The sequence below is a fragment of the Delphinapterus leucas genome, chromosome X (assembly GCF_059928025.1).
Source record: "Delphinapterus leucas isolate spDelLeu-1000000601 "Yukka" chromosome X, BTC_Dleu_Yukka2, whole genome shotgun sequence".
Classification (NCBI taxonomy): domain Eukaryota; kingdom Metazoa; phylum Chordata; class Mammalia; order Artiodactyla; family Monodontidae; genus Delphinapterus; species Delphinapterus leucas.
The window spans coordinates 97954713-98098891 of record NC_143150.1 but is presented as its reverse complement, the minus strand read 5'-3'; the positions used below and the strand labels follow the sequence as shown (position 1 = coordinate 98098891).

The following is a 144179-nucleotide window of genomic DNA, read 5'->3' as shown; positions in this document are numbered from 1 at the left end:
ATGAATTTGGTAAAGTAGCAGGATACAAAATTAATGCACAGAAATCTCTTGCATTCCTATACACTAACAATGACAAAAGTGAAAGGGAAATTAAGGAAACACCCCCATTTACCATTGCAACAAAAAGAATAAAATACCTAGGAACAAAGCTACTTAAGGAGACGAAAGACCTGTATGCAGAAAACTATAAGACACTGATGAAAGAAATTAAAGGTGATTCAAACAGGTGGAGAGATATACCATGTTCTTGGATTGGAAGAGTCAGCATTGTGAAAATGAATCTACTACCCGAAACAGTCTACACATTCAATGCAATCCATATCAAACTACCAACGGCATTTTTCACAAAACTAGAACAAAAATTTTCACAATTTGTATGGAAACACAAAAGACCCCAAATAGCCAAAGCAATCTTGAGAAGGAAAAACGGAGCTGGAGGAATCAGGCTCCCTGACTTCAGACTATACTACAAAGCTACAGTAATCAAGACAGTATGGTACTGGCACAACAACAGAAATATAGATCAATGAAACAGGATAGAAAGCCCAGAGATAAACCCATGCACATATGGTCACCTTATCTTTGATAAAGGAGGCAAGAATATACAGTGGAGAAAAGACAGCCTTTTCAATAAGTGTTGCTGGGAAAACTGGACAGCTACATGTAAAAGAATGAAATTAGAACACTCCCTAACACCATACACAAAAGTAAACTCAAAATGGATTAAAGACCTAAATGTAAGGCCAGACACTATGAAGCTCTTAGAAGAAAACATAGGCAGAACACTCTATGACATAAACACAACAAGATCCTTTTTGACCCACCTCCTAGAGAAATGGAAATAAAAACAGAAATAAACAAATGGGACCTAATGAAACTTCAAAGGTTTTGCACAGCAAAGGAAACCATAAACAAGACAAAAAGGCAACCCTCAGAATGGGAGAAAATATTTGCAAGTGAAGCAACTGACAAAGGATTCATCTCCAAAATATACAAGCAGCTCATGCAGCTCAATATCAAAAAAACAAACAACCCAATCCAAAAATGGGCAGAAGACCTAAATAGACATTTCTCCAAAGAAGATATCCAGATTGCCAACAAACACATGAAAGGATGCTCAATGTCACTAATGATTAGAGAAATGTAAAACAAAACCACAATGAGGTATCACCTCACACCAGTCAGAATGGCCATCATCAAAAAATCTACAAAGAATACACGCTGGAGAGGGTGTGGAGAAAACGGAACCCTCATACACTGTTGGTGGGAATGTAAATTGATACAGCCACTATGGAGAACAGTATGGAGGTTCCTTAAAAAACTAAAAATAGAACTACCATACAACCTAGCAATCCCACTCCTGGGCATATACTCTAAGAAAACCATAATTCAAAAAGAGTCATGTATCACAATGTTCATTGCAGCTCTATTTACAATAGCCAGGACATGGAATCAACCTATGTGTCCGTCAACAGATGAATGGGTAAAGAAGATGTGGCACATATATACATACAATGGAGTATTACTCAGCCATAAAAAGAAATGATATTGAGTTATTTGTAGTGAGGTGGATGGACCTAGAGTCTGTCATACAGAGTGAAGTAAGTCAGAAAGAGAAAAACAAATACTGTATACTAACACATATATATGGAATCTAAAAAAAAAAAATTCTGAAAACCTAGGGGCAGGACAGGAATAAAGACGCAGACGTAGAGAATGGACTTGAGGACACGGGGAGGGGGAAGGGTAAGCTGGGACGAAGTGAGAGAGTGACATGGACATATATACACTGCCAAATGTAAAATAGATAGGTAGTGGGAAGCAGCCGCATGGCACAGGTAGAGCAGCTCAGTGCTTTGTGACCACCTAGAGGGGTGCGATAGGGAGGGTGGGAGGGAGACGCAAGAGGGAGGAGATGTGGGGATATATGTATATGTATAGCTGATTCACTTTTTATAAAGCAGAAACTAACACACCATTGTAAAGCAATTATACTCCAGTAAAGATGTTAAAAAAAAAGAAAAGAAAGGAAACCTCCCCCTTGCATCTATATTCTAAATACTTAACTTATAGAGAGAGTCTGAAGATGACAAGCCTCAGAGATGAGTAGGATAAAGTCTGTTGGATTGAGCTAATTAAGCATATGAAAGGATCTTAAAAGATACACATAGGAGAGACCTATTAAGTCAGTCATCAGCAGTGCACGTGTGCCTCCAAATACCATAGTCTCGGAAGTTATAGCGGCCATATGTTATTGGCCTTCTCAATGTCTTCTCCTCTGGAGAACTGACTCGTCTCCATTCTATATGGTTCTGATAGGATATTAATCACAATGTCTTGTTCCTCGCCCACCTCCACCACCACATACCCCCGCTACAGAAGGGTCATGCAAGGATTGGCCAATCAAATACCTCCATTCCTCTGGTTACAGTGATTCATTCAAGGATGGGGTGTGAATTAAACAGGAATAATCGAAGTCTTCACTGAGATTTGATAAATGGATGCTGGCAGAATGAAGGTCTCTCATCTTTTTGATGGTGGATCTTCTTGAAAATAAAGTGGTACCCAGAAAGTAGATAAGTTGAAAGATGGAGAGACTGAAAGATACTGTTGAGTCCTTGGATGCAAGCATGTCTGATGCCAGAAGTACCCTCCAACTTGTCAGTTATGTGAACAAGTAAATTCCCTTTTTGCTTAAGCTAGTCTGATTTGAATTTATGTCATTTGCAATGGAGAAATGTCTGACTAATACAGTATTTACAGAGCATATAATATGGCCTATGCTAGGTATAGTGGGTTAAAGATATGTCCATGTCCCAGAAGCTGTGAATGTGACTTATTTGGATCAAGGGTTTTTGCAGACATTATTATATTAAGAACCTCAAGATGAGATCTCCTGGATTATTGAGACAGACCCTAAATCTAATGATGAGTGTCCTTATTAGAAACACACAGATCAGAGACACACAGACACAAGGGGAGAAGATATGGACACATAGAGGAGAAAACCATATGAAGACGGAGGCAGAGACAGGAGTGATATATCCACAAAGAATGCTGACAGCCACCACACACTAGAAGAGGCAAGGAAAGATTGTCCCCTAGAGCCTCCAGAGCGAGTACAGACCTGCTGACACCTTGATTTCAGACTTCTGAGCTCGAGAACTGTAAGAGAATAAATTTCTTTTATTTTAAGCCACCTAGTTTGTGGTAATTTGTTATGGAAGCCCTAGGGAGCTAATACACTTGGTGCTTGACAGTAATTCAGATTTGAAAAGAGAGACTCATTGCTTTGGAGATAGTGGATTTAAATGATTATTTATTATTTATTTTAAATAATCATACATAATTGATTTAATGGAAGTGTGTGCAAAGTAGGGTGGGAGCAAAGAAGAATGGCTCATACAGTGGGGTCACATTATAGTTACAGAACTGTATAATGGTTAAGAGAACTTCTTGTGTTCAAATGCTGGCCCACTACTTACTCCGCCATATATACCTGTGCATCCTTAAGTAAGTTGCCTCACCTTTCTGGGCCTCAGTTTCCCAATCATCTGTAAAACGGGAATGGCAATAATGATACCTTCTTCATAGGGTTTTGTGAGAGTTAAATGAGATAATACATGTACAGTGCTTAGACTAGAACCTAGCACATGGTAGGTACTTGGTAAATGTTATTCTGGAAGAACTGCCCTGTAATGAGGTATTCTATGTTAGAGCGTACCCATTAGTGTGCTCTAGATGCATTATGGTTATGTCTGGCTAGAGGACTGAAAAGGGGAACCCTAGGGAAGTGGGAAAAAACTGGGGAGCTCACAGAGAAGAAGCTTGTGCAAATGACCCCATAAAGTTGTTTATGAATTCCTGGAATCATTCCAAACCTGTGCATTCATGGATGTGATCCTAAACATCATACCAAGATTTTGAAAACTGAACAATGTAAAGGTCAAAGACTGGCCCCTGAGTTGTGCACACATGAGACAGATCCAAACTGTACTGAAAAGGCTTTGAAAACAGAACTGACGTTGAAAGCACAACTCACAGAAGGCTGGTCAGAATTTGCAGCCTGAATGCAACCAGGTTGATTGCCTGCTAAAACAAAAAATGGCAACACTCTCCATAAGATTTAAAGACCCAGAATATAATAACATAATATTCAAAACATCTAGGATACAATGCAAAATTACTCAGTATACACAAAACCAGGATTTAATGGTAAGATGACACAGATGCTGGAATTGTCAAGCTAAGATTTTAAGATGGCTATTATAGAAATACTCTAAGAAATAACGATGAACACTCTTGGAATGAATGAAAGGATGAAAGGATAGAAAGTCTAAACAACAACAACAAATAGAAAGTATATAGAAAACTAGTAGAAATTATAGAACAGAAAACATAATAACTCATATTTTTTTTTAAAAAAACCCTCACTTGATAGGCTCAATAGTAGAATGTAGTTGATGGAGGAAATGATCAACAGAAATTAACCAACTTGAATATTGAAAAAAATAAACAGCTGCAGGAACCTCTGGGACAATACTAAGAGGCCTAATAATTGTGTCACCAGAGTCTCAGAGGAGGAGGAGAAAGAACTCTATGTTGAAAAAATATTTGAAGAAATAATGGTTGGAAATTTCCCCAGTTTGGTAAAATAGATAAATCTTTAGATTCAAGAAGATAAGTAAACTCCAAATAAGATAAACTCAAAAAAAAAAAAATCCATAACCAGACACAACATCATCAAACTACTAAAAACTAAAAACAAAGAAAAAGAATCTCAAGATCAGAGAAAATCTATGCTTCATTTATAAGAGAACAATTGTTTCAATGACTGTGAATTTCTCCTCAGAAACCATGGAGGCCAGCAGAAAGTGGCACAATATTTTTGAAGTGCTGGAAGAAAGATCAGTTAACCTCGAATTCCATATCCAGTGAAAGTGCTCTTCAGGAGTGAAGGTGAACTAAAGATATTCTCAGATGAAGAAAGAGTAAGAGAATTCATTGCCAGAAAAACTGTTCTAAAATAATTGCAATTTGGACAGAAGAAAATAATAAGGATAAGACAAAATAATGAAATTGAGAACAGAAAAATAGAGAAAATCAATGAAACCAAAAGCTGTTCTTTGAAAAGATTTATAAAATTGCCAAATGTCTACCCATATTGACAAAGAAGGTAAAAAGAATCCAAATCACCAACGTCAGGAGTGAACAAAAGTATATTACAACAAACAAGTCATTAAACAGATAATAAGGAGATATTATGAACAACTCTACCCACATGGATTTGACAGCTTAGATGAAATGGCTCAATTTCTTGCAAACTACAAATGACCAAATTCACCTAAGATGAAATAAGTAACTTGTGTAGTCCTTTAACAATTAAATAAATTATAAATTTAGTTGAAAGCTTGTCAAAAAAGAAATCTCCAGGCCTAGATGGTTTCACTGGAGATACCAAACAGTAAATAAGAAATAATACCAATTCTATGCAATCTCTTCTAGAATCCAGAAGAGTATGGAACACTTCCATATTCATATTGTAAGGCCAGAATTACCTGATACCAAAATCAGACAAAGCCAGTATAAGAATAGAAAATTACAGACAAATATCTTTCATAAGCAAAGGCCCAAGCATCCTCAACAAAATACTAGAAAATTGAATCCAGTAATGTTAATTGCAGTCCTCCCCAGAGTCCTATAGAACCAGTGGGCACATTCCCCACATTACCCCTCTGGCTCTCTCCAACAATAAAACCAAGTCGTTTCCCTGGAAGGAGCTTGTCCACACATCTAGTGCCCCCAGTTTTATGGCTGTCACCCAAGCGATGGGCCCCCAAATCATCTAGCTCTGATAGCCAATGGGGCTTGCATTCATGAGCCCCACAGGACTATAACAAACAGAAAAGTAGTTTTCAAATGGGCACAGGAACACCCTCTGTGGCTATATACCTGGACTCAGCACAGAGGGAGCAAGCAAATATGCCCATCTCCAGCTGCTGCCTGAGGGTCCAGCTTCTAACTGCCACACATCTAGGTGCCGATTGTGACCCTCTCCTTTGGGACACTGATGGGTCTTGGCACACCCTCAACTACTGGAAGCCACTAAGAACAAAGATAGCAGCTTGGACAATCACAAAGGTTTGATAGGCAGCCTGGAGCTTGGGCCAGGAAGGTTGATGAGGTTCATCTCCTACATGAGACCAGTCTGTGTCAAGACTGGGAGAGAGGTGGCTGTTTTAGCTAATGTGCAGAAACCAACATAGAGAATCAAGAAAAATGAAGAAACAAGGGAATATGTTCCAAGCAAAAGAATAAGATAAATCTCCAGAAACTGATCTTAATGAAATGGAGATGAGTGATTTACCCAACAGAGAGTTCAAAACAGCAGTCATTAAGATGCTTCCTGAGGTCAGGAGAGAAATGCATGAACAAAGTGAGGATTTCAACAAAGATACAAAGAAAGTACTTTAAAAGTTCCAAACAGAAGTTACAGAGCTGAAGAGTACAATAACTGAGACGAAAAATTCAATAGAGAGGTTCAACAAAAGACGGGATCCAACAAAAGAAAGGATCAGCAAACTCAAAAATAGGGCAGTGGAATTCATCCAAACAGAGGAGAGAAAAGAATGAAAGTGTGAAGATAACCTAATGCACTTATGGGACACCATCAAGTGGACCAATATACGCATTACAGCACAATAGCAATAGTTAAGGTATGGAAACAACCTCAGTAATCCATGGACAGATGAACTGATAAAGAAAATGTTGTATATATATTCAGTGGAATACTATTCAGCCTTAAAAAAGAAGGAAATCCTGCCATTTGTGACAACATGGATGAACCTGGAGGGCACTGTGCTGCGTGAAATAAGCCAGACACAGAAAGACAAATATTGCATAATATCACTTATATGTGGAATCTAAAAAAAAATGTCAAACTCATAGAAACAGAGAGTAGAAAAGTGGATGCCAGGGGCTGGGGGGTGGGGGAAATAGAGAGAGGTTGGTAAAAGGGTACAAACTTTCAGTTATAAGATGAATAAGGTCTGAGGATCTGATGTATCACATGGTGATTACAGTTGATAACACTGTATTGAAATTTGCTAAAGGGACTGTCACCAACGGAAAAAAAAGAAAAATAAATATGTGAGGTGATGAATGTGTTAATTATCTCGATGGCAGGAATCTTTTCATAATGTGCACGTATATCAAATCATCACATTGTACGCTTTAAATACACTACAATTTTATTTGTCAATTATACCTCAAGAAAGCTGAAAAAAGGCAGGTGAAGAGATAAATTCTGCTACATTCATACAATGGAATATTATTCAGCAATAAAAAGAAGTGAACTGTTGATAAGCGCAACTTGTATAACTCTCAGAGGGTGAGTGAAAGAAGCCAGTCTCAAAAGACAACCTACTGCACGATCTCATTTATATGACATCCTCTAAAATACGAAACTATAGTGGCAGAGAACAGATCAGTGACTGCCGGGGGTTAGAGGTCGGGGCAGGAGCAGCTACAAAGGGATTTTGTGAGAGAGTTTCTTGGAGTAATGGAGATGTTCTGTATCCTGATATTGCTGGTGGTTACGTGAATCAATGTATGAGTTAAAATTCATAGAAATGTATGTCCTCCCCCCAAATCAATTTCCCTTTATGTTAATCTAAGACATAAAATTAAAAAAGAACAATATACTAATTATTAATGTGGTATCAGCACCACTTACACAGCACTTGCTCTGTCCTAGACAGTGTTCTAAGTTCTCTCCATGTATTAACTCACATGTGGAAAATAAGACCCAATGATTTGCCTAAGTCAGTGTTTCTCAGCTTCACCTGGGGATCTCGTTAAAATGCAGATTCAAATACAGTAGTGTCAGATGAGTCCTGAGCTTCTCCATGGAATGCCCATGCCGCTGGTCCATGGACTACATTTTAAGTAGCCCGAGCCTAATGTTCCACACCTAGTAAGTCAAGACCAAGAGCCACATTCTGATCATCAGAGACAGAGCCCAGTGTTCTTTCTATTCCACCATTTCTATCTCCAGAGATTTTTTCCTCCTACTTCAGTTTGATAGAAGGCAACAGGTCAGTTAATTACAGGCTGCCAGTTCCAGAGTGCAGTGCTGTGCTGCAGAAAACAGAAAGCACCCTTTCTCACAGTCAGCGCCCTGCGCCACTAGTTGCCCTGGCGATGAGTAGCAGTCTAACCCCCAGTCGATTTAGCCACAGGCACATCGTGCTTCAAGATTGAACTTTTAAAAATGTGTTGATACTGATAAGCCAGCTGTAGACATTGGTGCGGGCCTTTGGAGGAGAAAGGAGAGGAGGAAGAAATGAACAGGCTTAGGAAAGGGAATTCATGGACAATAGAAGAGAATGTAGGTTGGAGGAGGGGAATTTCTAAATGCCTTCGGTGGTCTGCTAGGGAATGCTTACTGTAATAAGGGAATCACAAGGATGCTGCTAATGCTTCCTGTCAGGAGCAAGTCACAGCTGTTCAGGTGGACTGCTGAGCAGTGCCTCTGTCGAAGGAGCCTGGCGATTATTTATTTGCATCACGGAGTCCTCGTGTTGCAGGCCCGGCTCTCGCAGCCTGCATGCTGACTAGTTGTCCAGACATGGTTCCATCTCTGATGTTGGTGGATTTCTGAGTTAGCCCCATTCTCTTCCTTTGTGGCATGCCACACACTCAGAAATGAGCATGCTGTAGAACTGGGCATGACCCTCCTGGAATACAGTGCCAAGGACCGGTGAGAGGCTCATCTCAGTAGGGCCTGGCACATTTGAGATGTACACAGGGCCCCTTTATTTCTTCTTGCTGGATTTTGGTTTAAAAGAAGATCCTGGGTTGTGCTGGCATAGGCTTCTTTCTTTTCCTGTTTTATTTACTTTTTAAAATGAGATACAACTTACATACAATAAAATAAATGAATTTCAAGTTTGATGGATTTTTACATGTGTATAACCCGCCATAGGCTTTTGAATCTATCAACCCCTATAGACAGAATATCTTCAATACTCATAGCACAGTGGATATACTAATGGAAGTCACGTTCATGGTAATGAATCAAATTCCACTAGCTCTTACCCCATCACTGATAGAGGGCTCCTCTACAAGTGGTCCTTCAGGAGATGTTCTTTATGTGCTCATAAGCTGAATCAGCTACCTGTTTCCATAATATTTCTTCATAACATATTAAACACCTCCATGGCATTCAACTATAATATTTATTGCTTATGCAGCTTGGGGTATGATGAGTATTGGCTGATCTAGGCTGGGATTCTCACACTTCTTGGCTAGAGATTGGCTAATCTAAGCTGGGTCCAGTGGGGGTGACTCAACTACACTCCATGTGAGGCCAATGGCTATCTTGGGCATGTTTTGTCTCATGGCAATGGCAAAAGGATGAGAAAGGAGACTTGAAGCTGGCACATCATCACTTCTGCCTCACTCTATTGGACAAAGCAATAACATGGCTGAACCCAGAATCAAGAAGTACGCTCTGCCTCTTGATGGCAAAAGGTACAGATACAAGGAATGATGAAGTGTTGTGTTCATTACCGCCATGCACCACAGTTGCCAAGAGATACTGCTTTCCCTCTTTTACCAGAATCTCCTACCACTGCTCTACACCATGGTCAGGCCCAGGCCCAATGTGGTGGCACCAGACTCATGGCAGGGCCCAAGGTGTGGGGAAGGAAAGAGAAATGGAGTGCTTCCTCCTCTCTGTTACAGTTTGAGAGATGGATGTTTGTAACCCTGAGTCTTTCAGAAAACTTAATGAAATGGTCTTTACTTCTCTCTAGGAACAGTATCAGCATTAGAGTTGGGATAGGGATGAATTTAAGTGAGAGCCATTAAGTATACTCAGAATCACTAATTTCCTCCAAAAATGTCATCAAACTGGAGCCTATCTTCTTTCCTTCCCTAGATGATCTCAGAGAATACCAGTGAGGTTGTACCTAATATCCCTGCTTCATTAAAAGAACTTCAGCTATTTCAGCGTGACTCGGGCTTAAAATATATAAATTGACTTATCATAATGACTGTTCGATTAATGACCTTTTGTCATAACAGCAGTTAGACACCTAATATCACTTTTAGAGCAATGGTTTCTTTTTTTTATTATTCCTCTATTTAACTTATTTTATTTTGGTATAATTATTTTCTCGCCCCAAACACACTAAATAAATATACTCTGAGAAGTTATATTTTGACATTGAAATTCCAGGAAAAGACACATTCACCAAACTAACTGACACATCAGCTTTTAGTCTGAGTATATCATTTGGAACAAATTTGTATTGCACACCATGTTCAGATGAACCCAAAATGTTTTGCCTCGCATATGCAGACCTAGCAGGAAGTATGAAGACGTAGCGTCTTCTGCAACTGTTCTCTGTGGTTCATGTGAGCTACTTCCATGCTTCCAAAGCACTCTTTTGCTCAGTCTTTACTTTGTCCTAGGTGTTTTTCTACGCTATAACATTACTTTTAAGGCACTTTGAATGTAAGATAACCATGTGCCCAAATAAGTTGAAAAGTTGATGAAGAAAATGGTAGATAAAAAAGGAAACAGCTTACAAAGAATGACTCTCTTATACCCTTCCTCCATCACCCACCACTACTATTAAATCTTCTCTTCTTCCTTTGACAAGAACACTAAACCTTCATGACATGATATTTTATGTACCAACTGGATTTATTTACTTTCAAGTTGTTATTTACAGAAACTTGTTTTATCATTTAATTGATATATATTGTCTCTCTATGGATATTTCTTCTGTATCTTAGGTTGAGATGGAACACATCATAATTTTCCTCATTAAAATAAATGGAACTTATGGCATGGAACTCCAGACAGAATAAACACAATTCACCTTTTTTCCCCTAAAGACCCTGGAAAAACTATATAAAGCAAATGTCAGAAGCCACTGAAAATTAGAGAAAAAAATGTGGTCTGTCTAAGAACCTTGGAATTTGAAGAGCAACCATTTTGCCTCCTCTATCCTGGCCTGGATGCCATAGAAACTCATAAGCCAGAAACACCAAGCACAGAAAAATCAAATCAAGACAAAACCATAAAACAAGATAAGCCTTCTTTCTCTACACAAAGGACTGGGAGAGTGGAAACCCTTGCAGAACAAAACCCTTTTGACACATGAGCCCTACACCATCTGAACACCACAAAAAAGCATGTGTCCTATCCAACCCAACTATGCGTGACAGCCAACACCAGGACTGTGTGAGCACCATTTTAAAATTCCCACCAACAGTGCACAAAGATTCTCGACATCCTCACCAACACTTGCTATTTTCTGTTTTTTCGCTAGTTGTCATCCTAATGCATGTGAGGAGATATCTCATTGTGGTTTTGATTTATATTTCCCTGACGAATAGTGATATTGAACATCTTTTCATATGCCTGTTGGCCATTTGTATATCTTCTTTGGAGAAATGTGAAATACAAGGTTCCCATGTCCATTCTCCAGGCTGATGGGTGTTGAGAGGCACTGGTGGCAGTGGGTTCAGGGGCAATGGTTCCTTCTTGATTCTGGTTTTCCAATCCCTGGATCACAGCTATAATGCTCTGTTCTTGAACTCAGTATTCCAGTGGCGAACTCAGAGGCACTTCTACTCTGGTGCGTCAGTACTGTATTATTCCACAAAACATTCATGGGGGTGCAGCTTAGAAATTACTCCTGCAGGCCTTGCATAACACAAATAGGGGGTTCTGTTTCCTGCAATGAACTGGACTGTTTCTTCTTCTAAAACACCTAGCAATTAAACATACATGCTTATGCCCAAGTAAACAAGGGTCTCTTTGGATGTCAGCACTACCCAGGCATTTCCCTACTCTGCTTTCTGATATCGTAGCTATATTCTTATCCATCTTTACCGTGCAATCCTTGTGGCATCTTTACTCAAGCGGACCTGGAGGTATAATGGGAGGACTACATAGAGAGGCAAACAGGAATCTCCCATGTAGCTAGTTCCTCCTGAGTCTCCAGAAAGGAGGGCTCTAAAACAAAGATCTTGACCGTGAAAGGTTTTAGAATTTGTTGCCACATTAGGAAATAAGCACCCTCACCTTCTTACATTATTTTCTTTTCCAAAGTTTTTCTGACTGCTGGTTAAGCAAAGTCTCCCTAGAACTTAACTCAAGAGGTCAGGTGGATATGGGCCAATGCTTTGGTTTGGAGATGCTAAGTGACTCCTGAATTGTGGTGTGAAAAGCCAAAGGTTCACTTTCTACTGCCACCTGTGAGGGCTTTTTTTTTTCCCTCTCTAGCTCCAGATTTCAGTAAATAAGTGAAACTCAGAATATACATTTAAGAAGCAGATTCCATCAAGGCGAGTGTTGTATTTCTACATGACACAGAAATGGATGTAGCTAAAAGAACAACAGGAGAGGTAGGTGGGCCAAGAAGCCTTGTTATGAGTGAAAGGGGTCTTCATGGTGGGAATACACCAGTGGTGAGATACTTTAGGAAGAAGTCATTTGGATATTTGAAACCTAAATGCCTTGGGTTGGGTTTTTTATCAGACCTCTTCCTTCAAACATATTTCACTTTGTAATAAATAGCTCCATAGAGATGACTCAGTGAATTAATAAAAGGACTAAAATATCTTGCTAAGCTAGAATTGTTAAAACTCATCAATTTACTCTTGTCTATATTTTTTCAATCTGTAGAGAAGGGAAAATTATATGGACTATAGTTGGATTCTGGAAATAGTTATCAAGGGTTTTATTTTAAAGAATACCCTGATAATGTGAGGAAATGGACATACTTATACACTGTTGGTGAGTGTAAATTGGCACAAGATTTATGGAGGGTAACCTGGCAATGCGTATTAAAATTTTAAATGGGCACTTCTTGATCCAGAAATTCAACTTGTAGAAGTTTATCCTAAGGAAAGAACCAGGCAACTGCAAAAGAGACGTCCAAGGATGTTCACTGAAGGAGTCTTTATAAAATATAAAAAGTGGAAATAGCCAAAAGGTCTGTTGGTAGAAGATTGGTTTAATAAAATATGATGGAGCTTTCCAGTGGAATATTACACTGGGTCAGGGGGATTTATATGTTTTAACAAAAAGATATCTACAATAAACTGGGTATTGATAAAAGCTAGTTAGGGAGAGTTTTTTTGTATATCCTATATGTTTTGCTATCACTTATACAGATGCTTAATAATATTTAGTGAATTAATTCATGTAAATCTCTTTTTATATATTTACATATGCATTATACATTCTGGAAGGATATACGCCTGTTAACCATGGTTATTTTTATCATCATTGGGTGGAGCTTGAGGCCATAGTGGAGATTATTAGAAACAACTTTTACTTTCTATTGTTTTTCTTTTGCATTATTTAAAATTTAGATAAACGTGTGTTATTTTTAAATGGTATTTCTATTTTGAAACAATGTGTGGTTTTCAATTTTTATAACAGACCAAGCCACGTAGAATATACTAGAATTCCTGCAAATCAAATAGAAAAAGGAAAACAGCCCAACAGAAGAAAGGGCAAACAGGTTATTCACAGAATAGGAAAACTGAAAGGACCACAAACGTATGTCAAGGTGTCAAAGTCACATAATGGGTTACCACTTCTCAGCCACTAGATTGGCAAAACTTTAAGTCTGACAATGTCACAGATTTTCAAGAACGTAGGGAACCAGGGACTGTCAGTCACTGCTGGTGGAACTGTGAATGAGTGCAAGTACTTTGGAGAGCACCTGGTAAGATGGAAACTGTCTGTCCATGTTCCAGGAGCCCCAAATTGCCCTAAGTATATACCTTCGAAAGAATGCCTCTTCCCTGCAGGAAGGGAGGCCCACACATGTGATCTGGGGTTAAGTCGCTGTGCTCTCAGAGTGTGTGTGGTAGTGATTTGCGGAAGAAGTACCTCCCCCCACCAGAAGCCAGTGAGGGAAGAGGGGAACAACGTAAAGGAGAGACTGAAGCCAAGCAAGGGTGTTTTCAGGTCAGGTCCCTGCAGCCTCAGCTGGCCCAAGAAGGGGAACTCTGGGCTTTCATTTCCTCACACCAGTCATTGGCTAAGGGCCCCCTTGGAGGATATAAGTGCCCAGACACTTGTGACTTTCCGTGACTTCAGGCAAAGTGGCTCCAGAAACTCATGGCGAATCTCCAAAGAGTCTTCATTGTGGGCTGTTAGAAGCAAAAGCCCACAGAAGCTGGGAAGGGGCAATAGAACTGGTGAAAAAAGGCCCTGGAAGATCTGGATGGAGGACTGAGGGCATAGATTATAGGTGCAAAAATATGCTGGAACCATATGTGATAAATTCATGACTTTCATTGAGAGGTAGGAAAGATAATGGGACCTTATCTATCTGTAATGTTTTATTTAATTAATTTTTTTTAAAGGTGAAGACAACAAATATGAATAATAGCGAATTCCAGGTGGTAGAAAGATTGGTGAAACCAGTGTCCTTATGTGTGCTTACACTGGGCATCAAACACACCCAGGCGTGGTTGGTGAAGAGGTGAGGGGGAATCCCCAAACTGGATTTGCAGTAGGAACCGGGGAGCTTTCTGGGTGTAAAATCCACCTGGGCCTCAAGCCTTAGTGCTGGCACAGAACCTGGCACATAGCAGGTGCTAAATAAATAGCTAATGAGCAATGCAGCCTGGGAACCCCTTAAAATGATAAAGAGCCCCCCTCCAGCTTTGCTACAGACCACAGCCTAACTTTGGCGCTTCAAGGACCTTACGTATTGGTGACAACACCCGGCAAAGATTTCAGACTTTGAGAGGAGCAGACATGTTCACATACACCTGGGAGACACCCCCTGTGCACTTCTAGAAAGCCCCGGGACGGGGAGGCATAAGGATGGTAATTTGTTAGCAGCTGAGGTACCACAGGAGCAGGAGTGGGTTAAAATGGAGTTTTGCGGGGGGTGGGGGGGAAGGGGTGATAGAAATATTCTATAATTAGATTGTGGTGTTGGTTGCACAACTCTGTAAATATACTAAATTTGGTTGAATTGCTTACATAAAACGAGTGAATTTATGCTATGTAAATTATCCCTCAATCAAGCTATTTTTTAAAAATGGAGTTATTCTTAAAGAGACCTTAGTAGCAGAACTGAGATCTACAGGGAACCTGAGGCTTCTGAGAAGAGCCACCTGTGCTTTGGCCTCACACTGTGACTTTCTATGGTATAAACTCAAAAGAGTTGTTAATACCCTGTTAATACAATTGACACGTGACAAATGGGTTACAGATATGCTGGGACATTACTGATCCTCACAGCCCTTGGGAAGGCTGCCTGGGGCTTGGGGCACAGAAAGTCCTCTGTCAGTTGCCTCTGGCCAAGAGCATCCTCGTCCATTTGCCCCAGTGTGTCAAACAAATAGTATAAATCTTCTTTGAGTGCCATGATGTGAAAGAGGCTAGCGAGCATTGCCCTAAAGAAATGCTCTATTTTTTGACCTTTTCTGTATTTCTTCATGAGGACCTGGGCCTCACAGAGGTGAGAATGGTGGGGGAACTCCTGCTGTTGACAGATTTGGGGCTTTATGAAACCAAAGGGCATGGGGCTGGCCAGCTAGGAGAGGGTGGCCTGAGTAGACGCGAGGGCTGCCAGCACAACTGTGGGAATTGACTTGGATGCTTCCCTTACCCCTGCAGAGAATTACGTTTATTCACCTGCAAAGCAGAAACTGTTGCTAACTGGAGCAGAAAAGTAATTTCCATTCGGATGTGGCAAAAGAAAGACCAGAGCATCAAGAAAAGGAACCCTCATACAAAAGAGACAGGTTCACCTGCGCCTCCATTTTCAAAGGCAAAAACCTAGTCCAGGAGTGACTCCAGGGCTGAGGGAGCCACCTGGGAGGTATTGGAGGAGTGTGGAAATTCAGAGTCTCTTAGGCCTGCCTTCAGTCAGATTGCAAAAGCCCCTTACTAGGCTTTTCTAAGCTTGGCTTCCTTCTATGACCTACCTATCTTTGGAGAACGTTAGAACAGTCTTCCTTCCCAGAATCTAGAGATTGCACAGGTGAAGAATGTTTCTCAGGATATAATTTGCCACCAAGAGTCCTTTCCGGTGTCTTAGTTTGAGTTCCCCAGAAGCAGGCTGTGAGACAATGAATTGACTGCAAGTTGTTTATTTGCAGAGCCCAGGAAGGGGTATAAGGAAGTGAGGCAGGGAAGAGAAGGAAGGAAGTGAAGAAAGGGTGTGTTATCAAGCAAGTTACTACTTGGGGCAACAGGAGCTGTTGCTGGTGATGTCCGGGACACAGTGCAGGGTACACATCTCAGAACCGTCCCCACTGAGGGGCGAGGAAGTTCTCCACTAGCTCCCCATTGGTTGAGCACTACTCTCAGGGGCAATTCATTCGCCAGCCTTCTGGGCCTATTATCCAGGTGGGCGAAGTAGGGCCTGAGGATAGAGAAAGCGCTGGGGAAAGGGGTGCAGGTGCTGGCGATTGCGAGTTGGGCCTGTGAGCCCTGATGCAGTAATAGAGGAGGATATGGGTGGGCGCCAGGGGCCTCTGGTACACCCGGCTCGGGCCTTGCTGTGTTCTGGACACCCTCTGCCCCCTCTCGGAAAAATCACAGAACTAAATCTCTACCAACCACTGGTTCTCAGAGCATGGGCCCGGGAACCACTGACTTCTGGCTCAGAGCAATGTGGAACTTGTAGCCACCACAGGTGCCGCCTGTGCTGTTGGCCGTTCTGATAGCATCATTGGTGATCCACCCAGAGAAAGGCTCAGGTGGGAGGAGCCTGCATTGCCCTGTTGAGGACTTGGTTGTCTGCATCCATACGCCCGGCGGAGATCATCGACAAATCAGAGCCTCCGACCACAGTGGTCAGATCAGTCTCTAATCTGGAGGAAACTCAGTGGCCAAAGAAAGTGGGTCAGTGGGCTCTCGGCAGATGTTTCTCAACTGTCATGACATCCTTGTGAAATGACAGTGGGGATCTGGGTCCTTCTTGTCCTCTCTTGCCCTGCTCCCACACACACACTTTAGTAAAGCAGTGAAGCGCAGTGATTAAGAGTGTGTGTGTGTGTGTGTGTGTGTGTGTGTGTGTACACACTCTGGGGTTAAACTATCTGGCTTCAAATGCCAGGTTTGCTACCCATGCAAGTCACTAAAATCTCTCTGTGCCCCAGTTTCACTCTCCTAATAGCACCTCAGAGGACTGGCATGAGGATAAAGTTATAGAGAACATCTAGAACATTCTAAGAGCACCTAGCCAATGCTTGGCAAATGTTGACTTTTTTTTTTTTATTCTGCCTATGAGAAAATGAAAACCCTGGAAGTGGGGAGATGCACCCAAGGTCAAAAGGCAAGCTGGATTTACAGCAGAAAAGAAATGTGCTTGGCAGTCCCTGCCCAACCTCTAGCCCTCCTTCCACACACATTTGGAGTCACCTGTCATCCCGATTCTCGTGGCTCACCCCAATCCTTATAACAGCTCCAGACATAGAGCCGGATTTCAGCATTGACTTCCCTACAGCTGAAATTCTGATCAGATGTCCCAAACCCGACTCTCCCCTTGCTCCCCAGTCCCAGCTTCACAGCCCTGTGCCCCAATTCCCATGCCTCAGCTTGTCCCATGGGCCCTGTTCCCTTTCCTTTGTGCATTGAGCACCATGCCTGGCACCAGGTAGGTGGTCGGGCAGGGGGCGTTGGTTGCACTAGTCTTTGCCTAAGGTCTAAGTACAAGGAGCAATACCATGATGCCTACCTGGAACTAAAGTCCTGCCAGTCACAGGAGACTGCTCTCCATTTCTGGGCCCTTGGTGTCATACCCTGTTTTCTTGAACTTCTATGCCCAACCCGCCATGGGTTCCTGGGCCCCATGCTCTTAGTTCCCTTGTCCTGATTATTGGATGTTTGCCTGGATAGAGGCCAGAAGTGGCTGTGACTTCTGATGCCAGACTCAGCTTCCAGGATAAACCTCTTCCAGCAGCACCTGCAGCTGGGGCAGCACCCCCAGAAGTGCCCCAGTCCAGTGGCTGGGTCTGCAGCCCATCCCCGATTCCTCCTCACCTCTCCATTCTATTTGGTGATAGAGCTTCTGGTCTAGCAGGCACATCAGGCCACACTGGCTGCATCCTACTCATTTCTTGTCCCCAAATAAGAAACGAAATGCCTCAGAGTTCCAGAGTCAGAACCTCTATTCCACCCAATCAGACACTGGCTAAAACCACTGTATTTATAAATTAAATTCAAACTAGAGTAATTCTTTTTTTAAAAAAACTTTTTCTTTTTTTAAAAAAATAAATTTATTTATTTATTTGTTTGTTTGTTTTTATTTTTGGCTGTGTTGGGTTGTCATTGCTGTGCGCCAGCTTTCTCTAGTTGCTGTGAGCAGGGGCTACTCTTCGTTGCAGTGCGTGGGCTTCTCACGGCGGTGGCTTTGCTTGTTGTGGAGCACAGGCTCTAGGCACACAGGCTTCAGTAGTTGTGGCACGCAGGCTCAGTAGTTGTGGCTTGTGGGCTCTAGCGTGCAGGCTCAGTAGTCGTGGCGCACGGGCTTAGTTGCTCCGCGGCATGTGGGATCTTCCCAGACCAGGGCTCGAACCCGTGTCCCTTGCATTGGCAGGCAGATTCTTAACCACTGCACCACCAGGGAAGCCCCAAACTAGAGTAATTCTTGAGGCCCTACAACATATGTCTGTTTAAACTCACCATTAATTTTTTTCATCACCAATTCTAGGTGCCAGAGGTACAAAAATTAATAAGTCACATCCGTTATCTCCTGATGGAGAAGGCAGATGTGTAAGCAAATAGCTATTATACGAGGTTATAAACGCTAAAATAAAACTATCATTAAAATGCTATGGGAATGTCAATAAAGGAAGAATTAATCCTATGGGAGAAAGTCAAAGAAAGCTTCAAAATGGAGATTATGTCTGAGCTAAGCTGGAAGGATGAGTGGGAACATGGCAGATGGAGAAAGGGGAAAGGGCATTTTATCTCTTTTTCTCCTTTTAAACCCGAGATCTGTTTGCCAACCCTATCTTCGTTGGCCCATTGAACTTCTCCCTTTTTCTTTCCCTCTCTTTTCCTTTAAATCTTCAGTCCTCCGCTTCCATTCCCTTCCTCAGAGGCACCCTCTTGAAGGTGTATAATAGTACCCTTGAATATTCTTTTGTGTTTGCATAATGCATAGTGTTGTTTTGTGCATATGTTTTTAAGCTCCATAAAAGGTGTTGTGCTGTGTCATTCTCTTTCCTACACCGTTCACTCAGCACTCCTTTTAAAGACCTATGCATGTTGCTGTATGAGCACTTTGTGTTTTCTTCCAGTTGCAGCATCGTGTTGTGTGGTATGCACACACCTCATTTTTCTCTCATCATCTCCTTCAATAATGGACACCTAGGTTGCTTATAACTCTCTCCTCCCATAGAGAACCTCCTCATATATGTCCTCTTACAGATAGACCTGTGCATGACTTTTTCTTGGCAACATTGCTCGGTCATGGGCCATCTACATACTTAATTTTACAAGGTATTGCCAGATTGCTTTCGGAATGTACACCCTCTGCAAAGATTCACTGAGCGCCAATCACATGCCAGGCACTGTTCTTGCCACATGGGATTGAGCCGTGAACAAAAAGTCCCTGCTCTCGATGAGCTTAGGGTCGAACGCGGGAGATGGCAATGAACTAAGAAGTAGCACGTAATGAATAGAGCCATGAAGAAAATGAGGCAGGGCAGGGGACAGAGAGTGACAGGGAGTCACCTCTCTGAGGGATGGTATTTGATGGGAGGCCTGAATGAAGTGAGGGGGTGAGCCAGGTACTGGGCCTGGGTAAGAACATGCCAGGCACGGGGAACGGCAAGGCTCCGGGGTGGGAGCACGTTGGGTGTGTGTGAGCAGGAGGGCAGTGTTTGGAGCTTTAAGCAATGGATTTAAATTCGACTATAATGCTAGTAAAATGCTTCACACTGTGCCAGGTGCAGTGTAAGTGCTCAATTTCGACAAAAGATTACTGGTATTGGAGTACTGTGATTAGATTGGAGGTTTGCAGAGTTCCCGTTCATTGCAGAAGAAAGATGGGGGGATTAGAGACCAGTGAGAGGGGTGGCTGCCTGGCTTGGGGTAGTGTCAGTGGAGTTTCAGTTTCGAGTTATTTAGACAGTCTAGTTAACTTTGTAATTTTTCCTTTTCACAAGTGTTTCCTGAACAACCCTTGGGGTCCGGTTTTGGAGCCAGCAGTTGAGTTGATGGTCATCACCCATCTTCATGACCATTAGGGAAGAACACTCAGAGTATGGCCCCTACAGAATAGGAAGCTCCTTCAAGGACCAAGAGGTACTCAGAAAATAAGCTGGACCAAAGTACAGCCTTTGCTTGTTGGGAGCTTAGAGAGAACAGCATCTTGGCAGGATGTTCTAGCTAAATGCCCAGACAATCAACTAATTACTTGGGTCTGAACACAGCTGAACAAATCCACCTTCCCAAGTCACTGCCAGAGGTTTTAGCAACTTCATTCTGGCTGGATCTCAGTACCACACACCAAGAACCAGATGACTGGGCCAGGAGGGGCATTTCTTACTTACCTGCTTCCTTCTGTTAAAAAAAGAATACGACAGTACAATCAGTTTTCCTACCTATAGATTTGATGAGGGATAGAAAAAATATGAAGAGATATTCAGCCTCACTAGAAAGCAGACCTATGCAATTATAAACAGGAATGAGGGGCCATTTTTCATCCACCGGGTTGGCAAACATTAAAAGGATGGATAATACCTAGTCCCGGGGACATTGTGGGGGGGGGGGAAATGGGCACTGTGTTATGTGCTTGGTGGGAGTTTTAATTGGCAAAGACATTTTGGAGGGCAATGTGGCAGCTTCTAGCAACATTTAAAATGGTCATAGTCTTTGGCCCAGCAAGCCCTCTTCCAAGCCAGCCACTGGGAACTCTCTCCCATAGATATAATTGCATGTGTACCCAGATATCCACACACACACACACACACACACATAGTGAAAAATACGATTTGTAAATTCCCATCCATAGGGGAGAGATTAAATAAAGCATGGCATGCCTGTACTGTGAAGTCCTTGGTATGTACTGACAGGGAAAGATGTTCAAGATATGCTATCATGAAACAAAGGCAAACTCTGGATAATACGTAGGATAAAATCACATTAATATAAAAAATTTATATATGTTCATTTATGTGTGTAAATTCTTTTCTAGAAGGCCTGAGAGGACACACTTCAACTGCTAACTCCAGCTACTCCCTGGAGAGGGGACTAGGAAGAGGGAAGGGTGGTTTGCAAGGTTTTTCTCTATATACTTCTAATATATATAATATATATTTAGCATATAGATATGCCATATTATATAATATATATATTTAGCATTCATGTATTATATGTGCATTTAAAGGTAATTTTATAAGAAAAACAGAAAATAAGGGACTACGTGGCATTTGAATTTAATAGCCTTCATCTTCTTCCTCTTCACTACCCGTCATCACCCTGATCATCACTTTCAAACCCCTGAGCCTTTTCTCTTCCTTGGCACATGACAAACCCTGAATCCTAAGCATACTCTTATTGTGGCTGATAGCTCTGTCAGCTGTTAATTATTCATGCTAATGGAAGGGGCTGGAGGCACAGATAATGCCAAATCAAGAAGAGTAAATCTTTCAGTCTTGGTCTACTCCCCTCCTGGACCCCCTGGGAACACCTTGCATACTGTAGGTATTTACTCAGCAATAAATATTGATTGATATGGATTGATATTTGTCTCTGCAATTTTGAATCACTCACATTCTCAGACTTGCAGATACACACTCCTGGGCAGTGCCTTCCTCAAATCTTCACTGGCCTGGTCCTGCTGGTGGGGACCTGACCCCTGTAGGCCCCCCAACCCCCCAACCATGAGGACTGACAAGCCCCAGGCATTATCCACCAACAGGCTATTCTGTTCATGGATAAAGCAGAGATGACAGGAATGCTTGATCTTATTTGTTTATTTTTCACACGAACTCACTGGTATGCTGACTGGTGGCCTTGCCTCTCTAGTGGCAAATATGGTCAGGGTTAGAACTTCAACATATCTTTTTGAGGGACACAGTTCAACTCATAACACCTTCCAAATGGAAAATGAAATCATATACTACGAACTCTTTTGTGGTTGGCTTCTTTCACTCAATGCAGTGTTTGTGAGATTCCTTCATATTGTAACATGTAGTTAGTTCAATCTCACTGTGGCACAGTATTCCCTTTTGTGAGCATACCATCATTTAGTTATCCATTGTTCTGTTGATGGCATGCGTGTAGTTTCCTGTTTGGTGCTAGTATGAATAATGTTGCTATGGATATTCAAGTATATGTATTCTGGTTAACTTACGTGTACACCTCTGTTGGTACATATGTGGGAGAAGAATTGCTGGGTCGCAAGGTAGACATTTGGTCAGCCCTCGTAGAGAATGGCCAACAGTATTCCAAAGGGATTTGACGAATTTACCCTTCCACCAGCAACATCTGAGAGTTCTGCTTGCTCCCCTCCAACACTTGGTATTGTCTTTCTTTTTCATTCTAGCTGTTCTGATGGGTGTGTATTGACATCACATCATGTTTTTAATTGGCTTCCTTTTGTTTTTTATTCCAGCTTCCCATCCCTTCTTTGATCATCTTGGGCACTTCCTGGTCTTTTCATCATCCATTACCACCACTAGCATCTCAAAATTCCTTCCTTACCGTCAGATGTCTTGATCTATAGGAAAACAGTGTTTCCCCATTTATCACCCTCTTACAGAAGAATTTCTCTTGCAGCAACTTTGAACTGCCTCTGAACACATGCTGCAGAAGAATCCATGCCTGTTTGTTGACTGTGTGATTATTTTGTTTATGCCTTAAAATCACAGCTGGAACAAACATGAAGTCGCAGAGCAAGATGCTTGCCGTAACAAATTGATAGGGTCTGTATTGCATGCAAATCTACTTCTAACAAAGCCATCCCCCCAGCTTGGCTCTATGGGCGTCTTTCTCACTGTATGACTGTTAAATGCATTTCATGGTGAAGTTATGTTAGGGCATCAGATCTTTAATGGAGATAAAGCAATTCCTGAGCATCATGGGTGGGTGCGAGGAGGCAGCCATTCCCTGTTCAAATTGCCACAGCCAGGCCTTTCACTTAGGGGAGGAATTGGGTCTCTCAGACTGGAGATTGGGACTGGCCCCTTCCTTCCCTCCTGCCTTCACTATCTGTCTAGAATGAAGCAGGATGTAGCAAGTTTGAGTCTATTATAACAAGGAAACAAAATGGCATCCTGGAAGAGATATGGGTTTGGGGGGCAGGGTCAGTCACCTTCACTTCAACCCTTGTCCTGCCAACCCCTGGTGATGTGAGAGGGGGACAGGGAGCTGAGCGGATGGGCATCCTTGAGGGAGCAGGCGGCTCAGCGAGAGTGGAATGAGTCTCAGCCTGAGACCAGAAGCCCACCTGCATGAGCCGTAATGGACTATGGTCTTAGTGAGTTCTGGGCTTGCTCACGTGTTGCCCCCTCAAGTGTCCTCTAAAGTCTTTTTGAAGAAGCCAGTCTGTCTGCACACTGTCCAGACTTGGGTTGGAGATTTAAAGAGGAGCCACCACAGTGGGGCCATGAGTGTAATCCATGGTTAAAGAGTGCTGGCTTCTTGGTCCAGCTTTTCCTCCATCTCCAAGTGTCTCCTCTCAGAACTGATAGACAAGGAAGGGCACTCGCCTACCAGCTCTCAGTTTTGAACCTGTGTTTCCAAAGCTGGCCTCGAGTGAGTCAGGCTCTTGATATTTGCCATTTATTGAATGTCCCAGTGCATTTGGTATGGTAGAGATTATAAATAAATATATCATAACCTGGCCCTATAAGGACTTTTTATTAAACATTTACAAAGAAACTTACATGTGTAAAGGGGATCTCAGAACCATCCACACCCATCCACAGGGCTGACTAACGAGGACTGCCAAGCCTTAAGGTAAGTGGAATAAAGACTTTCCTCAACAGGCCCAACGAACCAATGCCAGACCATAGAGTTAGACTCTTTCTGCCATTTCCCTTAGCTTTAGCTTTCCTGTCTGGAAACAGCTGGTCTCTGTGACTTACTTATTTAGGTAGAATTTCCCCCAAGCATTATGTTCTTATATTTTTCTTCCAAAGGTGAGAGAATAATTGAGTTTGATGTGAAGCTGTGTAGTAGTGGCCCCTTCAGGGAGGACAGGATTGGGAGGACGGTTTGTGGGCTGGGCTTAAGGTGCAGAGCCATGAGGGAATTGTGGAGGGGGTAGACTGAGGAAGGGAGGAACCACCTCGCTTATCTGTGGCTTGTCTCAAATCTGTGCAGATGTGGTGGCTACACAGGGAGCCTCCCTTGACAGGAGGGAATGATTGAGGGCCGTTGCCATACTGTGGCCAATATGATAAGGTGGAGAACTGACAAACGGGTTAAAACTTCAGCCTACAGACTGAGCACTGCCCACCAAGCTGGAGACAGGCCCACCACCTAATATCAGGAGGAAAGGATAGAAAGCCATTTCACAGTTGATACTTCTCACGTATGTCAAGATATGAACCTCCCAGTGGCCAGGAATCAGCGTCAGTTTTCTCACTGACACTCTTCTATGATTTACTCAATGATTAGTAGATAAACTAAGCTGTAAGAAAATACATTTTTATTTTCCCACGTGGGAATAAATGGAGCCATTTTTCATTTAAATAAATGCTATCAAGAAGCATTTCTTCTTTTTTTTAAACCTGAATTGGCAAGAGTTTGTCCATCACTGCTGTATCAGCCCCCATGGAGGAGGGCAGCCTCTGGGTCTCCAGTATGATTAGTGGAGCAATCTAGAACAGCCACTTATATTTTCTGAGTAGGTCATGGGCCTAAGAGCTTGTGATAGCTGTTCCCAATTCTTCAGCCCTCCCTCTAGCCATACCTTTTGCCATGCCACTTTGCAGTGCCTCCCCTCTCCACTGAGATTGGAATTGACCACGTGACTTGCTGTGGCCAATGAGATAATGGCAGATGTGATGCCAACAGAGACTTGAAATGGCCTTGCCCTCTCATGTGGTGCCTGCTGCCCTTTGTCTTGGCCTCAGAATGAAAACAAGTGGAGCAGCAGACCTGCTTGCCCCCTGCTAGCTTAGATTCAAGCCCAGCTGAACCTGCAGCTTGAAGTGGACCTGCCCAGCAGAGCCTCACCTGGGTCCACTGATACACACACACTTGCAGATCCATAAATGTGAGATTAAATGGTGATTTTTGTTTGCCATTGAGTTTGAGGATTTGTTGTGATAGCTGAATGTCCCAGAACTCTTAGGTATTTTTTTCATTTAACTCAATAATGCTATATGTGGGCACTACTACTATTATTCCCATTTTAAAGATGTATAAACTGATTCTTAGAGAGGTTAATTAATTTGCTCAGGTCCACATTGGTAGGAAATGTCAGAATGGCAATTCAAACAGATATGTGGGATTCCAAGGCTTGAGCTCTTAGCAACTATGTCTTCTTCGTAGAGTGCAAACCCACGGGGTGTAGGGCAAGGAGAGACCAGCTACCTGCTTCATTTCCTGCATAGCTTAATTGCCAGCCAACTGACTTCCTGTTTTTGCATCACTGGACAATTTGAGACCTTGAGATTCTGAACTTCTTTTCCCTATTCTGCCCAGAAGATGGGTCTTGTTCTTAAGAAAACTAGAGCTTACAGTGTCATTGACTTTTCAAAGTTTGGGGAAATTCCCTGGTGATGTGTTTTCTCGCAGACCATTAGCCATTTACTTGCCAAGGGATGCAGGGGGTATACCCCCTGGCAGTTGAAGGTCAATCTGGAGTGATGACAAAGAAGCTCTGAAGCCTTAATCCAAATCTGTGGAAAACCAGGATTTTTAAAATAACATATCCATTTCACTGTAATTTTCTAGTATATTGGTATATATAAACCCACTTGCCTTTACTTTTACTGGCTTAGAATGTGGATTTTTAAAAATAACTTTATTGGAGTATAATTCCTTTACAATGGTGTGTTAGTTTCTGCTGTATGACAAAGTGAATCAGCTATATGTGTACATATATCCCCATATCCCCTCCCTCTTGAGCCTCCCTCCCACCCTCCCTATCCCAGCCCTCTAGGTGGTCACAAAGCACCGAGCTGATCTCCCTGTGCTATGTGGCTGCTTCCCACTAGCTATCTACCTTACGTTTGGTAGTGTATATATGTCCATGCCACTCTCTCACTTCGTCCCAGCTTACCCTTCCCCCTCCCCGTGTCCTCAAGTCCATTCTCTACGTCTGTGTCTTTATTCCTGTCCTGCCACTGGGTTCATCAGTACTGTCTTTTTAGATTCCATATATATGCTTTAGCATATGGTATTTGGTTTTCTCTTTCTGACTTACTTCACTCTGTATGATGGACTCTAGGTCCATCCACCTCACTACAAATAACTCGATTTCATTCCTTTTTATGGCTGAGTAATATTCCATTGTATATATGTGCCACATCTTCTTTATCCATTCATCTGTTGATGGACACTTAGGCTGCTTCCATGACCTGGCTATTGTAAATAGTGCTGCAATGGACATTGCGGTACATGTATCTTTTTGAATTATGGTTTTCTCTGGGTATATGCCCACTAGTGGGATTGCTGGGTCATATGGTAGTTCTATTTGTAGTTTTTTAAGGAACCTCCATACTGTTCTCCATAGTGGCTGTATCAATTTACATTCCCACCAAAAGTGCAGGAGGGTTCCCTTTTCTCCACACCCTCTCCAACATTTATTGTTTCTAGATTTTTTGATGATGGCCATTCTGACTGGTGTGAGGTGATACCTCATTGTGGTTTTGATTTGCATTTCTCTAATGATTAATGATGTTGAGCATTCTTTCATGTGTCTGTTGGCAATCTGTATATCTTCTTTGGAGAAATGTCTATTTAGATCTTCCGCCCACTTTTGGATTGGGTTGTTTGTGTGTTTTGGTTTTTTTTTTTGATATTGAGCTGCATGAGCTGCTTGTATATTTTGGAGATTAGTCCTTTGTCAGTTGCTTCGTTTGCAAGTATTTTCTCCCAGAATGTGGATTTTGGAGACAGATGATGGAATTCAGTAACTGACTCCGAGCAAGTTACTTAACTTGCTCGTCCCTGTTTTTTCACCTATAAGATGGAGATAATAATACTACCTCCTCTAGGGTGGTATGTGGATAAAATGAGATAATGCATATAAAGTACTTACTTAACACAGTGTCTGGCTTTAAGATGCTTTGGGTTGTAAGTGACAGAGATCCTGTGTGGAAATGGCTTAAACAATTAGGAAATGTATTATATCACATAGTCCAGTGAGGGAAGAGACCTCCAGGTGCAATCCAAGCGGGGCTCTGGTCCTGATCTATCAGCCATTTTCTTGACTTGGCTGTCGCCCTCCTTGAAGCAAGATAGCTGTTGGCAACAACCAGGGCAGTGGAATTGCTTGTCCATCCCCAGTGGAAGAGAAAGAGCAAACCACTCCCAAATATGGAAGGAAATGCCTTCCCTTCAATCTCATTGGGCCAACCTAGATTACCGCCATCTTCTTGAATCAATATCAGTTACCAGAGGAGCGCCCCATGGCAAAGGGCTATAGCCTGGGTGTGTGAGCCAATCAGGGGAGAAGAGGAATGGATTATGGTGATGGATTCACATGAATCAGGATTCATCTTTGTGGCTAGAGGTAGGAGTCGCCTTTGCCTAAGTTACATGGTTTGGGTGGAGAAGGTATGATTACTTGAACAAGATCAAGATCTTTTTAGAAAAGAGAAAGGGGGAAATAGATTTGGTGAACGCATTCAGCAGTGGTGACCACAGCTGGCAGAGAGTAGATACTCAATCATTGCCAGCTCTACTATGCTATTTTTGCAAGCATCAGGTTTCTTTTTAAACAGTCAGTTGTGGTGTTTCATGATAAGGCAACTAATATCTGGCCTCTAACCATTCCCTAAAAAGATAAATTTGGGAACTATGAGGTGACCAATGATTTGCATTGAAAGCTTGTCTTGCCTCCTCTTTTTTGGAAATTAATCTACCTGGATAACAAACTCCAATGGCCTGTAAGGACTTGGGAGGTCTAAGCTCAATTCTTCACATCATTATCATCTTGAAAGTTGACAAAGCACAGCAACTTTTCCTTCCTTGGGCCAAGCAATATATTTTCCTTCAAAAATATACTTCAACAATTTTTGTGCAGAACCTTGGCACTTTGTGGTGGACACCTATTGTTTCTGCCTACCCACCTACCTTTCCCTCTTTTCCACCTAACAGAACTTCTGTTTCCTATGAGAAACCTATTCTGTGTGATTTGGATGAAACTGACCTCATCTACACACACACACACACACACACACACACACACACACACACGTGCATGAGCCAGCTTCACCAATCAGAAAACATTATCCCTTCCTTTGGAAATAGTGATTATTTCTAGGTTGGGTACATGATGCAAGCTTAGCCAATCATCTACTCTTTCCTGAAAATTTGAACCTTGAGTTGAATGAACAAGTGTCAAAGGAACCACAGCTAAATCTTTATAAGGCCGGTGCCTGGAAAATATACTTTATGCATTCTTTTTATTTATATCCAGAGCTGACATGGTTTCCATCAGTCCCAAATTCTGATTGTCTTGATTATTTAGTTCTGTGAGCGTTCTAGAGCTTCTCTAATAAAACTGCTACGGATTGAATTGTATCTCCCCAAAATTCATATGTTGAAGCTTTAACCTCCACCATGACTATACTTGGAGACAGGGCTTTTAGGTGGTAATTAACGTTAAATGAGGTCATAAGGGTGGGGCCTAATCAAATAGGATTGGTGACCTTCTAAGTAGGAGAGAGAGAGCCATCTCTCTCTCCACACACAATCCCTGAGGAAAGACTATTTGAGCACACAGTGAGAAGGTGGCTGTCTATAAGCCAGGAAGAGGGTCCCCACCAGAATCGACCATGTTGGCACCCTGATCTCAGACTTATAGCCTTCAGAACTGTGAGAAAGAAATTTCTGTTGTTTAAGCCCCCCAGTCTATGGTATTTTATTATGGTAGCCTGAGCAGAGAGACAAATACCATCTTCCTTCTCTTGTCAATGTCTATAACTTGCCAACCAAATAAGTCCTCATTTAGAAGTGGCAAAACAGCTGGTCAAATTGCCACCCCCTGTATCTTCAGAGACAAGCAATATGCCTATCCACACCAACTACTGGGCTTAGTAGGAAAATATCAGGGTGTTGTAGTGTGGGGGCTTTCCCCAAGGTCCTACAAGAAAGCCTATTCCATCTGAAAGCTTAAAAGGAGTAGCATATGCCTCTGCTAAGAGACTCTGCCTAATGTGGACAGCAACCCCAAATGGCTGAGAAACATGATCCAGACCATTGGGAGAACTGAAAAGGCCCTATTTTATGCCCCAAGCTAAAGTTAGAGCTCCTAAGGCAGTGGGAAGGGAAGCACAATGGGGGATAAAATTGGTCCCAGGAAGAGATTTGTGGAAAATTGGAAATCTTTGACTACTTCCAAATATCTCCAGATGAGTACTCTTTGCCTGACAAAGGTAATAATTATCCTCATTGTAATGAGTCATTCACTCAAATTGAATTGGAGCTTTGAACTTGGAAGCAAGGGGCAGATTAACTGGGCTTCGCAACCAGCCTGTTGTTTTTATTGCCCCAATACCGAGGCCAAAATGGAAGCTGTTAGACTAAGAATGAGGGGTTACCTGCTGCACATTGAGACCAATTATGAAAAAAAAGAAGCCGCAAGGCCCGGGTACAGGTTCAAGAACTGAAGATCAACAAGGCCTTCAGCCTTGATTAGAGCCACCCCTAGGTTGTGCAGGGGCACCCACTCAAGTGCAGTAAGTCCCCTACATACGAACCTTCAAGTTGCGAACTTTCAAAGATGCGAATGTGTGTTCCATCACTGTCAGGCATGAGTGAAATTGCAGCTTACCCTCCGTGTCCTATTGCTGACGATCCTTCAGCTCCACCATCTCCCACCTCCTCTCCCTCCTCCAGTCAGTAAGTCTTCTTGCCTGTTCACTCGATGCCAGCCCCTGTGTGCCAGCTGTCGTACTGTACTACTGTACTTTTCAAGGTGCTGTGCTGTGAGATTAAAAAGGTTTCCTTTATTTTTTGTGTTTGTTTCTTATGTATTATTTTGTGTGAAAAGTATTATAAACCTATTACAGTACAGTACTATATAGCCGATTGTGCTGGTTGGGTACCTAGGCTAACTTTGTTGGATTTACGAACAAATTGGACTTACAAACGTGCTCTCGGGATGGAACTCATTCGTATGTAGGGGACTTACTATATTGTTTTGGAGGGGGATGGGAGCTGTCCATATAAACAATTTAACTTTTTAATGTGCTACGCAATTCATGGGCTCATGTGAGGTGTAGTGATTTATTGATGAAGATACAGAGTGATGGGTATAGAAGAGGTACTTACATATTTGTTCACTGTCCAATCAGTGCTTGTGAAGAGCCTTCATAGTATCCTGGCACCATCTCTTCCTGTTTCAGGTCCAGGAACCATTCTTTGTGTTCTTTATTGCCGAATGTGTCATTCCTGGACAATTTTTTATCTCTCACTATAAGAAAAAGTTAGCAATGCTGTCATTACTCACAATGCCACGGCTCTTTGGAACCTGTTTGTATTGAAACTATATAGATCTTCTTGCCTCTTCAGTTCCCTCGTAGTACTTATTCCATTTATTCAAACCTGGTTACATTACCCAGGACACTGCATCATCCACAGTGCCACCCATGGACCACGGCTTCCAGTGACTCTCTCAAAGGTCATTACTGTGTTTCATTGAGGATCATCACAAATGCAAGTCTTACTGAGTCTATGCAAGAAAATGTAAATGATAATTCGTTGTCTGGTCAGATTAAATCTACTGTTTAGAATTTTATAGTTTAAACATAGAACAACACATCTTCCACTCCTACCTTCCCTTGATTTCTTTAGGCTGCCATCATTGCGTTTCTAGAATGTGATCTCTTTTGATGTTGACCTCGCCCCTGCTTTTCACACATCACCACCGGTAGGGAGATAGGCGAGGGGTCCATGGGCTAATAGAGAAGAGTAGTCCCATTTGTGCAAGGAATGTCCATCCCTTCTCCTGCGTGGCTTGATATCAGCCCGGGAGAGCCCAAAATTGCATCCATTGCAGACAAGAGAGGACATAGAGCAGAAAGGTCCATTGACATTATGGAGCAACAGTCAGAGCATTGCATCCTCTTGGCCAGAGTGATTGGTTCAGAGCAGGACGTGTCCCAAAACAGACCAGTAAGTCTTCCCTGGGATATTTCTACTGAAACAGTCAATTTAGTGTTTGTTTTTTGAGATTATAAGTTGTAAGGACAGAAAAACTGGAGCGGCTTGAAGCAATATTTCCCAGCTGTTTTTAGTAGGAGAGAATGAGGTTTAGGAAGAGAAAGCAAGGACAAGCCAAGCAAAGGCCAGAGATGAGAGCCCAATAAGTTCAGTTACTTGAGCTAACAAATCCCCTTTGGCTTGTTGTTTGCCCAGTTTCTGGTTTAAAATGGGCCTCTGTCACTTGCAACCAGAAGATTCTTGACTCATACATTGAGAGAGACAGAGAGAGAAAGAGAGAGAAAGTGTGTGTGTGATCCCAGCAGAAACAGAATGATTGAGAATTGGATTTCTATGTAATTGGTAGTTAGGTGTTTATTGTTCTTGTTTTAATAAATGAAGAAATGAAGACACAGTGATTAAATAATCCTTCCAATATCACACAGATAGAAAGTGACAAAGCCAGGATTTGATATATTTTGTTCCTAAGCTGATATTCAATATGAATTCAAATGGGATAATGAAACAAGAAAAAGCCTTTAGCACTTGGGTTCCTCAAACTTATCTAGTGTTTGACCTGGTAGGTGGGAAGAGGGTAGAAGGAGTACAGCAAAAATCCCCTTACTCAGGGATGCCTTCACCATCTAAGTTCTCTTTTTCTTTTCTGACTTTCTCCCCCTAGCCTAGTGCTGGGAGGCCTGATCTCACAGCATTACGCTGTCTCATGTCTAAGGGCTTTGGCAGTCTAGGCTCTGTAACTTTCATGACTGAGCTAGCAAAACTTAAAATTCCTTTCTCTAATTATTTGCTCGATTATTTCTGGCATAGGTCAACAAATACCGCTGATTAGAAATGAAGGGTTCCTTTTGGAACCTGGGGATTTCTTTCTTGTTTTGTTCATTCTTCCCTTTCTCCTCCCTCCCTCCCTCCCTCCCTCCCTCCCTCTCTCCCTCCCTCCCTTCCTTCCTTCCTTCCTTCCTTCCTTCCTTCCTTCCTTCCTTCCTTCCTTCCTTCCCAATCTGTGTACTTATTTATTTTTTCATTATGTTTGATCAGATATCTCTGTGTGTCTGCAGTGGGAGCGTGGTGAGTGCCTTCCTGGTTTGCTCTGTCCACCAAGTTATTGAAACACCGCAGATCTTTCGCACCCCTACCTCCCACCAGGTTATTGGTTCACTCGGACTGCCTTCATTCTGAGTTTAAGGAAAGCCGAGTCGTCGGGGTTCCAGTTGTGATATCAGGGGGTGAGTTTGGAGAAGCGGGGTTTGCAGGGCTTGGGACTGCCCAGGGATAGATTGTGGTCCGGCGTTGGTAAGCCTGGTCCTGCCTCTATCCCGAGAGGCATTGCGTCTATCAGATAAATCCTTTCTGTTACGAGGAGCCCTAATTAATGCGTGAGCTGATTTGTTCTTCCCTGCTGAGGATTTCAGATGAATGATTACTGGGTGCCACATGTGTTATCTCTTATGTATCTTTAATAAAAATAACAATGGCTACAATTTGCAGTCCCGTTGCTGTGTTCGGGAGCCCTGGGCCAAGCCCTTCACATTCATGATTCCATTTAACCCTTGCACCACCCTATGAGGCAACTCTTGGGCATTATTTCCCTCACCGCATAGAGGAAGGAACTGAGGCTCAAAGAGTTTCAGTAAATTTCTCAAGGTCACACTGTTAGAAAGAGGTAAGGCGGGTTTCACACCAAGCCTTGTTTGATTTCATGGCACTTAACCACTTGCCATCGTGCTGTTATGTTTTAACGTTAAGGGGAAGTGAGAAATTTAATAATAGAACTTGGGCAAGGTGGCAGTAACAATGAGGTAGCGCTGTTGCATCACTCTTACAACTACCCTCTTTCAATCCCTCATATTCCAGAGGTGCTCAGAACATTGATGGGGCTGAATGAGCAAGGATGGTATGCCTAGGAAGGCAGCAGACTCCTGATTCCAAAGTTGGTCCAGCCAAGTAGGGGATGCCATTCCTGCCTTAAGGTTGTGTCATGGAGGGAAGAGGAAGGGGATGGGCTGGGAACTCCTGCTGGTCTAGAGAGCTAGACACCAGCCAGCTCTGCGACCTTGGGGAAGTTCCTTAACCTCTCTGGGCTTCCCTGTTTTGCACCATGGGGAGGTTAGGCTATGTGTGTTGCTGGTTCAGGCAGCCTATGATGCACTGATTGTAAGAGAGGCAAACAGAGACGGCTGTCCCAGATAACACAGGCTAGGCAAGTGTCTGAGCCTACCGGCCCCACCTGGGTGCTTGCCCTCCAATGTTGTGTCCGTTCTCCTCTGGCTTTCTGACGCTGCCTTGTGTCACCATACGGTTCCTCTTCGCTGTGAGCCATCAGCTGTCAGCTGTGTCCAGTGCTTTGCTCCAGCAGGGTGGTGAGGGCCTCTGGCTCACATTCTCACGCCCTTGCTTATTAACTCCCTGTGCCTCGATTTCCTCATCTGCAAAATGGGAATAATCCTGGTGCTTTCCTTGTGGGGTTGTCTGAGGACTAAAGGAAATATTCATGTGAAATGCTCAGCCTTCTTCCTTTGGTGCCAGGCACATGGACCTACTCCTTAAAAGTTAGCTATTCCTAGCAGCAGTTAGGCTTAAGTCGGCACACGTTTGCTGAGTGCCTCCTAAGAGCCAGCCCTGCAGGTCTGTGCTGGGGGGACGCAGAGAGACACAGCCGTGGCCCCTTATCCCAGAGTAGCCGGTTGTGCTCACTAGAAATGGACGCTAAGGCAGAGTCTGGGGTATGAGGTATCTGTTGGGGATCAACACCTATGAAAAGGAGGAGTTGAAAACAAGACTGTACAGAGGAAGAACTGGAAATGTGATGCAGGCCTGAAGAAACCTCAGCCAGCCCAGCAGGGAGCTCTGGAACGAGTGTTGTCCCTAAGGGTGTCCCACGTTGGACCGAAACGGCACGACCTTCATATCTCTGCCTCACCCACTCAGCAGAGGAGGGCCACCCTGGAAAGGCCATGACCCTGGGTGAGGCAGCTCGGGCAGACCCTGAAGGGCTGTGTGTGGGGCTGGACAGCAAGTCTGCCCTTGAACGGGGATCTGAGCAGTATGCTGGAGTATTGACCACGCTCAAGGAGTTTATAAACGGCAGAGGGCACAGGGAGGGGACAAACCGATGACAGGTTGACCAGGGAAAGGTTCCCAGAGCTTGGCTGAGCCAAAGACAGCCTTGCTACAGGGAGAACTCAGGTTCTCATAGAGAACCAGTGGAAAAGTAGATCTGTGCCCTATGCCCGGTTGGAGTGGCACACTGAAGACCTACGGAGGGAAGTTAAGCCCAAGGTCAGAAACCTGGGGGACCAGGGGGCCTGGGAGAAGAAAAAGCCAGGACAAGCAGGCCTCATGTCCTGACCACCTGCGAGCCACGGATGGGTGTCAGCCACCTGGCACAGTGGGGAGCCTGAAGGCCTTAAGCCTGGACCTAGGCCTGATTAGGTAAAGACTCAATTAAATAGGTGTTATGAGAGAGAATCCAAAAACTTTCTACGGCCCCCCTGAGATACCTGTAAGGAAAAGTGAGGCCAAATTTTTAAATCGGCAAGAAAGACCATACAAATGGCCCCAGACACTCTATGACTCCCTGTTCAATGTGTTTCCTTCGTCTGTTGTCTGTGCATCATGATCTTAAGCACAGCAGTGATCTCAACATATTAAAACAGCCCATTCGGGGTGAATGTGCTGAGTGGGAGGAGGGGGCAGTGGCTTCCCAGCTCCGTCCCATTAGGAATTTGGAGATGCAGGCCGGAGGCAGGTTGGCGAGGGCCGTGCCTGCCAGACAAGGAAGGTGCACTTGCTTTGGCAAAGACTGGGAAGTGTCTGAAGATTTGGGGGCCTGGGGAGTGATGGAGAGATCAAACCTGGGCTTCAGCAGGGTCCATTTGCTAGCAGTATGCTAGATGTTCTGGAACAGTGGGAGGCCGGAGGTGGGCATGTAGTACTGAAGGCTGATCATCTCAGGCAAGGAGGTGAGGGAAGGGGGCCTGAGCTGGGGGAGGGTTTGGTAGGGAGAGGGACTGGGTATGAGAGACAATGCAAGGCACCCGTGTTTCTGAACTTGGTGATGAAGAGAATGCCGGGTCCCTCTAACAGCAATGGGGTCTAGAGGAGGAGCTGGTGGGTGTGGAAGGGAGCTGGAGTGAGAGAGCAAGAGGGAGGGGAACAGAGCATTTCCTTTGGTTGTGAGATATTAATGGGAGGAAAATTCAGAATTTCTTATGCGTAACCTAGGTTGTGTCTCCCAGAAGGAAACCATGAGATGAGGATTTGTGTGCAAGTGATTTAGTAAGGAAGTGCTTCCGGGGGCAGACCCGCAAGGGAGAAGGGGAAGCAGGAAAAAGAAAAGACAAGGGAAGGAACCAAGCAGGGCAGGCACTCAAGCAAGTCCCCTCCTGGCCTGACCCACACGGCAGCTCTTCACGGGAGCCGTGCCTCCCAGTCTAAGCGAGCTGGGCTTCCACACTCCTGCCCTCATCAGTCCAAGAGCCACCAAGGGGGTAGGGCAACTCCAGGCACGTGCAGCTACCTGCACAGGTATGCAAAGTGGCTTTCGTCTCCTAGTCTGAGGGCTGTCCTCCTAAAGCACAGCGTGGGTGCTGGGTGTTAGAAGTAGAAGCACAGTGAGCGAGCAGGGTGCTCACACAAAGGGTCAAAAGGGATCCAAGGGGATCAGGGTGGGACACCAACACTGTCTGCTGGCACAAGAGCACTGTCTTGAGAAAGAACCAGTGGCGCCAGCGAGTGTCCTAGCTGCGCTGATCCTCGCCCTCCTCCAGCCATCTGCTGCTTCAAGGAATCGAGTTTGGAATCCTGGGCCAGTGTCTGTTTTGCTATTTCACCTCAGATTCACCCTTCTCCATAGACATCGGGGAGCCAGAAAGAGCATTTCTCGATGCCGAGCACCTAATGGGCTGCGATGTGCCCTGATGCTCTGGTATGGGGGGAGGCGTCCACCCAGCCCTGCAGAGGGCTCTGGGTTCCAGCTCATTATCAAGCCCAGTGCCGTGGCTTCTGAGATGGCCATGAGTGCCTCGGCCCCCTGGCAGCCCTCTCTAAGGCAGCCACTTGTCAGCCGTCAGAGACTGGCCCCGGGCCCCTGGCTGTTGCTTCTAGCCCGTTAGAACTTGCTGGAAGATTCAGGAAACGGAGGATACAGGCGCGCCGCAACCACATGTGAATTGTGTTGGCCTGGACCACACTGAGCTCAAATCCAAAGTGAATTAAGCCAGGCTCCTGGCAGGGAGGATGCCTCCTCCTTCCTCGCAAAGAAATAACCATGAGAGCCACAGGAATACAAAGCCAGGCTAAAGAGCCACCTCCTCAGACCCTCCCACTTATTCAGGCCTGCGCTGTGAGTGCTGGGCAAAGCACAGGGCCAGGGCCCCTGAAAGGTTAACTCCTGAAACAAAGGGCTTGGTCGGGATCCTGCTCCAGCCTCCTCTGGCTGCCTTCTGTTCTGACAGGTCCGTGTCTAAGCCATACGGCTTGTTGTATATTTTGCGTCCCGCTCCTGCTTATATGAACTCCTGGTCGCAGTCCCCCATGGCCCCTGCCCACCTCACTCCTAGAGAGAGAGAGAAGCAGGCCTGGCTTTGCCCTCAGCTTCCAAGCAGCAAAAAAGATAACAGGAGGCAGCCAGGAGGCAGCCGTCTTTTCCCAAAGGCCCCGCCACCATCGCTCTGTCCACCTTCCTGTGGGAGAGCAGTGCCCTGTGAGCTCGCTGCTGCCCATCTCTGGGACTGCCTTGTCCCCGGTGGGTGGGTGGGTGGGGGCAGCCTGGAGCCAGGTTGTCAAGGTGGCGCTTTTTCCCCTGTGTGGACCATGCTGACATTTCTCAACACCCCCTACTTCTTCCCTCTCTTCGGTTTTTCTTAGGTTTGGCATCCTTCCAATCCCACAGGAATTCAGCTGATAAATGAATTCATACTCAAAGGTTATTGACTTAATTTGTCACCCCCATCCAGGAGCTATTTGCACTGAAAAGAGATCCACAAGGGAGAGGGCGATGTTTAACTGCAAAGCACGCCTTTCTAAGGGGGCTGGGGGGAGTTAGGCAGTGTGGCCTTTGGGCAGCCCCCTTCAGATCACCACCAAGGTGATCCTTTCTCTCCGCAAATTCCAGCTGCAGGGATTTCCCAACTTGAGTGTGCACTGGGATGGCCTGGGGTGCTTGAGACAGACTACGGATTCCTGAGCCCTAGAGATTTGATTAAGTAGGTCTGAATGGGGCCCAGGCATCTAAATTTTAATCCACTCATCACTTTCTGATGAAAGTGGTCCATGGACCATATTGTGAAAAATACTTGGGTATCAGTTTCCTCGGGCTGTCATAACAGAGTACCACAGACTGGCTGGTTTAAACAACAGAAATTTCTTTTGTCACAGTTCTGGAGGTTAGAAGTCCAAGATCAGGGTGTCAGCAGGGTTGGTTTCTCCCGAGACCTCTGCAGACGGCCGCCTTCTCACTGTGTCCCCACGTGGTATTTGCTCTGTCTGTGCACACTCCTGGGGTCTCTTGGCGTGTTCAAATTTCCTCTTATATGGACACCAGGCAGATGGGATTAAGGCCCACCCTAAGGGCCTTATTTTAACTTAATCATTTATGTGGCAGCTCCAAATGCAGTCATGTTCTAAAGTCCTGGGGGTTAGGGCTTCAACATATCAATCTGGGGGGAGGGGGCACAGTCCAGTCCCTAACAGGCATGTAGAAACAACAAAAACAAAAAGGCATTCATAAAGGCAGGGGCAGCAGAAACCAAGTTCTCCATTCTTTCCAGCAACTGCAAGAGAGAAAATCTACCCAGGTTGAAAGAGGTTGTGCAGAAAGCACTGGGGAGAGGCAAACACCTCGGCTCACCCTCTCAATTGCCTTTTCTGCTGTTATTCCTGTTATTCCTCCTCGGTTTAGAAACAGCCTTTCTTCTTTGAGCTTCTTGAGAGAGAACAGTCTTTGGCGCTGGCACCAGCGTGGCTGCCCAAGGCAGCCCTCACCTCTGCCTTCGAGGATGTTTCTGCCCCCAGAAAGAAGCGGAGGACCCTTCACCCTCCCCATTCATCATCACCACGGGCAATCTAATTACAACCTTGTCTTAAAAGAGGTACTCACTTCCAATGGAGACTTCTTCCTTATGAAAACGTAACATCTTGAACTATGTTTTTATGACCCCCTTTTTGAAAAATAAGAAAGGAAATTAATTAATTTCCTTGTACATGGGAAAGACTCATGAGGTCTTGCTTGGGTTTGCGCGGAAAGGATGCTCTCTCTCCCTCTCTCCCTCCCTCCCTCTCTCTGCCTCCTGCTGTGTGACAGTGAAATGCTAAAATGATTTTGGCAGGAGAATATTCTCAAAGGCTGTTTTTATTTCAGCAGCAGAAGAGTATCTCAGAACGCAGGCTGCACCTCTGCCCTGTGGGGCTGTTTCTAATTGCAGAGGTGAGCTGCAGAAATCCTTTCCCCAGCTGGGTGGGGAGAAAGCGGCCAGAAACCTAAGAAAGATAATCGTGTCTGCCATGCTCAGCGCTCACCACTTAAAGGAATTAACTTGTTGGAATAAAATATTTCTATGGGTTCAGAAAACTATGCTTTAGAATAATGAGGCTGACCCCTTCCTCACGTACCGCAATCACTGGCGTTTGTTTCTTCTCTCTCTGATCACAACATGCGATCTTCCTCTTTGCTCACACCTCTGTAGGCAAGACTGGCTGCGAATACTTTAGATTATCACCTTCTCATTTTCAGTGTGAAATAATTGCCCAAGGATGGAAACTGACAAACAAGCATGTGGATTTCGGAAAGCAGCCCACTTGTTATTTCGGATAGCCTAAGCGGAATGGAGACAGGTGCATTCTGTCTCAACTGCTCCCACCTCATGCTCACCCCTTTAGAAAATGAGTTGTGCTTTCGCAGGCCTGGATTGATTTAAAATTTTGAAGACGGTGGGGATGCTGATATGTTTAATTAAAAACCTGTACTATCCAGCAGTGTAAAGGTATGAGGTTCTGGGGTGGGGTGGGGGGGTAAGCCCCAAGGGATTCATTCTTAGCCCCACTTCTTACTGGCTGTGTGGCCTTGGGCAAATTATCTAACCTCTCTGGGCCTCAGTATTTTAATCTATAGGAATGAGACAATGATGATGATACTTTATGAGATGGTGAGGGCTGAATGAGTTAGTACAGGTAAAACGCTTAGAACAATGATCAGCCTATAGTAAATAGTAGGTATTCTTACTTATGCTCTTGGAAAAGGAAGAGGGGATGCCTTCTTTCTCTCCATCAAAAATATTTGTTAAGCATTGTGGTCGGGTATAAGGGAAAGTAACTAAGGCCCCTGCCCTCAAGGAGCTCATAGTTCAGGGCATGTGCCCGATGTGTAAACAACTTACTAAAATACACGACAAATTGGAGGAAGTGCTGAGTGAGGGTAATAGGAATGTCGAATGGGGGCTATAAGAGGAGAAACACTTAATTGGAGGAGAAGGTGGAGGATGGCGTCATGAAGGAGGTGGCATTTAAGCTGGATCTTGGCAGGATAAAAGGTCTCTGTAAGCAGAAAACAAAAGAAAGATGTTCCAGGCTGTGGGATAACCAGGGACACGGGCAAGGGAGGAGTCCATGGCACCTTCAGAGAAAGGCAAGGATCCTGTGATGTTGAGACGAAGGAATGGAGGGGACCTGGGGCTGGAAGGGTAGTTGGAGGCCTCCCCTGTCCTGCAGCAACCTGGCATCCTGATTTTTATTTCCAGGAGAAAGAACTGGAAACGATATCGGAGTAGCAAGTGTTCCCCATATTTTCCCACTGAAAGAGAGAAAAAAATTTTGAATAATGAGCAAAATCCTATAGTTAACAACTTTCATTTAGCAGAAAGAGCCCCCCGATTCTGTCCATACAGGTCATTTATTGCACCCAGAGAAATCTTTGTAGTCACTACAAAAGTGCAGCTACCTCTGGGGTACGATGCAGCCGCTATTTAACTGTCACGTAACATGACAATCGAGTGTCCTATTAGAGCAAAAATTTAATTGTGAAGACGGGTACCATATTTAACTGCAATCCTGGGGGGAGTTTAGGTTGACAGGCTGTAATTACCCAAACTGGAACCTGGCCAGGACACACCTACTCTTTGCCAAAAGAGCTATGGGGGTTTCAACCACGGCAGGCGGGCCGGTGGAAGCTGCGGGTTCTGGAGGGTGGGGAATCGGCACTTGCGGCACCACAGCGCCCCCTAACAGAGCTCCGGGCCAGCGCAGGCGCTGCGGGGAGCCGGCCTCTCCTGACCCTCCGCACTCCCGGTGGCTTCCCAAGCCCCTCCCCGCGTCCACCTGGCTGCAATCCATCATGGGTTATCAGAAACTTTCCATTTAAGGCTGCGTGGCCGTGGATTCTGCAGGCAGGTTTTTGCTGGGTCTTATCTGTGTCTGTCTGTCTGTTTGGCCCTCTCTGGGTGCCTCTCCCCAGGTCCTGCTGTTTCTCTCTTATCATGACGGAAGTGCTTGTCCTGATAAAATAATTACCCACCAGAGCACAGTGGTTCTGATCACCAGCTGCTGTTTCTACATAGAGATCAATTAGAGGCATGTTTTCACTGGGGAAGTGGGTTGGTAGGGCCCGTTTACTAAAAATCCCATTAGGATTCTTACTGTGAAATGCATTATACTTTGGTCTTCCAATGCAGTTGCTACAGGCAAAAAGAAAAATTGGGCCAAGATGAGGTGGAAACGTGGCTTGCTGATGTCACTGAAGGGTTAAAAGGGAGAAAGTTCTGGGCCGCGAGCAGCAGTGTGAATAAATGCGGTCTTAATTTTAAGGTTATGGATTTTTTTAAAAGCCTTGCTTTTTGTCCTCAGAAGTCTTCGCATTCATATCAGTTAAAAAATAATTTAGACAGAAAATAAATGTTGCAGGAAACTCAAATTATTATGTGCATTTTAAATAAACCTTTGTTTTCTGCCGCAGACATAGCGCATGAATAATAACATTAATAATGATCACTATAATTTGTCAACTGATGATCTTTTCCCTCAGACCTTCCAGGCTCTTGGTTCCCAGCCCGGCTCTTTAACTTAGCCGATCCTCCTTCAAGAGGGGAGCTGATGATAACAGCCCTTACTCCCTCTGCAGGGTGGAGAAGCCCAAAAGCCCAGGGTTCTAGTCCCAGCTCTGCCCCAATTAGCTGTGTGACCTTGGGCAAGTTGTTTAACATCTCTGGCCAGCTGTCAAAGGACGGCATGGTCTCTCAGGGGGATGAGTGGAGCTGTAATGTGAAAAATGAACAGCAATGTAGTAATATCACCTGGGAAGATATTTTTTCCTTTTTTTTTAAAGATAAAAGTTCTGAAAAATAGAAACAGACTCAAAAAGCAACTTCAACAAAGCAGTTATTAGATGGGGCACAGGAGAAAGTTAGATTAAGACTAATTTTTCTTTTTAACGTATGGGATGTTTTCTGTTTCGTTTCTAAGGACACGCACACATGCATACACACATAGGTAATACTTTGATCATAGGGAAATCCACTTAAAATGGTCACTTTTCTGCTTCCCTGGAAAGAGATTTTTATTGTGCTACAAAAGCAACAATAACAACATTGTAGTATTAGTTTCTATTTAATTCTTCTAATTGTATAAAACTGTCCAGATACTACCAATAGAAGAATAATATGTAAGGTTGAACCATATGAAATTGCCATTTCTAAAGGTCAAAAAGAGTTGAATATAAGAAATTTCATATGGTTCAAACCAAAAAATATATATATATATGGTGTATGTATGTATTAATATATCTGCTTTATGACATATAATACAGCTGAGAGGAGTGTGATTCTTCTGTATTCTTATTTCTCTAGCAAATATTTTCTCAGTGAAAGATCGGTACGCCGTTCATATTCCTGTCCTCATACTAAGACGACATAAGACTTACTAACAGAAGACACTTCTTTAGCATCCCAGGTTACATTTCTAAACATGGGGACGGGCCCCGATTTGGTCCTATAAGAGTGGAACGAGAAGCTAATACGTTGGGAAGATCACTCAGAGGCACTAGCAGGGCTGCTGGCTCCCAGCGAAGGGAAAGGGTGCCCTGCACACCTGGGGACAGCGATCCCAGTGGAGTTGGCCCAGCGGGACCTCTTTGCACAGCTTCACTCAGAGGATTGAGATCATAATATATGTCCCTGGGGAGAGATGCTTTTTAGCAGAGTTTATTGGCAATTATTTTTTATTAGAGATTTTAAAAATTAAAAATACAAGTATTATACCCAAGAATGATTTCAGGAGCAACTCATGTAATAGAATGTTCCAGGATATTTTCAAAAGAAAAAGATGGGGCTGCTGGGGGTAGGGAAGCTTCCATGTGAGTGCATTCCAAAATGAGTAATGAAATAATACTTCCAGAGAGGAGCAATCAAATTTTACTTCCTTATTTTTATTTATGTACTTACGTCTTTATTTGTTGCTTCTCCCACCTCCGTAAAACAGCCAGAGTAACCAGACCGAGTGCTCCTAAAACACATTTTTCAATGGAGAGAACTATAAATTTTCATTGTGAAAAGTCAATACGTTATGGGAAAGTATAAAAGAAGAAAGTAAAAATCACCTGTAACCTCATCCTTCAAAAAGCATGATTTTAGAGCACTTTTACTGAGACTTTTTCTACACGCGCACACTTTAAAAAATGCTCAAAAGAAACAAATCATTCTACACCTCCAGTCTCCAACTTTCTTTGTTTCCTTTAGTGACACCTACATGTCATGGATACCTTTCCATATCAATAGGTATAAAGCTATTGACCTTTTTAAAGTGACCACATAGTATCCAACTGTATGCTTAACCAATCAGTCGCTGATACACATTTAGATAGCTTCCAGTTTCGCTACTATAAACCCCGCTGAGGTAACCAATCTTATCGTACACATCTTTGTGTACTTGTTTGATTATTCCTTAGGATTCATTCCCAGAGGTGGAATCTCTAACTCAAAGGACAAGGCTTCCGTTATTCATTGCCAAATTGCTCTCCAGAAAGACTGTGCCTATTTACAGTCCCATTAGTGGCAAATGTAAATACCCATTCCCGTTCACTTGGCCTGGTGATGATCTATATGTTTTATCTTTGCCAATCTGATAAATGAAGAATTATATTCATTCAGCCTCACTGGTAATCAAAGAGATGCCAAATAAAACAGCACATCTTTACATATGTAGTCAACTGGTATTTCTTCTTTTCTGGATTACCTACTTATGCCTTTTGCCCATTTTTCTATTTGGATATCCCTCACTTTCTTATTGATTGTAAGAGCACTTTACATATTAAGGGTCCTCTTCTTTCAATTGCCGTCTATGTAAAACATTTTTCCCAGTTTTTCATTTGTCCTTTCATTGTTTATGGCTTTTTATAGTTTTTACAATGCTGAAGTTTTTACATTTTTATGTATTAAAGCAGTGAACATTTTTCTTAGAATTTCAGTCTTCAGGGTCACTCTAGAAAGGCAACATATTTATCTGCATTTTATTTTTCCAGTTGTACTGAGGTACACGACAGTTACAGCTCTCTTTTCCCTCCAAATCACGTTTCTCGTTACTTTCCAGAGGTTCTGGAATGGAACCATAAGGGACCTTGGAAACCAGAGCAGAGGAAACATGACTATTAATAGTAACACTTGACATTTCTATTTTCAGTGTGCTATAGGATGACTAATTAGTCTCCCCTTCAACTTAGCCCCGAGGGTCACCCTGGCCGCCATTCGTTCACACTACAGGCCACTGAGGCACAGGACAGAGAAAGGTGTGGCATTCCACTTTGTGGGTAACACTCTACCTGGCCAGGACTTAAATCCAAGCTCCCCATCTGTGCTTAAATCAAGGTGAGGCAATTTCCTCCACAGAGACTGGTAGAGTCCCAGGATGCACTCAGCTGGTGGGGATGAGTTCTCTGGATGAAACTCCATGCTTTCCCTTCCCCCTCCCCCCAAAAGGGAAATCATATAATATATAGGAAGGTTTGCAACCTGGGGTTTTCTGACTTTAACTTGAGCCTCAGAAGGGATTGTACCACTTGTTAATTCACCGTTAGAATTTGACTATCAGGATGCCTACTGCAAGAGTTAAGGAAGACGAAGAAAACAGGGGGAAGTGAGTGGACAGAAAATGCCTTCTAACTTGGTGAAAGGTGTGCTCCCAAGGCCACCTCCCTTGAAACTCATTCCTACCACAAAGGTCAATTGCATGCTGGGAGCTGGGCTAGGGGCTGGGGTTTGGCAGCTGCAACGGAGTCTGACGTGTCCTGTTGTGTGGATTGTATGGACAGTACAAGGTTCTACAACAGCACAGAGGAGAGGCTTCCTGGAGGGGTGGCCTCTCTGCTGAGATCCGATAGATGCACAGGATTTCGTCAGGAAAGGGCAAATCTTTGGGGTGGGAGAGATGCAGGCAACATGCAAATGTTCGAGAGGCGTGGAGTGGGAGGGAAACCAGGAGAGCCAGATTCAGAAAAAATAAAGGCCTATAGCAGTGCTTCTTCTATTATCTTTGGAGAAGGACTAGGCTTTTTCCCCTCCAGTGTGTCACAGGCAATATTTTTGTAATCAGATGCAAGAAAAATGGATTAACACAAAATTAACAGACATTCAAAATACAAACTCCATTTTTATTATTAGATTCAGCAGGCAAAAATTATTGTCGAATTGCTATAAAAGTTTTGATTATTCTTAGTTTCTGTACTTATCTCGTTGCAGACCAGCAGCAGTTTGCCTTCTGGTACGGGTCCACAAAACTTGCTGTTTGAGCAGTGCTGAGCCAGAGCATTCTGGGAAGGAGATGGGGTTGGCAGTGTCAAATGCTGCCAAGGCGGTAAGTAAAATGCAGTTTGGTAATCCTTCGAATGTAGCAACAGATGCATAGTTGCAAAGAGCACTTTCACTGGAGTGGTTGAAGAGTTCAGCAGCATTCGCAGCGACTAAAAAGAGTGGAAGCGAAGATGAACTAAAACATGAAATGCTTAGTTAACCAAAAAATCTATGTTGTGGCAAGGAGTAAGGACAGATAGTAACCAGATAAAGTGCATCATGGAGTAGAAAATGTATCAGTTTTTCAAGAGTCTGTGGACCTAGATTATCTAGTGGAGCCAGGCAGTCGTAAGCTGTGTGACCTTGGGTAAGTCATTCACCCCACTCTGGTCCTCAGTTTCCTTCTCTGCCAAATGAGGGGATTGTGCAAGATCCCTTCTCTGTGTTTGCTTCCCACTTTTGCATTCTATGATTTTAGTGTTAAATAATCACTGTAAATATTGATGCTTCTCAAAATGGTACAATCTCGGGGGAGTCACTGAGTTCTGTTGAATCTGGCTGTGCATCTTCAAGAGCTCATCCATTGCCTGCAGCCAGGTGCCAGCCAGCCAAAACTTTCTCACTTGGTTACGACTAGTAAGACGAACCTGTCCCCCAAACATTAGCAACCAGAGTACGTGCTAAGATCCTACATGTTCATGCTGTTGGTGTAGAACCCACTTCAGGGTTTAGCTGGGAAGGAGAAGAAAGCATCCGAAAGCATCCTTGAGCTGCTCTGAGCTTTGAGAAAACCCAGAGCAAAGGTGGTGGGAGAGTGGGAGTGGGGAGCAAAGTCATGGATGTGATGCAAGCTGGGCAGGGGTCGGGGAGACTCTGCAGTGGGGCGATTTTTCCTTTTCTGCCCAAACCCCTCTGAAGTGTCGGGGACTCTGGCTGGATCATTGGTCCTCATCCTTGTCCTTTCTGTAGCTAAGAAATTGACCTGTCATTCTGTCTTTACAGTCCCTGATATCACAGCGTCCAAATTCAGCAAATCATGAAGTGTCCTGCAGGTCTTTCTCACATCCACTGTGTATTATCTTTGAACGTCACTCCTAGCTTTATAGACATTACTAGGACTGTCTCCTGCATTTCCTTCTGGGCAGAATTAGCAGAGGCACTGTGTGATCACAGACACACACACACACAGACACACACACACACACACACACACACACACACACGCTTTGTTCAGTCAGAGCAAGCAGTCCAGTGGGCCCAGGTAAACAATGAATTGCCACGTGCTCCCTGCAGAGTAGCTTCCTGATAATGGGCAGGGTTGAAAGCAGGGGCTGTTTTCTGTGGGTCCCCTCGTAGCTTCATATCGCTCTCTGCCCATTACGTGAAACTGGAACAAGCCATTTGGGTGGTTGCAGCCACATCTGGCTGAAGTGCCCAGCTGTTACTCTTTCCTCTCTCTGGTTCCCAGTCCCCGTGATGTGGGCTCATTATGGCTGTGATGGTTGCTGATGACATTAACGCACTGTGCTGCTTCTCCATCACACGTGCCATCTGCTCCCATAAGCCCTGTGGGGTAAGTGGTAGGTAATTGTTTCCCATCGGTAGTCAATTTTCTCAGATAAAGGATGCAAGATTCAAAAATAAACATCCGCTTTGAGCCCTTGCAATGAGGCCAGTGTGGATCTGGGGGCAGTCACCCCATCTACTACGAGTAGTGGGTGAGGCTGCTTTCCCCGTAATTCAAGTCGAAGGGCAATTTGATTCATTAACAGTGGCTCTGGGAGACGAAGAGGTTCAGAAAGAGAGCAGAGGCACAAAAAAAAAAATCCCTGAGAGTTCTTATAAAGCAGCAGGGTCAGTGCAAGAGAGAAAGGGAAAGATGGAGAGAGAAATTGGTGATCCATCAGCGAAGGCTTACTCGTGGATGGGAATGAAAGATAAGAGCCCATGTAGTTTTAGCAGTGGGAAATGGGCTTGGGCTCCATGACCTCAGCTTCTTAGCTGTTGTTAGCTATGGCTTCGGCTCTCTCACCGAGGACCTATAGGTTCCAGACCAGAATTGAAAGTGCAGCATGTCAGGGAGTGCCAGGCACGGCTGAGAACACGGGCACGCAGAGAGCATAAGATGGGGTGACGCCAAAGAGGAACCAAAAGGCCAGCTTATGGAAATTATGACAGGAGAAATGTGATTTAGCTGCATCCTCCCAGACTCCCAAGATGATTGATAGGGCTTGATTTTTTTTTTTTTTAAGGAAATCGCATCCTGTGGTTCACTTTTAACCTGTTTTCCCTTAAGAACTGCCACACAGCATCCTCGGTTTGACTTTCACCTCCCCTCAAAGCTCATCCCCACATACATCAGTCATTTATTCAACAAATACTCATTGCTCTCCTGCCGGCTGCCAGGCGCTGTCCTCACTGGGAGCTTGTTATGGGCCTCTGGAGCTGGGCAGGCCCAGGTTTGCCATTTGCTGCTGCAAGTCTGTAACCCCTCCGAACTTAACGTTTTTGGATCTCTACAGTGGGGTAATTGTACCAGTTTCCTGTGATTGTTATGAGAACCAAATGAGACTATGTGCCGCTCAGGCCAGAGGCAGAAAAGGCCCTCGATAAACATGGGGGCTGAGATGATGAGCATCCCTCCTTTCCCACACCAGACCTGTCTCTTCACATCCTTTCATCCGTGTGGTCCTCTCATGCCTCCTCCACTAGCTAGGGTCTGCTGCCCGCATCTGCTCAGGCCCTGATTTCATACCGACTGTGCCCAGCTGCTAGTCCCTACTTTTGGGAATGGCCCCATCCCTCCTCGGGGCAGGGTGAGAGCAGAGCTTTCCTCCCTGGGGCAGCTGAGCTGGTCTGGAGGGGTCGCCTTTCAGCAGCCTTCCTGCCCACCCAGTGCTCCTGAGTTAGGAGGATTCCCGAACACCAGGCTTGCTCCAATTGCAGTCAGTCCCGCTAATTGATTCATGTTATTTTATTTTCTGTACCGGTGGTTAGGGCCTCAAGCAATTTTATGCAAATTAATGAACCTTATGCAAATGAGGGCATCCCTAGACTAATTGCATACAGAATGGAAGCTTTGTGGGCACCTCCCCCATGCAAGTGTGCCCTGACTCCTTCTCATCCTTTAAATCACTCCTAAACTCCCCCAGCTCCACAAGCCCCCAAGATCAACAGCCTCCCCTTCCACCAGCCTCCCCACCTGCGGGCTCCTGAGCAGCCAGTTTGGAATATTTGAGGTACTGTGTCAGCCCTGTTTGCAAGGGCTGGTGGCTGCCTGGTGTCCCAGGAAACCATAGCCTTGCGGGATACCCCTCCCAGCTTGTTTTTACTTTAAGTAAGTCATTTGAATCCCACCCAGCTTCCTTTTCCAACTTTCCCAGGACAGGTGAGACCAGCCCAGGGCAGCCTGGAACCTGCCAGAGGTTCACAGAGCTGACCTGATGTGGCCGCTTTGGGTAAGAGCAGGGCTGTGTGGGGCCCTTTTATCTCCAGGGGACCCTGTCGCCAATGTTGGGCCCATTTTTGGTCCCAGCACATTGACAACTAGTCCTCAGGAAGGTGCTGTCTTAAGTGGGGTTCCCTAGAAGCAAGCAGAGCCTGAGGTAGGGATTGAGGTGTGAGTGGCTTGTTGGAAGAGGGTTCTCAGGAGAAGCCTGCGAGGGAGTGAGGGAAGCAGGATGGGGCAGGGGAAAGCTGGACGGATGTGGGTTCAGAGAAGTCTTGACTTAGCCTGATCCCTTGGGGAGCTCTGGAGTTGCCCACCTTGAGGCAAGGGGGTGGGTTTGTACCACTTCCAGCCCCTGCTTAGAGAGGCCTTGGCTGTCAGTAGCCCCAGGGGGCAGAGGTGGTAATCTCCCAGGCATTTGGGGGCAAGGGGGCTCCCATCTGAGAAGGGGTCAACACACAGCAGTTGGGGGATGGGTGTGCCAGCCCAGGTCGGGCACCAATGTGCATCTCTACAAGCACCAAATGAAATGCTAGGTCATGACCACTGAGATCAAGGCCTTTCCATTTCTTTGTTTGTTTAACCTAATTTAACATCCCTGTAAAGCAGGCATTTAAATCATCCCCGTTTTATAAATACGATAACTAGTGCTCAGGGCAAGTTGCCACCTTCTTCCAAGGTCATATGCCCAGTGAACCTCCTAGACAGAAGAGGGATTTGAACGTGGACTCACTGACTTTCCCTGGGGGGGCCTGTCTGGCCTGGCCGTGGGCCAGGACCTTTGTATCCAGCCCCTCAGATGTCCAAGGTCAGTATGTGCCACTTCAGAGCTCTTACACACCTAGCTTTTTCTCAAGAGCCCTCTTTCCCTATGGCTCCTTTTTACGGAATCCTTCCTGGAAATGTGGTTAGGGGTGTGTCGGGGGTACTGAGGTCATAGCCAAGCTTTCCCATCCCCCTTCCTCTCCTTCTAGATCCCGTGGTCCCATTTCCCCTTCCCCTGTCACCCCTTCTCCTCCCTTCCTTCCCCTCTTGGACCCCTTACCCCACCTTCGTTTCCTCCTCCTTTCTCCCCTTTCACTCCCTTCCCTCCAGCTTTGCCTCCCCCCTCCCCCCTTCCACTTCACCCCCCTTTGCCTGCCTTTCTCCTCCCCCTCCTCCTCCCCCACTCTCCCTTGCCATCCCTCCCTTCCTTTCCCTTCCCTTTCCACCTCCCCTTTCCCCTCGTCCTTTCCCTCTCATGCATCCCCTTCCCCGTTCCTTTCCACCCTCTCTTATTTCCCCCTCCTTTTTCCTCCCCCCCCATTTCCACCCCCATCACCTCCCTTCCCCTTTCTTTCCATCATCTTCCTATTCCCTTCCTTCCTTACCACGCCTTCACTCCCTCACCCCCTCCCCGCCCCCCTGCCTCCCAGAGGGCCGACACCCCCTCCCCAGCCCTTGCCCCTAGATGAGCCAAAGTCTGTCCGTCTCAGCCCAGGACGGATTATCCAGACTAGGGTGCGAGGCACGCTCTGCACTGAAGGCAGCATCTCAGCTCTGGGCGCTCCCGCCCTCTCCCCGCCCGCTGGGGGAAGGGAGCGGGAAGGGAGGCCCTGGGCCTCCCTGAGTCCGGGCCGGCGCTTGGCTCGCCGGGCACGCAGGGGTTTCGAGCAGCCCGGGGCCGACTTGGAGACGGTAGCTGGATCCGCCTCCGCATGGCAGTCTAGCTCGAGAGAGGGCGCAGGCGGGGAACTGAGTGAAAGCTCGGCTGGAGGGGATCACTGTATCGTGACTCGGGGAGCAGCCTGCTGCCAGGCAGCGCCCCCCCCCCCGCAGAGAATGGACAAGCGAGGAGCACGCTGCGAATCCTCGTGGCTGCAAGAAGCTAAAAGTAAACCGTGACGGTGGGTGCTCCGCGCATGGACCCCACGCTCCCCGCCCTTTGCATCAGCAGCAAAGCCCGAGTTGACCCGCCCTCCTCCCGAGAGGTGTTCCCAATGCCGGGCAGCTGGCCAATGAGTGTAATCATTAAAGCCAATATTGAAAGAGCGCTTACCATGTATCTGCAATTGTGCTAAGTCGTCCCATTTTACAGATAAGGAAACGGAAGCATATTGAAATTAAGTCACACAGACGGTAAGTTGTAGAATTCAAACACAGGAGGTCTGCCTCCAGAATCTGGATCCCTAAGGACAGCACTGACAGCCTCCCTGTGCTCAGTCAAGATGCCCCAGAGGCTCAGAGAATGGATGAGGGAATGATCTAGAAACACTTTCCCAAGACAGCAGCCAGAGAGGCAGTCCCATTTCTCTAAGGAAGGTGGCCGCAAACCTGGGAGTTTCTCTCTACCCTTTCCCTGTGTGGATGGGCTGCATGCCTGTGGCTCCCTGCGTCTCTGGTCCTACTGATGGTTCTGGCCAAACCTCAAGCCATCGGAAAACTATTTCCCCAGGGGCAGGGAAGAACTGTGCATTTCTTCTCTCCTTGGAGCTTGTCTTGGGACCCCCTCACACCACTGCCTTAACCTTATACGCTGCCCTCCCCAGCGCTCCATCCCTGTGGGTGACAGTGTAACCTACAACCCCTGCCACTCTTCCCACCGTCGCCGGGGTGACTGGACATCTGGAATGAGTCACGAGGGGCACGGCTTTGCCATAAGGGAAGGCAGCACATCACCATGTGTCTTACATGGCCCCCTATGAATGGGGCCCAGAACTGACACCCTCCAAGCTTCCTTCTCATTGAGGCGCCGTGATAATAGCAGCCGTTTGTTGAGGCTTCCCTCTGTTCCAGGCTCCTCCTCCCAGCACCTCTAAAAGACAAGTGTCATTATCCCTGCTTTAGAGGTAGGAGAACTGAGACTTGGAGAGGTTAAGCCTCCAAGCACCTCCCACTGCAATTTGTCAACCCTCGGCAGGGCCACTGTCTCCCACAGCCCTCCTCCCCACTCCTCCTGCCTCTCCCGCTCCCCCTCTCCTTCCTTTCTTCTGATTTTCCAGAATTTCAATTTCCACCTGCCCTTAGTTGGGGCGCCCAACTAAGGACAGGAATGGGACCATTCCCTCTGCTCAAAGGGGGAGCAATTGGAATGGCGGAGGGAATGGTCCCATCCCTCCCCCTCCATCATCACTGTCAGTCCTGACAGTTGGAATAGGATTTGCATCTAAAGCTGGAGGTATCACAGGGCAGAGGGCACCACCAGAACATGCATGAGAGGGAGTGTGCCTGTCTGAGTGCACGGGAGAGCATGTCTGGAGTGGGTGTGTGCCTGCACGCCCAGCAGTATCTGTAACAGGGAGCAGAGTAGATCTGAGCAGATCAGGAAAGGACTTTTCCTGCAGGCTCGTCCGGCACTCTGTTTTCATGGCGATGCAGGTAGCTGAAAGCTGGAGCCGGAGAGCTGGGTGGCTGAGGGCTGTGCACACCCCAGCTTCATGGGGCCCATCTTCCAGCTGCCCGCAGAGCTGAGAAGCAAGGCTCTGGGTTGCCTTTACAATGGAATTGTATCTTGTTTGCTTGGAGTGTCCGAAGGGGCCCAAGCCAGAAAGGAAGCCTGGGACTGGGAAACCTCATGGCAGTTCTGGGTAGGAGGAGGGAGAGGGAGGAATCCTGAAGATGAGACCTCTGCACCCCTAACCAGGGCGGATGCCTTTGACTTCCGGGACCTCAGCGGTGGGGAAGTGTGTGGAGAGGATGTGCAGCGGCAGCTTAAGCTCTGCAGGAAGACTTTGGCTGGGACCTCCCAGCCAGTTGCCTCGGCCTGGAACTAAGGGAGGAAGGAGAGGCAGGAGTGGCTGGTTATCTTGTTGTAGGAGGACCCAGATTGCCTAAGCGCTTGTTCCCAAAGGCCTTGGGAAACCTCTCTGTGTGGTCCAACGCCTCACCCCCACCCCGTCCCTGCCAACCGAGCTGGACCTCGCTGCATTCTCATTACAAGGGCTGCCATCTGCAATGCAGACAAGGGCGAGGTGCCTCCTCTCCCGCTGGTGTGCTGAGAAATTAGGTCCAGGGGCACATCAATCTCTTTCACAGCACAGTTATGTGCTAAGAACAGACAGCTTCTGATAGGGAACCCACCAGCAAGTGGCAAAACACCTCTCTCGGATGCAGTCTTGGGTATTGTAGACACATGCTTCCAGAAGGCAGAGACCGAGGCCTAATCCCAGCAGACATGCGTCTCCATCCCTTCACCGTCGCTCTGCTCTGGCACACACACTGGAGTTATTAGGGGAAGTGTCAATATAATGATAAGGCCACCGAGTGGCCTCTGTGTGTCCCATGGCCAGGAAGAGAGGAAAGCTGGGGACATCCGTGTTTCAGATTTCTCAACACACCCTGGGAGCTGGAGTGACCCTGGAGCTTCCCATGCCCGGGGCCCAGCAGAATTTCTGGAAACCAGAGCGCTTCCCGACTCTTTGTCCCATCCCGATCTGACCTGTGTGGGCAAGATTTCCTAGAAGGAAAGATTTGCTGCCCCCCACTCAGAGTTTTCTTTCAGGCAGTGCCTCCCCACCCCCATTTACAGGAAGGATGAGGGATGGAGTCTTAGAGAAAAGTGCTCCCAGCACCCATCCTCCCCTCTCATCCAAGACAGTTTCCCTCCAAGAAGGCTGAGTCAGCCTGGCCAAGGCCCGCCTCCTCGAGGCCCCTGCTGACTACAGCTTCTGAGTGGATTTATATTGAAATTCAAATGAGATTGAGGTTATCCAGGGTGAATGAGGCTTCTCCTCATCCCTCCTTTCTCTGGAGGGGGCTGCAGACCGTAGATCTTAACCTTCTTCAAGAATTGTTTTTTGTTTTTGTTTTGCGGTACGCGGGCCTCTCACTGTTGTGGCCTCTCCCGTTGCGGAGCACAGGCTCCGGACGCACAGGCTCAGCGGCCATGGCTCACGGGCCCAGCCGCTCCGCGGCATGTGGGATCTCCCCGGACCGGGGCACGAACCCATGTCCCCTGCACCGGCAGGCGGACTCTCAACCACTGCGCCACCAGGGAAGCCCCAAGAATTGTGTTTGAAAGCAGAGTTAGACAGGATGGAGTAGATACAGGCCAGGGTAGGAGGGGGAGAGGCGCTTGTGGTCCAATTCAAGCCCTGTGGTTGCAATTCCTTAGCTAAAAAGAATAGGAACGGGGCACTTCCGACCCTCATCTGAACACCTGTGTGCCCTTGAGATCTTCAGGAGGCTTCTGGAGCGAGCTCACCATTGCTGTGCACGCAGGCATACGCTGGGTGTGAACCCCAGGCCCATTCCAGTCATCAGATCGGGAATTGAACTCAGCACAGTGGGAAGGGCATGTGCTTCATGGCCTCTGCTGGCCCAGACTGCTGTTTTAATTTTCAGCTGCATGTTTTCTTTTACCACCTGAAGCAGTAGCCGATCTCTGGGTTCTTCCTAAGCAGACAGAATGCAGTCTGATGACCGCGGGAGCATCCATGCAGAAGCACACTGGCCAGGACTAAAAGCCTAGTGCCTTCTGCCCTGGAGTCGGCCCCATTTCCTGAGACCCCGGGCAGGCCCAGCCAGGCCAGGCAGTGCTGCGGAAGTCTGGCCTCCAGTCTGCGGGATTCCAGCAAGGTGCCATTTCCATATTCTCTGGCAATAACTAATTAGCGATTATAAAGCTCTTTGAAATATGAAGTGCTGCATGATAATATCTGTAATGAGCCTGATTCTTTCCCTCTTGCATGCAAGGCAAGGGAGTAGGTTTAACACCCATTAGGGGGAGTTGGGCTGCCAGGCAGCTTCTTCCCCAAGGGGCACGGGAGTCCTGGTCTGATCAAGTGGTCCTGGGGAGGGGGCCTGGGAGAGCAGCCCACTGGCAAAGCAGCACTTTGATGCCCGCCCTCCTCCAGTCTTCTAACTGCCCCCGTCAGCTGCTTACCAGCTTCCGAATTACCGTCTCCTGGGTGGGAGAAGGAGAGGGGCAGTGAGGATGGTGGGTGGAAAGGGGAGAAGAGAAAGGTGGAGTCGGGGCGAGGAGAATGAGTTGGGCTCGTGGTCTCCTTAATGTGACTTAGAATTTCATATTAATATATCACCTCAGAAAAAAATTAATGAGAGACGTGAAGAAAATAGGATAATGAATATGATAATATATGGGGAGTGCTTTGGGCTTCTTGGAACAAAGGTACAAGGAATTATTGCTGTGATTTTCTCATGATGCATATATATTTTTATTAAACTCTAAAAAAAAACGCCAGTAGATTCACTTCTTTGCAAGGTACTAACGCCTCGCAGAGGAGTCGTTCTTCAGTTAGTTTCCTGAGCCTCTGCCCACCTTGTTACTCTTCTGGAGACTTCCAGCTTAAGGGACGCGGAGTGTAGACTAGAACAGTCAGTGGCTTTGCCCGGAGTGTCTGGTGCACACGTGCCTGGAGAGATGGCTTTCTGAGCAAGTGGGGCTCAGGAGGGCTGGGGGCTGGGATGGAAGGGAATTGAATGCAAAACAGAAATAGAAGTCAGGGTTCTGGCTGCATGAAAACTTGGGGAAGGAGCAACTTACGTGTGTTCAGTCTCCTGGCCGCCCTGCCCAAGGGTCCACTCAGGCCAGACTTCTTCTTAAAGATTCAAGCATCATTAAATATAAGTTCTCAGTTGGAAGGGAACTTTGTGGGGCTACCTTGGCAAGGGACTACAGAGACCAGAATGAAGATGAGACCATCACAATTTCTACTTCTCGCTTCCCTATACCAGCGGTTCTCGCTACACAGTCCCCAGGCAGCAGCCTCAGCATCACCCGGAACTTGTCAGAAATGCACATCCCTAGCCTCCACCCCAGATCCAGTGAATCAGAAATTCTGGGTGTGAGGCCCAGCAATCTGTGTTTTAACAAGTCCTTCAACACACTCAAGTTGGAGAACCCGGGCTCGGGAGTGAGTTCTGCTCCAGGAAGGAAAGAAAGGGATGGGGTGGGCAGTGCCCTTGGTAAAAGTGCATTAACTATGTGCAAAAGCTACGTAGGTGATAGGAAGGTCTGGAGACTGAATGTCACAGGTTGGATGTCCCACAAAGCTGACTCTGAGATGGAGTTTAACAAGTGGAATGTCTACTAGGGAATGCCCGTTTTTTAAAAAAACTTTTTATTTTATATTGGGGTATAGCCCATTAACATCCATTAACATCCATTCTCCCCCAAACTCCCCTCCCATCTAGGCTGCCACATAACACTGAGCAGAGTTCTCTGTGCTACACAGTAGTGGGTCCTTGTTGGTTATCCATCTTAAATATAGCAGTGTGTACATGTCAATCCCAAGCTCCCTAACTATCCCTTCTCCCCACCCTTCCCCCTGGGTAACCATAAGTTTGTTTTCTACATCTGTGACTCTACTTCTGTTTTGTAAATAAGTTCATTTGTACCCCCCGTTTTTTTTAGATTCCACATATGAGCAGTATCATATGATAGCTATCTTTTCTCTGTCTGACTTACTTCACTCAGTATGACAGTCTCTAGGTCCATCCATGTTGCTGCAAATGACACAGTTTTGTTCCTTTTTATGGCTGAGTAATATTCCACTGTATATATACCACATCTTCTTCATCCATTCCTCTGTCGATGGACATTTGGGTTGCTTCCATGTCATGGCTATTGTTAACAGCGCTTCAATGAACATTGGGGTGCATGTATCCTTTTGGACCACGTTTTTCTCCAGATATATGCCCAGGAGTGGGACTGCAGGGTCATATGGTAGCTCTATTTTTAGTTTTTTAAGGAACCTCCATACTGTTCTACATAGTGGCTGTACCAATTTACATTCTACTGGGGAATGCCCTTGAGATCAGTACCTATGGTGGGGATGGGAGGGTGGGGGGAGGAAGCGGGAGAGAGCAGGAAGAGAAGTTGAGTTGTGATCCATGCCTGGGGACAGCCTTAATGGTCCCAGGGGGAGCTCTGGAGCTTGGATGGCCCGCCAGTGATGCAATGAGCTGAAGTAAGATGGCTAGACCTTTATACCCCATGTCAGACAGTCACTGAGTGTGGGTTGCTCTGGGAGGGGCGTGCTCTTGGCCTAGGCTGAGGCTGTCCCTGAAGGTTCCACCACTGACCAGCTGGGCGACCATGGCCAAATTTCTCTCTGCCTCTCTGAGCCCGTTTCTCAGTAGGAATTGCTGAGTATTAGATGTAGCTATTCAGAAAGGACCTAGGAAATTGTAAATGCTTTCATTCATTCAATAAATATTTCTTGAGGGCCAATTATATGTCAGGCTAGGAATGCCCTCCTCCCTGGCCTTATAGAATTGAGAATCTCATGGAGGGGGGCGGATCAGAAGTCCATAAACACACAAATATTTGACTACAAATTGTGGTGTTACCACACTTTGGAACAGAACAGGCTGTCAAAGAAGATACAAAGGGACCTAATTTAGATGGGGGATGGTGAGGTGGTGCTCTCTCCAGATGCTACATTTAGTGGAAGAATGAAGGATGAGGAGTTTTCTAGGGGTGGAGGGTGTGGAGGTCATTTCGAGCCAAAGGAACAGCAGATGCAAAGGGCCCGAGGCAGGAAGGGGCTTGGCTTGTTAAGGAGCGAGGGCAAGGATAGAAGGAGCTGGATGCAGAGCCCTGAGGGCTGTGCTAAGGAGTTTGGGTTTTCTGCCTAGTGAAGCAGGAAGCCATCGGGAAGGTTTAAGTAGGGGAGCGACAATGACAATGACTGCTCTGGCTGCTATGTGGAGAGCAGATCGTAGAGGCAAGAGTCAGGGACAATGGCTGAGTCCTGGTGAGATGATGGTGGCTGGGACTGGGTGGTATCATGGAGGTGGAGAGCTGTGGGCAGGTTCCAGACACACTCTGGAGGGAGCGCTGATGGGACTTGGTGGTGGTTTGGAAGTGAGGGGTGAAGGAGAGGAAGATGTCAGCTCCAGTTCCTTGGTTTCTGGCTCGAGCGGCTGAGCAGAGGCTAAATGTCTGTTGAACTGAATCGAGGAGGTTCTGAGGCAACTCAGGGGCTGTTGCAATACAGGCAGCATGGAATCCGGATGGCTAACAGGAAGGAGCCCACTAATGCACAGTGAGAAGGAAAAGGAGAAGAAGGAGGAGGAGGAAGAAGAGGAAGAAAAGCAGATGATGTAGCAAATCAACAGCTAATATTCATTGAGTACTCGCCACCGGCTATGTGCTATTCTAAGCACTTTATTATCTTACTATTCTTTTTTCTTTTTTTTTTTTTTTTTTTTTTTTTTGCGGTACGCGGGCCTCTCACTGTTGTGGCCTCTCCCGCTGCGGAGCACAGGCTCCGGACACGCAGGCTCAGCGGCCATGGCTCACGGGCCCAGCCGCTCCGCGGCATGTGGGATCTTCCTGGACTGGGGCACGAACCCGTGTCCCCTGCATCGGCAGGCGGACTCTCAACCACTGTGCCACCAGGGAAGCCCTATCTTACTATTCTTGACAGCTATTCTGTGAAGGCTATAAAATTATTAGCCTCATTTTACATGCAAGGAAAAGAGGACCAGAGAGGTTATGTAACTTGCCTGAGGTCACACAGCCAGGAATTGGTGCAGCCAGGCTTTGAACCAGGCAATGCAGCTTCTGGAGCCTGAGCTTGAACACCCTATACCTTCATGCCCCTCACAATACCAGCTGCTGCTCAACAGGCATCCACATGGACCCTGTGAGCCATCTCACATACCTTGTCTCTATCCTTCCACAACCCTCATTTCACCACTGAGAAACCTGAAGGCTCAGAGGTTCCATAACTTGCCCAAGGTCACTCAACTCGAAAAGGGATGAACCAGGGTTCAAACTCTAATCTGTCTGACTTCAAAGGTCCTGCTGTTACCACGATACTGCACCTTTCCCCAGAGGCATTCAGACCCTCTTCAAGAGGAAGGAGACAAAATAAGTTTGTTATATTTCATTCTAATGGCCGGCTTTCATGCCTGTGATAGCACAGAGACATGCTGGCTGTCTTCCCCCTCCTATTCCTTGGTAGGCTCTCAGAATTTCCTTGGAACTCAAGTCTTCATCCCTCGTCCGTCTATCCATCCTTCAATGCATCCAGCCAGCCTTCCTTGACACGCAGCCATGTGCTTAGTTCTGTTCTAGGTCCCATGGTGCATCCAAAATGAATATAACACAGTGTCCCTGACCTTGGGAATTCTACCATCTAGTTGGAGAATAATAAGAACCACTTGTGTAGATCTTTTTGGTATCCCAAGCAACTTCCCCTATTTGTACCATTAATTCTTATCATGTTTGGCATGATCCCTTCACAGATGAGGAGACTGAATTCTGCCAACAACCACATGAGCTTGGAAGAGGATCCCAAACCCCAGATAGGAAGGCAATCTGGCCGACACCCCTGACTGCAGCCTTACAAGATTCAGCAGAGGACCTAGCCAAGCTGTGCTCTAGCTCCTGACCCACAGGAATGGTAAAATTGTACATGATGGCGAGGCACTAAGTGCGTGGAAAATTCGTCTAAATGGCCAAGCAATATATCCCATCCCACACTCTCCCCTACAACCGTGACTTTAACATGTCTCCCATCAATAGGCGGAGTCTAATTCCCCTTACCTTGAGTCCAGATGGGTTTGTGACTACTTTGACGACAGAGGACCATGGAAGTGACATTGATTTTCAAGACTGGGTAATAAAGGGCGATGCAGCATTCACCTTGTCACTGGATCACTTGCTCTTGGAGCCCTGAGCTGCCATGTAAGATGTCTGACTGTGCTGAGGCCGCCATGTTGTGAGGAAGCCTAGGCTCTACACGTGTGAGAGAACGAAGTTTCCAGCGACCCCAGCCTCCAGCCATTGACTCACTCCCAGCCCTCTAGTCTTTCCAACTGAGGTTCTAGATATCAAGGAGCAGAGACAAGCTATCCCCACTGTGCCGTAACCAAATTCGTCACCCACTGAATCCATGAAGGTAAGAAAATTGTTGTTTTACATTAATAAGTTTGGGGGCTGTTTGTTAAATAATACTAACGATCAGAAAACAGGCCAAACCCCAAATCCATGGGGTGGGAAAGGAAACTTTGCCTACTCCAACGTGCAGATTCACATGGCAAAGGGCATACATGTATAATTTTCAAATAGCAAGGGCCTGAAGGCTTGGGAGCAATACCATGATCTATGAGACAGCCTTGTATCCAATTATATTAAGGATTCAGCTGAGGCCCAGGGAAGGTTTGTGCTTTGTTCATAATCACACAGCATCAGCATCAAGGCTTCAGAGCCAGCCCTGGTGGGCATCTAGGACTATCCAAATGTGTGTTTGCCACACCCAGAGCTGGAACTGGTTGAATAAACTTGACCTGAGAATGATCTTCCCAGTGAAAGAGGAACCCAGTGAATGTACCCTGAATGATTTCCTTAGCTTTTAAAAGCCTGGGCTGGTACCTGTTGTAAATGGTTGTGCAGTATCGATATTTATTGGATTTTGCACCCTGTGAGTCGGTTTTGTGCCTGCACACCCGTGATGGGTCACCTTTTTTTTTTTTTTAAAGATTATAAATGTAACATGCAAAAATCATATTTGTTACACTTATACATATTTATATCATACATTTGCAGCATATAGAAGCACTCAGAATATATATTATTTATAAGCATTGCTGCGTCTCAGGTTTGTTAGAAAGGCTCAGAATGAGAGTGTATTTGTAAAGTGCTCCAGGGTCCTCTGGGATGAGGGCAGCTATGTAAGTGTAAGTCATTATCATTAAACTAAACTGCCTTCCTCCGATTACTGACAGCACCAAAGAGGTTCTCCCAACTCCCCAGCCCCTGCACACGGCCTGGTAATGCTGGGGTAATATAAAGATAATATTCCTGTAATAAGTGCCTTGCAGCATTTACACTTTTATTAGCAGCGGCCATATTGTAAGGAAGGGAGAGGCCCCCAGAAGTTAGCCAAAGGGTTGGAGAGGAAGGCGGAACACTCAGAAAGGCAAGCAGAATTCTGGGTCCAAGCTAAGTGCGGGGCCGTGTAGCACGAGGTAGAATTGTCGTCCCCCATCTCCACCCACAGAGCCGATTTTCAATTTCAGCTGATCCTCAAATAGGCTGTTGAGTGCAGCTAAATGGGGTACTGCGTGGTGTGTAATCGATACAGGGGGGCTTCTGGAATTCTAGCCCCAGGGACCTACTGCATTTTAAGTGGCCTCCAAACTGAGGGGAGGCCCCAAATTGACAGCTGAAGCCCTCACTTTGATTGGGGTGTAATGGAGAGGGCCACAAAGCCATGGACTTCCCAGAATGAAATTAATCTCCATGGCTGGATGGCTTCATTGGTTGCCCCCACGTAACCTATGATCGAACATAAAAGTAAGAAGGAGCTTCTGAATGGTTCTTGTATTTTACAATGGGCCCCTTTCCTCTTAGAGTTGCATCTATGTTACACTTGCTTCAGGTTGTATAGATCTTCCGGCCATATACTTGTGATGTGGAGAAACCTGTTATTTATAGATCTTGTGTCTCAGGGTGTTGGGAAATCTAAGAGTTACATCCACCATCTCATTTGACCTTTCTAACATCTCTGTGAAGCCAGCCTTAACTATCACCCCCATTTTATAGATATGGAAACTGAGGTCCAGAAGGGTTGAGTGAGTGGACCAAGGTGTTATGTCAGGAAGAGTCAGAACTGGAATTCAGGAATTTTGACCTGAGGTCAGCAGCCCATTCGTTCGGGCTGTCCTGTCAAGGGAGGATTGTACAGCAAAATTTTTCCACAATTTTGCTTTGGAGGAGACAAAATCAGAAGACAGAGGTCCAAGGTACTGGTTATCTATCACTGTGTAACAAACCACCCCAAACTTAATGGGGTAACACAGCAGCAGCCATTTTATCATTACCCCTCGTGGTTCTGGGGTGACTGGGCTTGGCGAGGCAGCCTCTCCAGCCGCTGCAGTCAGATGGCTGGAGGAGGGGACGTCTTGAAGGCTTCTTCTCTCAGATGTCTGCTGCTTGGGTTGGGAAGACTCCAACAGCTGGGGGCTGGCACAGCCGGGCTCCTGCTCTTTCTGTGTGGTCTCTCCACATGGTCCCTCCAGCATGACGACTTCGGGACAGCTGGATCTCTTCCGTGGCCGCTCAGGGTACCCAAGGTGGCTGTCCTTCAAGAGAGAGCCAGGTGGAAAGTGTATGGCCTTTTATCATCTAGCCTTGGAAATCACGGAGCATCACTTTTGGTTACTTTTCGAACTCTTTGTTAGACGTGAGTCATGAAAGCCAGCCCACCCTCAAGGGGAGGGCGTGAGACTCCACCCTGCCCTGGGGGGACTGTTGCAGAATTTGGAGGCCTCTTTTTAAAAGCACCACAGTTTTGTTCAGACCACTGCTCCTTGAGGCTCCTTTCAGGACCCCCAAGCAGGACTCAGGCAGGGATTAACCGCCCACCTCCCAAGCTTTCCTCCCACCTGCCTCCAAACCAGCCAAACTGCCTTCGGCTCCAGCATGATCTGATGAGGCCACCCGGGCACTGTCTGCTTGTGTGTTGATGATGTCAAAAGGCACAGCCGGGCCAGGCTCCCAGGGGCGACCCGTGTCGTGGTTAAGGAACCACAGCGACCCATCATCAAAAGCCCCTGGGCCAGAGCTGCTGAGAAGGTGTGTTTGCCTTTTGGCTGAGATGCTTTAAAACCCCAGCGACTTGGTTTCATTTTGAACCTGACAGATAAAAGGCCGACTTTGACTGAGAATATTAACTTTCTGGCTCCCGCCCAAGAAAGCTGAACAGATGAGGAAATAATATAAAATAAAAGGCGTCTGCAAACACTGATTGTCGGCTGCTTTCCATAAAATACGCCCACTGTTATGTGTAACACTCTCCGAGTCTTTCATTTCTTGGCCCCCTCCCTCTTTTTTGCTCCCGGTACCAAAGGAACTGCCTTCTTTTATTTAGAAAAAAAAAAAAAAAAAAACCAGCCAGAGAGGAAAGGGCGCATGTGCTAAAAACAGCCCCTCGTTCCTCTCCTGGAGGTGCCAAGCAGGTGCGCCCACAGGCTAACGCTTCTGGCTCCTTGATGAGCATCGTGGACGGTCCCTGACCAGCTCCGCAGGAACCTGACTTCTGAGGCCCAGGAAGAAGGCTCTTCCTCAGGACCAGCCCCTCCCTGGGCCTCTACTTGCAGCTGCTTTCAGGTGGCCAGGGGAGCAACTTCTAGCTGTGAGGTCTCTCCAGGCAGTGCAGAGGGCCTGGAAAGTTCTCCTGCAGCCGCTCATGGACTGCCCTCGTGGACTGCCCGTGACTGGCCCTCTGAGGCCCTCTGGGAGGAGAAGGGAGGGATGCTGAGAGCAGAGGCTTCGGGAAGTGTTCTACATGGCACCTCTCCAGTCCCCACTCCGTGGCTGCTGCTGTCTCTGTGGTTGCCCCTTAATTGGGGGCATGAGGCCTGGACTGGGAGGGACCGCACTTGCCATGCCTTGACCTGAAACTTTAGAAAATCGGATGATTCATGTATTGGGTTGGCCAAAAAGTTCGTTTGGGTTTTTCCACAAGATGTTATGGGAAAACCTGAACGAACTTTTTGGCCAACCCAATATTAGTTTGCTCTGGCTGCTGTAACAAAGTAACCCACACTAGGGGGCTTAAACCACAGAAATGTACTGTCTCACTATTCCAGAGGCAGGAAGTCTGAGATCAAGGTGTGGGCAGGCTTGGTTCCTTCTGAGGGAGGGATCTGTTCCAGGCCTCTCTCCTTGGCCTGTAGATGGCTGCCTTCTCCCTGGTCTTCTCACATGGTCTTCCCGCTGTGCCATCTATGTCCCAACTTCCTCATCTTCTAAGGGCAGTTGTATTGGATTTGGGCCCACCCTAAGGACCTCATTTTATCTTCATCACTTCTATAAAGACTCTGTCTCCAAATGTAGTCACTTTCTGATGTCCTGAGGGTTAGGGCTTCAACATATGAATTTGCAGAGGACACAATTCAGCCCATAACAACTCTGTAGCCTAGAAAGAAAAGTTACAGTCGGCGATGGCCCTCAGCTGTGTTTCAGAGCAGCAGTCTAGGCACAGCACGCTGCTTGATGGACACCCCACATCATTCATCACCCCGCTTTGGCCTGTCACCTCTGCTGTTTGTCCACCTTCCCCACCTGGATCAGTGGAGGCCCAGACCTTGCAGGCAGACAGCCAAGGGGCTACTTGCAAAGCAGGATACTTGAGGGCATCAACTCCCTGCACTGCCACCCTGCCCACTGCACAGTGGGCCTGGTTCATGACGGAAGCCCTCTTGGCTGTCTAGAAAGATCAGATCAGTAGGGATAGCAAGAACCGGAAGGTGACTATCAGCCTGGAGCACCTCCCATGCATGGTCGGAGCAACAGACAGAAACTGGCACCAACTCGAGCTGGGATACTGGGTGCGTCACCATAGTTCTCCACACCTAATTTTTTTAATCTATAAAATGAAGAAAAGGAAATCTGTCCATTTGTGATCTGAAACCCTACTGAGTGGGTCCAGCCTACAAGAGTCTGGCTGGCTTCATGAGGTCCAGCCATCCAGTGGGTCACCTGACGTGAGGGTGGTTCTTCTTCCACAGACCTCAGGGGAAAAGGCCAGACGTTCCCATGAAGCCAAGACAGTGACCCTCTGCTTGCCTCACCCATTACAGGCATACACTCCCGAGTCTTGGGCATCCAGGGGCTCAAAGCAGTTGTGAGACCCCTGAGTCAGCCTTCCAGTGAGCAGAATGGAGGAGAAATATAATCGCTCCAAGAGCAGTCTTTTTGAACTTTCTTTTTTTTACTGCAACAGTAAGAAATTCTCATCACAACCCCTAACACACACACACACACACACACACACACACACACACACACACACACACCCCACAACCTGTACCTTCAAATTATGTCCAGAACCGACCACTTTTCCCCCCACCATCACTGCTTCCACTTTGGTCCAGGCCACCATCATCTGTCACCAGGTTTATCTGAGAAGCCTCCTAACTGGTTTCTCTGCTTCATCCTCCCCGCACTCCATCACCCGGTTCAGTCATTTCTCAACCCAGTAGTAAGAATGAGTCTATTAAAAGGTTAAGTCAGACTGTGTCACTCCCTGGCTCAAAACCCTCTCATGGCACAACTCAGAGGAAAGTCCAAGTCCTCCCAGGGACTGACCAGGTCCCTTGCCACCTCTGTCCTCGCCTCCTCTTCTTGCCCTCACTCCCCGTGCTCCAGCCATACTGACCTCCTCGTTCCTCACACATGCCAGGGCCTTCCTGATTCCTCTGCTGAGGACCCTTTTCTCCACTTTGTTGGTTGTTTCTGAAAAGGCTATGGTCGGTGGGAAGGGTCTCCAGCTGTCTTCTCAGGAGCCAAGGGGAGAGTTAAAGTCCCTTCAGTTCAGGATTCCCTGTGCCCACCTCTGCCCTGCCCACAGAATGCCAAAAAGGGCCAGTGCATGCTTCTTGCAACTTCATTAAAAATCATGCTGCTATGAGTTTATTTCTAGATGCTCCATTCGGTTTCATTGATCTATGTGTCTATCCTTTGCCAATACCATACTGTCTTGATTATTATAGCTGTCAAGTGAGACTGAAAATGGAGAATTATCATACTTGACACCTTTATTCTTTTTCAAATTTGTTTTAGCTCCTCTAGTTCCTTTGTCTTTCTATATGAGTTTTAGAATCAGCTTGTTTGTATGTAAAAAACTCCTGCTGGGGTTTTGACTGGTGTTGCATTAAATCTATAAATCATTTCAGTGAGAATTGATGTATTTATTATGTTGAACTTTAACAATCCATAGGCATGGTCTATCATTCTGTTTCTCCAATTCTTTTAGGTTTCCTTTGCTTTCTTTTATCACTCCTTTGTATTTTTCAGCATACAGATCCTGTACCTATTTTGTTATATTTATGCCTAAAAAGTTCATTCTTTTGGAATGATTATAAATTATACTGCTTTTTAAAGTTTCGTTTACAATTTTACATTGCTAGTGCATAGAATTACAGTTTATTTTTCTATATTGACCTTATATCTGCACCCTTGCTATTATTTGTTCTAGGAGGTTTGGTTTTGTTTTGCAGATTCCTTGGGATTTTCTATGTAGGCAATCATGTTACCTGTAAATAGGGACAATTTTATTTCTTCCTTTCCAATACATAAACCTTTATTTCTTTTTCTTGCCTTATTGCACTGCTTAATCCACTGGTGTTGAATTGGAGGGGTAATTGTGGACATCCTTGCCTTGTTCCTGATCATAGGGAGAAAGCAGTCCATCTTTCATCATTAAGTATGATGTTAACTGCAGGGTTTTTGTAGATGCCTCTTTATCAGGTTGAAGAAGAGCCCTTCTATTTCTTGTTTGCTGAGATTTTTAAAAAAATCATGAATAGATATTGAATTTTATCAAGTACTTTTTCTGCATCAATTGATAGGATCTTGTGCTTTTTCTTCTTTAGACTGTCAATATTGTGAATTACATTTATCCATTTTTTAACCTTGAGCTTCTGAGCTAAATCCCACTTGGTTGTGCTATGGTTTTATATATTGATGGGTTCAATTTGCTAATATTTCATTGAGGATTTTTGTGTCTATGTTTATGAGAAATATTAGTGTGTAGTTTTCTACCCTCTTTGTCTTTGGTATCAGAGTAGTGTTGGCCACACAAAATGTGTCGGGAAGTGTTCCATGCTCTGCTATTCTCTGGAAGATATTTTATAGAATTGATGTTATTTCTTCTTTAAATGTTTGGTAGAATTTACCATCTGATCCTAGAGATTTCTCTTTTGGAAGGTTTTTAATGACAGCTTTAATTTCTTAAATAGTTAATTGATCTATTTCATCTTGGGTGAGTTTTGCTAATTTGTGATTTGCAAGGAATTGTTTGGTCCATTTTATCTAAGTTATCAAATTCATATGCATAGAGCGGCCCATATTATTCCCTTATTATCTTTTTAATATTTGCAGAGTCTGTAGTGACATTCCCTCTTTCTTCCCTGGGATTGGAAATTTGTGTTTTCTCTCTCTTTTTCCCTTTTTGTCAGTCCTGCTAGAGATTTATCAATTGTTTTGATCTTTTCAAAGAACTAGTTTTTGGTTTGATTGGTTTTATCTATTGCTTATTTGTTTTCCATTTTATTGATTTCTACTCTTTATTATTTCCTTCCTTCTGCTTGATTTGGATTTAGATTGTTTTTCTTTTTCTAAGATGGAAGCTATTGGTTATTATTTGAGAACTCTCCTTTTCTAATGTAAGCATTTAAAGCTATAAATTTCCCTCTAAGCACTGCCATAGATATATCACACAAATTTCAATATGTTGCCTTTTTATTTTCATGCAGTTCAAAATATATTTAAATTTTCCCTGATATTTCCTTTTTGATCCAAAGATTATTTAGAAGTATGCTGTTAACTTTCCCAGTGTTTGATGCTTTTCCTATTACCTTTCTATTACTGATTTTTAGTTTAATTCCATTATGGTATGAGAGCACACTTTGTATAATTTCAATTCTTTTAAATTTGTTAAGACTTGTAGTATACTGTCTATCTTGGTGAATGTTTCATGTTCACTTGAAAAAGCTCCGTATTCTCCTGTTGTTGCATGGAATGTTCTATAAATGTTGATTAGATCCAGTTGTTTGACATCATTGTTTAATCTATATGCTTGCTGGTTTTCTGCCTACCAGTTCTATCTATTAAGTGTTGAAAAGTTTCTAACTATAATTGTGGAGTTGTCTGTTCCTCTTTTTAGTTTTGTCAGTTTTTGCTTCGTGTAGTAGAAACTCTTTTGTTAGGTGCATGCACATTTAGCACTGTTCTGTCTCCTTGGAGAATTGATCCTTTTATTGTTATGTAATGTCCCTCTTGATCTTCGGTAATTTTCTCTTCTCTGAAATCTCTTTTGTCTGATATTAATAGCGCCACTCCAGCTTTCTTTTGATTAGTGTTTGCATGGTACATCTTTTTTCTCCTTTAATTTTTACCCTACCTGTATCATTATATTTGAAATGAGTTTCTTGTAGACAGTGTATAGTTGGGTCATGTTTTTCTTTTATTTATCAATTCTGACCATCTTTCTTTTAATCAGTATTTTTAGACCATCTATATTAATGTAATTTTTGATATGTTTGATTAACTCTACCATTTTATTATTTGGTTCCTATTGGTTCCCTCTGGCTTTTGTTCTTCTGTTTGCCCTTTCTTGCCTAACTGGGGGTTATTTGAACGTTTTCTAAGTAAAGCCTTTATTTTAGAAAACTTTTAGATTGACAGAAAAGTTGCAATGATAATACAGAGAGAGTTCTCATATCCCTCACCCAGTTTCCTCTAATGTCAACAGCTTACATTACTATGATGTTTGTCAAAATCAAGAAACCAAAAATTGGCACACTTTTATTAATTAAACTCCAGAATTTATTTAGATTTCACCAATTTTTCTACTCATCCTGTTTTTCTATTCTGAGAGTCAATCCAGAATACCACATTGCATCGAGTCATAGTGTTATTTGAATTTTTGGTATTCAATTTTAATTTATCTATTGTGATTTTGACTGTATCTCATGTAGTTATTTTAGTGGTTGCTCTGGGTATTATAAAATATATACATAACTCTTCACCATCAATTTGGAATGAATGATTTGCCACTTTAATTGGGATGTACAAAATCTACCACTGTTTAAAATCTTTTACCTTCCCTCTTCTGTGCTGTATCCATCTTGTATATTATATCAATGTGTATCAAAACCCCCAGAAGATAACGTTATAATTTTTGCTTTCAACGGTCAAACATATTTTAAATATCTCAAAATAGAAGAATAATCTATTGTATTTACTCAGTTGTTGACCATTTCTGTTGCTCTTCCTTTATTTCTGATATTCCAAGTTTTCTTCTGTTATCATTTCCTTTTGGTTTGAGAAACTTCCTTTAGCAGTTCTTTGAGAGCTCTGTGGTTACAAATTCTCTTAATTTTCTATCATCTGAGAATATCTTAATTTCACCTTCATTTATTTCTGAAGTATACTTTTGCTCAATTTAGAACTGTGTTCACAGGTTTTGTTGTTGTTGTTTTTAGCACTTTAAAAATGTTGTGCCACTTCCTTTTGGCCTCCATCATTTGTGTGAGCTATCTGCAGTCATTCAAATTGTTAAATTGTTGTTTCCCTATAGGTAATGCTTTGTTTTTCTCAGGCAGCTTTCAAGAGTTTTTCATTTTTAGTTTTCACCAGTTTATGAGGTGTCTAGTCATGGATTTCTTTGGGTTGGTCCTATTTTGGATTCACTCAGCTTCTTGAATATATAGGTTTATGTCCTTTGCCAAACTTGGGAAGCTTTCAACCATTATTTCTTCAAATATTTTCTCAGTGTTGTACTCTTTCTCCTCTCCTCTGGGTCTCTGATGATGTAAATGCTAGACCACACAGCTCCCTGAGGCTCTATTCATTTTTTTCCAGTATTTTTTCTGTCTGTTTTTCAGATTGGATAGTTTCCATTGATCTCTCTTTACATTCACAGACTCTTTTTGCCCAACCTCTGCTATAGTCTGTTCTAAGTACAGCAGCCAGAATGATCCATTTAAAGCTGAAGTTGGAGCAATTCCTTCCTCTGTTTGGAACCCTCCATCTCCCTCACAATGTCCTTACAGAGTCCAGGTTTTACAGTGGCCTACAGGGACCTACACAATCTGGCCCTTACTGCCTCCCTAGTTTCATCTCACAGTTCTAGCCTCCCTTGCTCATTTGATTCTGGCCACATTGGCCTCTTTGCTGTTCCTCTAATATTCCAGCATGCTTCTGCTTCCTAGCCTTTGCACTGGCTGGTCTTGTTCCCTAGGACAGTCTTTCCAGCTACCCACAGAGCTGACTCCCTCACCTCTAAAAGTCTTTGCTTAACTGTCCTCTTTTCAATGAGATCTTTCATGACCACCCTCTCTGAAATTGCAGCCCCACTTTTGCCATTTTCTGCTTTATTTTTCTCCTACTATATTATCTAACATAATATATAATGTATTCATTAATCCTCTAGAATGTGAGCTCCATGAAGGCAGGGGGGTTTTTGGCCTGTTTCCTCCTGTACATTCATGGCCTGACCCATAGTAGATGTTTGATAAATATACGTTGAAAGAATGAGTTAAAATATCCCCGGGGTCTGCTTCAACTGTAGCCCGTAGAAGACAGAAGTTTTAGCTTCTTATTGAGTGTTTTGAGTCTGGCCATTGAAAAGTTCCTGAGTATTTACAAGAGCAGATTGGATGTCATTGATGGTGTAGGATCTTCTAAAAGAAATCAATGGTTTAGACACCTGCTGTTACTGCATCCTCCTAGAACTGAGTACCAGAAATGCCAAGAGTGTGAGGTTCTGCACAGATTGACTCTTCGCAAGGTGTTGGAAACAGGTACCAAATTAGAAACTGAGAGCTTTGTACTTGGATTGATTCACAGGTTTCAGCTTTTCAACTTCCCAAGCACTGCTGCTGCTGCTAGTTTCTGAAATATCTCACAAAGCACCAGCACAGTGCTTGCGAGCATGTGCACATGCTCACACAGGCACACACGTGCTGCCTTACCCCAGGTGCTGCTCTGACATAACCCATTCCCCATCCCAGCTGAAGTCTGGAGTGTTCAGATGACTGTTCAAAGGGGCTTCTGCCAGGACAGAATTTCCCAAGCTCCCCGGTTCCCGAGGGAATGAGGTGTGTCTGATGGTGTCCGCAGTTCCCTCCCACATCTGTCAGTACAGTAATATATGGCAGATAATAGGATTTCACTGCATTGTGGTGGTTTAAACAGGCATGACAAGATTGTGATTTCAAACCTGTATAAGCTGTAGACACCTAAGCGATTGTGGCTTCTCCTCCATCTTACTGGCAGGCAAGGTGAAACAGCCTGGTGATTCTTTTTTTTCTTTTTTTGTAGGTTAGAGCTTTAATTTTTTAACAAGTTTATTGAGATATAGTTTGCATGCTATACAATTTACCAATTTAAATTGTAAAATTCGACAGATTTTAGTATTTTCAGAGTTGTGCAGCTATCACCACAATCAATTTTAGAACACATCTTCATCCACAGAATGGATGTACCAATTAGCAGCCAGTTCCTATTTCTCCCCAACATCTCATTCCCAGCCCTAGGCAAACACTAATCTACCTTCTGTCTCTATAGGGCTACCTATTCTGGAGATTTCACATAAATGGAACCATGCAGTATATGGTCTGTGACTTCTTTCACTGAGCCTGTTTCTAAAATTCATTACCATTATAGTATACACCAGTACATCATTCCTTTTTACTGTTAAATAATACTTCATTACATAGATATACCACATTTAGTTTTTCATTCATCAGTTGATGGACATTTGGATTTTTCCCACTCTTTGGCTATTACAAATAATGCTGCTTTGGACCCATCCACAAGTTTTTTGTTTCTTTTTTAACATCTTTATTGGAGTATAATTGCTTTACAATGGTGTGTTAGTTTCTGCTTTACAACAAAGTGAATCAGTTATACATATACATATGTTCCCATATCTCTTCCCTCTTGCGTCTCCCTCCCACCCTCCCTATCCCACCCCTCTAGGTGGTCACAGAGCACCGAGGTGATCTCCCTGTGCCATGCGGCTGCTTCCCACTAGCTATCTACCTTACGTTTAGTAGTGTATATATGTCCATGCCACCCTCTCACTTTGTCACAGCTTACCCTTCCCCCTCCCCATGTCCTCAAGTCCATTCTGTAGTAGGTCTGTGTCTTTATTCCCGTCCTACCCCTAAGCTCTTCATGACATTTTTTTTTTCTTAGATTCCATATATTTGTATTAGCGTACGGTGTTTGTCCTTCTCTTTCTGACTTACTTCACTCTGTATGACAGAAGCAACTGACAAAGGATTAATCTCCAAAATTTACAAGCAGCTCACGCAGCTCAATAACAAAAACACAAACAACCCAATCCAAAAATGGGCAGAAGACCTAAATAGACATTTCTCCAAAGAAGATACACAGACTGCCAACAAACACATGAAAGGATGCTCAACATCATTAATCATTAGAGAAATGCAAATCAAAACTACAATGAGGTATCACCTCACACCGGTCAGAATGGCCATCATCAAAAAATTTAGAAACAATAAATGCTGGAGAGGGTGTGGAGACAAGGGAACCCTCTTGTACTGTTGGTGGGAATGTAAATGGATACAGCCACTATGGAGAACAGTATGGAGGTTCCTTAAAAAACTACAAATAGAACTACCATATGACCCAGCAATCCCACTACTGGGCATATACCCTGAGAAAGCCATAATTCAAAAAGAGTCATGTGCCAAACGGTTCATTGCAGCTCTATTTACAATAGCCAGGACATGGAAACAACCTAAGTGTCCATCAACAGATGAATGGATAAAGAAGATGTGGCACATATATACAATGGAATATTACTCAGCCATAAAAAGAAATGAAATTGAGTTATTTGTAGTGAGGTGGATGGACCCGCAGCCTGGTGATTCTTAGGGTCTAGACCTGACCCTCAGCCCTTCCTCCCCTCCACAGTGGGAGATTGGCCTTGTACCCCGTTTTGGAACCTCTCCCTTTCTGCCATGGTCCTGCGTCTGCAGGAATCTAGTCTCCAAAGACTACCAAGTTCTGTGAAGGAAATCATCGGCTGGGTTTGTCACGCAGAATGGTTACTTTAGGTGCTTTGTTTCTTGTGTGTCTATGTTAACATTGAGTTGCAGACACGCTTGTCAGTAGAACCTGAGGAAAACGAGAGCCCTTTTCCTGTAGTATACACCTACGCTCACAATTGCATGTATTGTTTTATGGATCCCAGAGACTCCAGAGAACAGAGGTCAAGAATACCACGTCCACTGGGTCAGTGATTTATTTTTTAAATCAGCTTTACAGATGTATAATTAACATACAAAATGCACACATTTGAAGTGTACAGTTTGATGAGTTTTGACAAATGTGTGCACCTATGTGAACACTACCGCACTAAGATAAAGGAAATTTCCATCTCCCTAGAAAATTCCCCGTGCCCCTCTCCAGTCAAAACATCCACCAGCGAAGGTAATCACTATTCTGACCTCCATCAACATAGATGTGTTTCGCCTGTTCTAGAACTTTATGTAAATGGAATCACACAGTTTGTGTTTTTATGTATCTGGCTCCTTTCACTTACCATGTTTTTGAGATTCATCCATGTTATTGCATGGATCTATAGTTTGTTCCTTTTTATTGCTGAAAAATATAGATATACCACAAATAGTTTATCTATTCACCAGTTGATGGGCATTTGGGTTATTTCCAGGTCTGGGGCATTGCAAATAAAGCTTCTCTGAGCATTCATGGACAAGTCTTTGGATGTATGATTTTTTTCCCCTTGGGTAAATACCCAGGAGTGGGAATGAAAGCGTATGTTTAAGTCTTTAAGAAACTGTTCAACTTTTGCAAATTTTCCGAAGTTTTTTTAAAAACCATTTTACATTCCCATTAGCATTGTAGAAGAGTTCCAGTTGCTTTTTGCACGTCAAAAGATTTCAAGGAAAAGGTGAACATTAGCTCTCAGGGCTGACTGTAGTGGTGGAAATTCAGGTTTCAGTGGTGGAAGGGAGCATTTAGAGTTTAGGGAGTTTATCAGAACCCCACAAATCACACCAATTGCTGTCCCTGATTCCTCCAGGAATGAACTTCCTGATACATATGTGCACAACAGGAAAGGAGCCAAGGAAAGGAGGTGGTCGTATGGAGACTGAGTAGGGCAGGGCAAGGTGGAAAGAGCACGGGACTTATAACAAAAAAACCTAAGTTCAAGTCCCAGTTCTGCCATGGACCGGCTAGTGATTTGACCCTTGCCCTGTGTCTCAGTGTTCCCATCTGTGGAACAGGGATCACAAGGCCCACGCTGCCTGATTCACAGGATGACAGGGAGGTCTAAGCCTGACAGAGGGGCCACATGTGCAGAAGCTTTACCAAGGGCAGGATTCTGATGGCATTGATGGCGCCCGTACAACTGCTCAGACTCTCAGAATTCTAGAGCTTCGGGGTTCAGGCAGAGAGGCGGAGTGAAGCTGCAGATGGCATCACTTCCTGGGCAGGAGCAAACTCTTATATAGAAGAGCATCCTGCCCTGCTCCCAACCTAAAGTCTTGGACGGGGTGTGAGCAGGTTGCAGGGCTGGGCCTGGGGCTGCCAAGCAAGCCAAGAGACCCAGACTCAAAGTCTGCTGAAGCCCCCACCCCCTTGCTTAACATCTCGAGCCTCAGGCCCCTGTATGCAGAATGGGGTAGTGATATCCCGAAGGTTGAAGGATTAAATGAGTCAAAGAGGGAATTCCCTGGTGGTCCAGTGGTTAGGACTCTGCACTTCCACTGCAGGGGGCACGGGTTCAATCCCTGGTCCGGGAACTAACATCCCGCATGCTTCACAGCACGGCCAAAATAAATACATGAGTCAAAGAATAGGGATGAAGTACCAGGCCCAGGGTTGAGCAGAGAAGAGCTTCCCACACATTAGTGGCCACTGGATAAGAAGGTAGAAACTACCTTCACAGCGCACTAGCCACATGTCCTTGACAAGCTGGAGGTTACTTCTCCTCCTACCTCAGGTGTGAGCCCTGGGAGACACACTCTGAAATGGAGATGGAGATGTGAGTGCAAGAGGTTCATTGAGGAGGGCCCTTGGGATACACAGCAATGGAGGCGGGGCGGGGTAAAAGAGGCAGGACTGGGCTAAGGGAGGGGTTGAGCTGCAATGCAGTCACAAAGGAGACCTCGGTGGACCCCCAGGGAGCAGAGGATCTGGGGTGGCTCTGTGGAGTTGGTCTGAAGAATTGAGGCAAGATGGCGGGCCTTTATACCCCTGCGTGGGCCTGTCATTGAATGTGGGTCGCCCCCAGGAAGGGGGTGTGACCTTAATGACAGTTTCTAGAGGGGCATTAAGTGTTGTACACCTTAAATACATACAGTCTTCATTTAAAATTTTTTATATGTGAACTGTCTGCTGTCCATACTCCCAGCAGCTGGGGGAATGACTGCCTCAGTCATGAAGGGCCGTCTGGACAGCACACCACAACATACCTTGCCCCACCTCAGTTTCCTCATCTGTAAAATGGGGATACTAATAGTGTCTACCTCACTGGATTAAAATGAGGATAAAAAGAGTTAATAGATACAAAGTCGTTTAAACAGTGGCTGGTGCATATTATTCCTGGTACTAGCATTTTAGAAAACTTTCAATAAATCCTTCTTTATCAGATGAATAGATAGATGAAGGAGCTCTCTCAACCCTGTCCAGAATAAAAGACAAATGTCATGTTTGCGCATTTGGGAAATAAACTCACTAGCCAGGTGACAAAGCATTTGGCTGGAAAGCAGAGGTTTCAATATATTTGAAACCTTGGGACTCATGCTTAGAGGAAATTGAAATCTCCCTTTCCAAACCTTAGCTGCACTTGAGGGTCCGGCATTCCCCGCGTAGGCATTGCCAAAGTCCTTTATACTCAGTGTGCCGAGCTGCAGTATGGGGATCTGACAGCTGAAGACAGCTCGGCAGGGTGCAGGAAGGCAGACATTTAATGTGCTTTGACAATACAAAGGGTTATATAAACGACCCAGTTTCTATAATTTTGCTGTAACTGTCATGGGAATTGCTATAGACAGATACGGAGAAGGCCCTGTTTATGCACTTAAACTTTAAAAGGTTTAACCACTAAACACACAGTCTTCTCTTCCCTTTCTCTTCTCCCAGTCCTGCATTTAAATTGTTATCAGAGCTGGGGTGTGGGGAGAGGGGACAGCAGCTGGAATAATGGGTTGCCTTTATCTGCCCCCTTCCCGGACCAGAGCCCCACTGGCCAGCCTCCTCGGGGAGATTGCCTTACCTGCTCCCCGCGACAAGATGCAGAGACGGGGGAGGGATGGCAGGAAGTGAAATGTGCCCGCTCTGAGCTCACGGCTTTTGCCCAATTTAAATCTGGTTCCCGTCCCAGTGTTCAAAGCACGTCGCTGTTTGATTCTTGCCATCTCATCTTAGAAGACTTTTCCCAAGGTGGAGGTGGGGAGAGTTCGGAAACCAGAGAGGCAGGAGGTGGAGGGTTTATACAGGCAGATACCACAGGCTTCCAAGCTAAGTGCCTTAGCGGGGAAAGCTCCTGGCTGCGGCTGACATTTCTCAGACAGGAGATCAATAAGTGGGCAGAGCTTGAAAAGCAAATCTTGCTTCCACCTGCCCTGGGGAACCCTCAGCAACTGTCATGGCAGAGGAGGCATCCCAGAGGAGGCCAGAAAAGATAGGGGGGGACTCAGATAGCCTTGATAAAGCCGAGACGGGGGCCAGGGAAATCGGGACTGCCCACGGAGATGAAAGGGGCAAATGCCGGGATTCCCACCACCCCTGCCCTTCCTTCACAGCTCTTGCTGAGTGCGTTAAGAGCCCTGACTTCTGCCTCCCAGGTAAAACCAGGCACTTGGAGATGAGTTTGCAGCTGATGTGCCTTTTCCAGCCCCACTGAGCCTGGCGCAAGCATGGAAAGCTGCCCCAGCTGGGAGACCCTGCCTCTGTGGACGAGTCCCTCCAAATTCCCTGCCCCACTGGCACCCAGGAAGATTTCTCCATGCTCCACTCAGACCTGCAAAGGAATTTTCTATAGCAGACTGGAGCTTTCTCATGAGCCCAACGTGCCTTTGCACGTGCGTGTGTGTCCATGGGAGGGCACATGCACACACATGGAAGTGGGCCACAGAACTGGAAGTCAGTATTAAACTTGGCTCTGACCTGGTAAGCCTGTTTTACTCCAGTCAGTTAAACAGTCTCTTTTGGAAATCCAGACTCCTTTGCTTGAAATAGCTACTCTTTCCATTTTGTTCTCCCCCTCTTGATCCTCTCCAAGATCACACCTGGGTATGGGGAGGGAGTATGTCACATCCTTACGGTTAGGGGCGGTCAGGATCCATTCGGCGCCACTGTTCCACTCTCTGGGTCCTTCATGCCGCCACAGCAATAGATGTTCACAGTGCCAGCAACTGCTGAAGTCAGTGGTTAGTGATCTTGTGGTATCCTCTCCCAGGGCCTTGTGGCCCTCCCTGGTGGCTAGGGTCCTCCTCAGCCCTGGCTGCTATTGAAGACCCCGTGAGGCATGGCCATGATCTTATTTAGTCTCCCGCTCAGGTAGCCCAACCAGTTCCCTTGACTCTAGGATCTCTTTCAGTCCATGGTGGTGACCCCTCTGGTGAGCTCTTCAGCTAGCATCTTGCCAACATCTGTGTTCTCCTAGGGGGCTTGTAGGCATGTGTGGGATCTCTCGCATGCCAAGTATTTCCCAGGATATCTCAGGGATGCTAACTGGGGCTTGCTGTCTGCCTAACCACTCCCTGCCCTAGGTGATTGCAGGTGTGCCGTGCTGGGTGGGCTCCTCCTGGAGTCCCAGGCAGAGTGGATGACTGCACTTCTGCTCTTGGCTTTCACTTTCACTCCCATCAGACAACTCTCTGCTCTGAAACTTTGGTACAGAGAGGGCCCGAAGGAGCAGACTTTTCTGGTCTGGTTAGGACTCCTCCACTCGTGTCACATTTTTGTCTTCATGACCCAAGCTTCTGCATGGTGTAGCTTTAATGGTGAAAGATGGGCAGAGAAAGAAATGGCTTCTTTCTTAGCCTGGGTTCTCTTGAAAGGAGAGCATGACACAAGGTCCTGGGTGAAGGTAGTTTATTTAAGAGGTGATCCCAGCAATTAAGAGTGAAGAAAAGGAGAGAGTGATTTGGGGAGGAAAGAAACACGAATATAACAGAGGGCAACAGGGGCTGATTTCACAAGAAGTGTAGGGAATGCCTTGCAGAATTATCCACTGGAAGGACAGAAGGCTGAGGCATTTAGCCACTAGCTGCCATCTGACCCTGGCTGAGGATTGCCGCTGGGGGTGCTAACTCCATCCAACTTCTGAAGTGCACACACACACACACACACACACACACACACACACAGACCAGGCAAACTCCCATATGGGTGGAGAAGGCCCGGGGGCAGAAAGAAGATGAACACTCTCGGCTTGAGATGAGTGTACCCACCGCAGACGCGGCTGAAATTACACGTGGGCCAAGGCGATGATGAGGGTCACCAGATGTGCCTGATACGCTTCCTCAAAGGGACTTTAAATGAGGAGGAATTTTTTAGAACATATTACTGATTACCACAGCCTTAAAGAACTTCTGGTCTAATCTCCTTGTTTTAAAGGGGGGAAAACCAAGGCCCTAAGAAGTCGCGACGTACCCAAGGTCAAAATAGTTGAATGCTGAGCCATAAGTAGAACGTGGATGCCAGAGACCCATGTAGAGCTCTTTCTGGTGTATCACACTGATCCATTCAACAACAATTATACATTTATTCACTGCATATGGTTTTCAGAGCATCACAAAGTATAAGACAGAATTCCTGCTTTCAAGGAATTTGCAACCTAGATGATGAGAGAAGTTTGGTCTTTGGTCATCATGTGTACTTGTTAGGAAGGAGACTGGCTTATGTACCCTATTCAATCAGATGGTGCTCCAGAAACATAAGGAAGAGACAAAAGGGGCCCAGAAAACACAGAGTAACCGTGGTAAATATGCATTCAGAAAACTTTGAGTATTAATCTGAGCTCAGGTGTAGAACTTCAAGAAAGCGGCCCCATGATCCCTGCCTTTGGGCATTGATGCCTTTGTGAAATCCTCTCCCCGTCAAGGGTGGGCTGGACCCAGTGACTCACTTCTAACAGATAGAATATGGCAGAAGCGCTGGGATGTCACTTCCAAGATTAAGCTGTGAAAAGACTGGCTCCTGTTCTGGGTCCTTTCCCTCACTCTCTCTTGCGTTTCCTGCTCTAGGAGTAGCCAGCCACCACGTCCTAAGGCAACCCTGCAAAGAGGCCCATGTGCGTGAGCCGGAGGCATATCTTCTGAGGCCTGCCAGCAGCCAGGCCAGTGGGCCTGGGAGCAGGTCCTCCACCAGTCGAGCCTTGAGATGGGACTGGAACCCTAGCGATACTTTGATTGCAGCCTTGTGAGGGACGCTGAGCCAGAGGACCCAGCTAAGCCACATGCAGATTCCTGACCGTCAGAGACTGTGAGGTAATTGGGTTTTCTTTTTCCTGTCTCTTTTTAGCTGCTGTGTTTTGGAGTAATTTGTTGCACAGCAATAGATAACTAATACAGAAGGCATTGCATTAGAAGCTGGCAGTGAAAGCATGAGTAGTATATGGACTTGGGAGCAAGTGACAGAAATCTATTCAAACTGTCTTAAGCAAAAAGGAGCACGTATTGGAAGGGTTTGTGGTTCTCTCCCAGAACTCGAGGGCAGGGAGAGCAGCAGGACCCATAAGGAATGGAACCAGGACTTAAAATCTACTGGGAAACAGGTGAGTGAGCCATTTTCCCCTGGCCCTCTCTATGAGGCCCTTAAATCCTTGTGTCCCAGCAACTGGCATTTTCTATTTCTTCTTGTACATGGGAAAAATCGGACCTACCTTGAGGCCCTGACACGTTCTCTCCATTCAGGCACGACAGATACTTACTTAAATTCCCAGTTCCTGGAAGAGACTTATCAAATAGTACAACTCAGATCAGCCATCCATTTTTGGTCCCCAACAATGGAGGCTAGCAGATGGGGTTATGGGGCTGGCTGCCCACACAGAAGGGACCTTCGAGAAGAAGGTATGGGAGATGCAGGCAAAGTAGGCAACAAATTAGTTGAACTGCCCTCAAGAAGCTTGCAATGGATTTTGAGCGCGTCTGGTAAGAGAACCGTATTCCAGGGTCCACCTGGCTGGCTTCTCAGGAGCCAGCACTCTTCCCTGGGCTTTAGTTTCCTCATCTATAAGATGAGCAAGTTGACCCCAGATGATCTCTAATGGCCCTGCCAGCTTTGAAGTTCTGTGTCTCTAAGAGAAAGAGAAAGCAGAGGAGGCATCTCCAGACACTCTCATGGAATTGTGGTGCCCGGCATCGTACGACCACACGGCCTAGGTCTCTGGCATGCGGGGAAGGTGCTCAGCACAGGGAAAGGGCGAGTGAGGACAACACAGAGATCGGCCTTAAGAACAATCAAACCACAAAACAAAGCTTTTGTAACAAAAGTTGTGTTTGGGGCAAAGACACAGATACACAGAGGTTTATAAGCAGCTCAGTGGCCTTGCGCCTTATGTAGTCAAAAGCTACCTGGACAATTGACAAAGCAGAACATTTTAAAAATAGAAAACCAATTTTACCCCCAAGCCTGTGCTGTCTTCCTGCAGAAGGTTCTTGGGATGACCAGAGTGGCTTTTCAAATCATGGGCTAGGGCGCACCCACAGGCAGTGTTGGTCTCGTGCACCCACCCTCCCACTTTTCCATCCTGCACACATGCACGCACGCGTGCACGCACGCACGCGCGTGTTCTCCCGAGTCTTGGTCTCAATCATTCCTCGCCATGCTTTCTCCCAGCCACTCAGAGCTCAGTGTGCTACTGACATCAGCACATCTGGAGAGCAGCCCCCATCGGCCGGCTCCCTGCCTTGCGTCATTTGCATGTCACTGCCTCATTCCAGCATTGGTGGAGATTTGGGGTTTTTTTTTCATTATTCTCGGTGTAGAAACACCCTCCTACCCTTCACATTGCCATTAGCTGGAAGGAGAAATGGGTGGAAAGAATTACCTCTGTGTGGGTCAAGCCTCAAATAGAAGCTGTGACTCAGGTCTGGAATCTGATAAGGAGGTGCCTTTCTAGGAAACGGGACTTGTGCAAGGAATACCAATTTGATGTGGCAGATGCATTTTTCCTTTCCTGTTTCCCCCCCTTTCACAAAGCAAAGCACAGGGTATGCTAAGGGGCTGAGAACCCAGCCCCTCTGTGAGGGCGGGGAAGCCGCCTCCCTCACCAGTGAAGATGGGTTAGTTAATGCCTGTTAAATACTTTAAAATGAAATATCTCCTGTACCCAAATACTCAGTCTGATCATAGCCCTAGGTCTGATGTCATGGGCAGGGAAATGTAGTTCTAGGCAGACATGTGGGAAAAGGGAAAGGCACTAGGGCCTTGCCCAATGGTGAGTGTTGGGAAGGGAGGGACAGAGAGAGAGAAAGAGACACAGGGGCAAGACTCAGAGAAGAGGGGGGCAGAGCGTGGGGTGGAGAGGAGAGGGGGGGGCGGTTAGGGAGAATTCCGATTATTAGCAGGATCGGAGAGTTGTAGCTTTCCCTTATATTTCTGTGGAACCTGCTGAAAACAAACGCAGTCTTGGAAAAGATAAGGTTTACCCTTAAAAAGAAAAGCTGCTTTTCTAAGTTAAGGTGTCAGGGATTGTTTTAGTTGGCTTTTCTTTATCTGTTTACTTATTTGGTTAGTAAGTTGCTTGGTTGGCTGCATTTTGTCGTTTCAGTTTAGCATCCAACAAAATAGGACGCGTTTGAATTTTGCCAAGGTGGTTCTTTCTTTTGGCCTGAAATGCGGCCTGATTACCCGCCCCAGCTGTGGGAAGACACAGGCCTTCCCTCACGTTAATGGCAGGTCCAGTCTGCCTGGACACCCCTGGACTCTGTGCCCGTCTTTGTTCCTCTTGGAAAGACGTGTGCTTGGCTGTCACTCCAGCTGCCCTCTGGTTGCAGGCAGCTGAGGTTTGCTCTTCCCCGTTGGTGATGCTGAGCCTGGTAAGTTGGATTCCCTTCTTGATCTGTAGGGGAGAGGACACAAGGCAGCTCGGGGATAGCAAAGATAACGAGCGATGACAAGAGAGGGCTCCTGTCAGGGAAAACCTGACAAAGAGAAGGTGTGAGTGCTGCTGAGTCTGTGAGTTATCCACCCTGGAGGCTGTCAAGGCTGAGGCCGGAAGATGCTCACCCAGAAGGAGTAGCACGATCATTTATTTATTCATTCATTCATTTGTTCATCCTTTTCTCTTTCTTTCCCTTTCTTCCTTCCTTCCTTCCTTCCTTCCTTCCTTCCTTCCTTCCTTCCTTTCTTTCTTTCTCATTTCTTCTCTCTTCATTCATTCATTCTCCATTCTTTTATATGTTCATCCATTCACTCTGCATTCTTCAACTATAATAGCTATTCATTCTGCATTTTTTATATATCTATTCTTTCAACAAACATGTATTGAGTACCTTCTGTGTACCAGGTACTATTCTAGGTTCTGGACTTACATTGATCTGAAACTAACACAATATTGTAAATCAACTATACATCAATTTTTTTTAAATGATTAAAAAAAGATAAATAAGACAAAGATGCTCACTTAAAGGAATCAAACACATGCCCAAATAACCATAATATGGATGAAGCATAATACTTGTCCTAATAGAGGTACCAGTGAAGTTCTCTGGGAGCTCAGACAAGAAGGGCTGCATCAAGCTGGAGGGAGCTCAGAGACTTCGTAGAGGAGGCGGCATCTGCGTTGAGCCTGGAGAGATGGAAGGAATTTTCCCACACGGCCACAGGGGATTGGCAAGAATACAACTGGCAGCAGTTCAAGGAAAGCCATGGAGGCAAGATGTTAGATAAATGCCAGGAAGGGCAGGCCACTCAGGCTGACGGGAGAACAGGGCAGAGCAAGCAGGACCAGGAGATGGGCCAGAAGGCTGGGGGGCTCCAGAGGCTGCACCACTGTCGTCTCCCACATGGCCCACCACATGGACATGGGAAAGCAGAAGTGTCTCCAAAGGCCACAGTTAACACCTGGTCACTCGAGAGAAGCAGGACGAAAAGGCTGCGTGCATGGGGCGCAGGTCTCCTAGACTCTTTTCCCATCAGCCATTCAGCCTAGATGAGTTTGTCACATTTGCTAATTTTTTTTTCTTTTCTTTTTTTTGTGGTACGCGGGCCTCTCACTGTTGTGGCCTCTCCCGTTGCGGAGCACAGGCTCCGGACGCGCAGGCTCAGCGGCCATGGCTCACCGGGCCCAGCCGCTCCGTGGCATGTGGGATCTTCCCGGACCAGGGCACGAACCCGTGTCCCCTGCATCGGCAGGCGGACTCTCAACCATTGCGCCACCAGGGAAGCCCACATTTGCTAATTTTTATCAAAGAATCGTGTATCCTAGTCCAAGCTTGTACGGCAAAATAATTAAGAGCTCTGGGTCTGGGTTTTGTATTTCACAGACCAATATAATGTTTTAAAAATCAAGGGGACTGCCATAATGATGTCAACTTTTAATTTTGGCAAGAAAGAATATACTCAGAATTTGCCAATTTACTATCACCATCTGTGGTGAGGACTGCTAATTGCCTACCGAGTATCCATTTTCCTCTCCTGCCTGATAAACAAAATACTATTTTATTTGGGGCAGCAATATGGTCAAATCAAAACCACATTTTCCAGCCTATATTGGTCACTGGGTGGAACGTCTGGGACAGCTCTTAAAGGGGGCTGACTGATCGGCATGCATTTTTCCCCTTCGTCTCTGGTTCCTTCTTCCGATTTAAAATCACGACCTTTGTGAGACCACACGTACAAGCATCAGGTTGAACACGGGGCTCGCTCTGAGGGGCTTGCAACTTTCCACAGGAAGCAAGGAGCAACGCACCCTCCCCGGGCTTAGAACCCTCCACATCTCTCTTGGTGTTTCTAGTTCCTTCCATTGCTGCCCTCCTCATGTTTGACCCCGGTATGTGTGTGAGGGAAGTGAGCATGCTGGCAGCTGACCTCTGGCCCTTTTCTCTCTTTCTGAGACTCCAACTTCCATCACCACATGAGCTTTCATTTGCTCCTCTTGTCTGGTAGTAACTGCCCTTGAATAATGACCAGAGTCGCAGTTTGTCTTCTCCCTCTACCCGATCCTGCTGCCTCTTGCTCTCTCCCACAGATGTTGATCCTTAATAAATATCCTGCCCCCCAAACTCCACATCAGCATTGGCTTCCAGACAACGCAACCTATGACATGAGGTAAGCTAGAGATTAGCAACTCACTGTGGAAAGTCACAGACACTCTTAGGCTGAGCGACAGTCGGCAGGAGGCACATCATCAGAGCCCGGAGACCTGCTCTCCACTGACGCAGCTGGAGAATTTGCTGGAAGAGAGCCACTGCTGAAACTCCAGAAGCCCCTCTAGAATCACCAAAGTCCCTAGAGCCTGGAGCCAGCCCCTCCCCCCGCTGATAAAGATGCCACACTCAGGAGAAAAATGTCTTCTATCTCCTTCTCACCTTCCCAGTCACCCACCACTTCTTCCCGTTAGAAGAACCTGCCTGGGAGCCAGCTGGCGAAGGAGTCTGGGAAATTGGTTTTGCAGGATTCCAACCCTGAGTGACACAGAGCAGAGCACAGGGCAGAAATGGAGCTGAGAGAAAAAGAGGCAAATAACTGGCAGTAAACCCCCATCTCAGGAAGGACTGAAGGGGAAGGGGGAGGGATGAGTTTTCAGATGAGCCCCCAGGCCTGGCTGACATCTTGATTGCAGCCTCATGAGAAACTCTGAAGCGGAGGACCCGGCTAAGCCACACCCAGACTCTCAATCTCCACACATTGGGAGATGCGAAATGCAACGTTGCTTTAAGCTGCTAGTTTTGTGGCAATTTGTTATGACGCAATAGATAACTAATACAGTGGGTGATTGACAACGTGGGGTGAGAGAAGCCCAGGAAAGCATCTTAGCAAATGTTTGGAATAAAGAATAATGCTTCAGTAGATAGCACAGGGAGCAGGAATATTGCAAGTGGAGAGAACAGTAAATACACGTGATCGGAGGTGTGAAGCTGCCTGGTGTGTTCCAGGACCTACAAGCATTTAGTATTGCTAGATTGCAAAATGTAGAGTACACCCAGGGCGAGAAATGAAGTCAAGAAGTCAGGAAACTTAGACTGTGATTCTCAAAGTGGAATTAGAATCAACCAGGAAGCTTCCAAAATACTAATGCCTGGTTCCCACCTCCAGAGATTCTGTTGTAATAAGTGTGGGTTGCTGTGTTGACACAGGGACTTCAAAAAGTTCTCCAGGTAGCAGGGGAGGGACTAGAGTAAAACAGATGAGGTACTTGCCTTGGCTAAAAAATTTAATGGGACAGCAACAAACCCAGTCATCAAGATAAGTAATATGTGAATGCAGAAGTTTAAAAAATAAAAATTAATGCAAAAACTCCATGAACAAAATATAAAAATTTTAAATAGAGGTAGAATCCTCAGGTGGTTCTAATGGGCAGCCAGCATTGAGAGCCACCGTTCCAGACCCTGAAGGAACTTGTGTACCTTCCCGTAGATCTTGGGATTGTACTGGGCAAAGGAACCAGGCTTGGGTCTCAAGCAGCAGGGAGACGTGTTCAGATTGGTAGTTTGAAATCAGCAGCGGTGAAGGTATTTACGCCAAAGAAATTGGCCAGCACTACAAATCATAGGTGCCTGGTTTTTGTTTTGTTTTGTTTTGTTTCCTTTTTTTTTTCTTTTTTTTGGTAGAGTCGGTTGTTAAACATTCACCAGTACACCCATGGCGGAGAGGTGTGTTTATGAGCGTTAGAAAGGATTTGGTGATGAGTTAGACATGGAAGGTAGAGGGAGAGAAGGACTAAAGTGACTCCACAAGATGACTGTATGGTGTCAGCCAGTAAATTCTGAACTCTAAGGAAAGGGAATTGGCCCCAGGTTAATTGTTAGTTGCAAAGGGTAGTATACAGGGAGGCATCTGAAGTCACCCTTAGTCTCGTAAGCTCAGCAGCTGGAAGGAATATTTCTATGGTGCCTTTTATTGTAGTTCAAAGCAGTTCTGAAGAGTCACAGGCCCTGAAAGATTTAGGGTATGCTAGAGGATGCCAAGGGACAGGCTGCCTAGGAAGAAATTCAAGCCTCCTTGTTCTCATGCCTTGGTCTATGATTTTGTGTCTGGGGAGGAACCATGAACATCCCTAGTATAAAGCTGGTGTTCACTCAAGCGCCATAGAAACAATTGCAGGATTAATATTATCTGGTTAACTAGGAATTAGGCTGGGAGAGTTGATTCTAGGGGCAGGCCTGCCAAGATGTTGTTGGCTAACTAGGACACTATATTAACCCTCCTGAGTGCCTCATTTTCTTTATCTGTAAGATGGACTTATTAGTCCTGCCCATCTTATGGTGTGATTATGAAGATAAAATGAGTTAATAGCTGTTAAGATCCCTCAAAAAATTTAAAGGAACTCTTCAGATACAGATGATCCCATAATTATGGAAATCATCATTATGCTAATAACATTAGGCTAATCACCTAATAACTTTCAAAGACCTCGATGGACCACTGTGAAGTCATGGAATCCAGGCTCCTAGAAGGATTGGGAAAGCTATTAAAGTTTAAATTCTATGGATGGCAACTCACTAAAATTTTGGTTTATTTTTCACTTCCTCCTTCCTTTGGAATTTAAGAAACTACAGCTCTGCCTCCAAGAGAGGTGATTTATTTGGTTTCATGATAAGAAGTTTCAGCTTAGCTTGCCTGCTTGCATTTGAGTTCAGAGTTTCTCTAGATATATTATCATTTAAACTGGAGGGAAACAATCTTCCTTAACTAGAGCATGGGCCATGACCTTGCCTACATGATGGGCAGCTAATCCACTTAGAACCAGTGACTTGCTTTGTATAATTTATAAGACCTCATGAAAAGACAGGCCTCCATAGATTAATATTTCAGCTATCTTCCCTTCCATTTCATCCTCTGGATGTGGCAGCAACAATCACATGAATCATTCCTGAACTGAGTCGATATCAAACACCCGGAGCTTCATCTGCATTGGATGAAGGTTCAGCTCATTCAAGGGAAGTTCCTATAGGATTTCAAATACATGGATGATTTACCTTTGACACCTCTTACCCCATCCTGGCTGTGGTGGTTTTTTTAAAAAAAAGCTTAAAATTCTTTGGCACTCCTCTTATTTAGAGATGGGAGTCTAGGACCCTTCCCCTTGAATCTAGGCAGGCTTGGGACTGCTTTGCCCAGTAGAGTATGTTATGTATGTGACTTCTGAGATTTGGTCATAAAGTGCCATGCAGCTTCCTCTATGGCTCTTGAAACGCTTGTTCTCTGAATACTGTCTCTCTCTGCATGCTCCCTTTCCGAACCCAGCTCTTATGCTGAGAGAATCCGAGCTACAAGGAGAGACCATATGTAGATGCTTTGGTCAACCATCCCAGAGAAGCCCAGCCTCTGACACCTTGCATATAAGTGAAGAAACCTCCAGATGATTCTAGACCCCAGCCATGGATTCACCCAGGCTTTCAAGTCATCTTACCTGCGGCACGTTGTGGAATAGGGACATTGTAGGGCCAGAACAAGCCATCCCAGCTAGAAGGTGTGGCAGGATCCAGACAGGGATGCTAGACTGCTTGGTCTAGAGGTGATGGAGGGAGGGAGAATTTGAGAATAACTTAAGTCAACGGACCTGTTAGAAAGTCCAGTGACTCAGGACACAGTGTAGGTTTGGTTAATTATAGAAAAACATGGACAATGTAAAATTTTCATGTGTGTAAGTATGAGTTTTAATTTAGAGATCTGGGTGCAAGGAGTGAAATTTATATTTTACTGAATTCAGCTTAATCTGTTCTGAGCTGGGGGGAATTCAATCTCAGTTACTACTAATTCTTCCTTCCTGCCTTCCCAAGGCTCTGTGAAAGGTCTGAGTACTTTATACAGATGACATTTGAGGAAGAACCCTGGGGTGTGTTTAGTGCTCAGCAGTGGCCGCTTACATATCTATCTATCTATCTATCTATCTATCTATCTATCTATCTATATATATATCGGTGTTCAGTAGCTTGTTTCCCTGTAATTTCAAAGCAATCTATGCCAACATGCACAGCTCTTTGGTTCTTTTTGGTTCTCTTGGCCATTGTAGCCAAGAGAAACTTTGAGATGAGGAAGCATTAACTACCCTTCCTATAACCTTGCCAAAAGAATGCAAGTCTTTAAGCAAATTCTGCCATTTACATGGACATTTATTAACTTTTTTTTAAAGGAAAGCACAGGAACAATTCATACACCTGCAGGCTTGGAAGCCCTGGGTCTCTGTCCTTTCTGGTGCTCCAACCACCGCCTTGCTTGAAAGGTTTACTAGAGGCAAATCTCAAAACTCCAGAGGCAGGATTCTTGAATGATGCAATTGAATCTCTCCTGTTCAAGGTTAGGTACAAGATCATTTCAAGCGTGAGTTTAGAGCTGACAGTGAATGTGGGCTCTAGGCCTTGCTAGCCTCTTATGGCCTGTTCAGGCTTCCGTTTGGGTTCTCCCATAAGCCAGGTAGTCCATTTAGGAGGTAAAGGAACCACCAGTAGGAGAATGGATTAGTGAGCCTCGTATGTTGTCAAGCTCATTACCACTGTAAGTTACTAGAGGTTAATTCCGTAGGAAAAACACATGGAGCCAGTGTAGAGCACAGGCCTCAGAGTTATCCCATCTGAGGGCCAAGAGAGCTGGGGTATTTATGCACCAACTCTGGTTAATGATTGATTGAAGGCTACGCAAGAATTAATTTCCTGGCACTTGTGACCAGACACACAGACAACAAAGTGGACTTCAGTGACAAAAGGAAGCCCATAGGCCGGGCAATGCAGCTGTTGGCACTGGGCAGTGGGCTGGTATGCCCAAAGTGTACAGGTGAGGGGACCACAGGTGGCATCTGCTACAGGTGGGAAGAGAGACCATTTCTGGCACTCCTCCTGCTAGCTAACAAGTCACTGATTCCACCAATGAAGACCCATTTCTGATACTCACTGTGTACTAATTAGGAAAGCCTCCAGTGTTGATTGGAACACTGTGGATGGCGTGCTTGAAGGAGCCACCTTTGGAAGGTGGCCTTTTTGATCGAATGTCGGCCGAGTACTCCTGGCATGGGGAGTCTCCAACAAACAACTGATGGCCCCTAGAGCTGAAGCTTAAACTCTCACATACATCCAATCACATGGTCTATTCTGGAATCACTTAGAGTGAGTGACAGACAGCATCATACTTGCCATCCCAGAGCCCTTTAATCAGAGGACCTCACCCTACTCAGTTACCGGGTACGGGAACAGGGCTTGGGTGCCCTACTGCTAGCAGGACCTGCCAGAAACCAATCCCTTTCATCAAAGAGCCCCAGACAGTCTCTAACCCTCCTCCCTCTTAAGGGGGATTTTGCCTTCTTAAAATCTTTGAACTCTAATATTCTCCTCCATTTCCTCCCATCCATCTGCCCTCCCCCTTCCCCCAGCACTCATGTGGAGATACACACTTTGTCAGGGCAATTCTTTTCAGTGGCTCGAGGTTTCTGTAAAACAACAGACTGGAGTCATAATTCCTATCCCACGTCCTGGGACCAGCATACTCTAGTTTTCAGCCATTCCACACACAGCCCCTGAGGCGAAGGAGCCCCCAACTCATCTTCCTGTGGGGGACCCTGGAAAAGGAAAAATACCTAAAGCAGCAAGATCAAACTACAAGTTAATATCGTAATAAATTATCCTGCCACTTTTATGTAAAACTTGTGTGCTGTGCTTTTGTTTTTTTTTTTAGAAAAAAGGTAATTTAAAAATACATAACATAGATTGATGCCTCCACAGCATCGATGCCAATCTATGGGGTGTCACCTCTGTTTTAGGGTCTATGCCAAGATCAGTATATACATTATGTCATCAAATCCTCATGAATCTTATGTGAGGCGTGATTATCCCCTTCTTACAGATAAGAAAACTGATTTTCATAGGGATTCTTAAGAAAAACCACCATTTTTTATAATCACAAAAAAAGTTAATTGGCAAGTAAATTAAAAAGCTCAATGAAGGAAATGGAAATCCCTATAATTCCTCAATCCATAGATTACAATTTATCGTATTTTGATGATATCATTCCATCTTTTTTTTTTGATGTCCGTTTGCACATATATTTTGAAAAACCAAAATTGGGCTCTTTAGGTAGCAACCTTTCAAATGTGTTCTCTGAGAATGCTGAAGGACGATTTTCTGACATGGTTTTTCTTGAGGCAGAAACTAAATCTTCATGAGGGCAATCCAAAAGCATGCAGCCTTCAAATCATTCATGGTGTAAAGAGATGTGTGGTGAAAAAGGGGGGATGGGGCTTAATTGTGCAATTTTTGTGGGTTCTTTGTAAGACTCTTGGCCTGCAGCTTAGAAAACCTTTGCTTGGTTTGCTAAATAGCCCTTCTCACTTGGCCCGGGATCTTCCATCTGAATGAACACCAGCAATTTAGATTGTGCTATGTTAAAATTTGAGGCCATGATCATGGGTCGTCTGGGACCATAACAAAAATCTACACATGTGATTCTTCCTCTTTTCTACTTTCTCAAATACAGACTAGTTTGAGAACCCTCATTAAGTAGAAAACAACATTTTTTAGAGTGGCTCTCAAAGGCTAAAAGGAAAGAAAAGAAACCCTTCTTGAGACTCCTCGCCAAGCTCCCCACAAGCCCACGATTGTCTTGGGTTTGAGTCTCAGCTGAGCGAGCACATTCCCGGCCTGGGGCAAAGACAGGGCCTGGCTTCTTCCCAGCCCCGCTCATTGTGATGGGAGGCTGAGCCCTGCCACTGTTGCAGTGGGAGGAGTGGGGAGGAGGGGTGCCCCACGCAACGGGGAGTGGGTGGCCTCGCCCCTAGCAACCAGGCTCTCTGTGGCTGCAGTTCCTTTCAGGGGTACTCACAGCCTCCCTCCCCTGCTTGCTTCCTTGCTACAGACCTTAATACCCCAGGCTGTGAATTCCCTTAGAGCGGGGACTGTGTCTGACCTATTTTTGAGTCAGCCCCCTAGCACTGCTCAAAGTATGCTTATCGAATGAATGAATGAGCGAAAGATCTAATTTCCATAACACCGAGGCATTTCCCAGAGGCAACGGGCCCTTTGACCTTCAAGGAACCAAATGCACGGGATGTATTTCACAATACCCACGCCTATGGAAACAGGGGTCTCAATGCCAGATTAAACAAACCCCTGGCCCCAAAGCCAGACCGAACTAACCAGGGCCAGAGACTCCCGTCATGCTCGCCTTCTCGCTTTCTTTCTCCCATGTCCCGTCTGCCACCCGCCAACCTCAGAAGAGGGACTCAGATCTGGCCTCTGCTTACTTGTCAACCTCACTAGCCACTTTAGCCAAGACCTTCATCCCATCTCTTGTATGACAGTGGGATCTAATCAGTCTTAGAGCAAAACACTCCCATCAAATGAAATTTTACAGATGTCAAACTGCTGAAAGCTGTTGCTCTGGATAGAGATGATGATGTCCCACACACCCACCTATGGTAAACTCACTGTCAATCTTGGGTTCTAAGGATACGCTTTGAAACCAACTGACCAAGACTTCTGCAGCAGCCTTGAACCTGGTGTCTCTGCCTCAGCTTGATAAAATGAACACCTAATCATGAAACACTCCTGCTTAAAAATTGATATTGCTTCCTGTTATGGATAGGAAAACCATCATAACTTTTTAGCTTGCATGCAAAATCCTTCTGGATCTGGCCCCAGCCTGCTCTTCTCCCAGAAGGCATTCTGTAGACTTCACAGAAGTGCCTGCACAGTCAAAATCCCCATGATGATATCCCGTCGATAACACACTCTTCTATACTCGCTTGCTTTCCTTTCCTGTCTCACTCTTTCTGCTTCTTCACTCCTGATTCCTGGGATGACCTCTCAAATAAACTACCTGCACTCTGTTTCAGACTCTGTTTTCTGGAAAAACAGACCAAGACACTGGGAGAGTTTGACAGAGACCCAAATCTGGGCTCTGCACGTGGAGCAGTGCCTCACCCATGCAGTCATGCCAGATCCTCGGGCCCACTGGTGCTTTAATGAAGCTTGCCTATTTGACCTTGGCGACCACAAAGTCCACAGCAGAAAGAGGAAGAAGCTGATCTGACCTTAGTTGTTTTCTCCACTTGTCATTCTCTATGAGTAATGCCTTCTCTAATGAGCAAACATTTTTCGTTTTTAATTTTAAATTAGCCATCAATGAGAGAGGAAAGCCCAAAGAGTTTGGAGAATACAATTAATTTCTTTGGTGAGATTAAGCAGAAACAAAACCTCACGTGGCCCTCTTTACCTGTGCTATCACCAGGTCCTCAAGTCTGAAACCAGGGGTCACCCTTGAAAGCTTCATCTTCTTCCTCTGCCGTATAAATCATTAAATTCTGTCAATTTTCCCTCCTTAGTGTCTCATGAGTGCATGACTGCTACAGAGGCCTCCTAATTGTCCCTCAGCTTCCACCCTAACCCTCTCTACTCCATTCCACCCACCCACAGCAGTCTGAGCTGGGTGATCACACTCTTGACCCAGGACAGAGGGGTCCCCTGCGACCATCCTCTCAAGCTGCTCAGTTCAAATCCCTAAGGACAGCTCTGTGAGTGGCTCCGTCACTGTATTAATTTCCTAGGGTTGCTGTAACCAAGTGTCGTAATGTGGAGGCTAGCTGTCCGAAATCAGGGTGTCAGCAGGGCCATGCTCCCTCCAAAGGCTCCAGGGAAGGATCCTTCCTCACCTCGTTGAGCTTCTGGTGGTTCCAGGTATTCCTTGGCTTTTGGCTATTTATCCCTTCAAGAGTATTTTTAATTTCATTTATTGTGTTGTTCATCGTTGCTTGTTTCATATTTATTTCTTCTAGGTCCTAGTTAAATGTTTCTTGCATTTTCTCTATTCTATTTCCAAGATTTTGGATCATCTTTACTATCATTATTCTGAATTCTTTTTCAGGTAGACTGCCTATTTCCTCGCCATTTGTCAGGTCTGGTGAGATTTTGCCTTGCTCCTTCATCTGCTGTGTGTTTCTCTGTCTTCTCATTTTGTTAAAGTTAGTGTGTTTGGGGGTCTCCTTTTCACAGGCTGCAGGTTCGTAATTCCCATTGTTTTTTGTGTGTGTCCCCAGTGGCTAAGGTTGCTTCAGTGGGTTGTGTAGGCTTCCTGGTGGAGGGGACGAGTGCCTGTGTTTTGGTGGATGAGGCTGGATCTTGTCTTTCTGGTGGGCAGGGCTGCATTCGGTGGTGTGTTTTGGGGTGTCTGTGACCTTATTATGATTTTAGGCAGCCTCTCTGCTAATGGGTGGGGTTGTGCTCCTGTCTTGCTAGTTGTTTGGCATAGGGTGTCCAGCACTGTAGTTTGCTGGTCGTTGAGTGGAGCTGGGTCTTAGCACTGAGATGGAGATCCCTGGGAAAGCTTTCACCGTTTGATATTGCTTGGAGCTGGGAGGTCTCTGGTGGAACTATGTCCTGAACTCAGCTCTCCCACCTCATAGGCTCAGGCCTGACCCTCAGCTCTAGCACCGAGACCCTGTCAGCCACACGGCCAGGTACGTGGGGAGTTTCTTGTCTTCTGGGAAGTCTGAGGTCTTCTGCCAGCATTCGGTAGATGTTCTGTAGGAGTTGTTCCACATGTAGATGTATTTCTGATGTATTTGTGAGGAGGTGGGTGATCTCCACGTTTTACTCCTCTGCCGTCTTGAAGGTCCCTCCAATGATTTATTATTTCTCTTGATTCTGTGCTTTGGCTGCAGGTTCTTTGTTGGTCTTGACTAGGCTCAATCTGTGGGCTGTGTTCGGCTGAAGAGTTGGCTGGCTGTTGGGCTCAGTAGGGATACCTGGGTCAGCTGAGCATCCCTTTCTTTGTGGTCCTTCATCCCACTTGGATGGTGGTGTCAGATCATAGTGGTCTCAGGGTTCCAAGAGAGCAGAGGTGGAAGCCACAAGATCTCCAGAAGCCTATTTCAGAAGTTGTAGAGGATCACTCCTGGTGCATTCTGTCAGCCAAAACAAGTCACAAGCCCAGCTCAGATTGCAGGGAGGGGGACATAGAGTCTACTTCTTGAAGGAAGAAGCTGCAAAATCACATTGCAAAGGAGTATGCCTACTGGGAGAGGAGGAATTTGTTGCCATTAAACTATCTACCACAAATGGATAAAACCTGATGTGAGATAACATGTAACACAACTCTGTTATTGTGGACCCTGGGTTGCACATGACAGAACTCTAACTCCAACTGGCTTATCAAGGAAAAGGAGGGGAGAATTTATTGTGTCACTTTCCTTTTAAATCCAAGGGTTAGTCCAGCCTAGTCACCAGCACTTGGTATCTTGTCCTTTCCTTCTTTCAGGTGGGACCACCTCCATATATTGGTAAATTCGACATTACCAGTTTCATCCATACATTCCCACTAAAAAGAACCTTTTCTCCAAATTTTTCCAACAAACGTCTCAGGATTGCCTGTCATTGGCTTGGCTCTGGACATGCATCCATCTCTGAGCCTGTCACTAAAGCTAGGAAGTTGAAATATGCTGATTGGCCATTCTTGGATCATATGTCTATGGAATGGGGTATAAGCCCAGGGTTGTGCTGGTAAACATTTAACAGCCAGCTCTGGGGTGAGAGGAGGAAGATGCTTATTTGTAGGCTTTGCCAAGGTCAGTGGTATAAATACTGTCACCATGGCTGAGTTCAAGTTGCCATCGTGATGCACATTGAACACGGAGTTTGGAAGAGATGGCACGATCACAAGCAGAGCTAGTAGAAGTGGTCGCCAGCACACCACTACATAACCCTGCCCAAATCACAGGACTAAGAGTGGGGGAAGGGTGGTGCCCTGGGGGAAATCAGGAAATAGAAACTAAATAGACCAGTAAAACCCCACCGGATTTCCAATCTAATTCCTTTATTTTCTTTCCCCACAAATGGACAATATTTGAGGGACTAGTATTTTGCTTGCTATTGTGGTTGCTTTTAATAATCAAAGTCAGTAGGAAGTTTGGAGATCGAAGAAATCAAATCAACTTTATGAGGTTGCTGCAATTATTGCCCCCATATAACAGATGCAGAAACTGAGGCACAGAGCGGAAAGGTGACTTGCTTATGGTTACACAGCTAGTCAGTGGCAGTGTTAAGAATGAGCCTAAATGACAGTCCCTCCTGTCAATGGTCTCAACTTCTACCCTCTGTTGCCTTCTCACTGCTCGAGTGGGGTATCTCATAACCGCAGAGAGCCCTTTAGTGGATATTTTGCAAAGCTGAGGATTCCTTCATAATGTGTCTGTGACATCATGTCCCGTGTTTGAATATGGGTTTTTATTAAAGAGGGAAAGGCAAGCCTTTTAAAAGAGCAGGCTCTAGATGGCTTCTTCTGGGAGGACAAATCCCATCCGGACACATGTGGGTAGGTCGTGGCTCAGGCTGCATCTGCTCACAGCAGGGAACTCTGGCCTGTGAGAGTGTGTGGGTGTGTGAGGTCTTCTGGCCTCCACCTCAGGAGCTGAAACTAACCTGTGGTTGGTGGCTCAGGAGACTAGAGTTAGCTGCCTGGGACCGACAATCCCAGGGAGGACCCAGGTCTCCCTTAGAACCTCCCGGACCATTTATGTGACCACCAGTCCTGGGACAATCAGAGGAGAGTGGAAGTGACAGGACCCTGCGGTGGGGAGGGCCACTCCGATGACTAATGTGTGTCCAGGAAGACCTTGGCTGGGTTGGGTGTCTCCTTCAGGCTGGAAACGATGATTTGTGGGTCTGGGAGTTCGGATTTTATGGCCTGAACCTTTAGCCTTTCTGGGGCCTGTGAGAGAGGCCCAAGAGGAGAAGTTGCCAGGGGCAGTTAACGTTTGGCCTTGGTTTGATTTGTTCCAGTTGTTTCGCAGCTACCCCTCAGTCTGTTGTCATCGATCGCGGGGAGTCCCTGGGCACCCAACTCCCCAGCTGGAGTCAGGCTGTAGGAAGAAGAGGGCAAGAAATAAAACAAGGATGAGGACCCCCGTCTTCCGGAAGGAGGGCGCAAGGACAGAACGGGGACCTGCGCAGTGGCAGGGCGTCTCCGGGGAGCCCTTGTGCTTAGAGCCCTCGGAGCTCAGTGGAGGGAGGCAGGGAGGGAGGGAAGCCTTTTTGGAGGAAGGGGGCTTCCCGACTATTCAAAGGGCATACATAGGCATCTTGAGAGGAAGGCGGAAAGCACTGGAGCTGAAGGAACAGCCTGTGGAGGGGTAGCAGCGGAAGGTTCTGGGCGGAGAAGGAAGTGGGAAGCAGAGGACAGAATTGAGGAGAGGAGATGGGGGTGGGGAAGTTAGATAGGGACCGCTTCAAGCCTGGGGCAGAAGGGAGGAGAGAACACAAATATAAATGAAAATAGGATCCCTGTCTTCCAGGAGCTCGCCAGTGAGTCTCTGATGTTTTTGAGGAGAATCCATGTTATCCAGGAAATGCAGGAAATTGAAGAAATGTAGAGGAACGCCTTGGAGGGAGACATTGTCCAGGCATCAGCTGTACAGGAAGCGTCTAAGTTACACACTCGGGTGCTTCTCCTCCACCCAGACAATGTTTTTCTTCTCCCATAACAACAAGCCTACAGCTGGGGAAGGGGAGGGGGTGATTTTAAAAAAACCATTCCAAGAGATAAATCTTGTAATACTAACCACTGAACAGCTGGCCCTTTAAAGCATAGAACAGCCATTTAGCCATTAATCCATCCCTTTAAAATGCAGAACCAGCCCACCCCAACACACACACACACACACACACACACACACACATGCAGGCACACGTGTGCGCGCGCACACACACAAAGGATAGTTCCATTTCATTCAGCGCAGCTACAGCTGCCACAGCTCTTGTACTTTTCAGGTTCACTCATACAGCCCTGGGTCCAGTTGAAAGAGTTTAAGCCAGCAATGGGAACCAGGGAAGGGGAATGAAAGAGTAGCCAGAAATTCTAAATGCCTTTTCACCAAATTCCTCTCTGGGTGCTCCCCGTGATCCTGGATCCTGACACAGCAGTAACTGGTGCCCTTTCTAGAACCTCCTGCCCTGCCTGAGCTTCTCGCTTTCCTGGAAACAATCTGCAAGGGCAGCTGTCACCACCAGGCCCCACAGCCCACCAGACATTCACCAGATCTCCTTGCAGGTCCGACTCTTCTGTTTCTCTGTCTTATTCCCCATGGTCACCTTGAGTGATCTATATACCACGTGTTGTCCTGATTGTGCCTAGTTGCCCTAGGACTTTGATGAGACCATTCTGTCTGTCCTTCCCAGCTTGGAATCTTAGTAGCCTCTTTGCATCTGTGATTCGTAACCTTCCTGAGAGGCAAAGAAATACAATTAAGCCCCATCTCTCCCTCTCTCTCTCTCTCTCTCACGCACACACACACACACACTCACTCACGCACATGTGTACATGCACAAATACATGGCTGTGACTGACTGGTTTGGAAAAGAGGAGTGGTGTGTGTTTGTGTTTTTGAGAGAGAAAGAGATAGAGAGAGAGGGAGAGGGAGAGGGAGAAGGGGGGAATCAGATGAGTAACTGTTTGGGATGGGATGAATTGGTTAGCTGTCAGGTATAAGAAAATTAAGGCCATTAGCTATTTTCGATTTTTTTCTGTCCTGTCAACAAGATTAGCAAGCCAAATGCTCAAGGAGCACGTTTGGGGGAGTTTTGAGTGCTCCGTGAAACCCACAAACCTCTGCTGAGGGAGATTGCCTGGAATTCTCTCCCGCCTGCCCTTTCAGTGGGTGATAATAACGGGAGAATTAGTGAGCAGACAGATGCTGCGCGCACTGGTGCACAGCGCTCGGCATTGTATAATAACGAATATATTCACAATGGCTGTTTCAATGGTTGTTTCCTAAAATGATAAAGTTAATTTTGCTGGGCCCTTCTTTATGTTTTAAATCTGAGCCTCACAAAAGATAGAAGCTGAAATCACCTCTTATTCTTTTATTCACAATGGTTTCATTATGGCATTTGGAAATACAAACAAAAAAAATTGTATTCTGCAGGGAGCTGGGAAACACGCAAAGCCTGGTATGTTCTCCCAGCATCTGGATGTCCAGTGATTGCTGCTTTGTTTTGATCTTGGTTGGTGTTTAGACAAGTAAACAGGGTCCTTGGGCAGTGGGATGTTATTATCAGTATTTACTCAAAATCTGAGTAGGGTTTTATACTTTTTACAGTGTGATCTCCGTAAGATGTTATCTCAATAATAATAGTCATAGCAGCTACGGTGGTACATTGGGTGCCTACAATGTGCGTGTCAGTATACTAGATGCTTTTCAGTTATTAATTTAAATCCTCACATCAACCTTTGCAAGATAGGTCTTAGGTTGAACCACATGAAATTGCCGTTTCTGTAGATCAAAATATCAAATATAGGCGATGTCATGTGATTCAAATTAATGTTATTTCTCTATTTTATAAAGGCACGGTCTCAGAGATATAAGGTAATTGGCACAAGGTCAGCCAGCAACGAAAAGGCAAAACAGAGGTTAAGAGCCAGGCCTGCAGAGCCTGGGGGTTCTTGTTTACCCCAGGCTCCTTACAGCTCGGTTCAATGTGCATTATTATTATCTCCAATTACATCCGAGGACATCACTGAAAAACAAAATGACTAGGATATACACCCACGGAAAGGCAAGGCAAAACTCAAACCCTATGTCTTAAGGGAACCCATTCATCTTTCCCATTTAGCAATGAAAACCCAAGAATAGGATAAGCTTCAAGCAGAACTGCAATGACAGATGAGCTGGCATCTTTCCACCTGGCAATCAGCGACCTGTGTCACACATCCTGCACCTAGTTTCCACAGCCCCGCAACACGCCCTCTACTCCCATCCTTGCCCAGGGGATTATCCTGAGTTCCTCTGCCACATTTCCCTCATAATGTGTTCACTCAGAAAGCCCCACTCATTCCTGAACCCCTGAATCTGTGCCACGCTGGAGTGGTAGCATTTTAATGGAGGACGTTTGGGGCACTGTCTTAGCTTGGGGTCCCCCAGAAGCAGATCCTAAGACAAAGATTTGAGTGCGAGGTGTTTATTTAGAAGTTAATCCTAAGAAGCTCTGATAGAGGAATGAAGAAGTGAGGCGGGGAAAGAAAGGACACCGATACAAGGTGTGTTATCGAGCAAGTGACCTCTGTGGGCTCCCCATTGGAGCTCAGTCCAGCTGGGGACCTCTGGGCGACAGTAGAATATGCCCCAGAGTTATCCCAACCAAGAAGTGAGGAAGCCAGTGTATATATCCACCAACTCATTGGCTGAGGACAGCTTCCAGGGTATAGACTCCAGTTTGCCTTCTCAGAGTCCTGAATGTGCTCCCATGGCCAGAATCCTTGGCAGGTATTCGCTGTAAATGCCTGCAGGATATAGGAGTGAGTGCCAAGGGGACCTCTTTGAGAAGAGCTGGCCCAAGAGATTCCAAATCTGATCACCACATCTGTGACAGGCACCTGAACATCACCTGAACTTACAGGACTCTCTCCATGAAACTCAAGAACATCTCTAAACTCAAGGACAGGCAGTCGGGTCAGGACATCCTGAGGCATGAGCCCCAGTGCCATTCACCTAGTACCCTCAAAGCCACCTATTCCTCAGGTGTGTCCTAACCGAAGTAGGACTTCCAGCATTTCACTCCCTCCTTTTTCCAGAACCCCTTACCCACAAATGTGAGACTTCTCTGTAATGCATCCAATGGGATTTTTCAGCCCGTGGTCCCTCTTGAGGTCACTTTCACGCTAGTAAAATGGGTGATTCCTTGGGGATACTGGGAGAAGGCACCTTGCAAGTTTCAGAACTTGATTGGTGGTAGAATTTTTTCTGTCTCTTCCCAGCTTTAATGTGGCTCTAATTCTGACTTTGTTGCAGAGCCGTGAAATCAAATTAGGAAGTGGGAGGGGACGAGCAACCCCTTCAAGCACAATCAACTTCTGATGGCTTCCCCAAAGCTCTAATGAATCTGCGTAGACCTCCAGTAACACAAGATTGCTTTTTGCAGCCCTTGGTTTTTCTCCTTTCCTAACGAGAAAATGGGCCAGAGCACAGGTATGCAGGTAGCTAATGCAACAAGGTGTCGGAGAACCTTGGCTTTTTCCTGAGTCGGGAAGCCTTGGGGAAGGGAGAGGAGGCTGATAAGGAGGAAGGGAAGACAGGAGCAGCAGCAGAAACTTCCAACCCCGATGGTGGGTCTGTTATGTATCAGCTAATGTGCGGGACATTGTGTGGAAACAAAGAGAAGGAAAACATAATCCCTGACCCTGAATGGCTAGCAGGCTGTTTGCTCAGAGCCTTGCAACTCCAAGTGTGAAACGGCAGCATCACCATCACCAGAGAGCTTGTTGAAACGCAGAATCCCAGGCTCCTCTACAAGACTTCCTGGATCAGAATCTGAATTTCAACAAGATCCCCAGGGGATTTGCACGCACGATAAAGTTTGAGAAGAGCTGGCCCAAGAGATTCCAAATCTGATCATGTCACATCCGTGCTCACAACTCCATTCTGATCTCATCCTGACTTCCCATCCTCAGCTCTCACCACTCCTTAGCATCCCTTGGAACTCTCCACTCCAGTCTCATGATCACATCACATCCTTCCATCCATCCTCACGCTGTTTCCTGCAGCAGCAATGCCCTGACTTTTGTCTCTGCCTATCAAAAATGCTCTACATCTTCATGCCCAGGTATCCCCTCTGTGACGCCTGACCCAACCCCCCAATCAGAATGTCATTACTGTTCATTTGCCGCTGCCTGACTTCCTTGTCCTTAGATGTTTGCATGCAGCCTAACGGTGGTTAGAAGGATGGGCATTAGAGCCTGATCATTCTGAGTCCAAATGCCAGTTCTACCCATTTTGATCTGTGTGTGCAGATTAGATCACTGTTTTTAATTTTTTGCACCCTCCCTCTATTAGAATTACACACCCACAGCCTTTTCTATGTGACTTTACAATTTCTCCCCCTTGGTTGGGCATAAAATACTTCCCTGTCCATTGATGTTAGTCTTGCCATGTGACTTGTACTGGTTAATAGAATATGAGTGAAAGTGACAGTGAGTGAGTTCTGAGCCTACTGTGTGTTTCCAGTTGTCGCCCTGTGATTCTACCACCATCATGAGTAGAACACACCCCAGGTTAGCTGTTGGGTCCAAAGAGGATGAGATACACAGGAACATACTTGAACTCAACCTGCAGCCAAGCCAGGACGACCCACATCTTGAAGCAGAACTTCCCAAGCGGACCCATGGACCCATGCTCAATAAAAATAACCCTTATTATGATGTGTCACTGAGTTTTGTGGTGGGTTGCACAGCAGAATTTGTGGCACTAGGTAACTGATATACTATGCCTCGCCAAACCTCAGTTTTCCCATCTGTGTAATGGACAGATAAATATCTACCTCATTTTATTGTTGTGATGATTGAAATGTGGTAATATATGTAAACTGAGTTCACAGTAGTGCCTGATAAATACTAGGTATTTATAAATACTAGGTATTTAATGTTAATAGTATTATTATGTCTTCCCACTAAACTGGAGACTTTTTTACAGGAGGATCTTTGTCTTACCCATCTTTTTCTCCTCCCAAACGTGCATTGGGCTCCTAGAAAGCACTCATTCAGTGAATAGAATCAAGCATTAATACAGAAAGTTGCTCTTTGGCTTGGGCAGTTCTTGCCCTGCAAATCCTTACTCAGCCTTTAGTGACGAGCCTGAGCTTGTCACAGCAGATAGATGAAAGCTTCAGGATTGAGGGTGTTCTGTTCAAAGCAGTGGTTATAGTAGGCCTTGGGGGTATTTTGCTGAGTTTTGTGTGTAGTTAAGGAATCTAATAGTGTTTTGATTTGTTTCTCAATTAGAAATGCTACACATAGAATTTCATGGAAAAGAAGCATTTCTTCTTCAAAGGAAGTTGTGGGAAATACAGAAATCCCCACCCCTCTGCCTTCCAAATTCAAGTGTGAGCCTTACGTGTATTCTTCACCCAGTCTGGAGTTTAACCTCTGAAAAGCTGGCTGTGGAGGCGGGAGGGAGTGATGACTGGGGCAGGGCCCCGTGGCATGTGTCTCTTTAAGAAACAGAAATGAAACCTAATTAGCATAGACTGGCTGCAATTAACATATAAGTCCCAGTTCTGGGAGTTGGAGGAAGGGAAAAGGATAGAGCTAAAACTTAACGGGGTTTTGTTAGACAAAATTAGCTCCCGCAGAACAGCCATAAAAATATCTAAATTATGAGAGCCTCTTGCCATTTGCCATTAACATGAAGGGACATGCTAATGTTTAGTGGCGCCATGTCCTGGAAATTAACTGCAGTGAAGAAAGCCCCAGGGGCATCCCGGTGAGTAATAAGGGCAAGTCCACTGACTCGACTGTTACCCAACTGCTTGACTAAATGTTTTACAGAAACTTAGACTCTGCAAATCACACGGGTCTCAGCCAGTCTTTTTGGCAATGGTTCCAGAACTGTCGGATGACACCTCCATGGGTGATATATGGAAAGCTGAAGTCTCTTTGTATAGTCTTTGAATTTGGGTACTATTTTCCTCAAAAGAAGACATTCCTAAGGCTGATTTGTGGACATTTGAAGATGCCTCCAATTCTTTCTCTCGCCATCTTTACGCTCTCAAAGAAAATTAGCCCCTTTGCTTTTAGAATAGTGCCAAACCAACTGGTGTGAGTTTCATTGTAGACTCCTCCCGTGGTTTTACTTCTTGCCTTCCCTTGGGGAAAGGGGTAAACCATGATCCTCTATTTTCTTCTCCTAAAAGTCACCAATGATCACTTAAACATACAAAGGAGTTTTTTCATGGTCCTCAGTCTCTTCTACCTCCATTTCATTAGACTTAGTTGACCAGTCTCCCCTGCCTTGATTTCCATACCGCGTTCTCTGAGGCTTTCACTCCGCCCTTTCTCTTTTAGTGGGTCCACTTTCTCATCTACAGGCATTGCCCAGGACTCCTGGCCTCTATCCTGGTGTCCACCATCACTTATAGGCCAGTGTCACTCAAATCTGAAACCTTGGCCTAACCATTTAGCCCTGTGTTTCAAACTTCCAGCAGGACATCCACATTTGGAGTTCCTATTTTCATTTCCAATTCAGCCTTCCCACACCCGCATCCGTTATCCTCCCCTATTTTAGGGAGATGCCCATTATTTCCTCCCTGACCCTCATCTGCCTCTTTATAGCTCTGGAGAGTACATCCTATACACTTATTATTCTCATCCTCCTCCACAGCTGGTTGGATCAGGATCCACAAATACCTGACCCAGGAGCTCATCTGTTGGGTGGCCTACAGCCTCACTCTCAAGAATTCAAACTCAGTTGAGAAGCTACTGAGATCTCCAAGCTTAGCCTCTTTCTTGCCCTTCCTAAGGCTTGGGTTGTCAGCTTTCCCTTGCATTCTGTAGGACACACTGATTCTTCCAACAAATTACAATTTTAAGTGGGTTCTAACAATGTTTGGACAGCCATGAAATTTCTGACTGAATCACACTTGATTTGCTTGCCCTTCCCAACTTTCCATTCTATATCTTTGAAACCATTGTTTTCCCAGGCTTAAAAAGGATAAACTTTGGAGACATCTTTGAAGCCATCCTTTACTCCTTTATACCTGATCAGTCTTAATGACTTTCTATTCCTTCCTCTGAAATACCTTTGAGATTTTAGATCCTCCTTTGTCCAAGCTCTGATCACCTTCAAGCCGGGCTTCTCCACTCTAAGCTCTACCCTTCCAATCTCTCATTCATTTCTTCTTAAAACACAGCTCTCATCAAAGTATCCCTCTGCCAAAGAACCTCTGAGTTCTCCTCCATGTAGCCTCTCCAATAGGTTAGTTCAGGCTCATTCACATGGTGGTCTAATGGTCCCAAGTGCAGCAAGAGGACAAACCCCAAGGTGTCAGTCCTGTTGAAACCTCTGCCTATGTCTCATTGGTTAATGTCCCATTGGCTAAAGCCAGTCATGTAGACAACCCAGATTCAAGGAGAAAGGAAACAGACCCCCATCTTCTGATGGGAGGAGCTGCAGTGTCACATTGCAGGGAAATGAATGCAGAGAGGCGAATAATTTGTAAGCATTTTTCTAATCTACCACATTCAGCATGAACTGGGAGTGGGCCTCATTAGTATTCTCTTCTTGTCCATTCTGTCACGGGAATATCCTCCCCCTCTGCTCTTTTCCCTTAATTCAAATTCTTCTTCCCATAGGTTAGGGACAAATCTCTGAACTCTGCTCTAAGGATTCCCAAATAACCAGCTCTTCACCATTTCTGGTCTCTGGCCCCTCCCTTACTTTTTGGTCATTCTCTTGAACTCATGTCTTTCTTCTGGATTGGATTGAAAATTAACCAAGGATTGCTTTGCGTATCTTTATTTATGAAATATATATTTATAGCTTTCATATATCTTGACTTTCATGTCTAGTACAGGGTACAGCATCTGGGAGGTGCCAAATAGTACTTGTTTGTTATTTGCTATCAAGGAATAGCTCAGAATTCTCCTCAAAGCCATTTTGCTCTGAAATTCATTTTAGTTAAAAAAAATAAATAAACGTATGCCCTTAGCACTCTGAAGAAGGTGGCAGGGAAAGCTCAGATGATGTAAAGATTTCAGCTTTCTGACTAGGTGAGAATCACAGCTCCAGTTGGAATGCCTCTCCTAACCTTGGGCTCAGTGAAACTTGTGGGCCTCCTCAGCCAGTTTTCTTCAATGCCCTGGCCACGCGACCACTCTGAGCAGTCATTCTGTAAGCTCAGCGCCATACTCCATGGATGGCGATCAGCATCTTTCTTGCTCTTGATTTGCCTGTTGAGAGAATTCCATGAAAAATACCAATCTTCCAGGCCTCAACAGGACAGTTTAGGGACCACAATCTGAAAATACCCTCTGCCTGCAGGCTCTAATTTTCCCTGGGTTCCTGCTCAGACAGTTAGGGCTTTATTGTTTGTGTTCCCAGGGACCCTCCATAGACAGGTTGGCATAGAACCTGCCTTATGAATGCCTCTGCTCCAGTCAGATCTTTCATTGCTTAGACCCCCTTTGCCTCCCAGGCTTGCTGATCCAGGGCCCTATTTTCCTAATTTGTTTGATCCTAGAGCATGTTGCTTGTCCCTTGGGTTGCACGTCAGGCCAACTCTCAGAAATACCTTCTGAAATCTGATCGGTGTCCCTTCTCGCATTTCCCTTTCTGAGAATTTGGAAAGGAATCCAGGAAGCCCAGTCATACGTAGCCACTGATTTTATTTATACCACTGTCAAAAATAAAAAGTCTCCAAACATCAAAACAAGGCTTAACTTCTAGACCTTTGGGGTGACGTGGAATGACGGATCAAGCTCAAGGATGCTGTGCTGTTTTTGATCCTGACACTGGGTTTTTACGCTGAGGCCTCTTTCTGATGATATAAGGAAATACGTGCCTCTGGAAAGATGGGGAAGAGTGGATAAGGAAAGTGCACGCGCGCGAATGTGTTTCTGTGTGTGTATGTGTAGGTGTGTGTAGGTGTGTGTGTGTGTGTGTGTGTGTGTGTGTGTGTGTGTGTGTAAAGAAGAACAGCAGGTTTCCCAGTCTAAGAAATTTTTCGGCTGTGGGACGAGATTTGCATGCCCTTCTGTGTCGCAGAGACTCGGTATGTTTGCAGCACATCGTCGGGGTGCCTGCATCTCAAATCACTGGCTGTGTGCAGCCTTGATGAGGCACCCGATTTACATATTCTCAATTTAATCTAAAGTAGGTACTAATTGATTACTGCTGAATGTCTGCACGCTCTGATTATCTGTTCAGATCCTGAGGGGGGTGGAGGAAAAGCAAGGGATCTTTCTTCTGTGAGTAAGATTTTGTTTTCTCTGATCCAAGGAGCACTTATTTGCGAGGCCCGGAGGTCTAGCAGCCCCCCGTCTAGCCTCTCCCCACCTTCACCCCCAGTTGCTGAAAATACCACCAGCTCTAACACTGGGGTTTTTTTTATGTTGTAGAATAAACTATTCTCTATTCAGTTATTCAGCATTTATCAAACAAATATTTTGGAAATGTCTCCCAAGTATATGTTATTGTCATCTCCATAAGGACAGGATTCCATAGGGCTTGAGAGTACAGTCTCTGGAGCCAGATTGCTGGCTTTAATCCAGGCTCTGTCACGTACGAGCTGTGTGACTTTGGGCAAGTTGCTTAACTTCTCTGTGCCTCGATTTAGCTGCCTATAAATGGGATTAATAGCAGTCCCCACCTCACAGGGTTGTCATGAAGATGAAAAGAGTTCGTACGTGTAAATCACCCAGCACAGCATCAATCCGCTATATAGTGCTGTTTCTTCACAGCTCTGTGGACGGTTTGCTGGGAGAAGAAGGCAAAGATCTTGATTAAAGTTCCCCTGGGGAATTTTAGGATCTTCATTTGTTTTCGCCTTACCTGTCCTGCATCATCTCAGGTATCAACAATGACAGGGAGCAGGTCTGAGAAAATATAGATCTTGCTATGGGGGTGGGTATTATTAGCTAAGAGCCTTCTGGAAAGGCTTTTCCTGTCAGTCGAGGCAAGGAGTAGGAAGGAGGAAAGGGAGGCTAAGGGGTGGGGGTGGGGGCGGTCAGTGAACACTCCTTGGGCGCCTTCTGTATGCCAGATTTCATGTTGGTACTGGTGACACAAACACGAAAGCTATGGCCTGTTCTCTGAAGGACTTCACTGCCGAGGGGCACTGCTCCAACTGCTAGGCACGTTTCCTCTGTTATTGCTCCTCGAGCATTTACTTTCGGTTTCAACCCCGCAGCTGAATTGCTGGTCTGCTTTCTTTTTCTCGTTACTGGTATGTAACATACACGCAGAAGACACGCACGAGGCATAAGTGCACAGCTCAGTGAGTCATCACAGAGTGAACACACTGTGCAAGCAGCACCCAGATTGAGAGAAAGGGAACATGACCGGCCCTCAGAAGCCCGCCTCCTGCCCATGCTCCCCTCCAGCCACTACCATCCGCCAATAGGCAATCAGCTTCCTGGCTCTGGATCATTACCACAGTGGTCTTGTCCCTGGTGTCTGTGTGGCTCCCCTTAAGACTCCTTTGACTTTCTCGAAAGGAAAGCCATTCTTGGCCGCTTCACACCAGAGCCAGCATCAGGCAGAGCAGGGCAGCCTTTCTGTGGGTCTGAGCAAGCCCCCATCCAGAAATGTGTCCAGTGAAGGGCCAGGATTTCTCATCCTTGGCCAGCCTGGCTCCTGAGATCTCTTACAAAGACAGGCATATTAGCAAAAGAAGGCCCTCTGATATCTTGTAAGGCTGACGATTAACCAGGAAATAGCTTAGCAGGGATGAGTGTAGTTAACCCTCTCAGAATTTCCCTCTCTCATCCAGAGAGTTCAGGGTCTTAAGAGAATGGGAAACAGAAGAGGTCGATTTTGCCAGGACCATCCAGGACATCACAGTGGGGAGTTCCGACCAGTCGAGGAGGGAGGCGGGCGTTGCCCGGAAAGAACTCACAGAGAATAGCAGAGTAGCTGTTCCAGTTATCTATCGCTGCATCACAAACCTCTCCAAACTTAGTGAAGTGAAACGACAACCATTTTATATGTTTAGGGAGGCTGTGGGTCAGAAATTCAGACAGGGCACAGCAGGGGCGCTTGTCTCTGCCTCAGCTGGGAAGACTTGCTGGCGGAAGGCTTGATTGTCTGGAAGCTTCTTCAGTACGTGTCTGGCACCTGGGCGAGGATGCTGTGTAGCCTGGGACTGTAGACAGGGGGTCTACACGCAGCTTTTCCATGTGTTCTGGGCTTTTCATAGCACAGAGGCTGAATTTCGAAAAGGAACGTCCCCAAAGAGAGTATCTAGAGAACAAGAGTCCCAAGAGCCCCAGGCGGAAGCTGCAGGCACAGAGGCTGAATTTTGAAAAAGAGCATCCCCAATGAGAGTATCTAGAGAGCAGGCTCTTTCTCTCTTTCTGACCTAGCTCAGAAGTCACATGGCGTCATTTCCAATGCATTCTACTGGTTACCTGTGAACCACTAAGGCTGGCCCACATTCAAGGGGAGGGGAATTCGATTCCACCTCGATGGGTCCTAGTGTAGAGCTACTTGTGGGGATGGGAGCTTTTGTTGCAGCCTGCTTTGGAAAATACCATCTTCCACTATAGATAGCAGCTCGGACTCTGGAGTAAGACCCACCTGGTTTCATTTCCTGGCTCTGACACGTATCAGCTATGTGAATTCAGGCACACATGTGGTTAAGTTAACAAAGTGAGCCGTGCGTGGCGTTAGCAGAATGCCTGATACACTCTAAGTGCACAATGTCACCTTTAACTGACACCCAAGGAGGCGATTGCTCAGGACAAGCTTCACCTATGACACCTTTTTTAGGCTCATCTTAGTGAGGAGGTTAATCACACAATTCCCATACCAGGCTGTATAACAGCCCAGAACTCACTAGCAGTAACAAGAACTATAGACGCTGTGCATTAGGGGATAGCACTTTACAGTTTACAAAGCCCTTCCATATTCATCCTTCATTTAATCCTCCAGACAGGTCTGTGGGGCACCCAGGACTCCCATTTTACAGATGAGGCTTATCAAGATGTGACTCACTCAAGGTCACATAGCTAGTAAATTACAGAGCAAGGCCACCATCCCAGAGTTCCTGTCTAAAGCCCTTGCTCTTATCTTCTATGATAATCTCAAGGGCACGGCTAAGTTATCAAAGGAAAAATACAATTTAATTAGAATTTAATTAATTTGAAGAGTGCCCTAGAAATGAGGAGAAAGGAAGGAGGTCAGATTTCCAATAGCCAAGGAATGGCAGAGCCAGGGCGGGAAGGTGACTGCCATGTGCGAGAGGAGACCTGAAGTTATGACTCTCCTCCAAAGAGCTCAAAGGCATTCCTGGAAAATGTCCCATAATGCTTTTCAAAGTTGAGAGTTAATCACTCAGCCAAATAGCACCTTTTGCTCTGCAGCCTCAGAGTCCCCTAATCACCCCTCACTCCCCTAAAACTGAGAAGCCAGTGGTGCCCTCTTCTTTCTGTGTTTCCCTTCAGATTTCGGTCCACTCACATCAACATCAAAATGCACAAATGCTGGGAAGGCATTGTAAATCCTGCCTTTCTGGAGTTTTCCATCTGCTTTTGGAAACAAACCAAAATACCCATAAGTATTCAAGCTTATAATATTGACTTAAAGCTCAGTTAGAGCCCCGGCCGCAGTCAGCTCTTGATTATCCATGTGTGACTTATCCACAGCTAAGTTGAAAACTCAAACTTACTTCCTTCGAACTTGCAGCACACCCTTGGCCCCCTCTGCGGGTGCTGGCTCGGGGGTGCGGGGAGATGAGGTGGAAACGTGCCCAGCCGAGGGCCTGACGACCCTGCTTTTGCTCTTGACACAGTTCCTGATTAGCTGCGTGACCTTGAGCACACGTCTTTACCTCCTGGGACCTCCTAGGTTTTTCAACTGTAAAATGAGGTAGCAAAGTCGTCAAAACAAATGGGAAGATAAGTTTGCTGCAAAGATACAATATTGAAATCGATAGTCCAAAAGACCCATTTCCTGGACAGGATGGTGTGTGGCCTCAGAACTGATGAATGGCAGACCCAAGCCTAGCACCCGAGACTCCAATGGTTATTTCATGAATTTCATGGCCAAACACGCGAGATTTTTCTATTTCCCGAATTAAGATTCTCCCCAGTGAGCACAGATAGTTCAAAGATTCGGAGATTCTGCTCTGCCTGAACACGGAAAAGGCTATTCTTTTTTTTTTTTCTCGGCACATTGGCCTTCCCTTCCAATGGAGCCAAGGTGGGGACCCAGAATTGTACGTCTGTGGGAGTCAAGACCACTGCCCACTGCCCCACCCCCAGTAAGACCGAATGGGGGGATCAGCAGGAAAGCTCCTGGGTCCTCTTCGCGTCCAGTCCTCTCCCTCCCACCCCCTGCCATTCCTACGGGCTAGAAAAGACCCTCCTGTATTTTAAGGGAGAGCAGTGGAGTGATGGTCGGAAGAGACCTGAAAGCAGGGATGAGAGAGGAGGTGGCGGGATCCCACCACTATGCCCTTTGACCAAACACATCACAAGTGTGCGTTCTGTGCCCAGCACCCAGGTGATAAAGAACAGACGCCCATTCTCCTTGCGATGAGATCTTGGGTTCAGGGAAGAGTACGGTGAGACCTCTGTGAACCTGGTTTTCATGAAGTATTGTAGATGCTCTGAAAGAAGGATGTGTAAGACCAGGTGGTGGTGAGGATGTGAGAGGACACAGAGGGGGAAGCAGTTAACCTCATCCAGGGTGTGGGGTATCAAGAACCACTGCCTGGAAAAGGTGGTGCTTGGTCTTTGAGCTGAAAAGCATTATGTCAGCAACATTTTAAATGGTTGTTCAATCTTCCAGAAGCATAGTAGTGGCTCTGCGGTTCAGTCTGATCAAGGGGTCATTAACAATGGGGGGCCAGCCTGCAAACTCAAGGATTCCTTATGTCATTTCTGTGGGACAAGGTATTCTATGTTCTAAACAACTTGGAAACAATCTTTAGAACACAGAGTTCTTTGGATGCATACTGCCTGTGTTGTGCAGAAAGGGACCATCGCCTACCTAAACAATACGTGGTGTGAAATTGCGAAACAACGGTACGCTCGACATTGGATGCTTCGCGGTCTGAACAAGTGCTTCCCTGTTTGGGACCCACGCTGGTCTCCAGCTAGCTGCAGTTTGAGATGAACAACAGATGAAAGGACATCCTTGGTGGAAATTCTAGCACCCAGGAGCAAGGTGAGAAGGGAGGCTCCCCCTCGCCTGTTTGCACATTTGTTTATACTCCCTCTGGTGGCTGATTCAGGTGTGCATGTTCTGTCCTGGTGTGTGAAGCAACCATGCCCTATCTGATTCGAGAGGCCTGGAGCGCTGGGATCTTGTCCACGTCCACAGGAGCAAACATCCGAACAGTCAGCGTCTGTTTTGGTCTGGGTTTTAACTAGCTATTGGTGTTGGTGTTTGGAAACTCATGATTGAAATGAATATATCTTATTCTTTTTGTGCCTGTCACACTGCTTGTACCATACAGCTTTGTAAAACTTCATAGAATCATAGATTTCAAGCTCCTGTTCTAGTTAGGTTCTTTTGAGTTTCAAGAAGCAGCAATTGGATAAGTTTACTTCACGATTACCTCAAGGGGATAAGGATACTTGTGACCAGGAAATGCTGTATGGCTAGGCCCTGAGAAGTACTGAGAGTTGACAGAAGGCTCCAAAGCCAGTGAGAATATAACCCCTAGGAACAGCGGTTTGTGGGCCCAACAAACTCCCGTCTCAGTTCCATTTCCCTCTTTTTACGGACCTTCTTGTCGTCCACTAATCCTTACCTTACATCTTCCGCTTACTCACATTTCCTTCTCCTTCATAATGTCGACTTGTATGGGGCCCATCTTGTCCTCTGTGACTTCTCTCGGAATAATGATCATTCAGCTTTAGCTCCCTTTGCGAATGGATCCTTTCTCTCTTTGAATCAGCCAGAGGCACAGGCAACCACTGTAACTGGAATATATGGTACGCACCTGAAAGGAAACTTTGGACTCTAGTTCATCATATGGGAAAATTGGTAACCCAAGAGCCGATGAGACTTACCTAAGATTACACACATAACTGAGAAGTGGTGATGGTAGGAGGAGACCCCAGTTCTCCTACAGTCTACAGAGGCCATTTTCACACTAAACTGTGTCATCTGCTACGAAGGTTTGTGTGGTAGGAGTGTTACGATGCATGGGTGTCTTCTTACTCATCTATTGTGCTTGCAGTTGAGAGACAGATGGTCTTCTCTTTCCTGCTTCCTTCCTTCTCCCCACCTCCTGCTTAGGCATCTGATATAGGACCCAGACGAGTGGCAGAATGGTGCTTAAGAGAAAGGTATTTAAAATGAGCTCCCTTTAATAGCGTTTGTTCTTATTAGAATTCACGTCTGGTCTTCGTGCCAATGATTTCAACGTCACTAAATTCAAGCTAAGATTGACAGTGAAGTGTCTTGGTTGCCAAGTAAGATTCATTCAGAAAAGGGGAATTACACAGTAAATCTCAAATGAGAAAACTTGATAGATGAACTGAATTCTGAGCTGGTGAGGCCAGCTAGAATGTAGGTAAGTTGTCAATTGAAATATTTCACCCTTTATTTCTCTTTGGCTGAAGATATTAGAATATCATTTGGGGGTCATCCAGACTTAGAACTTCAGGTAGTCGCTTTCAGTAGGCTGGGCTTGCATTTGGATTTAGAAGTCTACATGACTTACGGTTTTTCCAAAACTTGCTTACTAGAAAAGAAGCTCTAAGAAAATCCTGATATAGCAATCACATTGACAAATTCATTCATATAGCTGGAATGCTGCAGCCAATGCAATGGGACTTTTGAATAGGAGAATAAGGACACTATCATATTCACTATTGGGTTCAACAGATCAGCATGACTCAATGAACCATCCATATAGTCATTTGTTCTCATTCATTAGACATTTATTGAAAGGCTCCTATAATATAGGCATGATGCTGGGGATATGAGGGTGAATGAGACACTGTTGCCTACGAGAAACTTACTGTCTAGTGAGGAATACAGACAAGTAAAGGGAATTACGACACCAGATCTGAGGAGCTTGTACAGATCAATGACAAAGGAGGCCATGCTAAATTGTCTGGTCTTCCTGTGGTATGACTGACTTGGCTGTAATCCCATCAATCCTCTGATAACATTGTCCAGATGTCATGACCTCATAAGCAGATGACCCTCATGCCATATGTCAATTTCCCTTGCATGGACATTTCAGTAATTATGTTGTATTCTGTTAAGCCTCATCTCTTGAGTTCTGCAAAGTAAGGCATCCCCATGGGCAAGAGAAATGTTCTCTTCTGAAACCTGAGGCCATTCCTAGAGCAGATACCCCGAGAAGGGTGAATCCTTGGACAGGGACCCAGAACTTCAGGAGGAGCCTCAGACATATGGGAAAAAGCTCAGCCTCTCCCTTGCCTTATGCTTGGAAGCATCTAGACATCTGAGGTATGATGCTAGGAAGAGGGATTTAGAAGTCACAGAAAAGCAAGAAACCCAAAAGAAGAGCGATCCAAGGAAGATTTCTTCTTCCTGGATCCCAGATGGATGGGAAAAGACAAGCAAGGTTTAGAAAGCAGCATGTGTTTTGCAGGCCAGATTTTGCAGCTTCACGGTATTAAAGCCCCTGGACCAGCCTCCAGCCCAGTGCCCATCCAAGGCTGGTCAGGAAGCACCTGCAGTAGGTTCCCCTGGGACAGTGGGTCAGCATGCAGATTCCTGGACTCCTTCTCGGATCCAAGCCTCTGAATCGGAATGGAAAGGGAGATAGAATTTGCATTAAAAAAATTTTTTTACTGAAGTATAGTCTTTTTCTTTTTTTATTTATTGAAGTATAGTTGATTTACAATGTTAGTTTCAGGTGTACAGCAAAGTGATTCAGTTATACCGTACATATGATTTGCATTTTGGTAAGCCCCTTGAGTTTGAAATCTTGTGGTCAGTGGGGTCTTTTGTGACGATTTAAGCCTATAGATTTAATATGATGCAACTACTCCTGCTCACCAAGAAATGGGTCTTCCAATGTCATACTTGGAGTTGCTAGCTTTTATTATCACCTAGATTTGCGTTCTATTTTATCACCTGGACTCTGACATTTCCTTATGACATCTCCTTCTTCAGCATGTCCCGTATCATGCAATTAGTCCAGATCAGGGATTGGCAGACTTCTTCTGTAAAGGGTCATATTGTAAGTATTTTCCACATTGTGGGCTATCTAGTCTCTGTCACAACTACTCAGCTCTGCTACCGCAGCGCCAAAGCAGCCATAGACAACACTTAAACAAATGGACATAGTTGTGTTCCAATAGAACTTCATTTACAAAAACAGGGGGCTGGTAGGATTTGGCCTGTGGGCCGCAGTTTGCTGACTCCTAGTCTAAGCCATTAGGCAATTAAACATATGCCGCCTCGTAACAGCTCCTTATATTGAGATACTCTGCCTTCTGTTAGTGGATTAGTTGCAAGCAATGGAGACCCACTTGAGTTACCTCTGGTTCTCAGACTTGAATGTTTATCTGAATCCCTTGGAGGGTTTGGTGAAACACAGATTGCTGGGCCCACTCCCATAATTTCTGACTGAATAGATTTGGAGTAAGGCGCAAGAATTTGAATTTCTAACAAGTTCACAGGTCATTCGAGCCCAAAGACCATACTTTGAGAGCCACTGCTTTAAGTAAAGGGGAAGAGGTTATACAAGGGATTTGTGTGGGAATTAGGAGTCTCAGCCATGAGGCCAAGAACACAGGGTGAGCTCCCCAGAGGTCCTCCCAGAGACGGGAAGGATCCCTACCACTCTAGGAATTGGGTTTTCATAGGGGCTAGTCACCCTTACCATCACGGGGTTCTCTCTCCTCTAGGTTTCTGCTTCGATTAGAGTGATAACCTAAAACTCAAATATGATCAAGCCACTCGCCTTTTTAGAAGAACCTGTATTTTTATACATGTTCTTAGATAAAGTCCAAACTTCTTAACCTGGCTCATGGGGCCTTGTATGACCTTCCTACCCCCTCTGTTCCTCTATTCTCATTCCCACCATCCTCTATGGGTCCACAATAGGGACTCTGGATTTTTCCTCCACCATACTCTCCACACTACCATGTACCCCGTGTGCAGACAGCCATATGCCCTGCTGACTGTGAGCTTTATGAGGACTGGAACTGTGTTTTCCTCATTTTGTCTCCAGTGTCTGGCACGGTTGATGTTCGGGAAACATTAGATGAATGAATAAATCAGTGGTTTCTTCCTCAGGTTTGCTACCAGATACAAGAGAAGAGGTGAACTCAGGGGCACAGTTAAAAGCCTTTAGGGGGCTGATGGCCCAGGAATCTTCATAGTAGAGGTTAAGTGTTGTTCTCTAACAAACAACAACACTTAAAAGTGGAGGGAGACCACAGTGAGATACCATGTCACATCCACTAGGATGGCTCTAATAAAAAACACAGATAATAGCAAAAGTTGTCAAGAGTGTGGAGAAATCGGAACCCTCATACATTGTTGGTATGTAGTCATTTCGGAGAGCAGTTTGAAAATCCCTCAAAAATTTAAACACAGAGTTACCATATGACCCAGTCATTCCACTCCTAGGTGTATACTCAAGAGACATAAAAACACATGTTCACACAAAAACCTGCACACAAACACCCATAGCACCATTATTCATAAGAGCCAAAAATAGAAACAACCCAAATATTCGTCAAATGCTGAATGGGCAAACAAAATGTGGTATATCCATACACTGGAGTATTATTCAGCAGCAAAAAGGAATGCTACAGTGTGGATGAACTGCAGAAACGTTATGCTAAGTGATAGAAACCAGTCGCAAAAGGCTACATATTGTATGATTCCATTTATATGAAATGTCCAAAATAGTCAAGCGTAGAGAGACGGAAAGAATAGTGATTGCCAGATGCTGAAGAGAGGGGGTCATGGGCAGTGACTGCTAGTGGGTATGGGGCTTCTTCTTGAGTGATAGAAACATTCTAAAATTAGATAGTGATGGTAGTTACACAAATGTAAATATATGATGATATATGTAAAGATATGTAAATTATATCTCAATGAATCTGTTAAAAAAGTTGGGGCGGGGAGTGCTCAGATTGGTCCCAGAAAAAAGAGTTGGCTCCACATTCAGAACATGCTACCATACCTACAGTGTTATCCTTTGACAGCAGTGTGCAGCACTGGAACGACTTGTCTAACAATAGAAGTCACACTGTATTTATTTATATCCCCACACAGCTTGGAACACAGTGAATTATACTGAAAAGGTTTTGATTTATTGATCTGATAAGAGAAATTCCTAATTTTCTTTTTCTTTTTTTTTAGGGGTTTCCCTAACAACTCATTCTTTTTTCTTTTTTTTAACATAGTTACTGGAGTATAATTGCTTTACAATGTTTTGTTAGTTTCTGCTGTACAACGAAGTGAATCAGCTATATGTATACATATCTAATTTTCTTTATTTTCCATCAAAAATATTCAATACTTTGAGTATCCAGCACAATTTCATGTACCCCATAACTCAGTCTATTCTTATGGATGAAAATGATGAATTCCCTCAAAATGCTAAAATTGTTTTGTTGAAAAACAAAGCAAAGCATGGTCTAAATTTATTTAGGACATCCATTGAAAGAGGCTTGCATTGTTTACTGATCTGCATCTGCTTCGTACACAAAGAGCTTTTATACCAAGGCCAACTATTATTGTTTTCTTTCTTTATCATGGAACCTTTCCTGAATTCATGGCTCTGAGCAAACACAGTTTAGTGCATAAATGTAGATCAGCAACTCCCTTTATTTTTGTTGATCTTGTATGATACTGAAATTCCCATTAACTCTTTCTCCCATCCGTGATATTACAGACTAATTCCTATCACTTCTCTAAAGCAAATAAGAAATGGCTTGTGATCAAAAACATTTTATAGAAATTACACAACCAATTCAGAAAAAAGAACAATATTGCCATATATGGATGGGAGCATGAAAACATTCATATTTGGGGGGGGGAGGTAAAAGGCTTAATATACAATAGAAAAGAAAAGATATAGCAATGTCAGTTTAATGTCTGCTTCTGAATCTGAAAAATGATACTAGGATAGAAGAGTTAGAAATTGTTCAGTTGGTTTTCATTACACGTGGCCTTAGTGGACTTATAAAACCAAACTACAGCCCACAGCCAGACAGTGGTTTATCAATGGCTTTGGATCACTTGGTCATTTTCCAACTTGATCTCCAGCCCCAGGAGACAGGGGCTGTCTTCTCAAGAAGTCTTTCCTCTCTCAATCAAAATTATCTTTTCTGGAATTCTACCATTAAAAATTAGTATCTTTAAGTCTTTAAGGGTTTTTCTACTTAGTAGAGCCCCCTATTAAACTAAAAATTGCCCTATCGTGGCCTCAGTTGGCAGTCTGTGCCAAGAGAATTGGAGCTCAGAAAATATACAAGACCCAGTTGATTTTGCATTAGACAGGGCTTCTCAGACTCCCAAGCTACCCTGACAGCCCTTAGAGATGCAGCCCTTTTCCAGTCCCACCCACAATGGTGAGAGGGAGTTATTTCTGAGGACCCATTTTGCTGGAATTTCCTCAGTTAGACGGGTGATAGATGTGACCTGAGTGCTCTGTGGTTTGTATAAAGTGAAGATAAAGGATCTAACCCCCACTTGGGTGACTGTGTCTTAAGGGTCCACCACTGAAGCCAAGGAAATGATTAAGAGTGGCATATCTGTAAGTTTGAGTAGCAATTTATTAAACAATAATTGGTATTTTAAAGATCATTTTAAAGGTAATTAAAAGCCATATATTCAGGTCTTTCATAAACTTCTTCATCTCATGCCAAATGAAGAGAACTTAAACAAAAACAGTTTATAAGCCTTAGGATTTTATGACTCTTCTCTAGTCTCTCTTCCTATAGTTCCCTCACTCAGCTTCAATCTATCCCCTCTCTCCATGCTTTATGCATATTTTCTTTCTTCTGGAGGCTGCCCTGGTTATAACTCTTTTATTACTTTCTTCTCCAACTATCCTCCTAGCTTTTCCTCCCTCTTCCTCTTTTTTCTTTCTTCTGCTCATTCTACCTTTGCCTTAAATAACATAGTATGAAGCATATGTGTTTAGAAATAGTTTTTTATTAACTTTTGTTAACTTTTTTTAATTAACTTTTTAATTTTTTTCTTAACTTTTGTTTTAGATATTGTATCTTTTAGTTCTAGAATTTTTGTTTTTTTCCCATAGATTCTATGCTAAGATTTTCTATTCATTTATTGCAAGTGTATTTTCCTTTAAGTCATTGAGCATAGTTATAATGGCGAGTTTAAACTTCCTGTTTGCTAATTCTAATATCTGGGTTGCCTTGAGGTTAGTCTTCTTTGATTGTCTTTCTTCTTGAAAATGGGTGACGTGTTTTTTGTTTGTTTGTATGTTTTTGTTTTTGTTTTTGCGGTACATGGGCCTCTCACTGTTGTGGCCTCTCCCGTTGCGGAGCACAGGCTCCGGACGCGCAGGCTCAGTGGCCATGGCTCAAGGGCCCAGCCGCTCCGTGGCATGTGGGATCTTCCCGGACCGGGGCACGAGCCCGTGTCCCCTGCATCGGCAGGCGGACTCTCAACCACTGCGCCACCAGGGAAGTCCTGGGTGATGTTTTTAATTCTTCACAACTCAAGTAATTTTGTATTATATCCTGGACATTCTGAATGTTATGGGGACTCTGAATTCTGTTATATTCCTCCAAAGATTGTTTCTCTTTTTAAGCAGGCAATTAAATTGGTTGGACTTAAACTGCAAACTCTATCTCTTAGGTAGTATCTCAAATCTCAATATAATTATTTTGTCCTTAGCTGGGATACTTTGTGTCTTCCCTGTGTCCGTGGTTCAGGGGTCAGCTGGAGGTTTGGGCAAAGGATACGCATAGAATTTAGACTTTCTATTCTCTGGATAACTTCATTCTAGGATTTTTCTCTCACACTCTAGTGACTGTGGGTATGAGTTGCCCTGAACATTTCAGGCTAGAAAAACTGGATTTTCTTTCTTTCTTTCTTTCTTTCTTTTTTTTCTTTTTTTGGCTGTGCTGCAACACACAGCTTGCAGGATTTTAGTTCCCTGACCAGGGATCGAACCTGGGTCATGGCAGTGAAAGCGCCAAGTCCTAACCACTGGACTACCAGGGAATTCCCAAAATGGATTTTCTATGGGAGTTTTAACAGCCCTCTGCAGTGTTGACTACAGCCTAATCTCAGGCTAAGAGCTATAAACAGCAGAAGCTCATTCCATGTTTTCCCTGCTTCCCAAGGTTGATTTCCCCAGTGGAATTTTCTTATTTTTGCTCACTCTCCAGAGCCTTCAGGTAGCTGGGGTTTCTTTGTGTGTGTTTTTTTTCCCCAGAGTTTATAGCTGTTATCTATGGGAAAGTTAGTCCAGTAGGAGCTTACTCAACCATACTGGGAGCAGAGACACCTTTTCTTGATTTTTGAAATGATATGAGTTCAGCCTTTCCTGTGTCTTTCTTTAAAAGAATGCTAATTTACATTGTAGTTCAGAGCCCTTGATTGATTTTTGGGGGTCAGTGACCTTTAATAATGAGACAGTTCTGTAGCCCAATCTAGGGAAAGGTGTTACATCAAGCTTCATTTCAATTTATTCAACAAAATTTATTGTCCTCCTGTTATGAGGAAAACCTTGGGTTGCTTGCTGTAGTTGTCTAGGGACCATCCTTGAGCTTTTGTGGGAGGAAGGAAAACCTGACTACCAGAATGATTCTATGCTTAGGAGGAAAGAAAGATCTCCTTATCTTTGAGAAACACTGATTCTGTATCAGGTAATCATTTTACAAATGCTCTCTTGTTTAACCCTCATAACTCTGCCAGGTGGATATTATTGTCCACTTTTTATAGATGAGAGAAGTGAGGCTCAAAGCCTGCACAGCTGGTAATTTTCATAGGCTTTTGATAAAAAAAAATGAGTCAATGCTAAAAAAAATTAGGTTGCTCATCATACCGTGTTCTCAAAAATAATATTAATAATGATAGTAAAAATAACAGCATCCAAGTGCTACTTTTGCTCTTAGCAAAAAGGGATTATGACTCAGTACGGCCCCTGATTTTTGACTGACAAGGTTCCATAAATGCTAAGTATAGTTTTCTATTAAGATTGAAACCTATGAGAAAAAAGCCATGGGCTGACCCATCTTCAAAGTGTCCATTTAAGATTATTTTTTGTCAGCCAATTGGCTGACGGGCTGTGTTAGACAATGGATAGATATTGTATTCTGTCTGAAACCATAGAATTGGAGTAAAAAAAGAGCGATTCTGCATTTATTTGGCTTGTCTACTGCCCGGGAGCCCAAGCTGCAGAGAACATTTATTTCATTTTAACAAATGGATGGCACCTCCCTGTTTTAGGCTGGAAGAAAACCTCTGTTCTGGCCTCAGTGTGATGAGGAACATTGGTGATGGAATATCCAGTGTGAGCCATTGTCCCCACGCTGGGCAAAAATAAACATTCTGGGGAAATTCTAAGGGAATATGTTTAGTTAATGGTAGGTTTATCTAATACTGGATTTTTAGAAAATATTGACTGCTTCATGTTTTACAAAGGGAACTTGCAGACAACAGAAAGTGAGCTCCCTATTGAATTGAATAATGTCTCCATTAAGAGATGAGAATACAAGAAGAGATGTGTAAAGCACAGTTGAAAGAAGGAAGTAATAAACCTGACTTAGACAACAGACAGCAGCCTCAGCCTGGGCAGTTGGAGATACTGGGAAAGCATTGGTTTTCAATTTCCAACCCACTTAGTCATGGAAGCACTGTGGCCTGTAGGGTCGCATTTCTCTGCCAAGTTCTGCAGCTCACTTTGCGGTTAGTCATTTGAGCTTGGGGAAGTCATTTCACCTCTCTGAGTGTCAGTTTCCCCACCTATAAAGCAAAGCAGCTGGATTATGTTATCTTTTAGATCCCTTCCAGTTTTAACTTTTAAGTAACCAACAATCTTTCTCTACTTTCATACCCAGGTTTTTTGTTTTGTTTTGTTTTGTTTTGCTTTTGTTTTTTGTTTTGCGGTACGTGGGCCTCTCACTGCTGTGGCCTCTCCCGTTGCGGAGCACAGGCTCCGGACACGCAGGCTCAGCGGCCATGGCTCACGGGCCCAGCCGCTCCGTGGCATGTGGGATCTTCCCGGACCGGGGCACGAACCCGTGTCCCCTGCATCAGCAGGCGGACTCTCAACCACTGCGCCACCAGGGAAGCCCTTATACCCAGGTTTTTTTCTCACTCTATCCAAGAGTCAAGAATTCTACATGTGGGAAAGCAAAATGGCATCAGAGTAGATGAATGAGTCAAAACTTTTGAATTAGAATGGAAGCAAAATAAAAGCAGGAAAAATACATCTTTCTCACCTGAACTAGAAAATAGATGGCAGGTGATAAATGAATAGACTTTGGACTACTCTCTGACTGTAAACTTTCCTAAACTTTTATGTGAAACTAACAGTTCACTTTAAATATCTATGAGTTCTAACAGAGAAGAGCAGGCAGCTCAGATAATGAAGGTCAGAAACTAATGCCCAAATCCCACTGCTTTAGAATGTGCTCAAAGACAGCATCAAATACATGAAGAGGAGCAAACACATTTGTCCCACCCATGACCCTGTCAGTAGCAGGCTTGTCCAGTGGTGGACATGGCTGGAATCCAAAGGTCAAATAGACCCAGAGGGAAGGACACACAATTTGGGGAGGTCCCAGTGTGACCTTGATGGAATAGATAGAATAAGCAGTTCAGGCTTAAAAGCCTGAGATCATGGATTGCTTTTGAACCATTATAGCTTTGAGATGCTTTGGTGGTAAAGGCACTGGTGGTACCATAGCAAAGAGGCAAGGTTGTTTGCTTCCTGAGGAAATGGTATTTCTCAGAGCATTCCTAGAAGCCAAACCTATCCTGTCTCAGTTTTTTGGTTTTCTAAGGGACAGACAAATCCTCCTTCCAGCTGTATAGAGAGAGTGAATGAATCAAACACCACTGACTGAAAGAAACCAAGCAGACATGAAAGAAGAAGGAAAAAGAGAGGGCAGCAAACCCTAGTAATAATATCACTGGTCAGATCTGGAGTTATTGGCAGAAGCATTCTCTTCAATATGCATGTCTTATTTTTGCTTGTCCCAAAAGCAGACCTTGAGATGAAGACTTGGATGCAGATCCCACGAAGCTCAAATGAGGGAGTGGGAAAAGTGAGACAGGAAAAAGAGCCCAGTGAAAGATACATTAAGGTGTGGGTTATCCTTGTGGGCAACTGGAGCTCAAATCCCTAGGAACTCTCTGAGAAACTGTGTAGAAACCTGTGTCAGTTTCCTAAGGCTGCTGTAATAAATAATCGCAAACTTTGTGGGTTAAGACAACGAGACTTATCCTCTCATAGTTCTGGAGACCACAAGTCTGAAATCAAGGTATCAGCAGGATCGGTTCCTTCTTGAGTCTCTGAGGAAGAATCTGTTCCCTGAGTCCCTCCTAGCTCCTGGTGGTTTGCCAGCACTCCTTGGCTTGTAGATGCATCACTCCAATTTCTGCCTCTGTCTTCATGTCACCTTCTCTGTCTTCTCATTTCTTCCTTTGTAAGGTACTTGTCATTAGATTTAAGACCCACACTAATCCAGGATGATTTCATCTCAAAATCCTTAACCATTTCTGCAAAGACCCTTTTTCCAACTAAGGACACACTCACAGGTTCCACTTGGACATCTCTTTTGGGGGGTGGCCACCATTCACCTTACTACAGGGTACCTTAGAATTATCCCACTGAGGAAGCTGGAATATGTAGTCCACTGACTCTGATCTCCTATTGGTTAGATATTGCCCCTATGGAAAAAAAAGAGAAAGAAACCAAAAAACGTTTAAGACTCTGTGCTTCCAATGCAGGGGGTGTGGGTTCAATTCCTGGTCAGGGAATGAAGGTCCCACATGCCGTGTGGTGTGGCAAAAAAAAAAAAAAAAAAAAGCGCCTATGAGGGCGTCAAATCTCCTGCCCTTCTGGGCTGTCTTTGCTTAGGGCTGAGAAGTCTCCTTTGATGCTACTGAAATTCCCAAGACAGAGAAGCAGAGAGAGTCAGGTGCTTGAGGTGGGAAGCAACACGAACACATGGGAACTGACAAGCCCAGTTGCAGGGGACCTGAGAAGTGAACCAGGGGGATGTGAGGCATCAGTAGTGACCGCTACAAGGCCAAACGAAACAAATACCCTGGATGAGGTGACTGCCAGGTCAGTTGGTGTGAATGGATGCAGACGATGTGGGAAGGCTGGGCAGGGCTGGAGAGAGCAGCACGAGACTAAGATCCCAGCACAGCAGCAGGACTTGTGCAGACTCAAGCATGCCATCCCTATGAGTCCCTGAGCAGTACTAGGCCCCCAGGAAGTGCTGGAATGTTTACTTGAGGAACTGCCCAGCTTCCCTGGAAAAGCCATCCAAAGGCTCAGGTGGTGTCCATTAGGTCCTGCAGCCTTGCCTTACTTCAAGAACTTTTTAGGTGGGTCTCAGCAAGGACTTCAGAAGTTGGCCAAATCCTTAGGGTTTGGGAAGGTGTTTCCTGAACATCTGTCACTGGTGAAGACCCCAACCATTTGAAGGCACAGAGACAGACTCCATCCCTGGAGAGAACAGGGAATAGCAAAAGGCAGACAGGATGCTCAGGTCCCAAACTGATAACTCTGGCTTTAGGATAGGGCTTTGTTCTGGGTGAAGGGAGAAGAAACAGGAAAATAGCTAACCAAAAATAAGGGTGGGGCCCTGGGTAGAATTCGAATCCTGCTGGCTAATTCAAGTGCCTGGAAGAGGAAGGAAGAGTCAGCACGATGACCCAGAGGTTTCACAAGGTCTGGGGCTAATCTGGGCCCCAGGTCTGCCCTCTGCCGTGTAGGCCACAGGCCTGAGTTAGGATCCTGGCACCTAGACAGGACAGCATTGGTGTCATCAGGCTAGGTGGCCAGGTCAGGGATTATTAGAAGTTTCCCCTCATTTTTTGCCTACCTGAATTCTGTCTGAATCCCGAGCCCTTAAAGCGGGTGGCATTTCCTCACCACCCTGCCGCACCGAACCTTCACGAATCCTTGGGGCTGGGGAAGGGATAAATATTTTCCTACCCCTTACTGCTACTTCTAGGTTATTTTGTCCCTCCCTCTTCCCTTAACCACCCCGACTCTTGGAAGCAATCGTAGACCACATTCCCCATTGCTTCTCTGTGCGAGTTCAGGTCCTCTGAGAAGCTAACACCAAGACAAGATTAGATGTATGAGAGATTTATTGGAGGAACCAACTTGGAGGGAAAAAATGGAGAGAGGGCTGGAGGAGCCAGAGCATGCGGGTCTAACCCTGCAAAAAAAAGGAAGGTTGGGTAGGAAAAGCCTTCGATTTTATTGCATGCCTGAAAACGTTTTGGTGAAGCTGATGGGGAACTCTGGAGCCAAAGCTGCATCTCCCAGGAGTGTTTCTGCTTTCATACCCCTGCAGTGCTCACTTTCTGGCTGGGAGCAGCCAGTGAGAGGCGGAGCTTCAGCAGGGTGATGGATTTCAGAGCACAGCAGCTGGGGCCATAGGTCAGTGGCGCTGGCCACAGTCAGAGGTCTGAGAGGGGCATTCTCATGGCCGCTGCAGTCTCCTCGTTGTAGTCACCTTCTGTCCTCTGACCAGACACACCCCACCTTCACCCCACACTTTCACTGAAGACTTTACCACCAAGGTCAGTGTCTTACTTTCCACCGCTACGACTTTAATTCTTGGTCATTTCAACATACACATGGGGAGTCCTTCCAACATTCTGGCCTCTCATTTCCTTGACACCCTCACTTCCTGTGGTCTTCACCACCTTCATCAATGAGCCATTGCCAAGGTCTCATTACCAAGGATTGCTCCGTTCCCTAACGTTCGTTTCAAGCCTCCCACGTTCCTACCTCATATCATCCCCTCTCACTCTCTCTAGCGTTGTGACTTCAACCAACCTTGGGCCCCCTTAGGTCCCCCAGTCCTGTTACTGTGCCAACTTTTCACCACCCATTACCCCCTTCATTTCCTCCATCTCCACCTTTTTTGTTAGAGTCCACAGTCTTCACCGTACGTACCACTCCTCGTACACAGTGTCAACTCCTTGTACATTCTCTCAACTCCATCATTTTGCTTGCCTTTGCTAAGCCAGCTCAGCCTTGTTTAATTCCAGCTGCCATCTTCCAGCCCAGCTCCTAAAGAGCTGAAGGTGGCTGGCGAAAAACACTCAACCATTGCTGACTGGTCTGAGTTGAAGTTTACCACGGCAGACCTCAAGTGCGGCTTCAGTGCAGGGCAATCGTACCCCATTTCCCCAATCAATTTGCTCTCCCCTCGCCCTGAGATGACTATTTCATGCTTTCTCATCTTTCCTCAAAACCCCAGAAATTCCACCCCCCATCCTCCTTCTCAGCTGGTGACCTTGTTTCTTAGTACCCCGAGAGAGAAGCAATCAGGAGAGAACTTTCCTACTGCCCGCCACCATATCTGTCTGCCTTCCTGCATTTGTACTCACGATTCTGACTTTTTCCCCCGATACACGGACAAACTGTGTTCTTCTACCCAAGGCCAACACCTCCACGTGTGAACTGGATCCCATCCCCTGTTGCTCAGTCAAGGTTTTGCTCCTGCAATTATGTCATCTCTCTATCTTCCATATTTCTCTCCCTCCTGAATCATTTCCATCAGCGTAAAAACACCTGCTATCAAAAATAAATAAATAAATAAATAAATAAGACCTCCCTGATGCACACACCTTTCCAACTACCACTCGTTTCTCCCCTCCCCTTTATACTACAACTCCTTTACAAAGTTGTCTATACTTGCCATCTTCGCTTCCTCTCCTCCCATGACTCTTTTTTTTTTTTTTTTTTTTGCGGTACGCGGGCCTCCCACCGCTGCGGCCTCTCCCGTTGCGGAGCACAGGCTCCGGACGCGCAGGCTCAGCGGCCATGGCTCACGGGCCCAGCCGCTCCGCGGCATGTGGGATCTTCCCGGACCGGGGCATGAACCCGCGTCCCCTGCATCGGCAGGCGGACTCTCAACCACTGCGCCACCAGGGATGCCCCTCCCATGACTCTTGAACCCCCTCTAGTCTGGTGTCAAGGAAATGAGAACCATTTTTCCAGCCCCACTGTTTGATCTGCAGCAAACATTTCACAGTGTCAGCCTACTTTCCTGCCTCTGATACTCTTCTCGCAGTAGGTCATCCCGTCCTCAGGAGGCTCCTCCTGGGTAGGGAACCCCCAGATTCTAGCACCTGCTTGGTCTGGGGCTGGGTTGACCCAGGCTCGTCTCCTCCCAGGACCCTTTGGTAGGGCACCCAGGGTGTGTATAGATGTATGAACTTGATGGAACACCACTTAGACTCACATGGAGAAGCCATTCTGAGTCCCCATCTTACCCTGGACATTCCTGTGCTCACAGTTTTCACACTCCGCCCTTCACTCCAGCAGTAAAGAAAAACGGGTCCCTCTGAGGGCCCCTCTGTGTTCACAGTTCCAGGACCTACCCACCACCCCATGGCTAAAGATGAACATCTGTTCTGCCTGGACCTGGGTGTGGCACACGCTTTTACACGCCCCAACTTCACTTCTCTTTTAGAAAACATGCGAGCTCTCCTTTGCGGGTCTTCCCAGGCATGGGAAGTGGAGAGACAAGTACATGAGAAATAGCAAAGCAACAGATTTAATAAATGTTTGTTAATCAACTCCTCCACGTGAGGCGCATGTTCACAGCAGTGAGTGAAACAAGCGAATTCCCATCCATATGGGTATTGCATCAAATGTTTATCTATCTACCTATCATCTGTCTCTCTAGCAATCATATATCTGTCTGTCTGTCTGTCGAAGCCAATAATATAATTTTCTCACAAAGAGCAGTACAAGCTAAGTGAAGGAAAACATGTTCTGTGATCGGGTGCCCTCCCTTCAGACCCCAAACCAGCTTTCACACTTGCTTGTCTATTGTACTCCCTCAGTAGAAACAGCCCATTTGTCCATGAGCTCAAGCGGGTCACGATTTCCAGTTCTATGCATTCTTGCATCTACAACAATAGCCACCTTGTGAGCTATAGGGCCATTGCAATTAGCTCCACACCATCATTAAAGAATTTCTGGCTCAGAGACGTTAAGCAAGTTTCCTGAGGTCAGTCAGGACCTCAGTCACTGAGCTGATAGTTGAAGACCAGGATTCTAAATTCACATTGGATGGTTTTGCAGGTCTTATAGGCCATAAAGATTCTTACTTTCCCAGTACCTCGTAAAACATAATAGGCGTATCTAAGGTTTGTTTCTGTAGCTGTATTACCTGCACAGAAGTACTTGTTGGCCTTGTGCTGACCACAGGGAGTAGTAAAGTCCACACTTACCTGTTTTCCTTCTTCTTGAACTCAAAATAGTGCCTGAGTAAAGATGGCCACACCGCATTTACACGTATCCCAAGCAGTAGGAGATAAGGTATGCAGTGTTGTTCTTTAGTTCTTTACTAAGTAGTCATCCAGATTATTTTATTTCCAATTTATAATCATGCTTGTTTTTGCTATTCAAGAATGAAACTATGGTAGTATTTACTGAGAAACTCTTGATAAGTGTTATTCTAAGCATCGCACAGATACTACGGTTCATACTTTGTTTTTAATCATGTTAGTTTCAGGTATGTAATTCTGAGGTATATATTATGTGTGTTACCAATCTGTAGCCCCTACGCAATTCTGTTCTCCGATAGATAAATATCTTTATTCTTCAGGATCCCCCAACACTTGATGAAGAAACATTAAGTCAACGCATGTAGCCTCTAGGGGGAGCTCAAGACTTCTCTCTCTCCTCCGTCTATCTTCTGGGAAGGATGAGGACTGTAGAGATGCGTGAGTGGGTGAGATGGGTGAAGGCAAGGACATTATTGGGCCCAAGTGTGGGCAGGTAGCCTTTGACTGTGCCTTGCCTGGAGGTTAGGGGGCATTGTATGTGCATAATGAGGGTCTTTTGACCTTCCCTCGGGATGCGACCTTTTGAAAATTCTCGCATATGGCTGACATCATAAAAGGGGCCCTTTCCACACCCAAGGAACCACGGCAGGAAGTGGACGGGGCAGAGGAAAGGATGACACGTGGACATGTGTTAGTCTGGGCTGTAATCTAGGGAAGCAATGGAGTCCTATGACTTACCACGACCCAGCCCCGCTCTCTACATCCAGGGGTTCAACACAGGGCTGAATGGGGGTTGAGGGTCAAAGCCATATGGCATCAAGCAGAGAGACTTTGCCTGGAAGTCTCTCCACTGAGCTCTTAGGGGAGCCTAGTAGGGCCGTCCGTGGCCACAGTGGGCTAATGTTTGTGGACTTGACAACCAGGAGACCTGACTCACCCCTTCATTAGTAACACAAGTAACCCGAACCAACACAGCAATTCAACTCACAGTGTAGAAAATGTGCCCGGAGGGAAAAAAAAAATGACATAAACATAAATACAATACTGTGTATTTATGCAAATGAGTTATAAAAAGTATATATTGAGTAAGGTTGCAAGTAATGTATTACCTAGCAAAATAGAACTCTATATATGTGTGTGTATATATATATATATATATATATATACTTGAACCAAAATGAATGCACGTGTCATGGAATCCAGTCCATGGCCTGGAGCTCAAAGGGCTGGGACTCATGATCATTTACTGAATCGGATCTGCCAATTCAGTGGATCTTCAGGGATGGGAAGTTCACTTAGTGGGAAGAAGGACGTTCCAGGGGAAAGAAGCAGAAATCCTTTAGCTTCTCTGGGCCCCTGTCGTAGTCTGATTTCCCTCCAAACAGATGCTGAGTGGAGGACTTGGGTGTAGGTCATTTATTTGTGAGGTGGTGCCAAGAAGCACGAGTGAGGGGATGCGGAGAGTGGTAAAGGCAAGGGTGGGAAGTTAATAGATGTGAGTTCATGAGCAGATTACCACTCAGGGCAACTAGGGTTCGACCCTGTGGTGGGCCACGCGAGATGACACATGGTTCACATCTCGGAATCTCCTCCCTGGAGGACGGGAAGGCTGGGGCACTGATGCACCAACTCCCACCTCCCACTATCGAGGGCTCTCCCCTTGGGCATCAACTTACCTGCCCTTCTGGGTTGGTTGTGCCCATGATATGAGTTTGCTCAGTACTCTTGAGGTGGGAAGCTGTTAGTGTGCCCAAGATTGTCCAAGACTTCAGGAACATGGGCTGGGGCATCAACACCATGCTCATATCAAGACTGAGACTAGTTAGTCTAGGTGACCTCCAGAGCTCCTCCCAGCTATTATATTCAATGATTCTCTGATGTATGGAGTTGCCTGCACCATGGGTTTTCTACCCTAGGTGATGGGGAGTTGCCCATCTCTAGAAGTAACCAAGCAGACACTTGCTAAGCACTTGGAGAGAATGTTGTAGCGTCAGATATGCGATTGGAATGAGGAACTTTTAACACACTTACTGTCTAAGGCTGAGTTCCTGGGAAACAGACCCTGCGATGAGGATTCAGGTGTGAGTGATTCCTTAAGGAAATGCTCCCTGGGGAGGGCAGGAAGGGAGTGGGAGAAGCAGGATGAGAGGGGAAGGAAGCCAAGCAAGGGTTCCATGTTGGGGAAGGTCCCAGCCTCAGCCTGATCCCACGGGGGAGCTCTGCAGTATGTGCTACACCGCAGATTCTGTGGGACTCTAAGCAAGGGAGCTGGGTTTTCATATTCCCTCACCCATCAGTCATGAGCTAAGGGCCATCCCAGGAGGACGTCTGAGGAGAGCAGGTGTAGGCAGCCAGGAGCAAAGGCACAATGAAGCCAGAGGGGTGTCCAGAGACAACAGTACGAGGAATCCAAGGGGGCACTGTCACTGTCTGCTACAGTTACTAAGAGGATGGCAGTCATACTCGTGTGTGGGTTTTCTCTGTTTTGCTACAGATTTACAAGGTCTGGTGGGCAAAGCCTTGGCCCCAGGGCTCCAAAAGTCCCGTCTCTGGCCTACTCTAATGCTGCAGATAGCCGCCATGCAGGAGACTTAGCATTTCAGAGCTTGAACTTCCAGAATCCCATGTTGCTGAAGAGGGCAGCCCGGGGACTTTTTTTTTTCTTGTAGACTGGAAATAAGAGTTTATAAGGTACAGAAAGAATGACCCCAAGCCCTCATGCAAACTATGTGGAATCTCTTCAGTCTGAAGTAGATTTGGGACTAAAGACAGTACAAATATTTCTGAAATAAAGGGATAAATCTAGCTATACAGAGATGCAGCATGATGCTGTCATAAAAAATCCACTTTTGTCCATGCCACAGCCCTGAACCTCCTGTGCAGTCGATCAGAGACCCTGATAAATCTGGGCTGCTAGAAATGCCAACCAGCTCATATGTTTTCAGTGAGCGATGACAGGGAGCCAAATTGCTTTAGTCCGATTAGGGAAGGGCCTCTGACTGTAAAATATACTGTGTGAAAAAAAATATTGAGTTTTAGTTCGCTGACACATCAATTTAAGAGAGTTATGGCTCTCACACGGAGGCCAAGCAGGTATCTCCCCACATGTATGTGCAATAAAAATTAATTGTGGTCTTTTATACAGGGCACTGTTCTCACTTGTGGGATCAGAGGGTGGCCTGAGCGTCACCTCCAGTGGCAAGCTGCAACACTGGAGGTGGTGGTTCTTTCCCCGGAAGCCACAGAGGGAAACAAACGCCAAAAACCACGAACAAGTTTCACGTGTGACATTCTGAATTTTAAAAAGATATGCAGCCATGTCATGTCCATATTTTTTCTGAAAGTATATATATGTTTGATGGGTATAATATGTGTATATCTATCAGGGTTAGGACAAGAAAACAGAAACTTCAGCACGTCTTTCAAATGAATTCAGGGAGCTGGTTATAGGAAATGGAAGAGTGAAAAAGCCAAACAGAATGATCATTCAGCCCAGGGGTTAGCAACAGCAGGAAGTGGCTACCACTTCGAGGGCTCAGGGGACACAAGGAAGAGGGGGTTTTATGGAGACCAGGAGCAGAGGCCATCCAGGGAACCTTGAACCATAGTGGAAGCATCCCAGGGAGCTGTAGCCACAGAGGGAGGAGCTGGGTTATCTCTGCTGCCAGAGGTGCTACAGGAAGCGGAGAATGAGGGGGTAAAATACCCTGGCTTCTCCCTTCCTCCTGCCCCTAGTGACTCTCAATGGCCAAACTGAGCTGGAAGCCGGAGGGCAAGGGAGTCTGGGAAATGTAGTTCCCTGTGATACAAAACACAACTGGGGAACGGTGAGGAAGGGCAGTTGATAGGCATGCTATACATGTAAATCTCCTTTTGTTGCTTTGGATCCCAGTTTGACAAACCTGTAAGACTCTGCTGACTGTGCGATTTGGAGAGAAGGGAGTAGGCCTGATGTTCAATTGACTGTGGCGTCTTCAGCTTGGGAATGTCTTGTACCTGGTTGGCATTGCACAGTGGCAGGGCCCTTCAGAACGGGCCTCCAAGTGGTGGACAGACATGTCACACATCACAGGGTGATATTTTAGAAGTGCTTCCTAGCAGACCTCCCTTCCTTGTGAGTCAACCCCTTTGACTACACCCTGTTCATTGTTGATGCCAAGATGAGCTCCACCTAGAACAAATAATTCCACATCTTCTTCTGAGAGCAGGTGGCAAGGTAGAGAGAAGGGAGTCAGGAAGAGCTGGACAAAGCAGTGAGATGCCAGGGCCTGGCTTCCCAGTGGGCAGGGAGAGAGTGAGACCCCAAATATAGTGGAATAAGGAAGCCAAAAATAGAGGACTTTTGCTTCACTTCTTATTGTCCTCTGGGAGGAGGCCACCTCACCGGGGGCCCTGCACCATCATGGGGATGTCACAGCAGAAGACAAAGCTGTCACGTGAGTAGGCAGAAAGGTGGCTTTGGAGCCATCTCAGCTCCTGTGTGGTGTGGCAGGGATTCGGAAGTTCCCAATTCATCCGGTGTGGTCACAGAGTGTAGCAGGGTTGAGGGCAGTAGCCGTACGTTGGGCCTCCATGGGTGACAAGGTGACCCTCACAGTAGTGGCTCAGGAGTGGAGGAAGAAAAAACCAGAGGCAGATGAAGGGTGTAGCTGAGGGCTGAGAGGGTCTGTGGCAGCAGTGAGAAAACAGTGAGGTCAAGAGAGCCAGGCCAGGGGACTGCACACCCTGGCCAAGCCAGAAGACCAAACAAGAGTTTTACCACCACCGACTTTAGCAGAAAATGTCAGTCATGGTGCCTCACAGGGACACAGATGTCCCCTCACAACGGGGAGCAGAAATCTTTCCCAGGAAGCACTTCAGCTTCCAGGGAGTTTGGGTTCTCAGCCCGGAGTGCAGAAGCAAGACTAGTGAAATAAGAAAGCACTCTGACTCCACCCAAAAGGGAACACCATGTGGTCTCAGCCTGGATTCTAATTCTCTGGTCCTGCCGGCAGTGGAATGCTGGCGAGTGGGGAAAGCACATTTCGGCGTCAAACAGACTTGGCTGGGTTTCCGGCTCTACCAGTATCTGGCTGTGGATTTCCTGGACAAGTTCCTTAACTTCTCCCAGCTCAGATTCATCTTTTATGAAATGCAGATGCCCATCCCTACCCACCAGTGCTGTTGGGAAAAGTAGAGCTAATCTATGTAACTCTCAATATTGTACTGGAAGCAGAATGAGGTTCCAGTCATGGGTAGTTATTAGTATCAGAAATAGTCATAATGAATATAGCCTGTGTGGTGGAGATTGATTGGTTGTTGACCAGATTGTTTTATTTCTCTTCCAGTTTGGTGTGACCATGGGACTGAGTTTAAGTCAAGGGGATGGGAGTATAAGTACACAACCTTTGGGCCTGGCTCAGAAGACCTCCCATGCACTCATCCATGCTCTTTCTTCCCTTGCTTCTTGACCACTTGAAGGGATGAAGTGAAGGGTCTGAGGCCCTCAGAGGTGGCAGAGCTACAATATGGAAGGACCCTGGGTCCTTGAGTCACTGCTTGTGGGAGAGCTACCTGGCCAGGAACACTCACACTGCACTGCTCCATGGGTGAGAAACACACTTTATTTTTGTAAGGCGCTGAAATCGTGGGATTGTTTGTTAAGGCAACTAACCTGACTAAGACAGCCTATGTCTTCCCTCAGCTTTCCCCTCCTCTACCTACCTTACAGAGTTATTATGAAAATAAATATGAAAACGCAAGTGAAAGTGTTTTAAAAGCCTGAAAGCACTCTAAAAAATGTGAAGTTCTGTTACGGATGATATCATTTTCTCCAAGCCTTCAAACCTTACCCGCGGTCCTTACTCTTACTCCTGGTAGTGCTATGGCATTATTTGGAGTTCTGGGTGCCCTTGTATTGTACCTCCTTGAGAGGCAGATGCATCCCCCTTGGGAGGAAGGCAAGAATGTGGGATGGGAAAGAGGGGTACTATCTCCCTCCAAGACAGCCTGGCAGGAGTCTCAGAGTTTCCCTTCCCCAGTCTTCTGACCTGAACTGTCAGTCACTGGCATCCTCTGGTCCTCTGGCACTGGAAGTGTCTGCCAATGGGGACATTTCTGGGGATCCAGGCCTGGTCGAGAGCAGAAACCATTCCTGCCGAGGGGAAGTGGCACTTGGCAGTGCCCGCCCTGCCCTGTCACCTGCAGCAGCAACTCATAGTTGATGGCGCCAGTGGCCTACGTGGTGACTTAAGGACACCCAGAAGGGACCCCACTATTGTCTTTCTAAAAATGTCTTGCCTGGCCTATCCTCTTGAGGTCTGCTCTATGAATATGGAAACAGCCTTGCGGGGCTGGGAAGTGAAGCAATAAGCTAATGTTATGCACTACCATTGTAGAATGAAATGGTGGCTCAGATCTTTCCCTCCGTGACAAGCAGCTGGGGGTTTAGAAGGTGCCGAGGAAGGAGAGTCATTTTGGAGCAGAAGTCACTGACCTGGAAGGCGGGACCGGGTAGGCTACTACAGTAAGGACCCAAGAACGTGAGGAAGAGGTTTCCAAGGAAGGAGACAGGAAGAAAGGAAGGAGCTGTGGGAAAGAGTGAAGCCCAACTAGGCCTGCTTGCCCCAGATCAGCCTTAACTGCATCAACCCACCTCCAATTGCAATTTTAATAAAAAGAACAAATACCTAATGTTTTCTATGCGGCAGGCACACATAGAAAGTGCTTTATGTCCTGAAAACAATCTTTGGGGGGTAAGTACCATTATCATCTCTTCAAAGGAGCACCACCGATTGCCCAAGATCGTGTAGCCAGTAAGTGGCCAAGCTGGGATTTGAACCCAGGAAGACTAGCTACGGAGGCAGGTCCCTTAACCACTAAATAATATTCCTCCTCAACTTAATAGAATTGGATCTAACAAACACTTTCGGGGGAATTTTGTATGAAGCACTAAGGAAGTTGGAAAGGTGGATGAGAGGTACCATCTTTACTCTTCCTCAAGGAATTTCTACTATAATGAAGACCAGCCAGGCACACACTATGAGGGGTTTGGGAACAGCAACTCAGGGCAGTCGAGGCAGACAAGTAACATCCATGAAAGTGGTTCCCAGAAAGAGAGGCTGCAGACATCTGGCTCAGGTTGGGGACAGGATTCCCGTTGTATATGAGCGAAAACAAGGAAGACCCAAAGCCTTGAGGGGATAAGGGTGAGAACCCGGGATAGGATGAGTTATTGACGTTAGAATTCAGATCGAGACTAAAGCTGTAATGCACTGCATCAGTTAGGAGTGATTGTTTAGTGGCAGCTAAGAGAAAATCTCACATTGCCTTGGTTTTCTTTTGTTGACCCCCTCTGCCTCCCTGAATCCCTACAGCTGGGCTCATCAAACTTCCCAACTGCGTATTCGGCTCTGTCCTGGGTCCTCGGACAATCTATTGCGGCAGGACGCTTTCGATCACCCTTCGCTTCTATGCCTCCATTAGGCAGGCCCTGACCTGGAGCCCATCTCCCCCACACAACATGCTGACCAGGAAACAGGGACTCTCCTGGTCTCCATCTCTAGTTGGGCATCTGGTGGAAGCTTGCCTCCCTCTCTCTGCAGTCCATCTTTCTGAGCTCCCAAACCCCAGCCCAGTTTGTAAGATTGTATGGGGCCAACACTCTTAGTGGTCTGCTTAACACGCATCCCCCTTTCTTCCTTGCTAACAGAAATTCAGTTTTGTTTGGGAGCAATACGTAATCCCCAGGCACTGGATCATGATTTGTCTAAGCTAATTATGACAATTTTCTTCTCTATTTCCCCAGATTCCGGGGAAGCCAGGGATATCGCATGACCCAATTCATCTGGTCAGCAAGACTCTGTGTGTGAGTGTGTGTCTGGGTGTGTGCATGCAGTGGTCGGGGGATATACTCTGGGAAACGTTGTCTTCCTGAAAAAACGAACAGACAAGGTTGCATGGCCCTCCCCCCCGCTGTCTCCTTGTCTTAAATTTAGGCTTGATGTCTGTGGTTCCCCCCACTACCCCAGTTCGTAGTTTCTGACCTAGGTATTTGGACTTGAGCAAAACTGAGCCATCAATTTGCCTTCCAGCCTGCTCATTCTGAAGGTTCACAGTTCCTGATTTCACCAGCATGTATCAGTCACCCAGGCAAAAGCCAAGGGCCAGGTTTTCTTCCTGGCTCTTCCTCGCTACCACTCCCTGCCAACCCCCATCCTATCAGTCACCAAGTCTTATTCATTTGACCTCTTGACTGTCTCTTGAATCAGTTTCCTCTCCATCACCACTGCCACTGCCTTAGTTCAGACCTTCATCCCGCCTCACCTTGACCTCTGCCGTGGTCTGTTAATTGCTCTCTTCCTTCCCTCTGAACTCTCCAATCAGACCTCCAAAAGTGAGTTTCATTTCTAAAATGCAAATCTGATCAGGTCGTTTCTCTGCATAAAATTCTTCCATTACTGCCCCGAGCTTTAGCTTAGGCCCCTGGAGGTGTAACTTTTAACAGACCCTTTGGGATGTGGTTCTTACCTACTTACTTTTCCTACTATCCTCAAAGGTATCCTTCCATCCAAGTTTATCAGATGCAGTGTACCCTTGGAACCATCTTTCTCATGATGTTCCCTCTCCCTGGATTTGTCCTTCCCTCTGATCCTCTTTGGTCAGTCCTATTGGACGTTTAAAACTCAGGTCAATTCGTCACTCCTCCCTTTCCCAGGAAGTTTTCCTCAACTCTCCTTCTCTCCTGTCTACTTTGACGTCCTCTTTTCTGTTCCTATACCTTCAATATTACCTTACACATTGATCTGTAATTTCCAGCTGTTTTTTTCTAGTTAATGCTTATGTAGATTGACTTGTCTGTTTACCAGGGTCACTTCTTGTCATTGCTTTTTGCATCCTATCACTTCCTTCTGGGTTTAATTTCTGAGTTCTTTTTCTGAAGTAAATCCTTAGTAATTCTTTCAGCTAAAATCATAGGTGTAAATTCTCTCACTTTGTTTTTAAATTTCTATATCGATTTCACCCTCACTTCTTTTTTACTTTTTGTTATGGAAAATTTCAAATATACAGAAAAGTACGAAAAATAGTAAACACACATATTCTTCATCTGGATTTAACAATTGTTAGCATATGCCAGATTTGCTTCATCTAATTTTTTCTTATTTTTGAGTAGATAACAGGCATCCTCACTTTTACCCTGTGCAGAAGATTTTTATTTTCCCTATTCTTTTCTCTATCCTTCTCTGTCCTAGATAAAATTACTTCTAGGGACTGGATCCCCAGACCCTCTTGCCCGCTGGCTCTTGGTTGGGTTTGATTAATAGGAGGATTCAGGAGAAGATGAGAAGATGGGCCAAGAGTTGGCAGTGGTTGTGTTTCTCCACTAAAGTCCACAGCTTCTGTCAGGGGACCTTCTAGAGATACAACCACAATCCTTTCTCCAGGTCTGAGTAACTGCTCCCTCCTCTTTCCCTTTAGACCTATGATTGAGAACTCGTGTAGCTCCAGGGTATTTTAACTTGCTTTGTTGGTTTCCCTATATCCTGGCCATACCTTTGTGAATAGTTCCTTTCTTCTATTATCCCACTTGATTTTAATACACACTCCTAAGTCCTTCAATATGCATCTCTTAAAAAAAAGAGACTTTTAAAACATAATACCACAAACATACAAACTAAACAAAATTAATAGTACCTCCCTAATATCACCTAATGTCTAGTCCATATTCAAATTCCTCCAGTTGTTCCAGACATTGTCTTTTATAGCTGATTTGTTTAATTTAGAACTCAAACTGAGCACCACACACTGCATTTAGTTGTTGTGTCTCTTAAATCCCTTTAAATCCAAAATCCATTACCAACTTCATAGGCGATGTTGCCTATTTCATATTGCATCATATCAGGAGGAACATGTGGACCCGCTATTAGTAATGCTGTTTGATCACTGTCATCCTCACTTTTGAATGATAGTTGAGATAGGTATAGAATTTTTGAAATCCTGAAAAGTCCTTTGTCATGAATGTTTCTAATTTAGCCACATCCCTCTAGTCTCTATTCCTATAGACTTTATTAGGTACAGGTTGAACCTTCTCATTATATCCTCCATGTTCTCTAACTCTCTTGTACGGTTCCCATCACTTTATCTCACTATACATTATAGGTGATTTCTTCCATTCCATGTTGAAGTTCACAAATTCTCTCTTTAGCTGCATCTCTTATTCTGTTTAACTCATCTGTCGAACTTTTAATTTCACCTTTTTTATTTCCAGAGATTTTATTTGCTTGTTTTTTGAATATGCCTGCTTTTTATGTTAGCACAGTGTCACATCTTTTCATTATGACTTTTACATCTTTTATTGATTTAATTATTTTGAAGATATTTACAGTCTCACTCAGTTGTTCTATTACCTCAAGTTCTTAGGATGCTTATAGGAATTTTCATTCCCTTATTTGTTTTTTCTGCTGCCTCTCTCTCATGGTGAATTATGTCCTCAAATGGTTTGTAATGTGTTTTATTGTGAAGTCATCTTCAACGGGCTTTTTTAGGAGTTTGGATGGGAGTCTTTTTCACTCTGGAATGTGGCAGCATTGCCACAGAGGATTTTTACATTTGCTTTCTAGGCCCAGATTTTATGGTTTGAGGAATTCCTATATCATGCATGTAGGGTAAATTCAGACTCCATAGGGCTTTGCATTCTCATTGAGAGCTTTTAATTTACTACCTAGAGCTCTGGGAGAAGAGAAGAAGATATTTGCCACTATCCTGGACTCATGGCCAAGTTGTCTACTTCCCTTCTTCATCCCCATAAGGTATCAGCTCTATGCAAAGACCTCACCTTTAGCTCTCCCATTTTATGAGGGCCCACAACCATATTTTCTGACTTCATATCCATGTTCAAACTCTGACTCCTAGCTCCTAAAGTCTATATTCTTTCTGATAGATTCCCTGGATGCCACGGGATCAATCTACGCACTTATTGTGCTGGCTTAACTTTGTATTTCATCCTGGCACCTTGGGAGTTTCATTTCCAGCTGGAACTAATTTTGTAATATTTTATTCCTACACTTTTCCAAATATTTATGTGCTATTGTTATTGTCTGCCTAGTTTATTCTCCCTATAACTAGACTGTAAGCACTTTGCGGGCATCATCTATAACAGCTTAAACTCCAAATTCCTCAAATCTGACAAAGTTCCTGGCAGATAATGGGTGTATTGTGAATAATTTTTTAATGTCTGAATGCATAAAGTTTTTTGTAATTGTGAAGTTAGTGTTTTCCTAGGCATTGACTTTCAGTTAGTATGTCCTTGTGTGAACATTTTTCACTAATCCCCTTTGACCCATTGTATCATGGAGTCTGGATGTTGACTTTCTATGTTTCCGTCCATTCTTTCTATGTTTAGAAGAAAGCATTTCATCCACGTATTTATAATGCACATTCCACTGCCTTCTTCTTTAATATGTTTTCTTATTATTTGTTAGTATACCATAATGTGACAGTTCTATTTAGTCTAAAAAATAAATAATAAAAAAGATTCTTCTGACTGTAAGAAAAAGAAACCCACTCGAGCTACCTCCCAGAAGAAGGTTTACTTGTGAATACACAGATCTTACAAAATCCCAAGAGCAGGAAATGGAGAACAGCAAATGTGCTATAAACTGAGATTGGGAATGGAAATTCAGAGTGAATGAAAATCTCACTCTCTCAGGGGTCACGTGGTCTCTTTCATCCTGGACTCTCTTTGTGAGCCTCACCCAGGCTCCCTCTCCCTTCAGAGGGCTTCCTTCACTTACTTTGCACATAGCCTATCAGAGCCACCCAGCCCCGAATCCACATCCCCTTGCATTTTCAGCAGGGTATAGACACAGGGAGGCTGGTCTAATGGGCTTGACCAAACAAGGAGCGGGCGGGAGGCACATAGGATCTGGAGGGGCTCAACACGGATTTACAGAATGATTGAATGAAAGAAGGCACACATGAGAGAAACCTGAAACGATGAGGGTCATTCAGCAGGGAGCATTGAAGGCAGATCACAACCCTGTTCCTAGCAGTGTCAAGGAGGCATGACTTCATCTGAATGAGCCATATCAACATAAACTCATCCACTTCTGGGACCCTAAGCACTTCTACCCCAAAACTTCTGAGCACCTGCTCCTGTAAAAGTTGCAATGAGAGACTATTGCAATAGAATAGAATCAGAGCCTATTTAACAGAGGATGGTACCCTAGAGGCTATTGTGGGGATTATTTCATTTTGCTTCATATTCTGTTATTTGTGTAAATGTCTGTCTCCCCTAAAAATGTTTGAGTCCTTGAGTGCCAGAAATATGTCTCATATGACATCTAAGTCTCTGAAGCACCAAACACCTTGCCTTGCTCACATCCCAACCCCAGGCCATCCCCTTACTAGTTGCATGACTTTGGACAAGTTACTTTGCCACTCTGTACCTCAGTTTCCTCATCTGTAGATGGGGGTAATAATGGTACCTACCTCTTAAGGTTGTAACGAGGATTGAACAGCCAGCACGTGGTAAGTAATTTACAACAGTTCCTGCCACATAGTAAAGCTCCTAAGAGATGCCAGCCACTTATTAATCGGTGTTGTTTTCCGACTGGGTTGGGTTTTTAAAGGCTCCTGAGACATCTATTGACTGATTTCCATGTTGGCTTTGCTGTTTATCTACCACATCTGGGACAGCTGTACCTGCACCACCTCATGGGCCCTCCTGGCATTTGGAGGTCACTGTTGGGGACAGAAGCTGTGTCCAGTCACAACTGGGTCCCAGACGAGGTATTTGCCACTGGGTCTCACACTGGCCTAGGACTCAGGCCCTTCCTCACCTACAGGTACCCTTTCGTGCTGCCTGGAAGCCGTGCAGCCCCCTCCACACAGGCATGCACACATCCGCACACACACACACACACACACACACACAACCTGGGGCACACTCGTGGCTGCTGGTGTCACTCGTGTTGAGTCCTGCTTCCCCAGGGCCTCTTTTGCCCTGTTCCCTGCCACCCCCTCCCCCATCAATAATCTCCATCTCTTGGTTTTCCTCTCTCCCTGCCTTCCCAGGTGATAAATAACTCCCCTGATGAAACTTCCACATGAATAGGAGAGAGGGAAAGGGCTTTTTCTCCCTCACTAAGTTATACATGGGCACTTTCACGAGAGCTATTGGAAGATGCCCTGCCTTTATCCTACTCAAAGGAGCGAATCCAATGATGCACATCTGTCTTAGTTTGGTTTTTCTGGAAACAGAACCTGAGACTAAGACTTGGGTATAGGGCACTCATTTCAGAGGTGATCCTAAGAATCAGGAAAGAGGGAGAAAGGAGAGGGAGACTGGAAAGGGGGAGAAGCCAGGGTAAGTGTGTGGTCAGGTTGCTATCATAGGTGACCAGGGTTTGGCCCTGCTGGGACACCCTGAGAAGTATGTGGAATGCTTCTGGACTCGTCTACCTGAAAGAAGGGAGGCAGGAGCATTTAGCCCTGGCTCTTGTCCCCCAGTTGGTTGAAGACCACCTCTTCGGGTGTTAACCTTGCACTTCTGGATCATACTTGTGCACTGGGCAAGGGGGCTGCTGCAGTGTCAGAGAAACCCTAGGGCAGAAAGTAGAAAGATGAGAGGTCCATACCTGAGGCAGGATGCTACCAGCTGGAAGTGAGTTTGAGCTCACAGGAAACTGACTGCCAGTAGCTTCGGCTAGCTGGAGGATGTGACTCTGGGGACGAGAGTGTCTGATACCAGGTGAGAGGTGTGTGAGCGCAGGCATCACGGAGGCGGTGAGTAGGGCCTACCCTCCGTGTATTGGAAGCACTTGGCTGAGAATAGCCCCATTACACCCCCAGCTCCTTCTCTCTGCTGCCCGCTCTTTCCGGAAAGACAACAGAGGCCCCAGACTGTATCAGACACAGCTCCACCCTGCCTGGAACCCTGAAGCCTGGCTCAAGCACTACAGCACTAATGCATGACAGCCCGTCCCACCCGGTCATGGAGTTTGGCTGGATTCTGGGCTGAAGCCATATGGTCGTTCTCGCAGATTCCAGGGTTGGCTGTGCTTTTGTGCCGATTTTCATCCAAACCAGCTCCTGACCTGGTTAGAAGAGCAGCAGAGGGAGATCCCGAAGGGCTCCATCATTTCCCTTCCTCAGAGAATCAGGGAATCTTCAGGCCAGCCTACCAAGACTCAAACGGGAGCCCCTCAATGGAAGCGATGGAAGGTCCTGTTTTATCAGCCTGAGAGACCTCAAGCTGGGTGACTGGAAACTGACATGGCTTCTATTTATTTATGAAATTTGTAACTGTGGAAATGAGGCTTAGAAGTTGTAGACCCATTACTATTAGCTTTATCGTCCTCCTAAGACATACCCTGAGGCATTCCTCCAGATTGAATCCTATTGTGCTTTGCAATAAACCCATAATTGATAATGCCACGGAGCTTTAATATGGATGGAGAAATGAAATCTAGAAAGTAAATACATTCAGAATTTTGCTAGCAGGCTGAATTTAAAACTGATTTTCTGAACCTACCAGGATTATTCCTCCTCAATAATGATTTAATTTGAATGAGCCACCCTGAGAGATCTTGTGGGGGTGGGGAGGGAGGACCAATGTAGCCTGGTTTCTCATGGGGGCCCCTTAAAGAACTTTATCCTGCATTTTGCACCTGTAAGTTTGTGAAGATAAAATTAAACTCTGAAATTATACGTGATGGACCAGTAAATAACACGGGCGCCCAGGTCCTGGCTGCTGTTCCAGTGTCCTGATGCGATCACTTGTCACTAACGCTGTCAGCAGAGGGGCGCTGATTCAAGTCGCTTCTACAAGGCGAGCAATTACACCGTGTTTCTCCGTGAGCTGGGCAGTAGCAGGGAGGGCCAGCTGAGAGGAAGGGAAGCTGTCTTCATAACTGCTGGCCTGTAAACAGCCACTTGGGCTGCAGGTGTTGGGGGAGCATCCATAGGTGGTCCTGCAGGCTGCCTTTCAGGAAAACAGAACCCTGGTGGACCCCTGAGGAAATCCATTTTGCTCACCCTCTAACAGCCTTGCAGGGAGGCAGGAGGGGAGGGTCCAGGTTGCAACCTTCTCGAGGTCACATTCCATCCTAGAAAGGGCTGGCACTCAGCTATCCACCAGACAGGATTATGTAGTTAAAAGCATGGATTCTGGAGCCAGACTGCCTGGGCTCATGCCTCAGTTTTATCACCTGCTAATGCTGTGGCCTTCAGACAACTGCATAACCTCTCTGAACTTCAGTTTCTTGATTTGTAAATGTGGGGTGTCAAAGGTTCAGTTTCCCAGGGAGCTGACTGTGACGTGAAGATTAACATGCAGGAAGGTTATGAGGTTGTGCTCTTGGGATCAAAACATACGGAAGTTCCAGTTTATGTCCTCTGGACCTTCACATTTTCAGATACAAAAATAATAGCATTTGATAAACGCTTTACTAGAGAAAAAGAGCAGGAAGAATTTTCGTGATTAAAGCTGCCCGGTAGCATCAGAGAAGGATTCTCAGAAGAGAGGGCATTTGAATTGGGTCTAGAAGACAGCTTGGATTTCACAGTGCATTCCAGGTGGAGGGAATAATCTGATCAAAGGCTTGCAGGGAGTCTCAAGCTTGGGGAGTGGTTGTAAGCATCTGGGACTTAAGAGGGCGAGGATGGGGAAAAGGCTGGTAGATGAGATTGGAGAGGCTCCCTGGGACCAGTGTTGAGAAGGACTTTGCATCTCATATTATGGAGGTCAAACTTCATTCCCCAAAGCCAAAGTCATCAAAGTGCCAGGACCATGATTTGTGCTACAGAATAATCTCTGGTGACAGTCATTAAGCTGAGACAGAGGGAAGAGACAAGAGGCAGGAAAACCAGTTAGAAGATGATTGCATTATTCTAGATAAGAGGTGACAGGTATCAGGCTGTGGGAGTAGAGAGGAGATGACAAAATTTGAAAACAATTTAGGTGGTTGGGTCATTTGCATTAGTGGAGTTGAGGTTTCCACCAGGAGCCACAGAGTTGATGGTGAGGTTGCTTGCTGAGATGGGGACATGAGCAGGAAGGACCAGATGGTACAGCCAGAGGAGGAGAGAAGTAATCGACTGTATCTTGCTTGAGTGGTGCCCAGGTGGACCTGGAATACCAGAGGCAGTGAGTGTTCAGTTCAGAGCAGAGGAGAGGTGCCTTTTGGGTCGTGGGTGTGGCTGTGAGCATTAGGGCTGCGTAGAAAGAGAAGGAGGACAAAGTAGAATGCTGGGTAGCATCAGCCCCTAGCGTGTGCAACAGTGAACACTTGCCAATGGAGAATGAAAAAGAGTAATCAGAGAAAGGGGAAAACAAGGAAACTGGACTCCCAGGTGCCAAGTGAGGCGAGTTTTTCATAAACATGGTCATTATGTTGTGTGCTAGTCTTGTTATTATTTAACTTTCTATTTTGAAATAATTTTAGACTTACTGAAAAGTTGCAAAAAATTGCAGCATGCTCATATTCCCTTCACCGAGCTTTCCATAATTGTAATGACTTACATAACCATAGCACACTTAGAAAAATCAGAAAATTAACGTTGGTACAATACTATTAACTAAATTACAGACTTCATTCAAAGCTCACCAGTTTTTACACTCATGTCATTTTTTTTTTTTTGTCCCAGGATCCAGTCTATGATCCCACTCTGCATCTAGTTGTGTCTTCTAAGTCTCTGCTAGGCATTGAAGAGGGGCATCTGAGGAGAAAGGAAAGGCCCAGGTCACATGCTAAAGACAAATCTGGAGGGAAGACTACCATGCAGATACCATTGTTCTTGCTAGTGGTTGGGGCTCTATCCCAGTGACTACTGCTGCATAACAAATGAGCCCAAAACAGTGCCTTAAAACAACCATTACTTCATTGTCCCTCATTGTTTAGAACAAGGCTCAGAGGAGGTGGCTTGTCTCTGCCCCACAGTGTCAGGGCCTCACCAGGAAGACTCTAAGGCTGTGGGCTGCAAGCATCTGGATGCATCTCCACTCACCTGTCTGGTGGGTGATGCTGACGGTTGGCTGGGACCTTAGGGGGGCTATCAGCCAGAGCACCTCCACGTGGCCTCTCCATGTGGCTGCTGGTCTTCCTCACAGCATGGTGGCTGGATCCCAAGAGTGAACATCTCAAGAGGACTAGGTGGAAGCTGTATCCCCTTTTATAACCTAGCTTCCAAAGTCACATAAAGTCAGTCTACCATAGTCACAGACCTGCTCGGATTCCAGGGGAGGGAACAGGAAGCCCATCTCTTGATGAAAGGAGCGTCAATGTGACATGAGAAGAAGAGCACGTGGGATGGAGATCTTGTGGCGGAAAGATAACCTGCCACGGGGTCTTCAGGTTTCTGGGCGTGATGGGGGAAGAAGGAGACTGAGAGGGTACAGAGTAGGCAGCAATCGGGAAGTGGGGAGAGCGGAGCGTGTTGCATATTTTGTGGGTAATTTGGTACTGGAAGGACGCAGAGAGCCTAGAGGAGGAAGAAAATGTTTCTTTCAGGCAGAGAGATAGCTTGAATGTGTAGAGAGGGAGAGAGTGCAGAGATTAGAGGAATAAGTTGGATGATGGAGTAAGTTCCCTGAGAAAACCAAGAGAGAGGGCACCGTGCAGTTGCTGAGACAATGCCTTGGAGCCAGCGAGCCTGGGTTCAAATCCCCACTCAGCTGATCATTCCTGGGTGACCTGGAGAAAATTACTTCTCCTCTTTGCACCTCAGTTTCCTCGCCTTTAAAATGAAGGTAATAATAGAGCAAACCTTTCAGAGTTGTTATAAATATTAATAGAAGCTAGAACATTGCAACTGCGGCTGGTACAGAGTGAGTTGCTCACTACTCATTAACTCCAGAAAGCTAAGAATCAGGACGGGGCGGTGCTATCCTGCACAAGGAAAAAGGGGTTATTCTTGGTGGGGAGAGGGGATACTTTTCTTCAGAGACCGATGAAAAACAGGAAAAGGTAAAATCTGAAGGCAAGGAGGATGGAATCTAGAGAACTTATGCCTCAACTTGCCTCTGTTTTTTCTTTCAGTTAGGGTATCAGGGCACCTAACTAGACTGGGAGAGCAGGAGGTGGGGTCGTGAG

General features: G+C 45.5%; 1 long non-coding RNA gene and 1 other non-coding gene across 2 annotated transcripts; one reads left to right on the top strand and one right to left on the bottom strand.

The window, feature by feature from the left end:
• Nucleotides 1-44420: 44420 nt before the first annotated feature.
• On the top strand, nt 44421-82476 carry LOC111165570 (uncharacterized). Its single transcript, XR_002642399.3, has 3 exons — nt 44421-45190; nt 58772-59427; nt 78293-82476. It is a non-coding gene; the product is annotated as an uncharacterized LOC111165570 (long non-coding RNA).
• A 35280-nt stretch (nt 82477-117756) lies between these two features.
• TRNAE-UUC (transfer RNA glutamic acid (anticodon UUC)) lies at nt 117757-117828 on the bottom strand. Its single transcript has one exon. It is a non-coding gene; the product is annotated as a tRNA-Glu (tRNA).
• Nucleotides 117829-144179: the final 26351 nt, after the last annotated feature.